This window comes from Eumetopias jubatus, unplaced genomic scaffold (genome assembly GCF_037043125.1).
Source record: "Eumetopias jubatus isolate StellerSeaLion01/CBP00866 unplaced genomic scaffold, mEumJub1_p1.0 scaffold_6, whole genome shotgun sequence".
NCBI lineage: Eukaryota > Metazoa > Chordata > Mammalia > Carnivora > Otariidae > Eumetopias > Eumetopias jubatus.
In genome coordinates, this window is record NW_028274812.1 from 68,797,114 (window position 1) to 68,941,292 (window position 144,179).

The 144,179-nt window shown below is 36.5% G+C and overlaps 1 protein-coding gene across 2 annotated transcripts; it reads left to right on the forward strand.

The window, feature by feature from the left end:
- Window positions 1–50,871: 50,871 nt before the first annotated feature.
- On the forward strand, window positions 50,872–118,248 carry MAP3K7 (mitogen-activated protein kinase kinase kinase 7). 2 transcript variants are annotated; one of them, XM_028108052.2, is made up of 17 exons: window positions 50,872–51,202; window positions 64,494–64,604; window positions 67,317–67,382; window positions 67,877–67,922; window positions 69,014–69,152; window positions 73,743–73,867; window positions 76,891–77,019; window positions 78,779–78,909; window positions 80,831–80,912; window positions 83,651–83,781; window positions 84,448–84,577; window positions 88,114–88,194; window positions 97,190–97,254; window positions 109,066–109,171; window positions 113,430–113,491; window positions 114,363–114,478; window positions 116,527–118,248. In XM_028108052.2, the coding sequence occupies exons 1-17, from the start codon at window positions 51,083–51,085 to the stop codon at window positions 116,705–116,707; spliced, it is 1,821 nt and encodes a 606-aa protein (XP_027963853.1). In that variant the 5' UTR covers window positions 50,872–51,082; the 3' UTR covers window positions 116,708–118,248. The 2 variants fall into 2 exon arrangements, with proteins under 2 accessions (XP_027963853.1, XP_027963854.1); XM_028108053.2 differs by lacking the exon at window positions 88,114–88,194 and having other exon boundaries at window positions 50,873–51,202.
- Window positions 118,249–144,179: the final 25,931 nt, after the last annotated feature.

A 144,179-nucleotide genomic window follows, 5' to 3' on the forward strand; every position in this document is an offset into this window, starting at 1 on the left:
AAGGCAGATGCTTAACCAACTGAGCCACCCAGGCGCCCCTAGAAGGAAGTTTTCAAAGAGATCCAGGAGAAGAAGTATTGTCCAGTTCCAGCACTTTCCATATCCTGTATATTGCTTCTACTAAAGTTCAGCCTGTTAGTGGAAGTCTTGGTGGAATTTTATTTTGCCCCAGCCCATCAGAATACCTTTTCTCTAGCAAAGGGACCAAGTCTTAACATACCTATATGAAGTAGCTCATTTCAAAATATCTTCTGAAATAAAATATCCTCCAACTCTAGAAAATCATAGCATCAAATGAACATTTGAAAATTAAAAGAAAACTAGATTTAGAAATTTAAAAACTAAATCTTTTCTTTAAAAAAAACTGGAAAATATGCATGGGAATTAAATAAAGAAATTGGTGTACATACACAAAAATAAACTCAAAATGGATGAAAGACCTAAATGTGAGACAGGAATCTATCAAAATCCTAGAGAACACAGACAGCAACCTCTTTGACGTTGGCCACAGCAACTTCTTGCTAGATACATCTCCAGAGGCAAGGGAAACAAAAGCAAAAATGAACTATTGGACTTCATCAGGATAAAAAGCTTTTGCACAGCAAAGGAAACAATCAACAAAACTAAAAGGCAACCCGTGGAATGGGAGAAGATATTCAAAATGACGTATTAGATAAAGGGCTTTATAGATTTTGGATATAAAGTCTATAAAGAACTTATCAAACTCAACATCCAAAAACCAAAAATTCCAGTCAAGAAATGGGCAGAAGACATGAAAGGACATTTCTCCAAAGAAGAGATACATATGGTAACAAATACATGAGAAAATGCTCAACATCACTCATCATCACTCAGCATCAGTGAAATACAAATCAAAACCACAATGAGGTATCACCTCACACCAGTCAGAATGACTAAAATTAACAACTCAGGAAATGACAGATGTTGGCGAGGATGTGGAAAAGGGGCCCTCTTACACTGTTGGTGGGAATTCATACTGGTGCAGCCACTCTGGAAAACAGTATGGTGGTTCCCCAAAAAGTTAAAAATAGAACTACCCTATGATCTAGCAATCACACTTCTAGGTATTTATCCAAAGGATATAAAAATGGTGATTCAAAGGGGCACATGCATCCCAATGTTTATAGCAGCCATGTCCACAATAGCCAAAGTATGGAAAGAACCCAGATGTCTACCACAGAAGAATGGATAAAGAAGATGTGGTGTGTATACACACACACACACACACACACACACACACACACACACACACACACACGGAATAGTACTCAGCCATCAAAAAGAGTGAAATCTTGCCATTTGCAACAACATGGATGGAATTAGAGGGTACCATGCTAAGTGAAATCAGTCTGAGAAAGACAAATACCATATGATTTCACTCATATGTGGAACTTAATAAACAAAACAGATGAACAGAGGGTTAGGGAAGGAAAAATAAAATAAGATGAAAATTGAGGGGCAGGCAAACCATAAGAGATGCTGAACTCTAGGAAACAAACTTAGGGTTACTGGAGGGGAGGTGTGGGGGTGGGGGAACTGGGTGATGAGCATTAGGGAGGGCACTTCATATAATGAGCACTAGGTGTTATATGCAACTGATGAATCACTAAATTCTACCCATGAAACTAGTAATGCAGTATATATTAACTAAATTGAATTAAAATTAAAAAATATTTTAAAAATAAGGATGGTTGTATATAAACGCTGATATCAGAGATAAATGTGATAAAGTTCACTAAAATATTAGAAATGCAATTAAATAAAACTTGTTTTTAAGAGGCATGTTCAATAGCAACATATTTTATGGATAGTCTCTTAATAAATGAACATAACGAAAAGTTTTAAAAAAAGGAAATTGGTGTAGAGAACACACGACCTCAGGAAAAAAATTAATTAAAAAATGCCCCAAACAGAATAAATTTAAATGACTATTTAATGAGAGATGCTGAAAAAGGCAGAATAGGGGCGCCTGGGTGACTCAGTCAGTTAAGAGTCTGCCTTTGGCTCAGGTCATGATCTCTGGTTCCTGGGATCAATTCCCACATTGGGCTCCCCACTCAGCAGGAAATCTGCTTCTCCCTCTGCCCCTCCTCCCCTGCTCATTTTCTCTCTCTCTTTCTCAAATAAAAAGAAAAAGAAAAGAAAAAGGCAGAATAAAAACCAAGAGAATGAAAATAAGATAAAGGAAGAAGTGAAAGAGTCCAGAGAAAAATTCTTAAAAGGGAAAAACAGGAACAGGAAGTCCAACATGTAATTGGAATCCCAGAATAAAAAAAAAACACAAAATAAAACAGAACTAAAATTTAAAAACATAATCAAGGAAAATATTCTAGAAATGAGAGATAACAAATTTTACATATTTAAAGGTATACATGAGAAAACTAGATAAAACAGTCCTAGTAAAACTGCTAGAGTCCATAAACAAACAAAAAAATCTTAGGACCTACAGACAAAAGGATCAAATTAGTTATAATAGGAAGAAAATTTGACTGGTATGAGACTTCTCAAGAGCAATATAAAAAGCAAGGCAACAGTGGAACAACATTCTCCAGGAATTTTTAAAAAGAGTGAGGAACTTTATATCCACCCAAGTTACCCTCTGTGAAGCAGTTTTAAATGTGCAGAATTCAAAGAATATTGTACACATGTGCCCTTCTTAAGGAATAAAATAGAGAATGATCTTTATTTAACCAATAGAGAACTGGGGAAACCAGCAAAGGCGCTCTGGTGAACGTTAAATATACTTAACTGTGGAGCTCAAGAGGGACATTGGTCAGAAAGTAACATATAAACATTGTATATAACAACTAATGGGAGGATAAAGAAGAAAAATGGAAAATAGAACAAAGTCATTATACAGGTAATAAGTGGGAGTGAAAAAAATCACTTTAAAATTGACAAAAGAGATTGTAAATAAGTAAGAAAGAGATTAAGTGAAGTATAAAAAGTATAAACACAATGGTAATAAATAGAAAAACCACAAATTTTCTTAAATACCAAAAGAAACTTTTTTAAAGTAGCAAAAATGCACACATGTTAGAGAAAGAAATATAGTAAATATGACATAATACAGTAATTACAGTATAAAATGACACAGCACCAAACATAACAATAAATGTGAATTAGCTTGACATCGCTTATTAAAATTTCAAATTGGTTCATAAAACAAAACCGAACTATTCTATATACAAGAGATACATCTAATACAGTAATTTTAAAATGTTAAATAAAAAGGTATAGGCATAGATGTAGAAGGCAATTGGAAACAATAAGAAAGCAGAGTTTGTAATCCTATTATAAAGTACAATTCAAGTCAAAAAGCAATAAACAAGAAAAATAAAAACACTATGAAATTCCAAAAGCCAGAATTCACAAAGAAAGTAGAATATTTATGAATACCTATGTCCCAACTAACATACATATGCAAATCAAAAATGATTGGTGCAGAGAGAAATAGATAAAAATTTACAAATAATATTTGTATTTGAAAATTTGAAAATTTACAAATACTTAACAACACTCTTAGTACAGAACCAGTCAAATGGAAAACATGAACAAGGACATAGAAGATCTAAAAAATATAATCAATAGAGTATGTCTTATAAATACACATGAAATACAACACTAACCCTGAAAATAAAAAATACTTACTTTAAGTCAATCAGAGAAAGACATGTATCATATGGCCTCACTGTTATGAGGAATTCTTAATCTCAGGAAACAAACTGAGCGTTGCTGGAGTGGTGGGGGTGGGAGGGATGGGGTGGCTGGGTGATAGACATTGGGGAGGGTATGCACTATGATGAGCACTGTGAATTGTACAAGACTGATGAATCATGGATCTGTACTTCTGAAACAAATAATGCAATATATGTTAAGAAAAAAAAAAGAAGATAGCAAGAGGGGAAGAATGAAGGGGAGTAAGTCGGAGGGAGAGATGAACCATGAGAGACGATGGACTCTGAAAAACAAACTGAGGGTTCTAGAGGGGAGGGGGGGTGGGGGGGACGGGTTAGCCTGGTGATGGGTATTAAGGAGGGCACATTCTGCGTGGAGCACTGGGTGTTATGCACAAACAATGAATCATGGAACACTACATCAAAAACTAATGATGTAATGTATGGTGATTAACATAACAATAAAAAATTATTAAAAAAAATACTTACTTTCAGGATGGTCATGAAAAATTCATCAGAAGTGGTAATATGTTAGGTGACAAAGAAAACATTATAAAGTTGCATAGAGTAGAAACATCACAAATAACACGCACTGATCAAAATACAATAAAATTAGAAGTGAAAAATGTAATGAAAAATCAAAAAGGCCTTTCAACTTAGATTTTTTAATTGTATTCAAAAACTCTTTGAAAAAGTGAAAAAGTATAAACAGAAATTACCAAAATTGTGAATAATATTAAAAATGAAAACCCTACATGTCAAAGAGTCTGTTGGATATATTTATGGCAGTGATGAAGAGAAAATCCATAGCCTTAAACATCTATATTAATTAAAATGAAACAATTAAAATACATAAATTAAAATTCCAAATCAGAAAGTTATAAAAAAGCAACAAAGTAAACCAGAAACACTAAAAAGGAAGATAAAAGTAAAAGTGGAAATAAATAATGCAGAGAATTTTTTTTAAAGATTTTATTTATTTATCTGAGAGAGAGAATGAGTGAGAGCACAAGTGAGGGGAGGAGCAGAGGGAGAGAGAGGAGCAGACTCCCCACTGAGCAGTGAGCCCGATGCAGGACTCGCTCCCAGGACCCTGAGATAATGACCTGAGCTGAAGGCAAATGCTTAACTGACTGAGGCACCCAGGTGCCCAATGCAGAGAATATTTTTAAATCAAAATTTAAAAAACAATATCCTGATTCTTTGATAAAAATTAACAAATTAGACAAACCACTCCTTAATATAAAAGGGAAAAAGCACAGGGGCACCCCGGTGGCATAGTCAGTCAAGCAGCCTCTCTTGGTTTCCTCTTCCATCATGATCTCAGGGTTATAAGATCAAGCTTCACATTGGGCTCCACACTGAGTGGAGTCTGCTTGAGATTCTCTCTCTCTCTCCCTCTGCCTCTCCCACTTGTGCTCTCTCTCTCTCTCTCTCTCTCGCTTTCTCAAATAAAGAAGGAAGAAATAACTATTGATAAAAGAATGGTTTTGCATATCCCTATGTAAATAAATGTGCAAACTGGGAAGTTTCTTAGAAAAATACAGTTTATCAAAATTGATTCCAATAGAAGAAAGAGTTATCTGGGAATTCCGCACCAAAAAAAAAAAAAACACAAAAAACTTTTAAATAAACAGTCATGATGGTTTTACTGGCAATGCTACCAAACTTTTAGAGACCAGACAGTCCCAAAGCTATATAAATGATTTCCAAGAACAAAAAGTAAAAAAAAACTTAAATTCCATTTACAACAAAATCACTTAAAAAGAATATTAAAGGCCAATATCACCTAAAATATCGATGCAAAATCCTAAGCAAAATATTAGTCAACAGATTCTAATACTGCTTAAAGAAAATAATATAGTATGACTAAATGGGATTTATACAAGGAATATAATGATTTCTGATATTAGAAAATCTATTAACATAATTCACCATATTAATAGTTCTAAGGAGAAAAACAATATATTTCTCCCTATAAATGCTAAACACAACTTAGAAAATTTAACATGATTCCTAATAGAAACTCTTGAGAAAATAAGAACAGAGGGATATTTCCTCAATATGGTAAAGGATATATTATTTTAAAGTCTGCATCTTAATGACTAAAAACCAGAGGCATTAACATTAAGGTTGAGAAGAAGGTAAAGATGCCCACTATCTCTACTGCCATTTAATGTTGTGCTGGAGTGTTAGCTAACACTATTTGACAAGAGAAAAAAATTAGAGGCGTAAGCATTAGAAAGGAGAAGGAAGAGAAGGAGGAAGAGGAGAGAAGGACAACAATGTCTCCTTGCAGGTGACATTTCTTATATTTCAGCTTCAGTGAGGTATAATTAACATAAAATCGTAAAATACTTAAAATGTACATCATGGTGGCTTGATATATGTATGCATTGAGAGACGAGCCCCCCATCAGGTTAATTAATGCATTCATCATCTCACATATTTACCTTTTTTGCCGGGGGGAGAGTGGCAGACATTTAAGTTCTACTCTCTTAGCCAATTTCAATCATATATGACAGCATTATTGACTATAATTACAATGTTTTACATTAGATCCTCAGAACTTACTCATCTTATAACTAAAAGTTTGTAACCTTTTGCCAACCTCTCCATATTTCACTGATACTTCAGCCCCTGGCAAACACTTTTCTACTTTCTGTGTCTATGAGTATGATTTTCTTTTCTTTTTTTTTTTTGTCTTAGATTTCACATATAAATGATACTACACAATATTTGTCATTTTCTATATGGCTGATTTCACTTAGCATAATGCCCTCAAGGTCCATCCATACAGTTGCAAATGACAGAATTTCCTTCATTTGCATGGCTAACTCCATTGTATATATATAATAGATCTTCTTTATCCTTATGGATATCCTTATCCTTTGTTGATGGACACTTAGGTCATTTCCATATCTTGGCTATTATGAATAATACTTCAAAGAACATGACAGTGCAGATATCTTTTCAAGATCTTGTTTTCATTTCCCTTGAATAGATACCTAAAAATGGAATTGCAGTATCATATGATAGCTCTATTTTTAATTTTTTTTTAAATCTCCATACTGCTTTCCACAGCGGCTGCACCAATTTACATTCCCACCAAAAGTGTACAAGGGTTCCCTTTTCTCCACATCCTCACCAACACTTGTTATCTCTTGTCTTTTTGATGCTGGTCGTTCTAACAAGTATGAGGTGTTACCTTATTATGGCTTTAATTTGCATTTCCCTAAGGATTAGCGATGTTGATTACCTTTTCACATACCTGTTAGCCATCTGTATGTCTTCTTTGGAAAAAATGTGTATTCAGTTCCTCTGCTGATTTTTTTTTTTTTTTTTTTTTTAGAGAGGAAGGGGGGAGGGGCACAGGGAGAGAAAGAGAGAGAGAGACTCTTAAGCAGGCTCCATGCCCAGCACAGAGCCTGGGCTCAAACTCATACCCCTGACATGGGGCTCAATCTCACAACCCTGAAATCATGATCTGAGCCAAAATCAAGAGTCAGATGCTTAACTGACCAAGCCACCCAAGGATCCCTCTCTGCTGATTTTTTAATCAGATTGTTTGGGTTTTTTGCTATTGAGGTGGATATTAATCCCTTATTAGATATAAGATTTGCAAATGTTTTCTCCCATTCTGGAGACCACCTTGTCATTTTGTTATGGTTTTCTTCACTGTACAGAAGTTTCTTAGTTTGATGTAGTCCCACTTATTTTTTTTTTTTTTTTTTACTTTTGCTTTTGGGGCTTAATCCAAAAATTCATTACCAGGAAAGATGTCAAGAGGCTTACCCTCTATATTTTGTTATAGGAGTTTTATGGTTTCAAGTCTAATGTTCAAGTCTTTCATCCATTTTGAGTTGGTTTTTGTGTATGGTATAAGAGGGGGTCCAGTTTCATTCTTTAGCATGTGGCTGTCCAGTCTCCCAGCACCATTTATTGAGAAGACTTTCTGTTTGCCATTGTATATACTTGGAACTCTTATCAAAAATAAGTTGACCATGTATGCGTAGGTTTATATCTGGGCTCTCTATTCTGCTCCATTGATCTATGTGTCTGTTTTTATGCTAAAACCATCCTGTTTTGATTACTATAGCTTTGAAATAGTTTGAATCCCTCTATTGAATTATTCAATATAGTTATATTCTTCAGCTCTGTGATTTCTGTCTGGTACTTTCTTATAATTTCTACCTCTTTGTTGAAATTCTCACTTTGTTTATGCATTGTTCTCTTGACCTCAGTGAGCAGCTTTATGACCATTATTTTCAACTCTTTATCAGGGACATTACTTGTCTCCATTTCATTAAGGTCTGGAGTTTTTTCTTATTCTTTTGTTTGGAACATATTCCTCTATTTCTTCATTTTTCTTAACTCTTTGTGCTGGATTTTATGCATTAGATAAAACTTCCACATTTCTGTCTTGATGAGTGCTCTGTATGGTAGAGGAAACTTATCTTTCAGCCTAGCCCTAGCTCTTGGTTTTCTCTCAAACCTTTGTGATTGTCCAAGTTGCCTTCTTTGTTCTTAACAGCTTCTAGTAGTTAAGGCTATGCCCAAACCTGTCCATGTACCAAAGGGGAGGATATCAGTCAGCATCTAGATGTAGGCTGATGGGAAGCCAGACACTTAGGCAGCAACTTTTAAAGTATGCAAGTAGACCTCTTCCATGAAAAGAAAGGGAGCTGGGTGTTTCTGTCTGTTCCCTGTGTACTGAGTCCTAGCGGAATAGCCAGTTAAGAATTGTTTCTTTATTTGCTATAGTTCTATGGGGCCTGAGAACATAAGCCCCACTGGTCATCACAGCCAGATGATCAAGGGGTACATCCTCTGAGTGGCAGCCACAAAAGCCAGGGCATCAGACATGTGTATAAGCTCCTTCCAGGGAGACACCAGCAACCTGGAGTAGACCAGAGGGAAGACATAGAGAGGGCAACTACTAGCCTCCCAGGTCTCAGGGGAAGATCACAATCAGCCCTAAAAGTGTGCCAAATTAGAATCCTGACCCTCAGACAGCCTGCTTTTAAAGTAAATAAATAGGCTTCTTTCAGAGGAAGATTGGGAGATGGTATTTCTGTCTGCTCCCTCTGTGCTGAGCCCTGAGGGGAATAGCCACACTAACTCCTCTTGAGTCCATTAAGAACTGTTTTTTAGCTCACTATGGTCTTGTAGCTCTCATGGATGAAAGCCTTGGCTTTCAGAACTAGATGTTTTAGGGCCCCATCCCCTAGGTGGAAGACTTAAAAATTGGGGTGCTAGATGTTGGATCCAAACCCTTTGCACCTCAGGGAGAAGCTGGGATTTCAATTCCTTCCTGACTATATGTCACTTTGCTGGAAGTGGGGCTTATGGTAAGAGTTTGTCTCAGCCTTTCCTATCTATTTTAATGTGTATATTTTCTTATTTGCCAATATGTAGTATTTACTCCGCTAATTTCTGGATTTTTTTCAGAGGGATTTTCTCCATTTATAGCTACAGATTCAGTGTGTCTGTGGGAAGAGGTGATTTCAGGAGCCTCCTAAATTGCCACCTTGAACTGGAACTCACAGAGGACATTTTAATACATCTAGAAACTCCTAGAGAATCAATGATAAAACTATCTCAAGAAATTAAAGAATTAATCAAGATAGGAATATACAGAACTAACATGTAAAAATCAGCAAATTTCATATACACAAATAATAAATAGAAGATATGATGGAAGAGAAAAACCCATTTACAACAGCAACAAAAAAGATAAAACACTTAAGAAAAAACTTAACAAGAAATGTTCAAAATGAATATGTGAGTAAAACTATAAAACTATATGAATAAACCATAAAACATTCCTAAGTGTAAAGATACTCTTTATTCTTGGTTAGGACATTTCAACATCATCACAATGTCAGTTCTCCCTTAAAAGTCAATGTACAAATTTAATACTATCCCAATAAAAATACTTACAAGTTCCTTTCTAGAGCTAAATAAGATAATACTAGAGTTCATATGGAAAAATAAACAAGAGGCAACCTACAGAATGGGAGAAGATATTTGCAAGTGACATATCTCATAAAAGGTTAGCATCCAAAATATATAAAGAACTTATAAAATTCACCACCCCAAAAATGAATAATCCAATTAATAATCCAATCCAATAATCCAATCCAATCCAATCCAATCCAATAAACCAATCCAATCCAATAATCCAATAATCCAATTAAAAAATGGGCAGAAGGCATGAATAGATATTTCTCCAAAGAAGACATACAGATGGCCAACAGACACATGAAAGGATGCTCAACATCACTGATCATCAGGGAAATGCAAATCAAACTACACTAAGATATCACCTCACATCTGTCAGAATGGTTAAAATCACAACACAAGAAATAACAGGTGTTAGCAAAGATGTGGAAAAAAAGGAACCCTCTTGTACTGTTGGTGGGAATGCAAACTGATGCAGCCACTCTGGAAAACAGTATGGAGATTTCTCAGAAAGTTAAAAATAGAACTACCCTATGATCCAGCAATCACACTATTAGGTATTTACCCAAAGAATACAAAAATACTGATTCAAAGCAATACATGCACCCTAATGTTTATAGCAGCAATACTTACAATAGCTAAATTATGGAAATAGCCCAAGTGTTCATTGACTGATGAATGGATAAAGAAGATGTGGTTTACATAGACAATGGAATATTACTCAGCCATAAAAGGAATGAAATCTTTCCATTTATAACGACATGGATGGAGCTAGAGAGTATTATACTAAGTGAAATAAGTCAGTCAGAGAAAGACAAATACCAAATGATTTCACTTATATGTGGAATCTAAGAAACAAATGAGCAAAGGGGGAAAAATGGAGAAATAGAGAGGCAAACCTCTCTTAAGAAACAGACTCTTAACTGTAGAGAACAAACTGATGATTACCAAAAGGGAGGTGGGTTGGGGAATAGGTTAAACAGTGATGAGGATTAAGGAGTGCACTTATCATGATGAGCACCAGGTGATGAATGGAAGTGTTGAATCACTCTACTGTACACCTGAAACTAAAATTATACTGTATATTAACTAGCTGGAATTTAAATAACATTTTTTTCAGATTTATTTATTTATTAGAGAGAGAGAGCATAAGTAGGGGGAGGGGCAAAGAGAGAGAGAGAAAGAGAATCTCCAGCAGACTCCCCGCTGAGTGCGGGGCCCCATGCAAGCCTTGATCCCAGGACCCTGAGATCATGACCTGAGCCAAAATCAAGAGCCAGATGCTTAAGTGATTGAGCCACCCAGATGCCCCTAAATAAAAACTTTTTTAAAAAGGAAAAGAAACATGAAAGAATACTAAGAAAACCCAGAAAAAGAAAAGCTAGGAGATGGCACTATCCCTAACAGATATTAAAATATACCATAGAATAGTATACTACTGATGCATGAATAGAAAGGCCAATTCACAGAAATAAGTGATCCAAACTGTATTTTAAATAAATAATATAAGCATACCATGTGAGAAATAGAGAACTAACCAAAATTACTTTTGAGTGAATAAAAGAATTGCAAACAAATCTGGATCTCATCTTAGTAGGTTTGTTTTTGTGGTGGTAAATATATGAATTCTTTCTTTTTTTTTTAGGTTTGCCAAATGTTTATGTACTTTTTTTTTATCCCCCCAACCCCCTCCCCTCTAGAACCCTCAGTTTGTTTTTCAGAGTCCATCGTCTCTCATGGTTCATCTCCCCCTCCGATTCCCCCCCTTCATTCTTCCCCTCCTGCTATCTTCTTCTTTTTTTTTCTTAACATATATTGCATTATTTGTTTCAGAGGTACAGATCTGTGATTCAAGTCTTGCACAATTCACAGCACTCACCATAGCACATACCCTCCCCAATGTCTATCACCCAGCCACCCCATCCCTCCTATCCCACCTCCAGTCCAGCAACCCTCAGTTTGTTTCCTGAGATTAAGAATTCCTCATATCAGTGAGGTCATATGATACATGTCTTGCTCTGATTAACTTATTTCACTCAGCATAACACCCTCCAGTTCCATCCACATCATTGCAAATGGCAAGATCTCATTCCTTTTGATGGCTGCATAATATTCTGTTTTATATATATATATATATATATATATATAACAGAATCTTCTTTATCCATTCATCTGTCAATGGACATTTAGGCTCTTTCCACAGTTTGGCTATTGTGGACATTGCTGCTATAAACATCGGGGTGCACGTACCCCTTTGGATCCCTACATTTGTATCTTTGGCGTAAATACCCAGTAGTGCAATTGCTGGATCGTATGGTAGCTCTATTTTCAACTTTTTGAGGAACCTCCATACTGTTTTCCAGAGTGGTTGCACCAGCTTGCATTCCCACCAACAGTGTAGGAGGGTTCCCCTTTCTCTGCATCCCTGCCAACATCTGTCGTTTCCTGACTTGTTAATTTTAGCCATTCTGACTGGTGTGAGGTGGTATCTCATTGAGGTTTTGATTTGGATTTCCCTGATGCTGAGCGATGTTGACACTTTTTCATGTGTCTGTTGGCCATTTGGATGTCTTCTTTGGAAATTATATGAGTTCTTAAACAAGTTGATGTGCGTTGAAGGGTTAAGCAAATGAGCAAATGTGTTGATGTGGCCAGAGCCAGAGTTCTCCTGTAGAAGAGATATGCAACTATGGAAGACAGAAAAGCAAATAAAAAACTTTGTCCTGCTCAGCAGGGAGCCTGCTTCTCACCTCTGTCTCTCCTCCTGCTTTTGCTCGATCTCTGTGTCTGTCAAATAAATAGATAAAATCTTATAAAAAAAAAGAACTTTGTGAATTTAGATTGAAATTAGAGTTATCAGTATGAGCTCATGATTTCTAATATACAAACACACATGCACAAATTATACCCACTAAACGGGCCTCAGAGCCATGAGCACATTTAACGTCTCATCTTGGTTTCTAAATGTCATTCCCTACTAATAGGACAAGAGTTCTTGCAGAAAAGCTGATTCCAGGTCTGTGGCAGGAAAAGTTTAAGACCAGCCTTAAACATCTTTTTATGCCAAAAAGTAAAAAAACACTCAAATAATGACAGAAGCATGTCAGAAAAATGTAAAACCAGCTTAAAGGGCCTCCCACTGACCAATTCTGGGGCAATTTGAGCATGAAAATAAAACAGTAAGAATTATAACCCAATAAATAAAATAGGAATCCATGAGTTCATACTGATACTAAACGACAATAATGATGATAGATGGTAGGTAGATACATACATAAACTTTTCTCATATATCTTTAATATTTTTCAATATTAATTTCAATGATTACTACTAATAGTAAATTTTAGATCCTTCTATTTCTTTGAAATGTCTGCCCATGTTGTTTCTTTTCATTTTGATTGGAGTTTCAGTATCTTTTGTAAGACTATTAGCTCTCTCTCTCTTTCATATATACATATATGATGGCAAAACTTTACCGTATTTATTGCAACTATTTCTCCTAATTTGTCATTTTTAATAAACAAACTTTTCAGTCTAAGAACTCCTTCTGACAATATATGCACATTAAGAAAAATACTTATTGTGTTGTATTCCTTCCAACATATTCCTTAACTTTTTCTCACAAAAATAAAATAAAATGTCACCCAAAATCCCCAGAAGGCACCACTAATACCAAAAAGGAAGAGGAAAGGAAAGAAACAGAAAAGAGGAAGCCAAACTGTGAGGGTTAATGAGAGAGGAGTCATATTCCCTCTGTTGCGCCTTAAACCATTCAATTGCAATTGGGAAGGACATCAGAAGACAAAAACGTGATCTTCTTCCACAGAGAAATTAATTACTTTCTTAGATTTGAAACCTTTCCAATGGAAAATTTCCTGTTGCCCAGAAGCACCTTTCTAATTAATGATCTTTAGTTTCTTAGGTAAGCTCATGCTGCACAAATCCCTTCTCAGCTTATAAGGGAAGAGGCATTTAAGGAGTGAACTGTGAGCTGAAAGAACAGGAGAGTTACACAGAGGAAATAAACTGACAGCTGGAGTCCATGCATCCCACTCTTATGCTTGGAGCCCACGAGGAGCTACAAGGATCTTTGTCCCCTGGCTCGGTGGAGAGAAGTGTGTGCTGACTCAAAGCTCTGGCACATTCTTGAAAAATCACTGCACAGTTAACTTCTAAATTACTGAGGACAATTGTAGAGATCGATAGAAAACACCAACCTCTAAAGACATTTCCTACAGCATAATTTGAAGAAGTAGAATACATGAAGCAGTGAGCCACAGAAAATCAGGTCTTAGCACTAATTAGAAATTTTTCTAAGCTTTCTCTCTCACGAAAATCAGTTCATCAGATAAAGGGCCAATTTGAAACATGGTTGGTTTACAAATTATCATTTGGGCTGAAAAAAATTACAGCCAGATATTTGAACCAACATTCTAAATAAAATTGTGAGACTGATTAATTACTTACTGTTAATAAAATTGTAATGGAAATTGATTATTCACTAGTAGTTAAAAGCTGTTTTCCACATATCAGAATGAAGACAGCCTATGAAGCAGAAAAAATAAAACACCCACTAGAGTATCTTGTTTAATCACAAAGGGGAGAAAGAAGCCTAATACTGTGTCCCCAGAAACATAACTTCTTCCCTTAAACTTTTTTTTAAAGATTTTATTTATTTATTTGAGAGAGAGAGAGCACGAGAGGGAAGAGGGTCAGAGGGAGAAGCAGACTCCCTGCTGAGCAGGGAGCCTGATGCGGGACTCGATCCCGGGACTCCAGGATGATGACCTGAGCTGAAGGCAGTCGCTTAACCAACTGATCCACCCAGGCGCCCTTCCCTTAAACTTTGATTTTATAACATTTACTTGCAACAACTTAATAAAGCTTATCTCATGATTAACTATTAATCTCAACTAGGAAAGCAATCTTTTTCTTTTATAGCTTGATCCTCCTTGACCTAGAGTCACAGAGATGCCACAAAGCACTATAATATGTATATCTATGTGTGTGAGTGTGTGTATATGTCTGTGTGGGGGTTTTCGAAGTATATCATTTAGAGGTGATTTCTCCTCTTCCTGAATTAGAAATTCCTGCTTAACTTCCACTTAAATCCACCCACCTCATTTGATTTTGTATGTGTGGTTTAACTGTTTACACTGATGTGTTGTCTGAATTACAGTATCCTGAGAATACACCTGCCAAAAGCTAGTTTTAAATAGAAGAAAATAAACTCTCCTTGAGCAGATCAACTGGACCATGTTTTCTCCTCAAAGGGATACAATCTTATAGAAAGGAGGCCAGGGTGTTAGCCAACGATCATCTTTTTTTAAATGAAAGACAATTTCTTTCCTGACTGGTTTGATCAATCACTACCAATAGTTCTATTAGCCTCTTCCCCATGTGTAGATTCAAAATGTGTATAATTTGGATCTATTGTCTTTCATTTCATTCCTTCTATATGGCCAGGTCACATGCTATACATAATTCCTTCATATTATCTTAAATATTCCCTTCTCCTATATTGCAAAGCTTAAATTTAGGTCCATTGTTTGATTGTCCTTTTTTCCAGTTATGAATTCACTCTATATTCTCATTTTATGAGACTAATTAGGTATTATTGATGATATATTTTGCTAAATTTTTAATACTTGTTAGAGTAAAATGTATAAATACAAAAACAGAGGACAAATAAACAAATAGGAATTGTAAATATATGTTAGGACCAACTAAATATCAGCAAGAGTACATAGTTATATTCTAAAGTCATATGAAGATTTTCCTGCTAAACATCATATTAACATATGATGTTAATATATTGTAATTTATCACATAATTAAATATGTTTGCTGTAGGAAAAATTAGGAAAATACAGATATGCCTAATGAAAATAAAAATCTCCCACAATTCCACTGCCTGAGATAACCACTGTTAACACTGGTATACGCCCTTTCTGGTTTTCCCCATTCCTACATATGTCGTTTTTTCTAACATACTATATAGCCTGTTTTGTAATGTGATTTCTATGTCAATAAATACACACCTGAAATATCATTCTTTATGGTTGCATTTTATGAATACCCCAATTTGGTTACCCAAACCTTAAAAGACTTTTAGAGTCTATATCTAGATCCATTTTTGCATATAATTTTTACTTACTAATTGCTTTATAATAGTTAATGCATAACCAGGCTCCACTTAAAGCCTACTATTATATCAAAACATCAGCAAAAATATTTGGCTCTTAGAGGAAACCATGCATCATAATGTGAAATCCAGCTAAATAAATTTTTTATTGAACTACATTTAGTTCCTTGGGCTCATCTGCTATCAATTAGGGTGATAAGCAGGCACTCAAAAGCTAGCTTTTCAATTATGTTTTCTACCTTTCAACTGAAATGTTCCTGTCATTGCATATCGTGTAGTAATTCTGAAAAGGCTTCATCTTAGCAACCAAGTGATAACTTTAAAATCAAGAATCTGAACCAATTAATTCCTAACATTAATTACTTCTTTTAAAACAAAAGGCACTTTAAAGTAAGAGACTGCAAATATACTTTTTAATCCCACTAACAGTCCTTATCTCTTTTTCCCCCAGCTCACAGTTCTGTTGACAACTCATGCTTAGACTCAAATCATCATTCAAATCATAATTAAAGCATAATTCTGAGCTCTCTTTGTACATGCTAATTCCACAACCACCAGATGTAAAAGCCACACAGAAATTCCTATAGAGTATTATTAGCTCGCAAGGAGCAGAATTAAGATGCATAAAAGTATCTTCTATAGCAAGTAAATATTTTGGTTTTAATTACATTATTACCTTGCTTTATGCAACTAATTACTATGATTTATTATATAATTGGCTCTCAGAAAAAAATATCACCAGAGCAGTTCTGCAGCCTTAAACTGAAAATAGTATATACTAATGATTTTGCCTATACCTTCAGTTTCCTTAGAAATATAACGTAAAATATTTTTTGTAATAGGTTGGGTAAATCTCTTCTATTCTCCTACTCATATATAAAGTTATCATATACTACAGCTATTTGCTGATTTATTTCTCTGTAAATCACAGGGCAATTTAAAAGAAAAGCGTATTTTCAAGCCAGGGACAATGTATTAATGTCTTTATTCCCTAGCACCTAGCCCAGAACTTGAAATTTAGCAGGTGCTCAATTAGCTTTATTAAATAAATTAATGAATTAATCATTTAAAGTATTCCTTTAACTTAATGTCATAAAAGCATTATTATTAAATACTAGCTGGTATCTATTTCAGCTTTACAGATTAAAACCTGCAGCCATTAGAGCAAAAGACTGACCATTAGAAATAATAACAGTTTGCTGTAGACTGAAAACAAATGAACTCATTCTGAGACTCCGCAGTCATCCATAAGCCTCTTGAGCTGCCTGCCCTCTTGCAGTTTATGACCTCAGCCAAGCCTTTCTAGTGAAATAAAGCTTTTTGTTCACTCTGGAGCCATCCATTGTTCTCTCTGTAATTTGTACCAAATTTTAAAGGTTATAAATACTTGCAGTGAAGCATAGTTGCTGAACTGCATTCATTCACACTTAGGTGCTTTTTTTTTTTTTTTTTTTTTAACTACAAAACCAGGGACTGGCATTTACTTAATTCATAATAACCTAATCATATGTAACTTTGAACTCAGGATGTTCTTCAAATGCCATGATTTATTATGTCCTCCTTGGTCACATAATGGTCAACCTTGCCAAATTCAACTAGGCCAACCTCATTCTCCTAGGAGTAGTGGCTAGCAATAAAAAGTGAAGAGTTATTTCTTGCTTGAAACTCTATATACCTGAATTATTTTCAGATTAAAAAAAAACCTGGTAAATTATGTTGTAAATGACAATGAGTGAACATAAGCATAGTTAAATACATAAATTTTCTTTGCCTACTACTTATATTTCCTTGTTGCTATGCTTTTTGTTTAATATTTCTTGGACTAATGTGCCCTCTAATGGTTAAAATAAAAATACAATTAGAACCATAAGAGAAATGCCAACATATTAAACCCAAGGAATAATTCTATTTAAAAGATAGTTCTTTGACTCAAACCTATGTCTTCAAGATTAAAATGGATATGCCTTTAATAAAGAACAAGATGATTATGCATTTTATTTGTTCTGTACAATAGACAAGGCAAATGAGGTACAGCAAACAGAACTTTGTCAAAAAGATTTAAATGTTAGTTCCCATAAAAAAGCATAAAGTGTTTTTAATAATGTCTATAATTAAGTCTTGCATGCACTGAAGTTGAAAATGGATTGGGATTATGCCTATTCTAATATTATGCCTATTCTAATATTATAATTTAAGAAAGATACTACTCCAAAACAGATTATTTGGGTCCTTCCTTCATTTTTATTTCACTAACCTAAAATGAAAGCCTGCCCAGCCTCTAAAAAAAATAAAACATATGTACATAAAAAGAGTTAAATAGCTGTGCTATTTGTTCACAATTTACCCTCAGTGTTTGTGCTCTCTTATTTGTGGTTCAGCTGTAATGTCAGAAAGTAATGGAGAGTCAGTTATTACCCAGTTAATGCGACCAATGGCCATAGTCCATTGAGCTAAGGCAGGAATTCAGGGAGAAATTGCTTGAATGATTTAGTGTGGCTTACTAAGTTCAGAAAAGTTATTGTAGTTTTACAACACAATTTATTTCTAAAAAGATTTTGGCCAAGACAGAAAAACATATACAGAAAATACATTTAATTCTATCTAAAAAGTAGAATTGACATCAAAGGCATAAACAAAGAATATCATGCTTAAAGATTTTCTGCCTTGCTTAACTATGTATTATTAATACTTCAAATAATTTGCTTCTTATCAAAACATGATAGTATGTCCCTCACATGGAATTTTCAAGCTCCCTTCCAATTGTTGATGCATTAAAAAAAAAAAGATAGCCTTCCTATTGTATACATGGGGTAACTGTCATTGAGGTGAACTGACCTACCAAATCCTGCACAAAGACAGTGACAAAAGCAAGATTAGAATTTAGAATTATTTATGCAGTTTGCTGATTTTGGCTGGTGCTTTGTGTGTATCAGAAGAATGTTTTATTTTGTTAGAGAAAAAAAATTACATTTTCCTGAATTAGATTAGTACATTCTATATCCTATTCACATGATATTAATTTTTTTTTTATTTTAAGTGAATACCAAACTACTGAAAGGGCTACAGACTAAGAGACCCTGTGCTCCCAAGTGAACTTGAAAAAGACCTGAAAAATTCTGATCCTCAGTTGTTCACCCTATGAAGGAGACTGAATTACATAACCTCTGATCTCTCTACTAATTTAAAACTAGAGGGCTTTTTTAAATAGTGCACATGAAAAAAATAGACAAGCATTTTATAAATATAATCTAAAATTTGGGATTTTATTTAGTTTTTTTTAAGATATCATGATTTTTTTTCTTTCAGATTTTCATCATTGTACTTGACCATTTTGCAAAAATACTCAATAATATTCAAACAGATTAGGATAGGAGAAAATATCCAGTGAATGCCCTTTTAAACTATAACCACCGAGACTTAATATGAGTGATTCTATTATCATCTGCCCTTATTTATGTTGCTTTGATTATGTTACTTATTGTTTGTTCTGTTTTGCTTTTTGGCTCTTATATTTTGAAGACAGGAATTATTTTCTCCTCATGGAAGCATTATACAATAAAAGGATCCTCAATAAGATTAACCAACACAATCAAGATTAAGTTTGGCAGTTGAATGAATAAAACAACTGAGACCAGTTGAGTAAATTGTCAATAAAAGAGGTGAATGAATGTATTCTCATATTCTTAAAGAAACTTAGAAACAATATGTCAAAGGCTTTAAAAGTATATGTGATAAATATATATTTGCACCAAAATCAATTTGATAATAAATGATTAGAACTAAAGATATCTTGGTTGATAAGAATGGAAATAACTGTCTGAAACATCAATACGACCCAGAGTGCCTGGGTGGCTCAGTCCATTAAGCGTCTGACTCTTGATTTCGGTTGAGGTCATGATCTCAGGATTGTGGGATCAAGTCCCACGTGGAGCCCCAAGATGGTTTCCACGCTCAGCACAGAGTCTGCTTGTCCCTCCTCCCCTCTTTCTCCCCCATGATCGTGCTCTCCCTCTCTCTCTCTAATAAATAAAATCTTTAACAAAATTTTTTTTAATTAAAAACATATATCAACACAACCCACATTACAACTGGCAGTACATTGCTCCCAATGCTTGAATGTCATAATTTCCTACTATAAAGAAGGCTGGAAATCAAGGAATAATGGATCCAGCAGTTTCTCTGTGATTTCTCACACAAACTCAGCATTGTGGAACCTCCTTGTGGTTTCCAGCAGTTTAGTGGTAGCCAGGATTGGAGGCTGTGCCAAGGAGCCTCAGTGCATTGACTGAAAACCTCCCTTTGTCCCTGTTTTCACCAGCTTTCTTTCATTCTTTTATTCCCTGGAAGCAAGAGCAAGTCGTTCCCTTCTACCAACAAAAACTGAAGACAAGTTTGTGTATATAGCTCATGTATAGACAAAAGAATAGTCAGGAGTCTCCATTCCCTGTCTTTATTCCTCATCTAAGTCAGATATTCCTTTTGCCTCTGATTGCCCTGGGTCCACCGTGTGGTTATCATTCCTGCTTCCTTGAAGCATGCGTAAGAGCCACACCTTAGAAAGCACACCAAGGGTCATCCATAACTGCAGTCTCATTCTATAATTTCTGATTTATAGTACCAGGTGTTTTTATTCATCTCTAAGCATCCACTTCACAACCTCCTACCCTGGATTTCCAGTTTTTTATGGCCCCTAGGATTGCAAACATCTGAGATCTGTTTAGCCCTTCAAAAAACCTGCCTCCACAACCAACAGTGCTGGATGCATGAGAGGCAAAATAAAGTGATGATTAAGGCATAAACTTTGGAGCCAAAATACCTGACTTTGCATCCCACCTCTTTTAGTAGTAGCTTTGTGGCTTTGGGCAAGTAATTTAACCTCTCTAACCTCAGTTTCCTCATCTATGAAATAGGGATGAGAATAGCTACCTCAAAGAGTTGTCATGAGGCTTAATCATGTTTTTGCAAATAAAATACTCATAATATTGCTTGGTACATAATAAGTGATAAAAAATGTTAGCTGTTATTAGAATAGCCAATTTAACTTTTTCCTCGGTCATAATGGCAGAACAATAAAAAAAACAATTAAATTAATTTTAATGATTCAATCTTAGCTTCTATTTTTTATAATAAAGGTGCTCATAAATCCTAGTTCCCCAGTTTATATCTGTCGTCCTAGGGTAATTATTAATAGCAACCTCTTTTATTTTCAGTGTCCAGATTTGGACAATAAAGTATATAACCACCCTAATTATAATATAGAATACTCAGTGGTTCTCCTGTACAATTAGGAGAATGAATTAGATGGCCTCTGAAGTTAAGTAAAATATGAGTGTTTTCATTAAAATATATAGGTTATAAATGAAAAGAAATATTTGAATGTTTTATAAATAAAGTCTAAAATATTACAAAATGCTATTAACTTTGGTTAAGATGACATACTTTGATGGCTTTTTTCTTTTTTAATAGAGTTTGAACTTACACATGGAGAGCTACTTTCATTTCACTTATTCAAAAAGCATGAGAACCTCTCTGGAACTATGCCCTCCCTTCCCTTTAATTTTTCCTCTCCTCTTCCCTACTTAGTTTCACTCCCTGTTCTCCCACTAGACACAAGTTGGAAGGGGGAGTGGGCAAGAAGAAAGAGGGCTTTTCCTCTCTCCTTAAACTCAACTGTTAAATTGGGGTTCTCAAAGAAGCTGGCCAGTCTGTAACCCAAGCCTGGTAAGTAATCACTCCTAAACAAATATTAACTGAATTTCCTTAAATATAGAGAAGGAAAAAATAGATTTGTAAGCATCGTCTGTCACTGCATGATATCTACAGAATGATAATATCGAACCCAAGAAGAAGTAATAACATCTTCATTTAGTTCATTACTAACATTTTAAAGTACTGAAAGCCAGAAATATCTTCTGGAGGATAACAGGACTTTTAAAGATTAGATTAAAATACAACATATGGGAATTGCTTTTATTTCTTATCTTTTTTTCATCATATGGAGTAGCTCTTCCAATCTGAATATTATACTATTTATGTCCATCTTTAATCACATTGTTTTGTTATAAGCCATTGATTGATAAAAAAAAAATTTAGGCCAAATAGATATTACTTATAAAGAATATACTGCAATCAATACTACTTACTTAAAAAGTTGATTGATTATATAAACATAGCTCACAATTATGAAAAATAGAGATTTTTATATACCTCAGTAGACATGCAAAATTTAATCTTAAATATGAATCACACTATAATTGCTTGATTGTTGCAATGAGCCGAAAGAAAAAAAAAAACACAAGGATCCTGCAGAGAACAAGAAATTGTGAAAGCAATCATAGAGGGAAATAATTGTTACATTTATGATTCTTTCAATTATGGATTATGGAGACAACTACACGGCAACCTCTTCAGTTTCAAGACAGCATGGTGTTTTATATAATAAGGCTCTGAATAAAGCAACTATTATCAATAGTGTTTGCAACTTAATTGGCTACCTTTGAAGTTAAAGAGTTCTTTTTGCTTTCTAACTTTGATTCCCAGCTATATTTTAAAACATCTGGCGTTCTGTCCAGCTGTTTAACTTCCATTTATGTTCTTAGATTCTCTAGAGGATAGTACATATATGTTTTACTAGAGCTGAGAAACATTTTCACTAGGGAGGAATAAGCACAGAATCTGTTAAGCATCCACAAATTTATGTGTTTATCCAAGAACATGCCTACTCTACACCTCTACCCTATTATAATTATATTTAATTTTAAAAGGAACATCACCTTAAACCACAAGTAGAATTTATTAAGTTCTCAAATAAAGCCAGCCTCTAATGCCTAGCGCCATTTGCCAAAATAGTATTAAGAAGGATGCTTTCCCCGTTTAAAGGTTTGTATAGAAGAGGCCTTGCCTTAAATAGGCTTCGGCCTGATACAGGCTGATGTTCTCAAAGGTATCTGTACCAAGAGAAATGCCAGTTAATGAGGATGGCAGTTTGAGAAATGACAGTTTCACTGCCCTGGTTTAATCAACCAAAAAAAAAAAAAAAAAAGAGTCTTGGTGTAGCCAAAAAAGAAGAAGCCTTATTAATGTAATACTGTAAGTCAGGAAAAAAAGAGGGTAAAAGTGTACACCTCACTATTAAACGTAGAGATCAAGAATTATATGACCTAAAAATATTGGAAGGTTAAATTTGGGAGAAAGAAACATTCATCTCAGGCTAATTTCAATAATCTGTCCCATTTGATTTTCCTATAGTGAGGTCTCAGCTATTATATGACAACATCCTCTTTAACTTATGCCATTGAAAATAATTGTTTATTTGATGTCTGTTAAGTGTCTTTTGATCAGTAATACCAATGCAGAAAGTGTAAGAGAGTGTATTATTAGAGATAACAATATTTAAAGAGCAATATACTGATTCACAAAGTGAGCTTTCCATATCATGATATTACCTCAAATAACTCAGTATTTTAACTCATTCCTCTAAGACTATTGTCTGTTTTTCCTGGATGATCTGTGCTTATATAAAAACATTTGGAAGGCAGTAAATGCAGTTCTGGGCCGTAAGGTCCCAGTCCTGGTTCCCACTTCATCAGTCCCTGCAGGAAAGGAGTCCTGTCCCTCACACAGTTCCTCCTGCTCTTGGCCCTATACCCCACTGGCCCTGAACAAAGGTATGGTATAATTTCAGGCATTGAAAAGCTCCCAAAATACCTCCCCAAGAAATCCAGTACTGATAAATTCCCACTTTTGTGGCTCTTCCTGTACCTCAAAGGACTGATTCCAGAAAGCCCTTCTTAAAATACAAATATGTTACCGGAAGACCTAACCCTTTATCATCCACTATGATAGCAACACCAACTTTGTAATTTCATAAGCTCTTTGTTAGAAAAGGCATTGAAAAAATGAGGTTAGTATTCATTCATTCAAATATATATTGTCAATCTACCACAGCTAGACTAATGGCTGGGATTTCAAGATAAATAAGACAGTATCCCTACCATAAGGGAGCGTACTGTCTATTAGAGAAGATGGATATATATATAAAATCATTTTACTGCATATATTAGTCTTAATAAAGAATCATTTTTAACAAAAAACAGAAACTCAATTGGACAAGTTAAATAAACAATATACTAGCATAAATAGCTAAGAGTCTCTAAAAGGCAACTACAGTCTCAAAAGGGACTCCAATAAGAACTGATAAACCAATGAGAAACCAAGACAGCTCCCCACTTGTTCTTTCTTAGCACATCTTTCATATGTGCTTTTTCCTGCAATTGCTCCCATTTTCCTACTTTTTCCCATAGATCAACTTTCTTGCCTTGCCCATATGACCACATCAACCATTGAGACCATAAGACCTTACTCATCCAACATGCATAGCCAACTAATTCACTCTCTATCCCCATATCAATTCTTGGAAAGAGAATCTGACTTAATCCCACCCCGGTCCAAGTACAGAGTCTCCTAAAAGGAAGTGTGGGAATGAAGAGGAAATAACTGCCACTTTTAATTCAATAAGGTAAATTACAAGGTGAGCCTTGAAGGAAAGGCAGGTGTCTTTCAGAGAAACAAAGGGAAAAATGCAATCCAAGCAGACAGACTGTCATGTTCAAAGGTGTGGATGGAGCAAAGCAGCCCTTTTAAAGACACATGTACAAAGAACCATGGTCAGGTAACAATTGATGATGCTGGGAAGATAGTCAGGGGCCAGATAACAAAGTACTTTTTATGCTCTGCTAAGGAGTATGATTTTTATCTGAAAGCCAATGCAAGTGGGGTGTCAAAATTTTTAACCAGAGGAGAGACAAAAGCAGACCTGTGTTTTAAGAAAAAAATAAATAAAACAAAACAAAAACAGCAGGTGAAGGATGGGCTACAAGAAGACCTGAATGTACCAATCAAGAAGCTATTGCAGGGGGGGGCGCCTGGGTGGCTCAATCTTTAAGCGTCTGCCTTCGGCTCAGGTCATGATCCCAGGGTCCTGGGATCGAGCCCCGCATCAGGCTCCCTGCTCGGCGGGAAGCCTGCTTCTCCCTCTCCCACACCTTCTGCTTGTGTTCCTGCTCTCACTGTCTCTCTCTCTCTCTGTCAAATAAATAAATAAAATAAATTTTTAAAAAAGAAGCTATTGCAGTAATTCAGATAAGAGATGACACAGTCTCAAAACAAGACCGTGGCAAAGAGGATATAGAGGAGAGGAAGGATTCAAAAATATTATGAAAGCCGAATCTGAAATGAAATGGAGTCAGCTCAGAAAAGCAAAGAATAACAAGCTTTGACCCAGAGAAGAGAATGAAAGTCTAAACCAAACCCAAGGCAGGTGCTAAACAGTGTAAGAGACCTAGGAAAAAGAACACACTGGAAGAAAGGATGGGCACAGAAGACACACTTCGCATTCTTTCCGAACTTTCCTTGGGGGTAGCTTTTCCTATGGCCTCTGAATATTTTAACCTAAATAAATAAATGCAGACTTCAGGATGTAAGCACAGGGAGCAACAAAATAATTGGTAATCAAATCTTAATCAAAAGCATACTCTAGTTATCCTGTCATTTTATTACAATGTCTGTCAATTCAGCCTATCACATAAAAGGACAAGAATTCACTCCTGGTGAAGCCTAAACTCACGGGTGCTGAGCCTTGTTTCATTATGTATTTAATTAGAAGTTTTCACGGTGTTGTTTTCCTTTCAATTCCAAGAATAAAAAGTAAAAAATGAGAAATGCGAACTTCTCAGATGATCTATGACTTTGAAGCCACATATCTGAATATATGATCTCTTGCTTTTGCATTTAGAAGCCCTGGGGAGCAACATTATCAGACTGATTATGAATGCGTATATTTTCATAAGAATATGAATCTTAGCAGCTCAGCACAGGACACTGAAGTGACTAAGTATCAAATTAAAGATTATTCCTTTTTGTGTGGAATTCACTCCAGCAAGAAATTGAACAAGGGGATTTAAAATCCAAAAACAGTAGGACCACCTCCTGAGACATTATTAATTATTAGTGGGCCCAGTCTTCCAGTTTCTTATCTCCCTATACACCCAATGCTCCCATTGCTTTAATTATTATCATTATTTGTTAAATGCCTTCAATGTGCTTGGTACCCTGGCAAGCACAGAAAAAAAAGGTACCATATCTGCCCAGGGGCTTTCTACCTAAATTGCACAGATATAATTTAAGTTTGAAAATGGGTTGTAGTTGTCAGTTACAGTTTTTCCAAAAGCTTAGAAGCAATAGAAGAAAACTAAAAGTATGTAAGTTCCTGCTCATCCCTTTTTCCCCTTGCGCCTTCTTTATATTTCACAGCCTGGTCTACTAACCCAGAAAACCATATCGTGGAAACGTGCCACAGGTCAGAGAAGCCATCAAGAGCTCAGAGAAGATTATCAATACTTAGAAACAATCTTGTGTGTCTGACTTCTCACCCTGCTCCCTGCTGTCCTGGTCTGAGGGTGGGCGGCAGGGTGAGGGAACCTGCTGGGGAGCCTGTATTCAGAAGCAGAGACAAGTGAAGAGAGGTGAGTGGAGAGTAGAGGCCCAGAACTGACTTTTTCTTCCCTATCCTTGACGTTCCCCACCCAGTCCAAGCTGCGACATTGCCCGCAGTGCCCACACCTGCTCCAATTCTTCACCATCCTCTCAGAAGGATGTCCTTCCCTGACGTCTCCAACTCCTGTGACAAATAACTAAAGTGAAGTCTGAAACTTAGCCTCTGATTTAGATCCTTCTATATATATTTTTTATTCCATAAAAAATTAGTTGTATAAAAAGAAAGGAAAAATGGGGATACCCTCACACCTCTAGCTGCCCCCTCCTTTCCCATCATTACTAATAAAAACAATCCTTTTTAAAAATAAAAAATGCTGTGTTTGCCTCAAGGTCAGATGGGTCACAGGGCAAAAGCAGTGAATCAGGGCTCTATTCCACCATGGGATGAAGAAAAACCCACACAAAAACCATAGGAAACAGATGTGGAAAAGGAAAGCAGACAGACTGACACTTGGACCAGTGAAGAAAACAACAGGAGGATTGGTGGATGGGAGGGGTATTAGGAAATGGTCTAAGGCTCTGGAGAGTGACTGGGAGTTTACTAAAAAGTTTCCCACCCTATAACCGCACGGCCACTGCAGTCACCACCAAACTGATAACATCCCCCAAGCCCCACCCCAGCTTCCACTAGTGGCCTTGGGATCTACCACCAATGGTTTGGCATTAGGAAATTCCGTTTCCACCATCCAGCAGAGAAGAAAGGGAGGAGCTCTTCCTGACTGCACAGAACCATGAAGTTCAATGGCTGAAAGTCATTTCCTGATACATCATTACACATAGTGAATTATCTAAATTCGAAAACATGTTTTTCCTTTAAAATACATGTTCCTTGAAGGCAAAGCTCTTATCTGAGCATGAATAAAGTGACCAGTGCATATGTATACATTTCCAAAGGATAAGCACTCATATCTCCACAGCATTATTGCCTACTGGCTTTACCCTCTGCTTTAATTCCCAGAGCCAGTTCCTCAGTCATTGCAAACCAGTAAAGTACCACCAATTATGCCCACTTCTACAACTAACAATGTCCAATTCTGCCACCTCCTCTGGCCTTCTCTTTTCTGTTTCTTATCTGTATTCATTCTGTCCTACATTCCCTCCTGCATGCATGTGTTACACAAACATTCATTATTGATGTAAAAATTATTCACTGAATGCCTACTATGTACAAGACACTGTGCTGAGTACAAAGCATTGGAGTACCTGGAGTTTTAGCATTTCATTCATGTCTTCTCTAACCCACCAATTTCTTAAAATGTCAACCAGGTCTTAGTCCACTGATGCAAATTGAACCTAAGTTCTTATTCCTCATGCTCCTGGTATTTGTCTAGAGATTGTTGGCATGCATAGTTCTTTTCTTACTGACCCTTGGTAGCCTTATTATATAGACCACAAAAACCCTAGCTCATTTTTTGAGAAGGAACCTCAGTTGTTCAATCATTTACATAAATGAAATTGCCTTCAATAGGTAGTTCTGTGTTTTACAGAAATTAAAAGTAACCTTTTAAATGGTTATGTTCAAAGGTAATTCTGAGGAGATAAAGGGAGCAAAAGGAGATAATAACTAAAATCCTGAAAGTAAGAGATATAACTGCGCCATGTTTACTTGAAAATACAGATTTTCAGGGGGAGGGGGGAATTGAAGCAGAGGTGAGTTTTCACTTGACAAAAAAGTTTACAGTATCACTTTCCAATATGAATAAAGTATGTGGTTCAATCAGTGAAAATAGAATATACATGCTTATTTTCTGGTATATATGGATATAGCAAATCTGCAGTTTTTATAACATTTTACTCAACATAAGTTTGTTAAATAGTGTATCCCACCTTCTCAATTTCTAGCTCCTATTTCATCTTCAAAACCTTGCCAAATATCTACAAAAATAATAACCAGGTGAGAGGCATATTCTAAGAACAGGTTAAATGATTTAAGATTGGATCAGTCCTCTGCTTCTTCTCAGCCACCCAGATAAAGGCTAATATATGATTGTCAGATCTGGAATCCATAAATGTCATAAGCACAAAGCTGGATAATCCATATCAGTGTGCAGGGGTTGGGGGAAGGTGTGAAAAACAGAGGATAGAGAGGCAGAGAGATTACATTTAAAGAAAAAATTTTATGATCATAGTTTCTAAATGTTGGCTAAAGGAACATTTTAATCTCATTGTAATGTATTTTTCCTACTTTCTACACTGCCCAAATTCTTTCTATTCAAATTACTGCTTAAATGTTATTCTTCCTTGCTAGTAAATTCCCTTTTTCTCCATCTTTTCTATAGACTTTTACGTTTCTCCAGATTTTCTCATCCTTGCTTCTTTTCCCCTTTTCATTAGTCTACATAATCTATTCTTCTCTCAACCATTTTCTCATTTTTTCTCATGTTAAATCTGGTTTGTATACAAGCAGATCTATAGATAACAGTAGTAGCTAATACAGGATGCTACAAATAAGTATAAGAATAAAGTATCATTCTAGTTTTAAATTTCTTTGTAAATCAACTTTTTGTTTTTCTCAAGGCTTTCTACCTTTTCTTTTTATTGTTAGAAGCATCTTTACTCAGTTAAATGTATAAATGTGAATCAGTGTTTCCAACAAGAGCCCAAACCCCACGCTAGAAACCCAGAGAATTCAGGGTCTGTAAAAATTTGCCAGTGCCTACACTTTTTGATGAGAACAGATTTGGGTCTGGATGAAGTCACGGATGTGTCTCTGAAGAAACAAATGTCAGCACGACCTATTAAAGTCAACCCTGAGCTAGGTAGCAACAATGAGCTGGGGATTAGCATTGACAGCTCCCTTAATGTGATTCTTTTGGACAGGGATTAATTTAATGTGTTGCTGTCAAATGAAACAAAAAACGAGATGGATTTACTAATGACTCTATTCTATACCACACACTTTTCCACCCCTGATCTATGTCAGAATGAATCTGACAGCAAAAGAAAATAATTTTTAAGATGAAAAGGAAGAAGACATTGCCTTCTTGACAAACCTCCAAGAAGGGAGTTTTACTGGGCTCCCAAGAGGGAGGATGAGCATAGGGTGGGGGGCCAAGTGAAGGGAGACAATGGGAACAGCTGGCCACCACTCCAACAGAAGCAGAGCACAAGGGTGGGGACCTGGTGTTGGTCCCACGCTTTGGCGCAAACTTACAAGATGCCCTAAACTTCTCCAGGCCTCTTTTACCTCCTGGGTGAAAGTAAAAGGTTGTATCTGCTAGGAGGCTTCTAAATCTCCTCTTACTTCTAAACTACTAAACTCTGAAAGAGAGGGGCCCCAAACCAACTGGGAGCGTTAGCCTTGCAAAGACAACCCTGCACTGAGGCTGTGACAGAGAGGGGGCGAATCAAAGAGCGAAGGTTGATCTTTTAGCAAAAACGGTTTGCCAAGTCAAATGCTAAAGCCTCCTTAAAATAATTTGGATTCTTCTTTGTTCTCCCTAACAAAGAAACTTTAATTCGCAGTTCTCTGCGAAGACAATGCAGACAAGCCATTTTCAGGTGAAAGGTGTCTCGTCAATTAATAATCATTGAATAATCACTAAGAATTGGCAGGAGCTATTATTCATCAAATGGGATGCTCATAACATGAAACTGCATTGACTTACAATACAAACTGGGCATTATTCTTCCTTGTGATTGTTTTGTTTTTACCTCTTATGAGGTGCACAAGTCTCTACTCACGTATCTGTGTATGCTCTTGTAAGTTACCATGAGGCTAGTAAACACCCCTGGCTTCCCTGTGTCTGAGTCTGGTCTCATTGACAGATATGCTCCACCATAGCGTGAGCCCAGGCGCTGGGAAACACTGCCCTCGGAGCCCGGCCTGAGGCGTGTGGTTAATTCGGCACCCACCCCGAGCAGCGCCCGTCCGCAGCCAGCCAATCGGTGCGTCCAGGTTGGGGTGGAGGTGCAGGCCGCGAGAGAGAAAGCGGGGGCACCCCGCGATGGTTTGATTGGGGGACCCAAGTGCAGAGCGATAAGAACCTGGATGCGACGGTGAGCGGAGGGATGGGACGCCTCTCCCCTTGCAGGAGCCCAGTGCCGCTCGCCCTCGCTCCTCTGCCCAGACTCCGGCTGGGGAAAGGATGGCTAGAGATGCCCACGGGCTGCGCCCCTGAAAAGCGCCCTTGCTTCGGGAGTTATTGACCGCTCCCCGCCCGGCCCCCTCCGCTGCTCGCTCCCGGAGCGGCGACTCCAGCACGGCGGGTTCTGCGCTTTGCCCGCTCTGCGCGCCCTTTTCCCTGGCCCGTTGGCACGATCCGGCCAGACCCTGGATCCGGGTGGAGGAGGAGTGAGAATCCTGCCTCCGGTACTTAACTCGGTGACCTTGAGCAGTTATCTAGCCTCTTAAGGTCGATGTTTCCCACCCGTTAAACGGGACCGAAGATGCCTTCTCCGCGGGCTGAGAGGCTGAGAAAAACGCAAGGACCTATGCGCAGCCTCGAACTCCTAGTGCCCTGCCCCGTCTTCGTTCAATTCCTCTTCTTCCTCCTTTATGTTCTCCTTCTCTCTTCCCTGGCTTTTGCTGTCATTTTTTATCCCGTGTTTTCCCTTGATTTTGTCTCCCCAATCTCTCCCAGAATCCTTTTACTTCTCTTTTCATTTCTCCTTTTTCTTCCATATTCATTATTGTAGCCAACAAATTCATCAAAGATTTGTTTCCACTTCCTTGACTCTAGGATTCCCAAGACAAATCCCTATCATCTCCATTGGCGTGCTCCCCGGGCCACCCCAACTAATCAGGCAGTCAAGGAAGAGCTCTGCTTACTATGTAAACGCGGTCTCAAGATACACGTGCCCTCTCCCACTTCCAAACAGTAATTTTCTGCTATGCAGGACTGCTGAGACCACTGCTGCCCTAAAGGCAAGTGCCACGGTGGCATCTTTGTCACTGTGCCCCCTCTGCCAAGCCCAGAAATCTATGCAAGGACTCAACAACGACACAAGCTACCAGCAGGCTGAACCGGGAAGCTGAAACTGGAACCCAGTCTTGTACTGACTTGCCTTGATTTCTTACCACAGGGAAAAACAAACATATATGATGTTCCATATTCATATATGAACATATTTTTCAAATCTTCAAATAAGCTGAAAGATAAAGTGTAAAAAGAAATAGCACAAGATCTATTCAAGTGTTTTGTTGTCTTTTTCTAAGCCATGTTCTGTAATTTTTACCTACAGAACTGAGGTTTAAGATCAAGTTCTTTATTGGTTAGAAGAGGGAGAAAATTGAATTGCCTAAAAATGAGGAGTTACATTTATACTCATTTATGGAAACATTTTAAAGATGTCTGATAATGCTATTTTTTGTAACAAAACTGCTACTACGTACACTATCATAGTATATATAGCACAAAAAGTATAAATACCAAAAACTATAACCAAAGTTTGTATATGAACTTTTTTAAAAAAAGCAAAACCCAAAGGGGAAAAACTCTTCTAAAGAAGGCTAGAGAATTTTTAGTTGCTTGCCATTTACCTCAAGCCTAAAAGTATCAAGTTTCCCTTAAAATTATTTCTCATTTTTATTAGAATCTAATTGTAGATCACCTGTAAAATGTTGGGGGAAGGAAGACAAGTAGAGAAATACCAATTCTGTGCTTAGATTTTTGAAAGAGTAAAAGAACCACAGTACCACCTTGTGGGGAACTGAGATTTTTTTCATCTATATTATGGCTGTTTTATTTCCCTTCACTATATAGTCACATACACACACATACAAATTTTAAATAAAAATAAAACCATTTACAGCACAGAACAAAAACTTGGGCCTATGTGAATAAATTATGATACTATGCCTTCTCTATTATTTTAAACACACTAGCATGTTTATGTCAAAATAACTTTCAAGTTTTATTAACAAACTAGCATAACAATATATGGCATTAAGAAATTTTGCTTCTAATACTAATCCCAGAAATCAAATGTTAGGCATGAAACACTAAATATAACATTATGTACATATCCCAAAAGAAGAATAATTCTTTCAAAATTGGTTTAAATTTCACTATTAAATAGTATTTATGCCTTTTAAATTTAATTTCTTTGTTCAGTTGCTTGGACTTGAAAGAGGGATATTCTTAGACAAATACAAAATAATGTTTTACTTTTTAAAGCTGTTTGTTTCATTACATTTAAGATTGGCAGAGAAGCCAGACATGTATAGAACCTATATTTGTTAGTTTAACAACTCTTCTAGTCATTTAGTGGATATAAAAAGGGCATAGATCATAAAGCTTGCATTCTAAGATTATAAGACTCCAAAGCCAAAAAATGCAAAATAAAAACTGTGTCTCTTCTATTATACATCTGGAACTATCTTACATGACATGAATGTCTCCTGCTTCTAAACGTGTTTTCTGCAAGGCAAGAGAGAATTCTGGGGTTACCTATAAGCATTCTTTATTCTCTGTGCTTTAGAATCACAGAGCTAGTATATCCCTCTGACCTTCAGGAAGGACTAAATCAAAAGCATCCAGGGAAGAGAACAGTGTATTTCAAACTGTGTTCGGCAAGCCCTAGGGTCTGTGAAAAGATTATAAGGGGAGGAGAATACCAACAGAGGCCCCTTACTCCCAGGTTCCACCAACTGACTCTGATTTCATCATTTTCACTCTGATTTTCATCATTTAAACAACAGGCTCCATGGCTTTAAAAATGTTAGAAAATCACTAAACTAACCTAGCCTATTTTGTAAGAGATCAGTAAAGAACTGCTACAGGAAATGTCCTGATGCTTCCTGCACATTTATTAACTAATGCATTTTAGGAGCAGTCCACCATGTTTCCATATAAAACATTCTTTTTCTTTAAAAAATAGTTCATTACAAAATGAACAAAAATTTAAAATTTGGCTGTTTTAAAAATTTTTCAATTAAAACATAAGTATATTAAATAAAAAATCTCTGTATCACCACCTCAACCCACTCAATTCTCAAAGAATAACACAATTAACAATTTGGTTTGAACCCTCCCAGACACTTTATCTCTGTGAGCAGAGATACAAATATGTGTGGATACACAAGCACACACATACATACAGTGTTTGTTTAACAAAAACAACAGGCTTTTATCATCTGTGTTTTCACCCTAAATAATATAATAAAGAATATCTTTCTGTGTCAGTACCTACAGAACCACCTCATTTCTTATAATTGACTCCATCTTATAACTGACACCATATATACTTAATTTCATCTCAAATGTTGAATATTGGGATTTTTGTTTGTATATCATGTATTTCCACTTGCTCTTCCCTGTATCCAAAATGTTTCCTACACTCCACCTGGCCAACACCTACACATACAAGTTTCAGTTTTTTATGTTACCTCAGAGTAACCAGACTACCAACCTCTAAGAAGCAACAATTTCAAAATTTTAAGACAAAGTTTCTCAATACAACATACTTATCTTCTCTACCTGAACATTTTAAACACAATAAAAATACAGGATTTTTTAAAGCGTATTAATTTCTTCACATGAAAACAATAAACCTTTATCCTTTTTAGATTTTCCTACTACCTCAAGAATGGGATTTATGCTCTTTAGAGAGCAATTTGGCTGCACCTTATCAACATTCAAAATGTGGATGTCTGTTCTCATGAAAGAGTGGGAAGAAGAAAAAGAAGGAGGAGGAGTGGGGGAGGGTTGGGAAGGGGGAGGAGAAAGAGACAACAACCCAGGGAAGATTATATGATGCTGGGATAAATCTGCACTGGATAAATAATCATATAGTATGTGTGTCATTATTAATTTTGATAAATAGTAATAGGAAAATTACATTATGATAAACTATTTTAACATTGGGTTTTCTTCTCAAAGAGCTTCAAAATGTTATAAAACCTCTCATTCTTCTTTACCTTTTAAACCCAATCTTTGGTAGTATATTTCTAAAACATCCCACATGTTTTTTTTAAAGATTTTATTTATTTATTTGACAGAGAGAGACACAGAGAGAGAGGGAACACAAGCAGGGGGAGTGGGAGAGGGAGAAGCAGGCTTCCTGCCCTGGGATCATGACCTGAGTGGAAGGCAGACACTTAACGACTGAGCCAACCAGGCGCCCCTGTTCTTTCTTTTTTTCTTTTTTAAGATTTTATTTATTTATTTGAGAGAGAGAATGAGATAGAGAAGAGCACAAGAGGGGGGAGGGTCAGAGGGAGAAGCAGGCTCCCCGCTAAGCAGGAAGCCCGATGTGGGACTCAATCCCAGGACTCCAAGATCACGACCCGAGCCAAAGGCAGTCGCTCAACCAACTGAGCCACCCAGGCACCCTGTTCTTTCTTTTTTTAAAAAAAATATATCTCAACATAAAGACAAGCCACTTTTAAGTCTAATGAATCTTTGATTGAAATTGGTAAATCATTGCTTTCATCTCATTTAATGATTATAGTCTTTGTCCTAAATTTATTAAGACACTTAGGCCTTTGTTTTTACCAGCTCATTCATTTTTCTATTGTTAATTCATTTTTCAAATAAAGATAAAATATAATTGGATATTCAACTATTAAATAAATACCACTACTTGGATAAAGCCAAGGAGATAGGCGAAGCTAAATTTTTGGTTGATTTCTAAATCATTGCTGATAAGATGGTGTATAAGAGCCCAAATTCTATGTGCAGAAGGTAGTTCAGGTGTGTCAATGTTTAAATGTCTTAAGTCTTCACTTTAATACATGAAAAGGAATGTATGAAAGCTAGAGGCCAATATAAAACATAAAGTGTTTTCCATGGTATTACAGGAGTAACTAGAAAAAAGGTGTACCCTTCTCAGTGGTTTAGTTTTCAAGGATATCATTTGTAATAGTAGTAGCAGACACCAATATAAAGCTAAGCTATGAACCCACAGAAAATTCAGACATGTCTGAGTATACATATCTAGAAGACAAGTGGGATTTGGTTACCAAAGGTCTATTTCTAAGAGACCAAGGATGCTCCTGGGAAATACATCTTTAGTTTAGCAGAGACTTTAGGAGTACCAATTTAAACCAAGTGAGGGTAATAAGCTAGTGTTAACACAGAGAGATGATTTCAGTCATGTTAGCAAGATTATATATGACATGTATGGAGACTTTTTTAAGATTTTTATTTATTTATTTGACAGAGAGAGACACAGCGAGAGACGGAACACAAGCAGGGGGAGCGGGAGAGGGAGAAGCAGGCTTCCCATGGAGGAGGGAGCCCGATACGGGGCTCGATCCCAGGACCCCAGCACCCCGGGACCATGACCTGAGCTGAAGGCAGACACCTAACGACTGAGCCACCCAGGAGCCCCTGTATGGAGATGTCTTAAAAGCACTGGTAAGAATTTAAGAGACCAGAATGACCTTGGAGTGGCCTGGGGCAGGGGGTGAGGGGAGGATGGAGGGAGGTGATAACTATAGAAATACTGTTTCCTTTCTATTAAAGTGAACTTGTAACCCTTTATCCTATCTTTATTCTGTATCTGGTGCACCCTGAGAAAATGTGAGTTAGATAACACAACACTAGGCCCCAACCGATGAAATTCATTATGAAGCAGACACTGTGCCAAGTTTTCTCTTTCAAGTTTTGATTGATTTTTAATTTTGGAAGCAGAATTTTTATTTGAATCATGAGAAGAACAAATGACTACTAAAGAAAGATTATTTAAGGGCTCATTAATGACCCTAACTTGTATAAGCTGATGTCTCCAAACTATGATAGGGAAAAAATAAAAACAAACAAACAAAACCGAAAAAACAGAACAGCCTTGGCCTTTGAACTGGTAAGGGTATAAGGGAATTTACACAGATGATGGCAATGTTTTATACCTGAATAGGGTTTGGATTATATAGGGGTATCCATTTGTCAAAACCTAGCAAATGGATACTAAAGATTTGTACATTTATTATACATAAAACTTACCTCAAAAGAAAAAAAAATGTAAAAAAACACTGAACTCCGGTTAATGATATGAATGTTGAAGCACTTAAAGGAAAATGTACCAATGTCTACAATTACTTTCACCAGTGAATACATCAAAAGTTAAGATATATTAATAGGTGGATGAAGGGCTAAATAGATAGAGATGTAATAAAACAAGGAAAGTAAAAATGTTAATGTTAGGCTCTAGGTGGTAAATACTTGGGTTTCACAGTAAAATATTTTCAAGTTTGCTGTACATTTGAAAACTTTCATAATGAAACATCAGGAAGAAAAATTAATACCTTGGCTCTAAGAAGGTTTGAAGTCTAAAAGGGATCAGAGTAAGCTGATAGGATCTGTTTATACCCCATCTAAAATAACCAGTATAGAATGGGAATAGGAAAGTCGTATGTATGTATGTCGGCTCATATCATTTCTACTGCCTCCAATTCCCCCAGCATCTCCCAGCACCTCAGATTATTTTGATTCCCCCACCTTTGCCTGGTTATCCAGCCACTGTGTGTGTCAGGCAGTCAGCATGTAAGTAGTTAGAGCTGTCCTCCACACCACCTCCAACTCACACAAACATCACACTCCAAACAAGTTTAGAAGCTGACACACTTGCCCATATTCCCAGTCTCATCACTGGCTTCCATGTTGTTGCCTGAACCTCTTTAGCCCACAGTCAGGTTTGGGATTCAGTGCTCCCATAATGACCAAATTACCCTGCCCCTTTCAATTCCAACTCAAAAACTCTAGTTGAAAGGGCGGGGTTTCTGTTTTGGTTCCAGTTATCTCATCAGGTTTCTGTGGTCACTCTCCCAGTTTGGTGCCTGCAGCCCAGCCTATCACATAAATAGATGATGACTGCTATACCAGAATGACCTCTAGGATAAGCAGCTTAAAGAAGAGGGCGACAAAGGGTCCTTGACTTGGAAAGCATGAGGCTCGAAGAAGGGTTAAGACAGTAAAAGCTACATCTAAAGAGGCTGGGGTCAAGCCACATAGTTATGCAATAAATATATTTGAGTCCCTACAATGTGTTGGGCACTATGCCAGGCACTGAGTAATTCAGTGGTGAACAAAACAAATATAGTCTCTGACCTCACAGAGAGGGAGAGGTAAATAAACACTAAAAAATATATATAAATATAGATACATATTAAATTTATTATAAATACTATGAAAAAAGAGATCAAATATTAAGGAGACCCACTTTAGGCTGGGTAGGGAGGGAATGTCTCTCTGAAGAAGTGTCATTTAAACTGTGACCATGTGAAGTGTCAGGGGAGGGATAGACGAGATGGAGAGAAGATGTGAATGTGAGAAAGATGAATGTTCAAGGGAGGAAAGAAAGCTTGTTTGCCTGGAGCAGCATGAGTAAGGAAGTGTAAGTTCTTGGATAAGGTTTTAGACAAGTGAACATGGGCCAGATCCATGCAGTACTGGTAAGCTTGTTAAGGCCTCTAGATTTTACGTAAGTACAGTGGGAAACCATTGGGTTTTAGGCAGAGGAATTAAGTCTTCCTGAGTGCCACCTGCCCCCAAAATGGCTCCAGTTCTGGGTACCAAGTCCTCTGAAATAACACAAGAATGTCAGCTCAGAGAGTTCAGAAATTTTTATCTGTATTGCTCATTGCTCTATTCCCATGCCTAAAATAGCAGGAACTTGGTATATATTTGTTGAATAAACAGTGTATCTCTAAGGATAATAGGTCTTCTTTATGATTGCAGATTCAGGTCATATTCAGTTTCAGTAGCTCTGCTCTCCTTTAAGCATCTAACTATGGTTTCAACATCATAGACTCTACTTATTGCTTCACAGAAAAGAAAACTTAACTCTCTAGCATATATCCCAAGAGCCAAAAGATTTTTAAAATATAAGTCCATTTATTTGGTGATTTGATCACAAAAGTCTTGCTGGGGGAAGGAGAACAATGGTTTCATATAGTATATATAGTATTATAAAACCTACTGTTACAAGTGAGAAAAAAATGCAAATAGTTCAGGGGTGGATCTCCAGACACCTCTGAACCCAGATGCTCAGGCATTGTCATTAGGATCCCATCTCTTTCCATCCATGCTCCAATTCCCTTACAGGCTTTGTTCTCAAGCAAGGTCTCCCCAGATGATCATAAGAACAGTTAGTAGCAGCTCTGGATATACAAACTACCAGTCTAGCAACCCTAGCAGAAAGAGAATGTCTCTTTCCCATATTTCTAGCCAAAGTCTATTGGTTCTGATTAGCCTGACTTGGTTTACATATCTACTGAACGAATCACTGTGACCAAAGGGAGGTATTTTCTTCATGGCCACACCTAGATGGTTTTCCCACCACTGAAAGTTGGGGGCGGGGGGGGCGGGGGGAGTAGTCAACCTCACCTGAAACCCAAGTACAGAGATGGGTCATTCTCCAAAGGAGAACTAAGATGCTAATGCCAGAAGAAAGGGAAGTGAGTATTAGGTGGACAAGTAAAAAGCCAACTACAGAGTGCTAAGAATCATTTCTATATGCAAAAAATATTAAAGGCAGAGAATGACTAATAATTACTTTTTTCAAAGGAACACACATATTATATGAGTACAAACCTTTAAATAACAGACTCTATGTGTATAAACTTCCTGCTATTTCCTCAAGGTTCAGCTGAGTGCAAATTTCAGGTGAACACTCCAATCAACACATGCACTTGAAAAAAACCACAGCTTTTAATTTATAAATGTTTACCTTGACATGTGACAGGAAAGCAATAACCATTTACAAGAATTTTATGCATTTCTAAGGAAGTTTTAACTTAATATTTTTTAAATTAAGCTGAAATGTGAAAAGCTAAAGGTGACACTTATTTCAAACTGCTGTATGCTATTCTGCAGAGTATTAAGAATTACTTGTGTTTTGGACCACTTATTTACTTAATAAAAATGTATTCAGCTGTAAGCATTTTTATACTTAATCAAAAACTTTAAAAAAATCTTAAGTGTAAATATGGCTGAACCAAATATAACATTGAAAAATGCTAATTGCAGTAAGACATTACTGGAATAATAAAGACCTCGAAATGGAGTCTACAGTAATGAAGTCGTTCTTGAAAGAGAATTCTTGAAAGAGAAGAATGTCTGAAACTGAAGAGGAAAAAAAAGGACTGATTAAGTAGATCTACCAAATATGCAAAATCAGTAAGCAGCAATCAATATGGAAAAGCATAACAGAGGAAACGTATTACAACTTTGAGTCTTGCAATGCAAGTACTAGGGAAAAGTATTAAACACATTGAGTAAAACCAATAATTTATTAACAACTATTAAGGTTTGTAAGAATAGTATGTAAACAACAAAATAAGCTCAACTTTAAGCTTCCATAAAAGGGTGGAGAGTTAAGACTAAGTAATCAAAAAAAAAAAGACTAATCAATAATCTTATTGATTGCTGTATCTCTAAAGCCTCGAAGAGTACCTGACACATAGTGGATGTTCAATGTATTTTGTTCAATTAAAAAAATGGTATATGTAATCATTCCACTCAGTTACTTCCATTAATTAAAGTGAACAATGTGGTAGATCATTTGGTGAATCCAATACAGCATTTACTTGAATGTGGATTTAAAATCAAATATACCCAGTAAGATTCTGCCAGTCGTATATTGGGGTATATAAGTTTTCAGTTCTGAAAAAGTAAAAAAAAAAAAAAACAATCGTACCTACTATCTGAATTTTGTAGACTTGCATGGCTTCAACCAAGATTCTATCTTTATTGTTTAGAGAATACCAAGTTCTTAGTTGGGTTTCCCCTAAACGCAAACCCTGAGACAGGGATTGAGTGCACATGCTTTATTTGAAATAGTGACCTTGACAGGGAAATGAGAACATAATACAGAAAAGGAAAGGCAGCTAATTCGTGGTGCATAAGCCAAATACCACAGTGGACACCGTAGGAAAGCTCTAGACTTATTCCAGTAAAGGGGTGAAGAGCCTCGTGGTTATCCCTCTATACCATGTTCACTGGGGTAAGGGCCATTACCTAGGAATATTACTTTTCATGCATTTTCAGACCACCCAAGCATGTCAACAAAGTGAGTTTTGCTAACCCAAAGTTAGCCCCAACAAAGATGTAATAGCTGGCCCTTAAAAATCAAGTTGGCATGTTTGGAAATACAAAAAGAATCTGAGAGGGTATGACTATGGCACTCATAGTGTCTGCTACAACAGGCAAGAAATGGCAATTGGTATGTGTAACTGAAGAGGCTCTAGAGTAAAAAGAGAAGATATGAAAATAAAACTCTTCATAGCACCATGCTAACTAGCCTTTAAGGACACTATAGTATAGTAGCTACTACTGCCTATACTCAGTAAATCACTGCTGCTTGATGGAGGAGTGGATTAATGATTTAGGACTGAGCTATCCAGGAAGAGATACACCAGAACACTACACACAGCCACAGCAGCCCACTTGCAGTGAGCTCTCAATTTTATTTTTTAATCTTTACTTTTGTCCACCTAGTTAAGAGGGGATGGCTTCGACGTAGGACTTTTTCTTCTAAGAGATAGTTATATACACGATTTTAGCCATAAAATATCAAAAATAAAAATAGATTAAACCCCAACAATTTCTCCTAATATAAACACAATTATAAAGTCAATTAAAAATCTAAAGTAAAAAAGCATCTTGAAAGAAGTGTTGTTTAACTACTTATTCTCTACATGTCCTAAATCTCCCACATTCTTTCTCAAAATATAATGGCATTTCAAGACTAAATTTTTAACCCAGATTTTACATCTTATTACAGTCCTACAGCTAAATTTTGCTGCTTTCAGAAATCTTTTGTATGTCAGTTCAATATGCTTCAACTGGAGCTGAATTATCAATTTTGATGATATGCAATTTTTTTTTTTGGTAAATTAAGCTAGAGACTCAGGAAATAATGTATTATTTGTTTTCCAAAGGGGATCAAGCTGAGGTTTATTAAAGTTGATAATGAGTCCTTTAGAAAAAGCAGAAATCAATTCTGAGCAAGAAAGTTAAGGTAAGCAATATTATATGAAGTTGAAACCAAAGATGACTCCATTTTTGTTAGTTTAATAAAGACCATACGTCAATTCAAATATGCTATCGTTTCTCTTTTAATGAAGATAGCTTATATTGATTAATAAACTTTTGAATTGTCTGGATATATGAGAAGGTATAAAACTCACTCTCTTTTAGATTGATCAAGAATTGCTTCATTAGATTTCAGAATGAAATTTCCCTTTAGGCTGTGAATCCAGTTTGATCAGGGTAATGACATACTAACCTTAAGCAAGTGCCATTTATCAAGGAAACACAAGTATTTACTAGGAAAGTTTTAAAAAATTAAAGATTTTAAAGCTCTAACATAAACTGAATGATAATATTTTTCACCCTCTCCAAATCACGAATTTCTACTTAATGGCCATGCAGTAAAACATTATATTTGATATACTCAATTACAGTATGACCATATTCCTAAACATCCCTGAAGATTCATTCTTAATGATTAATTGAACTTGGACTCTTTAAAATGTTTTACTCTGCTTAAATTTCAACTTTAATTTCTTCTCCCTGAAACCAAAGAATCTCACCACACTACCACCAAGTTTTAAGCATAGTTGGCCTTACATCCATAAATGATCAGATAAGAAAAGAAATACTATTAGAAAATTCGTAGTGATGCAATCCTAAAGTATAATTATCTCATCAAATAAATAAATAGAAAAGGCTCCACATTTTTCCAGAGAAGGCCCATATTCAAAAAACATCCTGCAAACAAATAGGGTTACAATTAATCTATTTTTCTTAAGGGACCCCCAATATACCCAAAAGCAATTTGATCTTCTGATAGTTCAATATGCAAAAGCCTAGAACTGGATTGTTAGCAGCTACTAGTAGTAGAATCGAATTCAATAGCTCAATAGAAGCTAGGACCAGTAATCTGGCTCTAAACTTTCAGGTAAATACGTTTTGGTGATTTTACAAAGAACCTCAAGGGTCCATTAAAATGAGAAATCTTTCTACGGTTACAATGCCAGTTACTGTCTTTATAAAAGTATTCAGAGAATGTTGGTAAAATGATTTCATGGGACACTGGTGAGTTCATCACAACCGCACCATAATCTTTAAATACACCACCCCTTTCAAGCTTCTTTTGTTAATCTACTCTATTATTAGAGTCCCCTGCTCTAACTAGGCTCCCTTTCTCCAGCCCCTCACTCATAAGGATCATACTATAGTACTGGCTTTTTAGTTCTTATGGTCACTAGTGGTTTTGACAAGCAGGAATCTAAAGCCTAATCAGCCTTTGAGTGAACCAATAAAATTGATTTATTAAATTTATAAAACCAAAGATTTCAGCCAAGATCAATGTGTCCTCACCAAGGTGAATTGTTCCATAGATGCTACTGGAAAGAGTCTTCAACTGTGGCCAAAAGATATGTATTATCAAACAGAACAGAATCACTAACATCAACTTTCTTCTTTTCAACAATAGAAAAATAGGCCCAAGATTAAAGTTGTATAATTTTTAGTTCTTCAAAATGAATTATTAAAATACATGCTATTACCTATATGTGACCTTAACTGTTCTCAACTCCAGCCAGGCTGGGAAACAGAAACTAAGGCTGCCTCAGTCACATTTTAGACCTACCTGATCAGATTCTCCAGGAGTAATACTCACTGACAGAACTGTAGGCTGTGGCTAACTTTTGTTGTCACATCATGTCATCTACTTCTGTTCCTCTATCTAGTATTTCATTCATATTAACATTGCTGAACACCACATATTTTCTAGGCACTGTACTACATACTTTCACATACCATTTCATATACATTAAGATTTAGAGATGGATTGACATTTTAATATTTAACAACTTTGATATGATTCATATTCCTAACAACATGAACAAAATATTGTAATATTAATAGGAATATCGTATAACTTACAAGGTAACTCATTTAGCTCAATATTGACAGTGTGGTCAGTCAGGCTTCAAATAATAAAAAATTATTGGATTATTTCTTTAACAATTCAAGCTAAAGCTCCCAGCATGAATTTAATAATCCATGCTAAAATTGCACTACAAGTAGGAGATTCCATTTAAAGAATAATCGTCATAATTACATTTCCTGAATTTTTCTAATATTTCCAGTATTTCTTCAACTATCTGAGCTTTAAATATTGATTTCCCAAACTTATGACAGATATGACAGATGACAAATATGACAGAACAAGTGAATATTGAACATCAAGCTAAAATACCACTGGGGGATGATTTTCGTTTAGACGTATTTCCCTTAACTTTCTGAATGCCTCTGGGCATAATTGAAAGACCCTGTTTCTTTTCCTGTACCATGTGTTAAAGTTTAAGCACATTACATAATTGAATTAACAACTTTTAGAAAATTAGCATCCCAACAAAAATTTAACAGAACTTTTCTTAATACCTTAATCTTGATAATACCAATTTCCCTCTCAGAACACTATGAGTTCCCAGAGATGGCTTCTAAATACAGAGCCTCTGTTTACTTAATGGAGATTTGCACCACTGAGAGTAGCTCTGTGGGGTGCTGGGGAACTCAGAGGAAGATGTGAAATGGGCTGTTTACGAATAAGAATGCAAAGTAGGCCCTCTCAGCCTTGCAGGTTTCAAGCACTATATATCCCTTATCCTGATTGCAACTTCAGCAGAGTGGAGTGGTTTGTTTGTTGAAATAATGAACAGTAGATGGCATTCATTTTAGTGGAAAGTTTTAATTTGTGATTCCCTGAGGCTGTGTGAAATAAACCACCCTTATTTATTCCTGTAAATGAAGCCAAATTGTTTCTGGAATTTCTTCTGAGATAGACCATCTGAGAACACTAATTTGACATATTAGTCTGTGAAATAAAATATTTAATGAATGCACTTTTGTAGTGAAGAGCAGTACTTCTATGAAGATTATTTTTATTTCTGAAGTATGTTCTTATCTGATTAAGTTTTTGCTTTTAAAAACTAATGCTAAAATATATCATGATGTTTAAGCTTGCCTCAGAAGTTCAAAAAATAAAAATCTGCCTATTCTGTTTGATTCTACATCTGTTTTATTTATTTATTTTTTTTAAGTAAGCTCTACGTCCAACATAGGGCTTGAACTCAGGACCCTGAGATCAAGAGTCTCATACTCTACTGACTGAGTCAGTCAGGCACCCCTGATTTTACAACTATTTTAGTTAAAATATCAGTTATTTCTGAAAGCAATCATTAGCATCACAGTAACATTTCAATTTCAATAAGCAATTTAAATGCATTAAATAGTAATGAGTATTTGGAAAGAAGAGGAACTAAAGTTTATCCTTGCAAAATCTAGAAAGTGAAATATCTTAAAAATGAATAATTTTAAGATTGGAGAAAGATTTAAATTGACCAGGAGAACAAAGCATTTTCAAAACTCTCAAATACTTAAGAAATCTCCATGATAAACAATTGATATGATACTTGTATATTAATTTAGCCGTTTATTAAATCTTCTCTCGATGATACTATAAAAAATATGTGATTAACTCATTCCTTATACCTGAAATAAATTAAATAGTATTTACTTAGAATTAAAGATACTCATTTACATTTTAGAAAATTTTTAAATGTCTACTACATTTCAGGTGCTGTTCTCAATCCTGAGACAGTGGTGAGCACAATGCTTATAATCCCTGTCCCAAGTAGAACTAACATCCAGTGAGCAGGAATGGGGAGGGGTGGGAGGACAGAAAATAAACAAGGAGGCAAATAATTAAATAAGATGATGTCAGATAGGTAAAGAGCTAGAAATAAAACTGAGTAATGGATAGAAAGTGAAGGGGTATGTTGCTGAAAGGAGGCTAACATCACTACCTCTGGGATGGTGACTGAGCAGAGACGTTGTGGGAAATTTGGGAAATTGCAAATCCAAGTTGAGAACAGCTTACCTCTAGACTAGTATGTAGGAATAGAAACCTAACACACAAAAAACAGAACTTCTCCTAATATTTGTGGGTCCAGGGCAAGAATACAATTAAAGGCTCACATACTACATGTCTAAATATTTTTAAGTTCTAACTCAAGACAACAAGCTGGTAAATATATTCCATTCTCCTACTTTGATGATATTACCTTCACCAGAATGTGGTAATATAAGCAAAGCCTGCATTCAGCTCCTGACCTAGACCCCTCTTCTCCTATTTTGGACTCAAGTCCATACTGCAAGGAATCTTACACACCCACAGTGGACACCTCATGTTTAAGTTCCTGGAAGTATTGAACACTGAAACATCCTTTTATCTTGGTTTCCACAACATCATAATTGTTAGTTTTCCACAAATTTCTTTAGCAATTCCTCTGTATCCACCCATGCCTTAAATATTTTATTCCTTAAGGTTCTGTTTTAAGTCCTATTCTTTCTCACTTGACACATCTTCCCTAGGTGACCTTATTCATTTCCATGACTTAAATTATTGTTAGCAGGCCAGGATCTGTTTCCCTAGTGCCATGTTTTTCCCTAAGACTGTCTGTTTGATAATTACACTTGGAAGTCTCTCAGGTACCTCTAGCTCAATATGTCTAAAACTGATTTCTTTATTCTTTTCTCCCCAAACCTTGTCCCAGTCTTCTCTGCTTCTGTAAATAGCATCCTTCCTATCCAAGTTGTACAAGTGAAAAGTTTGGGAATCATTCTTTATATTGCTCTTTTCTTTCCCTCTTTCCTCCACATCCAGTCAATCACTAATTCCACCAATTCCATTTCCTCAGTATCTCTCAAATCTATCCATTTATCTATAATTCTTATGGCCACTATCTATACTGTTCAAACTACTTATTTCTTGCTTTAACCACTTTAACAGCCTCTTAACTTAGTGCTTCTTCAAATTTTTCATGTAGAGAATAACACTGCAAGATACTCTGAGATGAACTGTGAAGAATTTGGAGGTATCTATTTGGGGCTTAATAAAAGAATATAATTGCTTTTCTCATACTATATAATTTTAAAAAATAAACAAAACATTAGAGATGACATTAAGCATTGAATTTATATAAATATCAAATATTTTTCAAAATTTTAATAAGAATTTTTAATACATTTTCCTTCATAAATTTTACTTTTTAATATAAAATTTTCTGCTTAAAATGCCCACTATCAATTCCTGATCAAGACCTTTAAGGATGTTCCCTTCAAACTCTTGATAGTCATCATCAAAGAGAAACTTTGTTCTCTTTGATGAAAAGAAATGAAAAAAGTGTTTAAATATTTTTAGAACCATTTTAAAATTTGCAACAGTTGAAATCATATTTAAGACTCTAACAGCTCTTCCTCTTCTTTGAATGCAAATGTAATGTTCAAATTTCTTGTGATAATATGAATGAATTTTGAAACCAGTTGAACTTTTTCTTATCAAATATTCAAAAACAATGGAGATTTTATCTGCAGGACACAAGGGCACCATCAAGGCAGTTGCCTTGCAGCCAGCTTAGCTGAGGGAGTAAAAACTAAAACATTAGTTAGCTACAAACAGAAATGTCCATTATACGTAATGTCGAGAATGCTTTGGAACTGTACCTGCCTCTACTCCCTCCCTCCCCTGCTTCACAGGCCTAACTTTACCATCCATATAATAGGCATCTGAAACACAAACCCCTTCAGCATCCCATGGGCTGCAAAAGACCTAGGAAAAAGATGTGGGGAGTAACAAATATGGAATAAATTCAAATATTTGAGAAATACATGAATTTGGGGAGCTGCTCTCCAGCTGTGTCACTGAATTGCTAAGGAGTTGGCTATCCTTCGTGTATTGCAGTTTTGAATATTTGAACAGAAAACTATTTCTGAACTTCCTGGAAAGAATAATATTTGATCAGGTTGGGCTAGTTTGGTTCTAGAACAGGCAGTAAAGATAATACTTTCTAGATTTACAGCTCAACCGGAATAGACATATGAATAATGAACATTTGTTGGTTGCCAACCAAACAAACATTCCCTGCTTTGCTCCTCCTAGGAGTCTTCAGATTTTTCTTCTGGTTGGGAGTTCCTCCTTCTCAAAGCCCATGATTCCTGGGAGTCCTCAGTCTAAGTTATACAAGATATTTTCAACTTCAAACCTCCTGTCTCCTATTGCTTACTCAAGGGTACAGTTGCCAAGGGCTTTTTGAAAATGGAAGTTCCTTGCTCTTCTGAAATAGCTACCAAAAGAGACACTCTGTCATTGTACTGGAGAGTGTGTATATCACATGAAAAGCGAAACTGCTAGAGCCTATATTCTCAGTGGGGGTGAAAATTGGGGAGAGAAAAAAAAAATCTTACTCTTTTTACGTATAAAGCATAAAACAGGCATAAAGTCCATAAACAGGTAAGTACCATATCGGTGGTATTAAAACTGGGGGGCAGGGGGCGTTGAGAAAAAAAATCTTAAAAGGCTCTTAGGGAAGCAATAAAGAAAAAAGGGTTGAGAAACTCTGTTTTAGAGTAATGGCAAATACCACAAAAGGCAGATGACAATAATGGAAACTAAATTATTGATGCTATCGTTAAGTTTATGAATCAAAGTTTATGACACCTAAAATCTGTCCTAGCTCTTGACTTTCCACTTAACTAGGCAAATAAATTCCTTTTAATGTTTAAGCCATTATGTGTTGAGCTCCTGTTATTCATAACAAACATATTAACTGACAAAATATGGAACTCGTTATCTGATGTATTATACATGCTGATGCAACAGAATATTAAAGTGGAACTATTTTAGTCTGTTTCCGCTAAGTCTCCATGAAAATAGGTGCCAGATATCCTCATATCCAAAATGAGCCAAGTAAGATGAGAATCCCACTTAAAAAATTCAAAGAGATAGTGGGAAATTGATATCAAAACTCTTGGTCCTCATCCCATGGATAGTGCAGAAGAGTTAAAACTGAAGACAGGATTGAAGGTTAAAGAGTAGTTATTAGGACACTGACATGAGGGTGGTTGGTGGAGAGTGCTCAAACTGGGAGGGACTTCAAGAAGACTCTTTAAAAGCCTTGTTTGTATCTCTGGAAATTTGTGTAGACACAACAGACTGGTAACCAAAGTTTAAATTGTGAGGTTCAACCTTCCATTCTTAACTCATTAAAGTTAAAGAAGTTAAAGGGAAAAGTTAAGGTGAATTAAGATAAGTTCAGCCCCCTTCCCTCATTTCTCTGGATTCAAACTGAATTACTTAGGAATCTTTGATTGCAAGTGACAAAAATACAACTTGACTCAGCTTAAATGAAAACTGGGAATTGACATAATCAAATCACAGGAGGTGAACTGGACTTTGGGGATGACTGGATGCAGACATGAATAATGCTGGGACTTTATCAGAAGCTAGTGAAAAGGTTCCAGGCAGACCTCCCTGCCTGCCTCCCCGCCCCCCCTCAAAAAAAAGCAGTCTGCAAGCACAATGGAGAACTGACTTTAGTATCAGTCTCATAAGTCCAAATCAATGGATAAACTATAGAAGCAGAAATACTGGAGATTTCAAAATCATGTAGGAAGTTCATTTTGAAATGCATCCAACAAAAAAATGATAGAAGTATGTGTGCATGGGTAAATAGATGGACAAATATAGAATAAAGCAAGTATAGTAAAATGTTAATGTTAGAATCTTGATGGTAAGTATATAGGAGTTCACTGTAAAATTCTTTCAACTCTTCTGTTTGATTTGTTTCCTAACAATACGTTAGGGGCGGGGAGAGGAGGTCAAACAGAATAGCATCATGGCTGTAAGGATTAGTCCCTTGTCAGTGGGATATTAGTTCTAAACTGAAGGTACAGAAAACAGACCTTACACTCCAGGCAAAGGGAGAACTAGCAAAAGCTATTCATTTAACCAGAACATGGAACAAACATTTCTTGAGCTTCCACTTGGTAGACGCATTGATTTAAGATCACTACTGTTAATGCAGTAACGACCTGCAGAGTGATAGCATGAGGTAAGAGGTGACCATCTTAATTTGAGAAATCTAGAAATGACAGGTGAAAATGATAGTTATCCTATTGACTTAATCTACTTCTGTTTAGTTATTAGTGCACTAAACATCACTTTAAATGTTGAAATAAAGCCCTGATTTCGCACTTGGACAAATGAGTAGATGGATGGTATCCTTCACAGATAGAAAATGCACACGGAAAAACATATTTTAGTGGGTAACATTTGCATTTGCTTTTGGAATCTTGAAGTTTACGTGTTTATGCTACAACTAAAGAGAGATGTTCAATAGGCTGGGAATTCAGGTAATATTTGAGCATTGGGAGAGATTGGGAGTCATCATAAAAGTGGTCTAGGTATTCAAGACACTGTGTATCACCCAGAGTGTATATGGAGAAGAAATTCTTTCATTCTTTTTATAGCCATTCACCAAACTATCATTATTACCAGAACTACAAAAAAATGACAGATGTTTTCCAGTTCAAAACTTAATTTCCAAATCCAATGATCCATTTGCTATCCCAAATGTGTTTAACTTACTTCTGTACAGCATTTATTGGGTTGGCTACTCTTTAATTGGAAAGCTGTCCTCCAGTGATATTCCCATTACCATTCCTCTCACTTCCCCGACTGTTCCTTTTCTGTCTCTTACCCTACTGAGTCTTAGAATTTGACATTAATAAGGTTTCATCCTTGGTCCTTAAGCCTTCATTTCTAACTCCAATTTCCCCAGTTAGGCTTTAGGTCAAATCGACTAAATAAAGTTTAAAGGCTAGGTTAAAACTAAAAATTGTATTGATAGCACAACACAGGCAACACTATTCACCTTGGAGCTACACTGACCCAGCTTCTACTAGCCTGTGAGGTTCATAATCTTTTTCATCTCTCTGAGCTTATTTTCTCATGTCCTTAAAATGGTAGCCAAAATATTTAATTTGCAAGGATACTGATGATTAAATTATAAACGTAAAGCATCTGAGTGCTCCGCACTCGATAAGTATAATACAACCCACAACTTCAGATGAATACAAGTTATGCCAAGTTATAAATATCTACCTTACCTAATATTAACTTCTGTTTGTGTGCACTCAGCCTACACAGTGTTATTCAGGTTACATGCGTTGGCTCGCTCTGTATTATTTTCTTTAGAATCTCTCATACCATCAGGGACTGGCTCAAAGTAACAGTATCAACTGCTTTCTTCCATACACCGCATTGAGGGAAACACATTTCCCAAGGCTTCTTAAATAGTTGTTTAGCTTAGAGGTGAAACTGAAAAGCTTCGTCACAAAAACTTAGTCCAACACTAGCCCATCCGTCCGCAGGTCTCTGAGAGAAAAGGGAGCGGAGCCATAACACACTTTACCAGAGTTGAAACCTTAGTTTTTATCTTTCCCGCTAGTCTCTGAACGACCAACCGCATTAAATATTCCCTCGTACTCCGCGCCGCTTCCGTTCGCGCATTTTAATTACGTCAGCGCATCAGCTCTCGCGGTATCACCCGATGCTGAGGCCCTTTAATAAAGATCTCGCGAAATTTGTTCTGCAGTTCCAAGCCCGCCACTCACTCTCACCCACCCCACCCCCAATCTGTCCTTCCTTTCTCTGTCTCAGTCACAAAATTCTCCCCTCCCCTTTCTTGAGCTCACAGCCCTCCAATTTCCGATTTCAGGACGGAACCGGAAGTTCAGTGGGCGGGGCCCGGCGGCGAAAACGCAGCGGAGCCGGACCCGGGACTCGGCTGTAGCCGCTGTCCCTGTCCCCGCCACGGATAGCCGTGGCTTCAGTCTGAAGGTCGGTCCGGAGGCGGGTGGGCGCGGGGCTCCCCCGGAGTGTCCGGGTGGCAGCCTCCCCGGGCCCCCCGGGCTTCGCGAGGGATCATGTCTACAGCCTCCGCTGCTTCCTCCTCTTCTTCGTCTTCGGCTGGTGAGATGATCGAAGCCCCCTCCCAAGTCCTCAACTTTGAAGAGATCGACTACAAGGAGATCGAGGTGGAAGAGGTGAGTGAGGCCCGGCACGGGGGTACCGGAACCGGCCTTTGCGTGGTCCCGACTCTTAAGGTGCCTCCCCCGGCCCGTCTGATTCTCTGGGCCCGGTCGGGTCCCCCCGGGAGTCCCCACACAGGCTAGTTATAGAGGGGACTTTGCCTTCAGATGCTCTGGGAAAGCTTGCTTTTTCCTCGCTTCGGCACTTTTGTGTTTGGTCCGGTGCCTGGAGTTCGATCATCTGAAACTGCAGAATGAACTGGTGAGATGGTGTGGTCCACCAGTTCTTAAATATATACATGTAGTAAATTCATCGAAGACCATGGTCGTTTTGGAGTTGCAGTTCACTGAGATTTGGTGTTCTTAAGGGCCAGCGACTGTATTATGTTCGACTTATAGCTCAGTGCCTGGTACGTAATGTGTGTTCAATAAATGCTTGATAAATAAATATATCATCATGTCTAAATAAAGTGTTTCCCCAACTACCGAATGGTTCTCAGTTTCGCCGATTCTATAGAGCAGTAGTCATAATATTAAATGTTCTGCCTTCAGTTGGACTAATTTGGATAAATTTTACCATTAGTAATGTAAACTGCGATGAAAAAATGTTTCAAGGTAGCATATTCCGAAGAGATAATTAATGATTTCGGTGAAAACCACAATATAACACCAAACCAGAAATCGCTGTTAGAAAATCCAAATACATTCTTTATTCTGTAATAAGTTATCTTAGAGAAAGATAGTAATGTGCTTTTAACATGTTTGTTTTCAAATATACAGAGTAGATTGGTTCTGAGGACCACAAAATTTAGAAAATTAAAAACTATATATATTTTAAAGATACACTTTAGAAAGTGGTAAAGCTTTAGTTGAAAGTAGCATCAGTTACCATTTTTTCTTCATTTTTAAAATTTATTAAATACTTTGCGGTATATATGCCATAAAGAATACTGTGTATCCTATGTTATAGACTTGCAGTGAGTTATCTCTACTTTAAAAACCCAAAATTATTTTTAGGCAGTGGCAAGCTAAAATAGTGAGATAATTATCATTCAACAAATAATTTCTTTTGTATGTATATTTTGGAAGAAAATGGATTCCTTAATCATATCTTTTTATGGCATAAAGTAATCATTGAGAACAGCCTCATTTTAAAAGGTAGCTTAAACAAGGCCTTTGGAGTTAGAAGGTTCAACGTATCAGGTGTACTACTTATTAGCAGTGTGATTTGAAGCGAGTTTCCTAACTAATCCCTTTGAGCATTATAGCTTTATTCCTTAACTATAAAACAGGAATAATAATTTCTATTTAATTTTATCTGTATACTTCCTATTAGGCAATAAAATCAAAACACCCAACATGGTATCTGACACTTACTACTAGAGAACTGAGTTCCACAGAGGAACAGTGACCCTCTTTAAGGTCACATGGCTAAAAGAAGGATCCATATTTTGGAAAGAGGAGGGAATTTATTTGTGTGTATGGGGGTGTGTGTTTTCTGTTGAGGCTATGATAAATTCCTTTTTCAGAAGTGGATGGTTGATCCGCTTTCATGGCTAACTTTCTTTTTTGAGAAAAATTCAATGAGTCAGTATAAAAGAATTGCAGTTTTTAAATAAGCATTTACGTCTACTCTGTGGCAAACTGCTGTACTTGTAGACTACAAATTGTTATATAATAATAACTTGTACTACCAAATGCTTTCACAGACTTACATCATTTGATTCTTACAACCTTCATTTTGTCACACTACTTTCTAAAGCATTTTACATTATTGCCTTTTGGAAGAATGGAAGTTACTGAGGAGACATCATTTTACTGCTCTTTGCAGAAAGCTATTTAACTTCTGATAAAGTTTTATGTTTCTAAAGATTTTTCTTTCAGTTTAGATATTGTTTCAACCTTTCTTTATTAGTATACTTAGGTCATTCCTGAGGAGTAAATTTTTGTTTTCAGATGAAAATTTCTAAAATTAGCTGGTTATTTAGTTTAGTTTTCATTTTTTAATACCCCATTTATTTTCACTTTAAAGATTGAATTTGGACCTTTCTAATGTCGAAAACATTATATAATTCCCATTACATTTACTTGCACACATTAAAACAGTGTTATATAATCCAGAGTGTACTATAGGCACTCAGTTAATAACTATTTCTCAACTTAGATTTTGCTTCTAGATTAAAATCAAAAATAAGAGAACAAAGAAAATGACCAGAAACAAAAAGTATTTTACATTGCTTTTAGTATTTTAAATAGTACAGATACATTGTCTATAAATTATATTCTGTATTTTTTAAATAACTGTAATTGAAGCAACATTATATTGATTCAGTTAGAAACTGTGTAAGAAAAATACTCCAACCACAGACCAAATATGCAGTCATTTAGTAGATATTTTAGTGCATATTTTTAAGGCATCAGCTGATTGTAATCCTTACATTCCTAATCTTGTGACTCAGTAATATCAGGGCTGTACTTCCTAAATTCAGTTCTGATACCAAATTATGTGAGGCCTCAGAAACCTATATAAGTACTTTTTTTTTAAGCCACCTAGTTTTTACCATTCTGGAAGAGAATGTTAGAATAAATTGTGAGGTGTGTACATTGAAGACTAGGTTGCAAAAAGTGGTAAAGGCAGTGCGGTGTGGTAAAAAGTGTACTGGGCTGGGTGTTCTAAAGAATTGAATGCCATACTGATTCTACCATAATATATTTCTGTAGCGTTGAGCAGGTAACCTAGTTTTTCTGGGTGTCTGACTTCTCATGTGAAATGAAGGATTAAACATGATCATTTAAGGTGTCTTCCAGTTCTAAAATGAAAACACATTCATTATTTCCAGTATTTTTGCTCTGTTCACACAGTAAGCTCTACATGATCTCTTGTCGAATGTAGTTGGTGACCAACCAACCCTGGTTAGACGGGACAGATATCCCCATTTTGCAGATATTGACAAATGGTCATAGAGTTTGATTTACTAGAAACCTCATGTCTAAGTAAATGGTAGAGCTGGGAATTGAATTTGAGATTTCTCACTCCTGAGTCAGTGCTCTTTCTACTAGATTTACAGTGTTGCTTTAGTTCTTTTTGAAGCACTCTAACCAAACCTTACTCTGGGAATCGAGAAACAAAATACTGATTTTCTTTACAGTGGTTGGTCCTACACATTTAGTGAGCATTCTCTTCTGTGTAGAATACAGCTGAGATACTGTGGAAGATGAATAGAAGAATGCTAGGATTCTCTTGAAATTTTTGACTTATTGTGAGACTAGAATAAACACAGAACAGTTAATAATTAACATTTTCAGAACCATGAATTTAAAACTGTGGCTATAGATATCTGAGCACTGAAGCCATAATTTGAAAGTAGGGTTAATCACAGAAGACTTCATTGAATGGAAAATAGTTTGAAACCAGATTTTGAATAAGGTAAGCATCATAGATTGGTAAAGGCACAAAGGTGAATGTCTTTGCACTTGTTCCTCTGCCTAGAATTCTCTACCCCAAGAACTTCACATGGCTGCTTCCTCTCACCAAGTCCCACCTCAAATGGGAATTTCCTTAGGGAAACTTGCCCTGAATAACCTAGATCTTCATCAGTTCTGTTATCCTTTGTGGCACTTAACCAGTAAGCAAAATTGTGTATCCCCCAGCAAAATGTAAGGTGCCTTATTCACACTTGTAACACCAATGTGTAGAGAACCTAGTTTTTCTATAAATATTTGTTGAATGAGTAGTTGAAGTTATCACTGCATAATCATGAGGATTTAGTGCTCATCCAGTTCTTTTATACTGCATGTGATAAAACCAGAGGTTGCAGTAAGTTTGTGATTTGGCTAAGGCAGCATTTAAACTAGAAATCTGATTCTCTATCCAAATGTTGATTCCATTATACTCCATTATACCTAGCAAATAAGTTTGTTTAGCAGGGGTTTTTTAAAATGCTGTAAAGGGTAGATGCTATAAGTAAACTATGTATTGGTGTTCTTTCACTAAAATCCTAAAAAGACCCTATTTGGCGTGGCTGCTTTTTAAAAGGGAGACCTACAGTGCTGACATCAAGTATAATATGAGCAAGGCACATATAATCACTACAGTATTTATATGTTGTTAAGCTTCATTATAGAGACCCAAAGGTTTTGTTTTAAAGGGAAATGTAGAAAGAACTTCGGCAATGATGTATATTTTGTAGATTTAGAAGTATATGGGTAACTGATAATGGAGAAAAACCTTGTTTATAGTGGCCTGAAAAAACTGAGTCTATAAATGTGTATTTAATTGTGGATATCCAGAATTAATAAACTCTTCCATATGAAACTTAATGATCATTGGTTTCATTAGAAATCTGAAATTGTTAGCACAGTGAAGAGATAAGCACACGATAACTTATATTGTGTGTGTGTGGCTTAAAAGATGACATGGGGGGGCGCCTGGGTGGCTCAGTCGTTGAGCGTCTACCTTCGGCTCAGGTCATGGTCCCGGGGTCCTGGGATCGAGCCCCGCGTCGGGCTCCCTGCTCCGCGGGGAGCCTGCTTCTCCCTCTCCCGCTCCCCCTGCTTGTGTTCCTGCTCTCACTGTCTCTGTCTCTGTTAAATGAATAAATAAAATCTTTTAAATAAAAAAAAAAAGATGACATGGGCATATTATTTGAAAGAAAGGCCTACTAACTGGGTCAGATGTCTATGGCAGGTTTTAAAAGACTGCGTGAAAATTCAAAAGTAAGTTTGAATAATCAAAGCTTTACCTTTATCTTATCAAGCCTGTCTTGTCAGCAGATGGCAGTTCTGCTCTGCCACAGTTTATTAATAGATATTGAAGTTCTAAGTTCTGAAATAGTTGGAGGCTCTAAGTTCTAACGAATACATGCAAGATCTATGCTTGTTCTGTCATGTTCCATATTTCTAGCCAGAGCAGTGGCAGCATAGCCAGGGTCCATTCACATAGTCCACCGAGCAGGGCCAAATCAAAGTGACAACTATAGTCACTGAACTAAAAATAACATGAATTGGGGACAATTAAGAAGAATTATTTCATAGTAAATTAAGAGCATATGGGCATCCTTTTCCATTTTGTATAACTTAGGTGGGTTTTTTGTTTGTTCATTTGTTTTTAATAACATGACTTGGATGAAGGAATAGTCTCCCATCCTAAAGAAATTAGTTATTAAAGGAGTTGCTTTCTTTAAACACACACACAGAATGAATTCTGATTTTGATATTTGTGCTTTTTAATATAAATTGCATGGAAATATTCACACTTTCTCTCATATTCTTCTGTTGTATATTTTACTTAAAAATTACATTTAAATCTGCTTTATGAAACTAAAGTTTTGGACCCAGAACCAGAACACCACAGGGGGGGAAGGATGCATATCATAAGAGAATTAATCTAACAACATTTTAATTTAGAAAACATTCATAAATTTAGGAGGAAATATTTCTAAATTAACTTCCCTTTTAAAACCAAAGTCCTCTTTGCATTCCTCTGTTCTATTTTTACAGATGAGGGACTGTGAAAAATATCTAGTATTTATTTCTGGGTTTGCCATTTTGTATGGATATGTGTGATGGGGGAGATACTTGTAATTTGGATGTGTGCCCTTTTTTACACCCTTGCTGAAAATTGATCTTTGGGGAAAGAAGTCATTCAAAATAATTGTTAATGATAATGTGTCAAAGAAACTTATGTTATTTGGATATGAATGCAATCCAAAAAGCATATTTGATTTGTCAACTTGAGTTAGAAATTTGGTAGTAAAAAGTGACTTCCTTTCTTTGTTTTGTAATTTGAATATTTGGTTTTCATTGTTTACCTCAGTTGCTAATGTGTCTCAGTTTGCCATCTATGCCACTCATTTCTACTGACCTGTATGTCAAGAAAAACATTGAGTTGCTCACAAGAATTCCCCTTTTCCTTTCTTCATGCCCAAGATGGCCCCTTAGTGCTCTGGACAACTTTTCATAGATAATATCAACTGGTCTCTGTGATGGCTTCCACCAGAGTATTTTGTTTCACCGTTAATTATGTTTTTAATATAACCTAAAGTTCTCAAACCAGAATCACTTGAAAAGCTTATTAAAACACAGATTGCTGGACCCTACCCTCAGACTCAGTACTTAGGGGTTGGAACCTTAGAATTTATATTTCTCACAAATACCCAGGTGATGCTGATGCTTTTGATCCAGAGACCACACTTTGAGAGCCATTGAATTAATGCTTTTGCTGTTTTTGCATTTGCTTTCTTTTTGGAAGTCTTCCCTTGGCTTCTTGTGACACTCTTCTGGGTTGCTTGCTACATTATTGACTGTTTCTTCCCAGATTTTGCTGGTTCTTTCTCCTGTGTGTTCTAGATATTGAAGTTCTTCAGAACTCAGTTCCGGGGCCCCAGTATTTAGATACTATTTTTTGGTAATCTGAACCAGTTGATTGACTAGAAATAACCAACTAAATGCTGTTATTTAGTTGCTAAATGTGTTATCTTAAAAAAAAAAATCTGCTTGCTCCATTCTTTGTTTTCCTTCATAAAGCTGTTGCCTAATCTAGACATTATCCTTGATTCATCCGTTCTCTCCACCCATCCTGCTGTGTGCAGACCATCAGCAAGCTCTTTCTTTTTTTTTTCTTTTTAATTTGAGATGGAGAGAGAGAGAAAGAAGCATAAGCGGGGAAGGAGGAGCAGAGGGAGAGGGAGAAGCAAACTCTCCACTGAGCAAGGAGCCTGATGGGGGGCTCAGTCCCAGGACCCTGAGATCATGACCTGAGCCGAAGGCAGGAGCTTAACCACCTGAGCCACTCAGGTGCTCACAAGCTCGTTTAACCCTGTCAAACATATCCCAGATCCGCCCATTTTTCTGCACTACCATCAGTCTTGTCCTCACAGCTACTCTCTCTTGCTTAAGCTGCGATAATAGCCTCCTATCTAGTCTCTCTATATATTCTAGCTTCTCTACAATCCATTTTTCATGTAAGAGCTAGAATGATTTTTTTAATAAAAATCATATCACATCTTTCCTTCTTAAACTCCTCCTTTTGCTTCCCATTGCACTTAGACTGAAATCCAAACTCCTTTTTGTGATGCAGAGAGCCATTCAGGATCCAGACTCTGCCTGTCTCTCCAGCCTTATCTTGCATCACTCTTCCCTTCTCCCACTATGCACTGCCCACACCAAACCCTCCAAGTATTTCTCTAGGTCATCGCTAAAATGTTACCTTTCTCAGTGCAGCTTTACAGGACTACCCTGTTTAAAATTGGCAGGGTGGGTAGTGCATACACGTGTGTACACACAAGATTTTTCTCCTTTTCTTCTTAGCACACTTGTTATTTACTAAAATATACGTGTTTTCTTGTATATATTGCTCCCTCTTTGTCTCTATCCACAAGAATATAAGCAGTAGGAACAAGGATTATGGTTTATTTTGTTCACTTCTGTATCTTGAGTGTCTAGGATACCACCTAGTCTATAGATGGAGTTCAAATATTGTTGAATAGGGAATGAGGGATTATTTCCACCCCTCCTTAGGGCCTTCGCATTACTTGTTTCTTCTTCTTTGATTGGTTCCTTGTATCATTCAGATATCAGGTTAGTAACCTCCTGAGATGGCCTTGCATACTGTCCATCTCAAAGTTTCCACTAGTCTCTTTGTCCTATCATCCTCACTTTTTGTTTTCTCCATGGCATTTTTTTGCAATCTGATATTTTTCTCATTCATCTTTTTGTCCATTGACTGTCTTCCCCCCTACCTCCCTTCATTAAAAGCACATTCCATGTAGATCAGGGCCTTTGTCTTATTTATTGCTGTATCTCTGGTATCCTAAATTGTAGCTGGATATAGTAGACATTCAAAAACTACTAGTGTAAGGAGTAAACAAATTAAGTTCATTATTCTCTTGGCATGAACCTCACCCTTACCCATTTTGAAAGGAGAACTTACCTATTTCTCTCTTGTTTACGGACTAGGCCTTCCCCCTTGGCTTTCATTGATTCTCCAAAACTGAGCTGAGCTCTGCATTTAGCTCCCTGTGTTTGAGTTATCTATCATCCCACAGCCTGTGATGATAGGTTCCAACAGTTTGCTCTACAATAGCCTCCTTCCAACAGTTCAGAAAATTCTTATTTTCAGTTGCCTCACTTTTCTCTTGGCAAGAGTTTTTTGTATCATTTCCTTGTTCTCTTGGGGCTGAGAGAACCTGAGTAGGGCCTCCCTTTGTCTGTCTCCCTTGCATTCTCAATCATCTGTAGCTTCCCTTGTTAGCTAAGCTGCATGAGGCTGCCCTCTCTTAGGGATCTCTTTGAGAAGTGGGAGGGTTAAGTTCTTTCTGCCCTCAAATCCCTAAACCTATCCTGAATCACTAAGCCTATCCCTGAAGAGGAGGGGGTGTTTCTTCAGCCACCATCATAGACTCAACTTTGGCTCACTTCAGCTGTTAAGTATTTAAAAAATTATTTTAACACTGTTGTTTTGTCTTGAATTATTTCTCTGTCTCACAAGGTCAGTTCTTTATTTTTTTTTCTTGTTACTCTTAATGTCTCTACATTTATGCCTTTTGAGAAAATGGGAGGTTTTTTTGGTACTGCATTCTGAATGACCAAATAGTATATTTCTTACATATATTTGGCCTTTTTCACAGTTCCTAGCTCACAGCTCCCAAAACCCTCAGAAGTTCCTAAGTGAAGAGAGATATAAAAATGTTTCTCTATCTCTCTCCCTTCTCTCTTTCTGTTATGTTAATGAGGCTACTTTTGAACCCTACCAAAGGATGGGGGCTGGTGCTAGGAGAACCTACTTTGTGATTAGAAGGTTGGAACTTTCAGTTCCATCCCCCTAACCTCCAAGGAGGGGAGAGGAGATTCAAGGAGAGAGACTGGAGGTCAGATCACTTGCCAGTGACCAAAGATTTAACCAATCATACCTGTCTAATGAAGCCTCTATAAAAATCCAAAAGAACAGTGTTTAGAGAACTTCCAGGTTGGTGAACACATAGAAGTGCTAGGAGAGTGGCTTGCCTGGAGAGCTCACGGAAGCTCTGCGCCCTTTCCGCATACCTTACCCTATGGTTCTCTTCATCTGGTGGTTCCTGAGTTATATCCTTTTATAATAAACTGGTAATCTAGTAAGTAAAATGTTTGAGTTTTATGAGCTGCTCTAGCAAATTAAGTGAACCCAAGGAGGGAGTCATTGGAACCTCCAATCTGTAACCATTGGTCAGAAGCACAAGTGATACCTGGGCTTGTGACTGGCATCTGAAGTTTGTGGGAGGAAGGGGCAGTCTTACAGAACTGAGCCCTTAACCTGCAGGATCTGATGCTATGTCCAGGTAGATAGTGTCAGAATTGAACTGAATTATAAGAAACCCAGCTGGTGTCTGAGCATTGCTTGGTGGTGTGGAGAAACTCCCCTTCATTCACTGGAATTGGCAATCAGAATCATTAGATACACAGAAATTTAATTCTTTAAGCATTGACTCTGTGCTTCTAATGTCACTCCTTTGAATTCATAGCAGTTATTTTTTTTATCATGCATTTCAATTTATGTATACAACCTTTAGGCATCTTATACTTTCTTTACTATCATTTTGTATCTGTTGTTTCACTATATATGTGAAGTATCTTATAGCCCTAACATGAGTGGTGGCTTCTTAAAGCCATGGGCTCTCATCTTACATGTATATGCCTGTTTTATATTTCAAAGTGTTCCCAAAAATTGCTTCCTGAAGCAAATGGAGGAAAGTTCATCATGTCCTCATTTGTCCACATGATTTCAGCCATTATCTCAGCACTAGATGGCACTTGTGGATCACAGCTAGTCATACAACACCTAACAGTTTTTGTGACAAGTGAATGATCCACAAATGTAATGTTTGGAATTCCTTCATGGACGCTCCTGAGAATAGGAAAATAAAACAGGAGGAGACCTACTAAGTACCAGTTGCTATGAGGCACCTTTAAATACATGGTTGAAGAATATTTTAAACTCATAATCATTATCTCATAGTAATATCAATAGATGTCTGGTCTCCATCCATACCTTCTTAGCCTAATGTTGCCATAAAGTTGAAATTTGTTTCAGGACCTGTTTGCTACTCATTATGGCTAATTGTAAGAGAAATGAGTAATATAGCTCCGTACACTGATTCATACCTAACTCTAAGCACTTATTCTTTTGTAGGATTTAAGAAAATGCATGGCTTTGGCTTTCTTATGAACCCTATAAATATCACGGAGGACACTGTAAGCATCTCCCTTTTACTGTTGAGAAAACAGAAGCACAGAGGTGTTAATCTCCCCAGCATTAATAGCTAATAGGTAGACAGAACCTATATTCAAACTCAAGTCTGTTGGGGTTTAGAGCCCAGATGTGCTCTTTCCCTTACTCTGATGGTGCCAGGTTTAGCCAGTACCCATTCATGTTAAAGTAACTGGATGACTAGTGGAAATGACTGATGTTGGTTTCTTTCTCTTACAAGAGATATAACTCAACACCCAAAAACAACCCAATTAAAAAATGGGCCAAAGACACGAACAGACCTTTCTCCAAAGAAGACATACAGATGGCCAAACAGACACATGAAAATATGATCAACATCACTCATCATCAGAGAAATGCAGTTCAAAACTATAATGAGATATCACCTCACATCTGTCAGAGTGGCTAAACTCAAAAACAACAAGAAAGAGCAAGTATTGGTGAGGATGTGGAGAAAAAGGAACGCTCATGCACTGTTGGTGGGAATGCAAACTCGTATAGCCACTGTGGAAAACAGTATAGAAGTTCTTTAAAAAGTTAAAAATAGAACTACCCTGTGATCCAGTAATTGCACTACTGCGTATTTACCCAAAAAATATGAAAACACTAATTCAAAGGGATACATGCCCCCCCCCCCCGGTTTATTGCAGCATTATTTACAATAGCCAAGATATGGAAGTAGCCTAAGTGTCCATCGACTGACAAATGGATAAAGGTGATGTGTGTGTACGTACACACACACACACACACACACACACACACACACACACACACACACACAGGAATATCATTCAGCCATAAAGAAGAATGAAATCTTGCCATTTGCAACAACCTGGATATAGCCAGAGAGTATTCTGCCAAGCTAATCAGTCAAAGACAAATACCCTATGGTTTCACTCATATGTGGAATTTAAGAAACAAAACAAATGAACCAAGGAAAAATAAAAAGACAAACCAAGAAACAGACCTTTTTTTTTTTTTAAGATTTTTATTTATTTGACAGAGAGCGAGAGGGAACACAAGCAGGGGGAGTGGGAGAGGGAGAAGAGGCTCGATCCCAGGACCCTGGGATCATGACCTGAGCCAAAGGCAGACGCTTAACGACTGAGCCACCTAGGTGCCCCAAGAAACAGACTCTTAACTGTAGAGAACAAACTGAAGGTTACCAGAGGGGATGGGTGAAATAGGTGACAGGGATTAAAGAGTACACTTACCATGATGAGCACTGAATAATGTGGAGGATTGTTGAGTCGCTATATTGTACACCTGAAACTAATATAACAGTGTATGTTAACTATTCTGGAATTAAAATTAAAAACTTAAAAAAATACTTAGAGATGACAAAATAAAATAGAGAAGAATGTGTTAATGCCTGAAAAGTGCATAGACTAGTACCTGGTACATGGTTAACCATTTGGGTAGTTTTATACATTATTTAACATGAGAAATGTCCATACTGCTTTGTGTAATGTATGAAACAGAATTTGAGCTATGGCTAGAGTAGCCATACATCCCAGTTTCAAGCTACTGTCCCAGTAGTTATTAGCACTTTCTTCTTACTCTAAAAAGAGTTCTGATGTAAATATAGCCAGCTTTGTTACAGAAGAGCTTTGTGCCCAGGGATTTGTTCTTGTAAGTTTGTCTAAAGTGAAAATTTCTCCAAGGAAAGATAACTGGTACTTTTCTGACATAGACTAGAGATATATGTGTGTATATTAGGATCCTTAACATTCTGGTGTTAAACTCTGTGGCATCAAACTGTTCTTTACTAATATAGCCTTGGGCAAGTTAGTTTACTTTAAAACTAGGTTACTTTATCTGTAAAAAAAGAATAGCATTAGTACCTGTCTCCTGTGGTTGTGTAAATGAGGTAATGTATGTAAAGCACTACATAGAAAGTACATCATAAATGAGAGATGTACAGAGAGGTAGGTATTTCACTTAAGGAAAAAACATTGACACAAAGTACTTAGATACATTAGAAGCTGAAAAATTGGAGTAGATGACACTTAACTAAGATCCTTTACAGTGATAAAAACCTAATGATTTTGTTTTACAAGGATCAAAAACTGTTCTTTTGTTGATTTTATTTTATGGCAAATTTCAAACATATGTGAAAGTAGAAAACATAGCGTGAGAGAGCAATGAACCCATGAGGTACCCATCACTTAGCTGTCAACAGTAATACAACATATGGCCAATCTTTACTTTAGAACTTGCAAAAATAACTTTAATGAGATATTTTACATATCATAAAATTCACTCACTTGACCTGTTTAGCCATTTGTACAAATTTGCCAAGTTATGCAACTATCACCATAAATCAGTTTTCAGACATTTTCATCCCCCTAATTAATATTCATCCTACCCATTTACAGTTAATCCCAATTTTCACTGTCAGTACCAAGCAACCACTGATCTACTTTCTGTTTCTATGGATTTGCCTTTTCATGTCAATGGAGTCATACAGTATGTGGTTTCTTATGTCTAGGTTCTTTCACTTAGCCTAGTGTGTTCATCCACATTGTAGCATGTATCAATTAGTAGTTCATTTCTTTCTCTTGATGAATGTATTCTGTTGTATAGGTGATACCATATTTTGTTTGCCTTCACAGTGGCCAGTCTTTTTATCATCTGTATTTTTATCCTTTCACCTCCATTTCATACCCCTACTGAATTATTCAAAAGCTGTTTTTAAATAGCTTAAAAACATTGATTGTATGTTCTTGCTTTTTATATTTATTTTCCCAAACATCATCTCTCTATCCTCTCCCTCATCTTGCCTGTTTTAATTTGTTTTCTTGCTCCAGGAGTCTTTGTTGTCTGTTGTTTGGTTTTACCTGACAGTGAAGAGCTGGCTAGACAATAAACTTTCAAAAAGATAGAGATAAGTTCATTTCATTATTTCCTCACTTTAATGAAACTTTGTACTTGCTCAGTGGCAAATCCAGATAGTGATGATTTCAATAAGTCTTTCAAGTCGGCTTCAGTGTTTATATGTTGGGCAGGATCTATTTATTTCTGATTCTCATGGGTATTTTTGTTTTTTGTTTTTTAACTCAGGTTGTTGGAAGAGGAGCCTTTGGAGTGGTTTGCAAAGCTAACTGGAGAGCAAAAGATGTTGCTATTAAACAAATAGAAAGTGAATCTGAGAGGAAAGCTTTTATTGTAGAGGTAAGTTGAAATATTTCTAATATATAATTCTTCACCTAAGATACTCTGTGAATTTAATATTATGAAAAAGTTGTTTCCCAGTTGTCATTTCTCTGTATACTTGAACCACAGCAATTTGGTTGAACCAAAGATAATGCTATAGAAACATTTTTCATTCACACTCTTAATTCTGATTAAAAATTGGGGGGGGGAGACTCTTAACTACATAAATGAATTCATCCCTGAATTAAAATACAGTCTCATCCGTGTAATTCAGATCTATTTCAAGGCATAGGATTTAAATTTTAAAATAGAAAGGAAATGGTATTCTCTCCCATTATCTAAAATTAAGAAGGGAAATTTTATGCATTCATTTTTGACAATATTTTTAGAAATTCAAATGAGATCACTTTACAGGGAAATAATTTCGAATTTAATTTTTTTCTCATTTAGCATGAAAATCTAGAACTCTGTTCTCTTACAGATTTGATGAAGGAGAATTCAATAATCATGAATTCAGTAATCAATAGTAATTGTATTGTCAGATTTATTCTTTATTAATTTTATACTATTTTGTATATTAGATCATGGCACTTCCTTAAATTTTGGGGTTTTTTTTCTCATTGGCCAATGGATAAGTGGTCTTTACCTTACAAACCTTTCTGAATTTATATCTGTGATTGTATTTAATTATAACTTGCAAATATACTTTATGATATTTTTAAATCCAAAATATGGAGAATGAAAACTTAGGATACGATAAAGTGGATTTTTGTAATTAATTAAATGAGTTGAGAAATGCTGATAATTTGGGGTCCCATGAAGAAAAGATCATCTCTGGTGATATGCTCCTAGAGTGGCCTCAGCCTTGCCTTATTCATGATTTTTGTTTATGGTTTAAATAAGGTCTAAAAGTGCATTGGCACTTTCACAAAACTAGCTAGAAGCATATGTGTTAAATGCTAAGAATTAGGAGTCAAAAAGATTATAATAGCTTTGATGAAAAAAATTTTATCGAGGTTATACGTACAGGTAATTCAGATTGTCAAATAGTTCTCCACATAGTCTTATTTTAAAAACTTTAATTCTCTAGATCTCCTCCCATCAAGTTTTCTGCTTCTCAGAGGCAACTACTTTGAGCTCATCCCTTAGTTGTGTTTGGTGTCCCCCAATCCAGAGACTCTTTGTTATATCAAAGAATCAATCTCTAATTGTTGGGATGATAAATAGGCAGTCACTAAACTGAAGTCAGGAAGGGAGAGAATCTGGTCTGCCTTTCAACTAATCTCTCTGTTCCTTTGTTGGCTTATTTGCCTAGGTACCTGGTACTACCACCACTCCCACCACTCCCAACCCTTTGGAGGTTTTATGAGCTTAATCTAATTTCTGCTCACTTTTTCTCATTTCTTTTAGGTGTGCTGTGTCAGTTATTGTTAGTCATTTGCTTTCCAACTTCCAAAAATGTGTGCTCTTTTCTCATTTCACATTCTCTTCATCCTTCTGAATTTGTGCCTTGAAAAAATGCCTTTAATATCTTGGTGGGATTTGGGGAAGGAGCAGAAATAAATGCTTACATAATCTACTATCCGAAGCTCAGTGCTAAACCTTTAGAAGATGAAATATAATAATTATATGTGTATAATAAATGAATATAATAAATAGTGATATTAATTGTTGTGTTAGGACTGAAAATACACAAATGTTGACTGTAGAGAAATACAACTTTCTAGTAGCAAATAATAAAAAGGTTTACCTTAGCATGTACGCCAGCAGTATAGTGTGGATAATAGAGAAAAAGAGGAAGAGAGGGGAGAGAGAAGAAAGAGTAAGGTGCAGTTTGGAGGGACACATTAATAGAAGTTTCAGGTGTAGAGCACGAGAAACAGTACAGCCAAACCCTCACTGACCTCAGTGTGATTCTTTGGATTGGGGAGGATTATTTGCATAGGTACCTGGTACTACCACAAGGAAGTAGGGAATACAGCTGGGAAAATACCCTAGTAATTACTGCAGCAGTTCATGTTGGAAGAATTACTAAGGCAGTGATCGTGGGAATGGACAGAAGGCAATTAATTCAAGAGATGGGAGAAGGACGTAGAGAAGACAATACACATATGCAGAAAGAGTGCAGATTTTAAGTCAGATGGACCAAAGTTCAAACCTACGGTAGCTGTAGGATATTGAGCTGCTCACTTAACCTTCTCTGAGCCTTATCTTAAAGGTCCGTTTTTCTTAAAGGTAGAAATGACAATACCGCTCTTGCAGAGTTGTGAGAATTAAACACAATCTATCAAGTGCCCACCAGGGCCTGGCACAGAGTTAGGTGGACTATGCAGCCATAGCTCGGAAGGTGATGACGGTGACATAGATTCTTCTGCCTTGGCTAACTAAGTTCAGTGCCATCTCTGGGATGGTGTCCTAATGTTTCTGGTTAAAGTTTATTTTTTCTTACTTGTCCTTATCGTGGCTTGTTCGTAACTCCTGTTACAGCACTTTGCATTTTGGCTTAATTATTTGTTTGCATGCCTATCTCCCAAGTAAATTGTGAGAGCTCTAGGGCAGGGAATCTTTGCCATTCTGGGCAGCCATTTATACCACAGTGCCTGCTACATAGTAAATAATGATTGTTGAATGATTAAACTGATGTTTTGTACACCCTGAAATTGTAAGGATGTAATGTAATCAGTTCCTCAAAAGTTAGCATCTTTTAAAAGAAACCTTAATTTGTTACAGCTTCGACAGTTATCCCGTGTGAACCATCCTAATATTGTAAAGCTATATGGAGCCTGCTTGAATCCAGTAAGTTTGTCACTTTTTCATTGTCACCTGTCTGTAAGCATTGACATAGTAAATGTTTCAGGTGTGTAGTTTATGAAACTATTTTGATCTGTTGTTATTTTTTTTAAAATTAGATTTTATATATTTGTTTCTGTTACTGTTAGCAGCACAGTATATTGGAGGAGTTATCTTGGGTGGTCTTATCCAATAACCTCATCTTATGAGGCTTATGATGTTCTGCGACAGCATCTACTCAGCCCTGGAGAATGTTCTCAGAGGACTTGCAATTATGTTTTTACATACACCCCCACTCTTAAGACAGTAGGCCCTTACAAGACAAGGCCTTAGGTCATAGATCCCCTTCTTTTTCCGTTAGTACCATTCACATAGTGGGGACCAAAAGAATAATTTTTAATGCATTTATAAAATTAAAGATTGAACTCAGTTATCTCTCAAGTCACCTAAGATGTTACAGCCCTGTGGTTAATTATTATACTGACACATGTTTCTTTTAGGTGTGTCTTGTGATGGAATATGCTGAAGGGGGTTCTTTATATAATGGTGAGTGTCATTAGACCTGTCTTTATCTAGCAGAGTAAAATCATTGAAAAGCTTTTAATACACACTGTTACTTAATGTTCTTCACAGTTTACCTTCAGAATCTCAAAAGGAGGTAATTTTAAAAAAATCTAAAATTAGAAATGAAAAGATGAGATGTTACAACATTAGTATGTGAAATTTAGAAGTCTATCAATCTTTTCAATTGATGGTATTTTTCATGATGTTAAAAGCAGTTAAGTAAAGTAAAATTTGCTTTTTAAATTTTAAAATCTCTTCATACTTTTAATGTTTTTCTTTTTGCCCTTTCTTAGCTTTGAGCCTCCTCATTTGAGAACTCTTTAGCCATACTTTCTTCCATTTCATTTTGCTTAATTTGCTGTCTTTACAAAAAATAAAATTGTGAAAACTCACTTCACAAAACATTTTAATTATAACAATGAAAGAAACTAGGTCATTTAGTTATTTTTATAGAACGGAACTAACTTTTTCACTCTTAAGAAACACCAGCCATATAGTAAGTATATTAATTGTTGCCTTTATATGAAATAAATGGTTGCATTTTATTTTTTAAATTAACATTTTACGTAAATTTTACTTATATTTACTGCTCATGTGTTCATCATTGTTAATGGGTATCTCTAATACTCCATTGTCTTACTTAGTTGAACTATTTCTAGTTTTTAGCTAATGTAGAAAGCATAGTTGTAAACATCTTGATACACATTGTTTTATTTCTTTTTGTACTACTTCTCTGTATCTTATAGTAGCATGCCATCACATTGCTTATAATTTATGTTATTGTGTGAAAGACTGTCAATGTGGAAAAATGTGGTAATTCATATTAATTTTGCTAGAGTGTATGTATAACATTTAATAGAAGTACTATTACATTTTAGGTACTTATGTGGTAGTTACCCATTTGAAATTATTAGATATTTCCATCTTTGTATTTAGAAAAGAATTAAAAGCAGGACTGATGGGAGCATGTGTAGAAAAATACCCAGTCATGTGTTCCAATACTGCTCGCATTCACCTTGTGTCTTTTGTTATATGCAATAAAGTTCTTTTTAGTTTGTGCCTTTCTTTTGCAGTGCTGCATGGTGCTGAACCATTGCCATATTACACTGCTGCCCATGCAATGAGTTGGTGTTTACAGTGTTCCCAAGGAGTGGCTTATCTTCACAGCATGCAACCCAAAGCTCTAATTCACAGGGACCTGAAACCACCAAAGTAAGTCCTAATAGTGTGGTGTCTATCTCTGTCTCTCCCACCCCCCAAACCCCCCGCCCACTTCCTAATTCAAGCTAATTGTTGGCACTTGACTCTCTTTTCTCTTCCCTTTTGGCTTGAGAGTGTTTATTTTTAACTCACTTTCATTATTTATTTATCTAAGCTTGCATTTTAAAATGTTGTCTTTAGTAGGATTTTAATTTTAATCAAATTTTTATTTTAATAACTCCTGCCGTAGGTTAGCATACTTCTATAATTGGTTAGCCTCGAAATCTTATTTTGTGCCTGCTGTATATATTGTTGCCCCCAGACAGTTCTATAAGAACAGAAACAAATTTGTCTTATTCCCCACTATATTCCTAATAGCTAGTACAATGTCCACATGTAGTAGACATTCTTTACAGAATGGTTAAAATTTACAGAGTGGTTATTATTTGCCATTTTAGAGGAAGGCAAAAGGATATTTCCGGCATCTGGGTAGAAATTGAAATATTCTGTATTTCTTCATATTAGACTTTGAAAGAACTTCAAAACTCCCTAAATAAGTACTTTAAAAGGCTGAAACTTTGGGGGTTTTTTGTTTGCATAAGTACTCAATTAAAGAAAACATACATGTGATATTGTCCCCTTTCCTCTCTGATTTTTTTTCTTCTTTATCCACTTGTGACAGAGTAAAAAAAAAAGTCCACATGCCATTCTCTCTCTCCGCACTCCCCCGCCACCACATCAGTCCTCATATAAGAGGTTTCCCCTAGGAAACCAGTCTCAAGTATTGCATTCTCTTGATACAGGTAGCTTTTTTTTTTTTAAGGTTTTATTTTTATTTATTCATGAGAGAGAGAGAGAGAAAGAGAGAGGCAGAGGGAGAAGCAGGCTCCCAAGGAGCAGGGAGCCCGATGCGGGACTCGATCCCAGGACTCTGGGATCATGACCTGAGCCGAAGGCAGACGCTTAACCATCTGAGCCACCCAGGCGCCCGATACAGGTAGCTTTAAAGTGTCCCTTCTGGGTACAACTTGTCACTCTCATGTCTAATCTGATACATTCTACATAGGTTTCAGCTCTTAGAATGACTGTTCTCACTAGTGTACCTTATTTCTCCTCTCAGGGACCTGGGGAAAAAGAGAAAACAGTTCAACCCAGAATGCAACACAAACAAATAAATAAATGAGAAAAATGATAGGTTAAGGATCACAGGGAAAGGAAAGACAGGACAGACAACAGAGAACTCCAGTAGAAGAAAATAGGATGGAGAGAGTTTATAATTCAAGAGGGATTGGCCAGGGATTTTCTGAACAAAGGTATGATTTCTAAACAGGATAAATGAAAAGAAGTCTACCCTATGACACACCTTAGAGGATTCAGAACAACAAAAACAAAAGGGAGATTTTTAAATCAGCTAATCAGAAAAGAGATTACCTACAAAGGATTGACAGACTGAAGTATAGTTTCCAGCACCATTAGTGGAAGCTAGAAAACTGGAATCATAACTTCACAGAGCTGAGAGAAAATAGTGTACCGACCCTAAATTAGTTTTTAAGGAGGAGGGTGTGAGTTAAAGATGCTTTGAAACAAGAGAATTCACTATAAATGGACCTTAACTGAAGGTATTTGGGGAAGAAAGAAAATGATTACATAAGACAAGTATAAGATTCAAGAAGGAATGGTGAAACAAAATAAGTAAACATACATTAAGATAAATGTTGGCTATATATAAGAGAAAGTGGTTGAAGGGAATTCAAAATAAAGAATTATTTCTACTTGTTTACAGAAAACAAGTAGAATTACTTCTTGTTTATACATGACTTTAAGCTTTTTAGGTAATGATATAGAAAGTGTTTTACACATTTATTTTTAAATGTTTAACTCTTTAATAAGCTAATAAAATTGTCTTTTACTTTCATAGTTCTTTTTACACTTTTAAAATGCCTTATACTGATTTCAGTTTTTATAGGAGTAATAAGTTACATTGGGATATAAAAACTAAGACTCTGAGTATCAGTTTCTTTAAAGGAATCATAATAGGAATATTGTTTTAACACCAGCTGCTGTAGCTAATACTGGGCTTATCACAGTAGAAATTTATTGCTCATGCATGTGAAATCCAAAACAGGTGTTCCTGTTTGGCAGATGATCTTCCATATTGTCATTCAGGGACCCAGTTAAGCTCCCTCCGTCTTGTACTTCTGCCATCCTCCAGGACTTTGGGAACTTACGTATTCAGCCAGCAGATAAAGAGAATGGAGATCACATACGAGAGGTTTTTTGAGCCAGGCCTAGAAGTGACCCTCCCGCTACCCACATATCAGTGGCCACAACTCAGTCTTAGGTATAATAACCTACAGGAGAGGTTGGGAAATGTCTTATATGCCCCAGAGGAAGAAGGGGATGGCTTTTATGAGCAACTGGCCAGTCCCAGTCACCCAGAGTATGTACTACTCTAACCACAGGTGAGAACCACACACTGCTCTTTTCCAGTTAAACATCCCAAAGGCTCTTGCAGTCACCATCCAGTTCATCCAGGATGAACATCTCAGGATGACATGCGGTCCTCCAACTGGTCTAGATGTGGCCTCCCATAGTTTGGAAACAAATGAATTAAAAGGACAAGTTATCTGTCACCTCTCTCCCAACCCAAACAATGCATAATAGCAGAAAGACAGGACAATCAGTAAAAGTTTCCACTGGGAACAGGGAAGCATGGAGGCATACAGCAGTTACTAGTCTATAGGGTCGAAGTCTTGGCATTGTCTGGTCCCTCTGCCCTGGATTTGTGAGAGGGGTCTTGATCAGATCTTCCTTTGGCCCTTGAAAAGGAACTCCCTTATCCATTGCTCATGACTCCAAGCTTCACCCTATTGTAGGTTCCTCTTTGTGCGTTCTTCATACCATGTCAGATGTGGGTATTGGCATATACTCTCTTCCGAAGCTGTATGGTTTTCACAGCTGCACCTTGCTTGTGTAGATCTGGGGTCCTGAGGATTGTTGTAAGACTCAAAATAATCAAAAGTCTTTTAATTAGAAATTTGTGGTTCCTTTGGCAATATTGATTTCCTCAAAAGTAGACTTGTGATCTCCCTGGTTCCAGTCAGTTTCATGTGCCTGTGACTTTTACCAGAATTCATTCTTAGACAAAATCTTGAACCTGGTTTATTTGATTTCTAGCCACATTGCCTTTTCTCAACTGAACAGAGGCACCGTGAAATCATCAAGTGTAGGTGGGAAGTTCTTTCTCTTAATTTGTTCTTTGCTGCAGTACTGAGTCTTAAGGGCCTTTGTCAGTCTTATTTCCTGCTATTTGGAGTTTAGAAGCAGTCAGTTTTTCCAGTCCTTCAAGGTCACAAATTATCATAGGAGACAGATTTTACCAGATGTTTTGCCATGTCATTACATGGATCTCTATCTTTCCAGCCTCCAATTTTAGCTTTCTTGTCGCCTACTGCTAAGCTAATATCAAATATATTAGATTTTTGTTATAGCAGCATCCACTTCTATACCAATTTCTTATATTGGTTAGAGTGGCACTGTTACAATAGGTAAGCTCTAAAATCTCATGGCTTTACAAAATACAAGTTTATTTTTTTTACTCATATGAAGTCCAAAATGAAATAGTTTCTCACATGGTGGCTCAGGATCCCAGGCTCCTTGTAGTTTCAAAATCCTCTGCATTCAGTGGCATATGAGGAAAGGAAAAGGAATACATGTATGTGGGAGATTTTTATGGCCAGGCTTGAAAGTGAAGTACATCACTTCTACCTACAACCCGTTGGATAGAATGGTCATATAGCCATCTAACTACTCAGAAGTCTGGAAAGGGTAATCTTTCATGCCCAGGAGGGAAAGGAAATGGGGTCAGTGAACAGCTAACCAGTCTGGCAACAGTAGGCTAAAGAATTATCTCTATTCACCATAAGGTTAATAAGAACAAAACAGGTTTGCAAACATTTGGACCATGATCCACAATAAGAAATACTTCACAGTCTATCATGTATACATATTAATGTGTATAAAACTGAAACAACATACATCAAACAGTATTTAATTTTACTAGTTGTGATGCATTTTGATATTTTCTCTTGTTTTTTTAAATGCTGTTATAGTCTGCTGAATGAGTTTTGTGACTTAAGTTTCCAGATCTCTGATCTAGATTTTTATGATTTAAATTTTATGACTAGGTTTCTGCCTGCAGCTTGAAAAACACTACAATAGGTAGATTGAGTTTAGGGGACAAGTGATTTACGAAGGTACTGATATCCATTTACTTCCATTTTAGGACACATAATGTTGACCTACTAGGACTTTTTTAAACCCTATGTTTTATTTTGGCCCAGGGAGATGTATGGTCAGGAAAGATTATGGATATAGAGATGGAGACATCAAAATGTGGATCTAGCAGTCTCCCTAAGAGAACTAGGTTAAGGTCATTTATTTTTTGCTAATATTCCTCTTAACCATTTAGCTATTTGGGTGACCAGGAAGCATTTGACAAGAGTTGAATGATGACATTTTGCTTAACCACAAATGTCTCTTCTTTTATTGTAGATATCAAGTATTGGTCTTACAACCTTTGTTTTTGTTTTTTGTAAATAGCTTGCTGCTGGTTGCAGGCGGGACAGTATTAAAAATCTGTGACTTTGGTACAGCCTGTGATATTCAGACTCATATGACCAATAACAAGGGGAGTGCTGCTTGGATGGCACCTGAAGTTTTTGAAGGTAAATGACAAAAGCATGTTGTGATTGATAATCTGCCTTCTTACTCCATGTACATCCAGTGTGTGTTTAAGGCTTTATCCTGTTTCAGTGGTTTTATTTCTGCATAGTACATATTAGAAAAAGGATATACAGTTGACCCTTGAACAATGCTGAGGTTAGTGGAGCTGGCCGGTACCATGCAGTTGGAAATCCACATGTAACTTCTGACTCCCCCAAACCTAACTACTAATAGACAGCTGTTGACCAGAAGCATTAGTGATAACATAAACAATCTTTTAACACATATATTATAGATGTATTACTGTATTCTTACAATAAAATAAACTGAAAAAAGAAAATGTTATTAAGAAAATAGTACGGGAACTACATTTATAGTATTGTACTGTATTTCTCAAAAAAAAAATCGGCATTTAAGTGGACCTCTGCATTTCAAATCAATAGTCACAGGTCAACTGTACTAAAGTCTAATAAGAAGGTAGTAAATAAATACAGCCCTAGATCTTAAATCTCATAGCAAGATTTGTATTGTCTAGCAGTGTCCTATACAAGTTCAAGTATATGTACAGTCAAGCCTCATTTTCATATTCCACCTATTACAGCTGTAAAACGTGCCTATTTTTAACCCTAAAATCAGTATTCATGGTGCTTTCATGGTTTTTTGCAGGCATGTACAGAGCAGGGGAGAATTTTGAGTCATCCAACACATGTTCCCAGCTGAGGAACAAGACAACACACTGCCTTCTTATTTCAGCTTTCATACTGTGTCATTTTAATGATCTACTTAGTGCCGTGTTTTTGTTTTTGTTTTTTTCATTTTTTATGTGCTTTTTGTTGGTGATTTCACTGTTTAAGATGGCCTCCAAGGGCAGCATTGAAGTGCTTTCTAGTATAATAAGTGCTTTCCTAAGTATAATAAGATTCTGATATATCTTAACAGAGAAAATACATGAGCTAGCTAATCTTTATTCAGGCATGAGTTATAGTGGTGTTCCATAAGTTCAATGTTAATGACCCTACAATATATATTAAATAAGGTGTCTTAAACAGAAACACATATAAAACAAGGTTATGTACTGATCAGTTGACACTAAGAGGTTCACAGGAACCTAACCCTGATTGCCCCTACGAGCTAATGACTCCGCATTCACTAGTCCAGTCTTCACAGAAACTTTATAGAACATAAATACCAAAAATAACGGTGCTTTGTGTTGGTTTCCTAGCAATTAAAAATTGACAGTGTAAATGAGCATGCCTTAGAAGGAATGCAAGTAATTTGGCAGAAATACAATACTAAGAAAGACAAGTAAAGGATAAGCTTATGTTTAATTTCTTTTACATCTCCATATCTCACTCAAGTGCTAAAAGAATGATCCACAAATTTCATAATAGGTTTCTATATGAAAACATCAAATTATCTTTTAAGTGAGAAAAGTTGAACTGAAGATGTGTGATTTGTATGTTAGGAAGTATGACGGTCCATAAAATTCAGATATGTTTAGTAATCAGATTCTGATTATGGCTTATTTCTTTTATTTTTGATGAATTTAAAGTTTTTTTGTTTCTTTGTTTTTAGCACCTGCTAGAAAGAAATTTGCCATGCAGTTGGTCACTTGAGTGGAGCTGTTTTGCCATTAAATTCAATTAAAAAGTGAATGAAACCAGCAACTGTTAAATTATACAAAATTAAATGCTTCCTATTTTTAAGTTCATATACAGAATACATTGGTTTAAAACTATTTTTTTTTTTTTAGATTTTATTTGACAGTGCGTGCATGCACGCACAAAGCAGGGGAAGTGGCAGGCAGAGGAAGAATCAGGCTCCCCATGGAGCAGGGAGCCTGATGTGGGACTCGATCCCAGAACCATGGGATGGTGACCTGAGCTGGTCAGACACTTAACCGACTGAGCCACCCAGGCACCCCTAAAACAATTCATTTAAAATGCTTCTCTGTGAGTTAAAATCACATAGTATTACTTAGTGTAAAGAGCAAAAAGATTTATTTTATACAAAAGAGGCCAGAAATAAAAGTTACTTTTAAAATTTAGAGTAAAAAAGTTCATACTATAAGACTATGCAGATTTCTTCATTTCTGAAAGATGTCAGCCCCTATAACCCAAATTCGATTGTAGTATCATTTTCATGCTTACAGTGCACTGCTTAGTGCCTCTGTGGTACACATGCTAAGTACCTGTGTGACTATCACTATAATCATTCATACAGTGGGTTTTTGGGGTTTTGGTTTTTTTTGGCTGTTTATTGTGCTGGTTCACCCAATTTAGTGATACTGTAAATTTTGCAGCATAATTTGTTTACTGTAAATTTGTTATCCATAATTTTCATTGCTTACAACTTTTAAGTTTGCAAATTAAGAATTTTTTTTTAAAGATCTTATTTATTTATTTGACAGAGAGAGACACAGCGAGAGAGGGAACACAAGCAGGGGGAGTGGGAGAGGGGAGAAGCAGGCCTCCCGCGGAGCAGGGAGCCTGATGCGGGGCTCAGTCCCAGGACCCTGAGATCATGACCTAAGCCGAAGGCAGACGCTTAATGACTGAGCCACCCAGGCTCTCCGCAAATTAAGAATTTTATCTTGCCAGATACTGAAAAGAAAGTCTTATCATTAAATTAGAAGTTTTTTCTGCTGTGATAGTAGAGTAGTTCTATCAAGAGAATGAATGGGGGAAGAAAATTTAAGATTAAAAAATCACAGAAAGGGAAGTACAAATGTTTCATATTCTGCCCCATGGAAAGTATAAGTCAGAATAAATAAAAGAGAAATCCTGTGCCTCTCGATGAAAAGGTAGAAAATGACTGACTTTCTAAAGTTAATCATTACTACTTAATTCATAAATAAATGTTTTGTTGCAGAGACTTAAGGTACTTTAGAAAGAGTAATTTCTCAGCTCTACATGCTGCATCCTCCTGTTCTTGTACACAGTGCACATTCTTAAAAATTTATGTAGGCATTTGTTCCTGTAAGTTGTGGAAAAGAATCTTAAAATTATACCACCTTTTTCTCTAGGTAGCAATTACAGTGAAAAATGTGATGTCTTCAGCTGGGGTATTATCCTTTGGGAAGTGATAACACGTCGGAAACCCTTTGATGAGATTGGTGGCCCAGCTTTCCGTATTATGTGGGCTGTTCATAACGGTTCGTTTAAAAAGACATTTTTCTTTAATATATTTTCTATATTTTCTGTCTGGACAGTTGTATCTACCTCAAAAAAGACCATTTATCCCTAACATTAAAATGTCCGGTTCTTTGTTACCAGAATACTCTGCTGTCTTCAATCTCCTACTCTCCCCCCTCGCCCCCAAAGTCAGGTAGGGCACGGCTGAGAGTGGTCCTGTCCTTTGCCCAAGGCTGAGGAGGTCTGCTGATACTGCTAATTAGGGAAAGGCCATCAGTAGACAGCCAGAGCCAACTACCTGGGTTGGCTTTCTCTAGGGGATAGAGAAACCTCAGATTGGACTCTGTGGACAAAATAAAATCTTTCTCAACGTTCTTAAGGTTAATTGAGGAGGTATAGCCTTTTCTCCTGAGGGAGCAGAGAATAATAATAAGAATTGTTAATTCAGCTATTCATAAAGGCAAAACACAGAGCGCTTCACATATGCTTTCTTTTTATCTTTTCATTCATCCTTATAAGGGGATTACTATTATTGCTTCATTTAACAATTTTACAGAAACCAAGACTTAGAGAGGGAAAGGAAGTTGTCCAAGGTCATCAGATTAGTAAGTGGTATTGCTGGGATTCCCATCCAGATCTTTCTGACTCCCAGTGTCCATATTTTTAAGTTATATTGACTTATGAACTCAGTGTCCTTTATCCCTCCTGCTTCTTTTAAACATGTAGTTGTGATGTTTCTAACCACTCAGGTTGTTAGAATACATGTTCTTCATTAATCAAGTTATTTCACATTTAATTTGGGAAAAATAAACTCATGGAGGAAAATTGCTTAACCCTCCTAATTTTTATATCATTCTCTATTATTTAATTTCTATCAGTTGGTTATAATCATTCTGATTATGGCATTTTAATACACTATTCCACAGATCATACAAATACCTACCTAACTAGGTCATTCATAGACTTGTCAAACAGTCCCATCATCTGAGTAATCCTAAGTGGTTTTTTTTTTTTTTTTTTGGTTTCCTGTACTGCCTTTCATTTTACCACCTTAATGTCATTGTAGAGAATGCTAGAACATTGACTAAGACAGTGTGTTTTGTTTTTCTGTCAGTTGTCAGTAAATAATTGACTGTTAGTGAAGTACAGAATAAAAGAACTAACTTGTAAGTTGGTAGAATTACAAAGATTTCATTATATTTGAGGTTTTCTTTAAGTTAGGGACCTCGCTATATTAGTCTTGTTAATTACACAAAAGTTGACAGTTTTCAGTTGGGGAAGTGATGGATTCACAGCAGCGAAAAAGGTCTGCCATTGACAAAAGAGTCATTTAGAGGTCAGTGAGTATAACATCATAGTTGATGACTTCTCCAAGGTGATTTTTCAAATACATTTGAAATTTTTACAGTGAATCTGAAAATCTAGTTCAAGTAAGATTATCTCAAACCACCATTTTATTTTACTTAATAAAGCACCCAATAAACCATTATAATTTGTTAAAAGAACAATGTTAGAACAAATGAGATACTATTTCTCAGTCTTATTTTTACTATAATGAATATAAAAATTTTAATTTGACTTTGCAAGAGGTGTACCTTCCCCTTTATGAAAATGTAATATAAACCTAATAGACAAAAAAAAGTACTTTTATTATTCCAAAATAAATCTTAAATTACAAGATCTATAAAATAAATACTGTATTGGAAATACATATAAAAAGCTTACACCATTCTTTGGGTAAATACATTCTTCCCCCCCCCCTCTAATTTTCAATTATAGGTACTCGACCACCACTGATCAAAAATTTACCTAAGCCCATTGAGAGCCTGATGACTCGTTGTTGGTCTAAAGATCCTTCTCAGCGCCCTTCAATGGAGGAAATTGTGAAAATAATGACTCACTTGATGCGGGTATAATCCTTCTTTTGAGGGGCTTTGGATTTAGGGGAATTTGATATATACTGAGTTTGAATGGGGTTTTAAAGTGAAAAGACATTATTGCTCTTTTTTGCTTTATACTTTTCTGTATTGTCCTAATTAGAATTGGCATTTATTACTCATAATCGGAGGAAACGTTACTTTGGGGGGGGAAATCTAAGTTTTTTATAATAGAAAGATAGCTAGACTAGGTTTCTGAACTTGCTTTTTCCTCCTGCCTAAGTTAGTGGACAGATGTGTTTTGGGGCCTGTTGCCTCATCAGTAATGTGAGAGAAGCTCAATTAGATGTCTTTATATAGGACTTAGGTATTTTCTGACTCTAATACTTGCCAAACTAAATTTTAAATTTTCTTGAGTACATATCTTCATCAAGCAATCATTTATGCAAGGCAATAGAATGGTTGTATTCCCAGACACGTTTATTTAATGATTTTTACCTTCTGTTGTTTAACTGCATATTTTTAGCTTTTTATTTACCATTAAAAAGTTAAACTTCTAGGATTTATAGATAGAATTTTTTAATTTAGAAGAACCCTTTCAAATGATTATCAAAATTCTTAGTCTATAAACAAACACTTTTAGAATTATTTGAATAATTTTAGGCTTCTAGTTTTTGGTACATTAACAAAATCTCCCAAGTGGTACTTTGACTTTAAAAGTTCACATACTTATGAAAGTGCCTGAATTTTAGAACAGTAGAACAATTTTTCTCAGTAGAAGAACCTTTCAGTCTCCTTAAATACAGACTTCCTAAATGGCCAAAGATTTGTTTATTCTATTGAAAATGATTTAGGGAAACCAAGATTGAACTAATCTGATTAAAACTTACATCATATGTGGGTACCAGCTATATTTAGAATCCTAGGCCCTAAAGTTGTGCCCATAAGAAAACTTAGTCTCCATAGTGAGATACCCTAAAACATTGGGATATATAAATTGTTCAAGTTATAATTGTACTTATATGTGCTTTGTCTGACTTGAAAAGAAAGCCTTTATTTTTTTCCCTAAATTCTAATTTTTGTCCAGCAAAAGTTTCCAATATTGTATCTCCATTTTATAGAGGTACAGCCATAATCTATCTTTGATATTCAAAATATTGGTTCTAATAATTATTCTATGGCATACCAGGCTCAGTTGTCAGACTGACAATAATTTCTGCAATTTGGAAGTTTGTATCAGTGCTATGAGAACATAAATCCATTTTACATAATTACGAGGAATACTATTATATTTGATATGTTCCTCTAGAAAAATAAAGCTGTTTTCTTGAGGACTTTCTAGGCTCTGTGTAAAATAGATACTTAAGTACATACACAGCATTGATCACAGTTGAAATATAAGAGTAGCACATTATCATCATCATTGTAAAATCAAAAACTTAAGGCGTCTGTGAATTGTGTAAGACTGATGAATCACACAGACCTGTACCTCTGAAACAAATACATTGTATATTAAAAAAAAAAAAGTAGGAAGGGAAAAATGAAGGTGGGGGACTTGGAGGGGGAGACGAACCATGAGAGACTATGGACTCTGACAAACTGAGGGTTCTAGAGGGGAGGGGGGTGGGGGGATGGGTTAGCTTGGTGATGGGTATTGAGGAGGGCACGTTCTGCATGGAGCACTGGGTGTTATATGCAAACAATGAATCATGGAACACTACATCAGAAACTAGTGATGTAATGTGATTAACATAATAAAATTAAAAAAAATACAAGGCATATACTGAGTTTAGACATCTATAAATTCAGTATATGCCTTAGGGAAAATAAAGCACCATCTCTGCTACTTCCACATCCCAGGACAAGTAAATAATGTGTATTCTTCAAGTTAATTCTTGCAGGATTTATTTTGTATTAAAGAAATTTTAAATGTGATTTACTTTTTCATACATAGTACTTTCCAGGAGCAGATGAGCCATTACAGTATCCTTGTCAGTATTCAGATGAAGGACAGAGCAACTCTGCCACCAGTACAGGTAAGTGGGTAGATTGAAAGAGTAATAACCCTAATTTTTTGTGTCTTTTCCCATGAAATTATAATCAAGAGGCAATGAATGATGTCTCCATTTGCATTTTAATTTCTTCATTTTGTATGATTGACTGCAATTTGGGTTTCCAGGTGCATCATTCTTCATGAAGGTACCCAGATTAAAGAGTTACTAAAGACCTGCTTCCAAGTCTTAGAATTCTTGCATGGTTAAATATAATAAAAAGATATGGGATATTGTATTGCTGGGAATGTCATTCTTTATTTGAAAAATAAAGTTTTTTACACAGATACGGGTAGATCAGATAATACTAGGAATCATTGTAAATGTAAAAAACAGCATATTTCTTCATCATGAACACTCTACCTTTTGGTCTTTGTAGAAGAGTCTATAGAAACTCTTATTTAAGAACTTTTATTTTTAGTTCAAAGTTCGTTAGTTTTCTAAATACAAAGTAGTAGTGGAATCTGTACTTTGTGGTCATCAAAAAGTAGAAATAAGTCTCTAAGATAAATTGTGCTTTTCAAAATATATGGCAAAAGCATTCATTATTAATTTAATTACAACTAAAAGGTACATGTGTATATGTACACATATATTTATCTGGTACTTAAAATTTTATTTTTACTGACAAATATTTTTGCTCATCTGTTTCCCCCACCTCAAAAATAATTACATTTATTTTAAGCTGGTTTAATAGTTACTCCCAAATTCTATTTTTACTGAAAAGCTTTAAGTTGCTCTGAATTCTAAAGCGAACTTCTCCATTATTTGTTTCTACCACCACCTCCAAACTGTTTAAGTACTGTGACCTTCAGGCCTTTGATCCTTCCATCTTTTCACTGAGCCACAGTTCTCAGATCTTTCCTTTTATCCTCCCTTCACTTAATTCCAGATAGTTATTATAATTTCTTGTCTTAGGCTTATTTGGCTAAACCACAAGTGGTTAAATCTGACACTTGGCTTGCCCTTGCCTGTACCAGTGCAGCTGAATGTGGCTGGAAACAGCACATGTTTACTGTCTTCAAATGCCTTAGTGATTTAGTGATGCTGAACAGTTGTACTATAGTTCAGTCTATCTCCTCTCGCCTAGATGACTTAATTTTATACTTTAGCCTCTCTCCTCAAACTTCAAATGTCTCCTCTTCACTCCTCACTTTCAGCTGATCCTATTTGCCTATTTCTTTGAAAAATTGGAGCGATCAGAAGATAGCTTCCAGAAGCTCCCCTACTCCATCTGCCCATCTACCTGTATCTGTGCCCATCTGCTCTACATTCTTTTCTGTTACTGTGGCTGAGCTCTCCATGCTCCTCACCAGAAGCAAGCTTGTTTCCTTGTGCACTGTATCCCACCTGCTCTTCCCAGCAGTTCTTCCCTCAGTCTCTTGCATCATCAGCCTTTCTATTGGAATCATTCCCAGGGCATCTATAGTCTGTATTTGCATCCTCTTAGCTTCTCTCTTCCTCATTCTCTCTAGTGCCCAGTCCATTCAGGCTTTTATTATACCACTACTCCAGCATTGCTCTTGTCAAGGTCACCAGTTATCTCCACATGACTAAATTGAAATGATTTTCAGTTCTCATCATTTTTTTTTTAAGATTTATTTATTTGAGAGAGAGGGAGGGAGATAGAGCATGCACAAGTAAGGCGGGGCGGGGGAGCAGAGGGAGACAGAAAGAATCTTAAACAGACTCCCTGATGAGCACAGAGCCTGAGTTGGGGCTCGATCTCATGACCCTGAGATCCTGACCTGAGCCAAAACCAAGAGTCGGACGCTTAACCAGCTACGCTACCTAGTTCTCATCTTTTTTGACTTTCAGTAACATATGACACAGTTCATTACTTTCTCTTTATATGTAGCACTTTCTTTAGTTGGTCTCTAGGATACCATACTAGCCTGGGTTTCCATCTTCTATCTCTGGCCACTTTCTCTGATAGTTTCCTTTGCTGGTAATTTTTTTTATCTTCCCAACCTATTCGTGTCAGCATGCTTAGGGCTCAGTCATTAAGGCTCTTCTGCTTATCTCTCTACATTCATTTCCTAAGTAATCTTATCCAATATCATAACTCTGTATACTTCTATTTGCTGATACTTTGTTCACACCTGACCTGAACCTCTGACCTGAACCTCGTACTCCTGTATCTAGCTACTTACTTGATATCTAATAGGAACTCAAACTTAACATTTTCCAAAAACTAAGCTCCTGACATTCCCCTCAAACTTACTTTTCCCATGGTCTTCCTCATCTTGATTAAGGATTTGATTTAATCCCTAAACTGTGATTTACTAGCTCAGGCTAAAAACCTTACAGTCATCCTTGGCTATTACAAGACTGAGCATTTTGGGGACTCCTGGGTGGCTCAGTTGGTTAAGCGGCTGCCTTTGGCCCGGGTCATGATCCCAGGGTCCTGGGATCAAGTCCCACATCAGGCGCCTTGCTCAGTAGGGAGCCTGCTTCTCCCTCTCTCTCCCTCTGCTTGTGCTCTCTCTGTCAAATAAATAAAATCTTTAAAAAAAAAAAAAAAGACTGAGCATTTTGGTTCCCTTTTTATACTATCTTAAATTTCATTTAAAATGAGTTTGGATATCTTCATTGGCTCAAAAAGTCTTATTTTGTTTCTATTCATGTCTTGTTAGTTTAGAAAAGAATTTAAGTTACATATTATTGAATGAAGCATCTGTATTATTCCCAACCTGTAATCATAAATATTTCTGCTTTCCTAGGCTCATTCATGGACATCGCTTCTACAAATACCAGTAATAAAAGTGACACTAATATGGAGCAAGTTCCTGCCACAAATGATACTATTAAACGCTTAGAATCAAAATTGTTGAAAAATCAGGCAAAGCAGCAGGTTTGTTTGGTTACTAAAAGTAAAATCATATGATTACCTTACTAGTAGTCATAACTTTATACTAACTGAAATTAATTATTTGTCATCTTCCATTATACAAATGCTGAATCTTGTTCCTAAAGCAGACAGATAAGAATAGAGACATAAAGTGAGATTTTCCTACCGTTTATCACCAAATTGTTTTCCCTCCTGATGATTGCTGCCTTTGCCACAGTGCACCTCCTTCTCTGTGATGTTCCCTAACTTTAATGGTTGATGATTAAAAATGTAAAATGCTAAAAAAAAAGTAAAATGGTTATTTCTTGGTTCTACTACCCAGTTAAAGGAGTTTGTCTTAAGTCTATCATTTTGTATTGTCCAGATTTATTATATTTTTGCTGTTGTTGATTTAAAAGTATTTTAAGTGATTTTATTCGTCTTACCTGAGGCATTTAGGTAAACTAATAATTGTAGCCTTTAACTCCCAACTCCAGTGACTGCCCTTTCCTAAAGGCAGCATCTGTAGTTTTCTCTCCCTTACCCCTGCAGCTCCCTCTCCCTAAAACTTCACTTTTCTTTCAGAACAGAATCCATTAAGAATCTCAGGTGATATCTTCCTCCTAGGCTGCCCAGGATTTTTCAATTTAAAGAGCTTCAGTAATTCAAATTGACCTATAATTTTAACAGAGTGAATCGGGACGTTTAAGCTTGGGAGCTTCCCGTGGGAGCAGTGTGGAGAGTTTGCCCCCAACCTCCGAGGGCAAGAGAATGAGTGCTGACATGTCTGAAATAGAAGCCAGGATTGCTGCGACCACAGGTAAAAAGGAAATAAAAATCTGAAAGGAGTGGAAAGAGTAGTTTTAATTGTTTCAGTAGTGGGAATGTCAGGGTTTTTTATGTCATAAATTTTTTTAAAGCAAGAAGTAGGCTTACAATATACTTTCTAAGCTTCTAGCAAATAATTTATATGTTTTTCTCCAGTTCCAAATAAAGCAAGTATGACTTGTAAAATTATTTGGATCATAAAATATATTTTTATCGAATGTAATTCAGCTCAAATGTGAACTGAAAATTTAAGTGGGAAATTGAAATTTTGCCAAAACCAGAATGTTTTAGAGGATTTTTAGTGATTCTACTAGAATTTGTGCTGACTTCAAATAATAGCAAATATTTTGTTTTGAAATTAGAAGAAAAATGTACTCTAGATCCAAATATGATTTGGCCTGTCTGCTCTTCCTTCCAGTAGCAAAAATAGCTAAGTTGGGTGTAGCTAGTTCTTTTAATTGTTATATAAAAGATCATGGTAATTTTATTTAATCTTGAAAAAGCTAGCATTTGAATTCCATTTTTTCAGTTCTTAAAATGATTAATTACAGAAGGACTGGTTAGCACAAAAGCAATTACAGTTGACCCTTGAGCATCGCCCAGGTTCAGGGCATCGACCCGCCATGCAGTTGAAAATCCACATGTAGAGGCGCCTGCCTGGGTGGCTTAGTCAGTTGAGCGTCTGACAGGGAATCTGCTTGAAATTCTCACTCTTCCTCTCGTTCTCTCTGCCCCTCCCCCGGCTCATGCTCTCTCTCTAAATAAATAAACCTAAAAAAATTAAAGAAGGGAAGGAAGAAAAAAGGAAAGAGGAAGGAAGGAAAGAGAGAGAAAGAAGGAAAATCAATCAGTCAATCCAGGGGCACCTGGGTGACTCAGTCAGTTAAATGTCTGCCTTCAGCTCAGGTCATGATCTCAGGGTCCTGGGATCAAGCCCCGTGTCAGGCAGGCTCTCTGCTCAGTGGAGAACCTGCTTCTCCCCCCTCCCTCTGCTCCCCGCCCCCACCCTCATGTTCTCCTGCTCTCACTTTATCTCAAATAAAGTCTTTAAAAAAAAAAAAAAGAAAATCCATATGTAACTTTTGACTCCCCCAGAACTTAACTACTACTATTGACCTGAAGCCTTACCGACAACAAATAGTTAACACATGTTTTGTATTTTATATGTATTATTTACTGTATTCTTACAATAAAGTAAACTAGAGGAAAGAAAATGTTATTAAGAATGTTGTAAGGAAACTAGGGGCACCCGGGTGGCTCAGTCTGTTAAGTGTCTGCCTTCGGCTCAGGTCATGATCTTAGGGTCCTGGGATCCAGCCCCACATCTGGCTCCCTGCTCAGCAGGGAGTCTGCTTCTCCCTCTCCCGCTGCTGCTCCCCCTGCTTATGCTCTCTCTCTCAAATAAATAAAATCTTTAAAAAAAAAACAAGAATATTATAAGAAAACACATTTGCAGTACTATACTGTTTTTTTTTTTAAATCACATATAATTGGACCCACGCAATTGAAACCCATATTGTTCAAGGGTCAACTGTATATGTTTTATTACCTGAGTGAACTTGTAACCTTCTTTCCAACCAGGTTTGAGCTTAGTAATGCTGGTTTGTTTTCTTTCCAGTTCTTCCAGGGGTAGAGGGGAGCTAATTATAAAAATAAATACATTTCTTTATGGAAAATATGAAAATGGAAACAACCAAAAAAAAAAAACCAGTTTTTCATAATTGTCCCACTGAGAGATAAAACACTTAACAATTTTGTGTATTTACCTCTGGTCTTTTAACCATATATGTGTATACATGTATTTTCATGTATATTAGTATATATATTTTTTAACTTAGCTAACCTAACCAGGTTGTTTTTTTTTTTTTTTTAAATAGAAATTCTCATTTTTTGTGGAGCTCTTTTCAGAAGTTTTCCAGAGGACCAACATATTGTACTTGTCTTCATCTACTAATGAACACTGATTATATCAGCACTAGAACCGGCTAGCTATAACAGAATATTCAAAATAGCAGTGTCTTTAACACATAAGCTTTCTTGTTCACACGTAAAGAAATTTGAAGGTAGGCTCCATGATCATTAGGCAGCTGTGCTCCTCTGTTTCTGGGCCACAATCCTATTGTGTGGCTTCCATCCTCAAGGTAACTTTGTGCTCCAGAATAGTTACCATAATTGCAGTTGTCACATCCACAGTCCAGGCAGCAAGAAAGAAAAATTAGGTGAAGGCCAAAGGGCCCATACCCAAGCTCTTTTAAGGATCTTTACCAGAAGTTCCCCCAACAACTTCCGTATAGATGCCTTTGGCCATAGTAATATGGTCAAATGACTACACCTGGCTGCAAGGGACAAAAGGATCTGTGATCTTTTATCTGGGGACATTGCTGTCCTGAGTAAAGTCAGGGTTCAGTTGCTAGAAAGAGGGGAAGAATAGAGATTGGCAGGGGACTGGAATTCTTTGCCACACAGAGAGATCTTTATAAATGATCAGGTTGAATGGAGCTCATCAGTCACTAACGAGCCCTCCTGGTCTCTGAGTCGCAAGTGTTTTCCTGTGGAGTGAGGGCATCTCAGTGTAGTGGCAGATGAATAGTGCACACAATGACATATCTTCACACTTGGGGAACCTTTCCACTTCAAGGATATCATTCAAGTTAGATGTGCTAAATAATGATTGCTACTCTAAAATAAGAAGTGGTGTTACAACAGTTTTATATCTTTGCTAGTGTCAATTTTCTAGTCAGGTATTGGTTTATAATTATTCCTTACAGAAGTGATATTTCACTAGGTTAAAAACAACCACACACATTTAAATTATCCCACCCTCTCTAAATGTAGAACAGATGCCATTGAACATCACTGAATTTTGTACAGTTAAGATTTTTTTTATGAATTGTCTTTGAAAAACTCATATTCTCCAGCTTTTAATACTGTTCACATTTAATGGAAATGTACCTTGAACTTTGGAAACTACAGTAAATATTCAGTTTAATAGAAGTATGTGTAAATACTTATTTTAAAAAGCATATACATTTCATACTTTGATTCAATAATTATTTAATCACGAATTTTATTTATAGCACACTTCAAGAAACATCTAATTTGAACATATATTCCTTTGTTTGTGTGATTAAAACAAATATGGCAGCTTATTTCGTTTTAACTCCTCTCTCCCTTCCCACTTTCATCCTAGCCCTCCATCGCTTATCAGCGATTTCACTTAGGTAGATTGTTTCTCTGAACATGTTTGAAATTTAGCTTCCTCATTACCCTGCAGCTTTGTTTGTCTCTGTCCTTTTTATTTTTTTTCTTGCTAATTAAAACCAGTATGTGAGACTTCTTTATTGATATTTTCTCCTAAATCACGCCTTTTCTAAGCATGGATGAAAAGTTAGATAGTTCTGCATGCCATTTTGCATGAAGTATTATTAACATAACTATTTGAAAAGTATTCTGTTTTTGTAGTTAATCGTTTTCTTTGTTACTGTTTGTGGTTGTTTGCATGTATACTGTATATATATGTTTTTGCAGCCTATTCCAAGCCTAAACGGGGCCACCGTAAAACTGCTTCATTTGGCAACATTCTGGATGTCCCTGAGATCGTCATATCAGGTATCATAGACCACCTGAGTTGGTCTAATAGCTGTGGGACCGGAATAATGATCCCTAGTACTTATAAAATGCTTCTTGCTCCAATTTGTTCAGGACATAAAAAGAGATACCTTGCATGCAGAGATTAGGAAGACAGATTGAAAACTACACATTTATATATACTGAGGCAGACTTGACAGGATACCTTAAGTCTCCAAAAATGAGGGTAGACTAGAAGGCAAAGTAAACCTTTTCCCAGAAGGGAGAATACTAGCCTAGAATTTTACCAACTTCCTGCCTGCTTTTAAGTGAGCAGATGAGCTGAACCAAGACTTTATTTGCACCCAGCAGAAAGAGGAAACAACTATTTAAAAATATTTGTTGACCTTGGCTCCTTTCCTTCCTTAGTTTCTACTTCTGGGGTTTCCTCTAGGCTTCCTCTCCAAGCCTCTTTCTGTTGGTAGCAAGTGAAATTTGAAGTTGAAAAAGAATTGCTAAATACCATTTTGCCTTAACCTAGAAAATAGAAACAAAATAAAAATGAGATTTGCTGTTTTGCATGGTATCTTGCCCAAGAATCAAGGTCAATTCTGATTCTTGTATGTTATCAAGAGAATCTTCCTGCACATTACATGTTTTTATACCTAACTCACACATGGTACTTCAGTCTTAATTGGTAAATTGCTTTTATTTGTTATAGTAATAATTTCATAGATGACTCTAAATCACCATATTTGGCAGAAACTTAAATGGCATATGTGACCTTCATTATCGGTTAGTATATGTCATCAAAATTATCATTTATTTCTCCACCTGCTTTGGGTTTTCCTCCACCTCTTCCCCAAAAAGAAATACACAGTTTTTCCCACACACATTCATGGGTGTGATTTGGGTAAATTCCTCAGCACTCTATACACTACCTGTGATTGTGCTTTTAGCATAGTATTGTATCATAGTTGAATACCTAGAGGTCATTTTCTCCTCTAGTAAAATGAAAACAGAATAGAGACCATGTCTTTGTTACTTACTGTTGACAGTATTAGCAGTTACCTGACACAGTGCCTCACACATAGTGTTTAATAAATATGTACCTATTAAATGAACAAACTATTATTGACCTCCCATGGCTAGGAACTAGGATATATAAAATCTGTATAAATTATAAATATGCATAAAACATAAATAATTCTTAGGAGGCATTTTGTTTGTAGAAAACCATTTTATATTAAAGTAATTAATTTTTATTCTTTCAAAGTGCTTTATTCTATAACATCATCACTATTGCTGTTCAGAGAAAAGAGTTAACCCATTTCTCACATAGTAATTTCATTTACTGAGTCATGGCGTGCTTGCAGAATTAACAAAGTACTTGAGATCATTTTACCTCCATGCTGAAAGGTACAGTGTTTAAGAGAATAATATTTGACTAAAGAAGTGGGAACATTTAAACATGCATACTGTTAAGTGTGATTACTTTCAATGTCTGAATGAATCAGGAGAATTTAGGCAAGTGGCAGTATAATCTTAATCCATGTCTTATGAGTAAGCATTAAGAACATATACACACAACATGTATTGAACGATGTAGCCAGTACTATACAAAATACTGAGGGAGAGAAAAGAGAAAGAATAGTCTTAATGGTTCTCAACCAGGATGCATTTGCCCTCCAGGGGATATTTGGCAACATCTGGAAACATGTTTGGTTGTCACAAGTGGCAGGTGGCATATATATGGTGGGCAGGAGCCCAGGATGCTGCTAAACATCCTACAGTGTACCAGACAATCTTCCAAAAGCCAAGAATTATCCAGCCTTAAATGTCAACAATACCAATGCTGAGAAACCCTGCTTAGATGCTCTTGTGTGGCCTATAAAGTAGTTCAGAGTACACATTCTTAATTGACCTCTATAGCAGTCTTATAAATGGGTTACCAGATAAAATTATGGCTATTTTACGAATGAGGAACTTAGATCTCATGAGTTTTGAGTGGTTTTCCCAGAGGCACATAGCCAGGATCCCAACCTAGATCTGACTCCAAGTCACGTCCATTTTCTCCTCTTTCGTTTGAGTCAGAGAAGATAGAGTAATTCTGCCTTGCTCCTCTTTCACAGGAGGATAATGTGTTCACATTAAAGAGAGCTCTTTGGCCAGAAGACCCTCTCTTGACACTGGGTCCTTATTGGAGTCAGGAAACCTTAAGTCTGCTCTTAATTGCCAGAGCAACAATGCTGTTCAAATAGAAATGGTATTCAGTAATAACATTTTATTAAATATTCTTGGTGACTTCCCCCCCCAGATATCCAAACATTAACCTAATCAGTTTTGTTTTCTTTAATAAAAGAATACAAGCACTGAAATTAACAACAGTTGGACATAAAAGCCAGACATTAATGTGTTCTTAAGTTGTATTTTTAAAAATTAAATATAAAAATATAACCCAAACTTTGAGAATATTTCAAATGGTCTTAAATGGCCATTTTAAATTATAAAGGAAGATGTTACTTAATTCCCAAAATTTCTTAGTACCTTTTAGAATTTTTTTCTTCAGAGTCCATTTCCCACAAGTCCTATGGTATTACAGAACCTCTTGATATACCCAAACAGGTACTCATTAGTACTGGATCCCATTTGTAAGCATTTTTTTAAATATAGCGATTTTTTTTATCTTATCTGTAATGAATAAGTATTTTGGATAATACTTTTCTTTGGCCAAGTCCAGTATACTGGGTCTAATGTACTTCTCAGAATGAACTGCCTCTTGTCATAAAAAAAGTGTTCCTTTAAGCATCACAAAACTTTTATGTGTACTTATTGGCAATGTACAAATACATCTTTTTGAGGTGTATCTTGCTTGAATTTTTTCAAATTTACCAAGTTGTTTAAATTGTGAAATACACACTGTTACTCTAAAGAATTTTTTTTTTAAATGCATCTTTATAGTGACTGAAATGCCTAATCTAGTCACAGGTGGACAAATTCAAGTCTTGTTTTTTGCTTGCTCTTTGCACTGTTTTATATTCTGCCATCATTCAGATGAGGAAGAGCAAGCAATCTCAGGCTTACAGTGACATTCATTAATGTAATAGTCACTCAGGTCCTGCAAAAATAGACCTTTAATACCTCAGGAGTTCCTATGGATCAAGCTACACAATTTTTTATACCTCTTCTACATTGATGCTGGCTCTGAAGAAGTATTGGCAAAGTTTGCTGCTGATGACTCCCTTCTACTTTTCACTGTCCACAAAGAGTGGCTGGAGATCAATCTGGCTTTTTATTACCAAGCAACACGTAGTTAAGAGCAGATTGCCAGTAGAGTATGACATTTTGCCAATTCCTCATTTGTGGAGAGGGTCCTGTCAAGTAACAGGGTTCTACCTAAGCAAAGTAAATGTAAATGTAGAAGTTTCTTGCTCAGGATTTAAACTGTTTGACCTACCAGTTTCTAATCTGTTTGTTTATTGAACATTATAAACTGATAATTTGAAATGAACTTTGAGAAGAGGAAATAGACTTTCTTAAATATTTTCCAAGTGTTAAAAGCATAATCATTTCTCCCTTTTAGCCAGTTCCTTTTCATTTGTTTTACTTTTATTTAAAGAAAAGGTGAATGAGTGGCATATTATTAGATTGCTTAAGTTTACTAATTTTTTTCTTCCAAGATTTTAATAAGAATATGAATTTTTGTTTATTTGGTTCTTCTACTTGGATTTTCTTGACTTTCCCGCATTCATTTTTGTTATATCCAGGCTTCCAAGGCTCTATTTTTTTCCCCCATCTTCATCTCATATACTCAAATGAAATAGGGTATATGAATTATGAAACTATATAATACATTCTGATAATATTTACTGGTGTTAGAATACCTAAATTTTACATTTCTTTCAAAAATACCAGTGTCAAAGATAAACAGGTAAAACGTCAAAAATTAACAAAACAGGAACAACAGCCTTTTCCCGTTTAAAGCATGGGGTAAGAGACTGAGTAGTTAATGCAGATTTTGTTCATGGCTTTAGTTTCAGTAATCAAAAAAGATTAGCAGTTCTGCTCTGGAGTCCTTGTGTGAATAGTTACAGCACTTAAGGAAATCAGCTGCAATAATAATGCATTTTGCAATCCACTGAAAAGCTACTATCAAATACATACGTATATACCACCTATAAAAGATTTAATGAAAACATTAGTCTTCTGTAGTTCCTTACTTTCTAAAATGAAATTCCTTATATACAGTTTAGACCAGATTGATTACTATCCTAAAATGATACATATTTCCAAATATTGCAAAAGTAAATTTTTCCAAATACTGATATTTATTGTAGGACTACCGTAATTATATTATAAATACATCTTTAAAAAAATAACCTACAAAGTTTAAAGAATATTTATGTTTAAACAGTTTCTTTGCTGTTATGCTCAGTAGTTCTGAATTTCTTAGTTCAGACTAAATTATAATGCTTGAGTTCATTTAAAACACTTGAAAATTCTCATTTATTCCGTAGATAAAAATTGCCTTAATGTGCTTCTATTTGAGAGCCTTGAACAGTGGTGCTTTAGTATACCTTTTGTAAGGCTAAAATAATATGGCATAGCATTTTAAAATCATAGAATGCTTTAACCAAAGATGATTTTCCGTCTTTACATACAGTTCTTAAGGATATAATAAATAATAAAGATGGAATATGCAAATGTTTTTTAGTCAGTCATGTAAAATGTTTTTGCCTAGGTCCCTGAAGAGCCTGAATTTAGCTGCTTTTTGTTTGTAATACTGTTCTTCCCCCCCCTTTTTATTGTTATGTTAATTACCATACATTACATCATTAGTTTTTGATATAGTGTTCCATGATTCATTGTTTGTGTACAACACCCAGTGCTCCATGCAGAACATGCCCTCTTCAATAGCCATCACCAGGCTAACCCATCCTCCCACCCCACTTCCTCCAGAACCCCCAGCTTGCCCCTCAGAGTCCATCGTTTCTCATGTTTCATCTCCCCCTTCAATTTTGTAATACTGTTCTTAAAGCTGAAAGAAACTCCAGGTGTCCTTATGATTTCAGCTGCATTAGGTATCTTAACTGAGAAAAATTTAATGAATATTCACTTTTAATTTCAGTCAGACACATTTAGCTCTATATTAGTTGTTTTCAAGAGTATGATGAGTAGTTAAATAGAGTAAGTAGAGTATGGGAGAGCCCAAGCATATTTAACAAAAATAAATGGGTAGTTGAGTTTCTCATACTAAAGTATTTTCCTCCTTCGAAGTTTCAGATACCTGAAGTAATTGACAAACAGATTGGGCTGGTGGGGGGGCAGTGCAATGAGGGCTTTGTAGAATGCTGGACAGCTGGAGGCTGCAGTACTGTTCAGAGACACTTGGGCACTATTTGGCTTTCTCCCGTCAGGACAAGAATATAACCTATTAATACTATATTTGGTTCAAGAACCAGTAGATACTATTTATAAACATTACTTTAACTGTAAGTACATAAATTACTGGTGCAGTTTTTCCCCCTGAATAGTGCAGTGCTGGTGTGAAGAGACAGTGAGATAAGGAAACTTTCCTAGATCTGGCAAGTTCTGCCTTGGACACATAGTGTCATTAGCAGCTATAAACCTTTGAATTAGGGACTCTGAGGGCCAAGGAGAGCTATGCTGAAATATTTCTGCTTCTGTTGTGTGTAGCCACCTCACCTTGCTAAAATTCTGTTATTTGTGGCTAATTAAATAGGGAAGTTCATCTAACCAACATTAAAGAGAATGTTTAATAGTCTTTACATATAGTAGCCTATCAAGATCACATTTTGCAGTCGAAAAAACTGAACTCTAACCTAATGAAATCTAGTTTGTTAGAAAACAAAACATCAATAATAATTACTTTCCTTTGTTAGGAGGGAAAAAAAACTCACCCTGAAGGGCCTTCTAAGGAATGAGGTAGGATTTGTTGAAATAAATAAAAGAGTATGAAGTTTGTGGCAGCCTAAATGAGAACATATATTTTTAAATTGCACAGTTTACTATGAAGCAATGATATAATACTACAGTGTATAGTGCCGTACAAATTTTTTTAAATCCTATATTTTAAACATGAAAACACAATTTTTAATATTAAAAATTTTAATATCATTTTTAATATTAAAAATAGTTTAAGGAATAGTTTAATATTCATTAATACTTTATTTTCTATATAATATGTATTAATATTCATTTCTATATATTAACATTATTTTAATGAATATTTTAATATTCAAAACTTATGAATCTCATATTTTCCAATATTTGTTAAGAGATGTCTCCAGGAAAATGTAGTGTTGATTTTTACATGAAAAGAGTCTTCAGGAAGTTTGGAAAATAGAAAAATAACAGTAATTAAGGTAAGGAAAACAATGAGCTTACTTAAACCAATAAGAAAAGCCACAGGAGTGACTAGGAAGGACTCTGTTCAAATACCAGTTCAGTAAATAAGTTGTACTTAAAAGAGCAGCTTTTTGAAGAGATGGATTCTGTTTTTGTGACATTATTGTAAGAACAATTGAACTGACCTATAAGCTGCTATTTCAACCATACTTTCTTTTTGGAGGGAAAAGGGGGTATGTGGGGTGGTTATGATGGGCTAGGGATATAGTATATTCCTTTTGTTGCTCTTAGACAAGTTGTTCTAAAAAGTATCACTTGTTCCCTATTGTAAGTCCCGAAAGCTCCAGAATTTATTACAAAATGAAATACTCAGGACATCATTTGCAGGTTTCAGATTCCTTGATTAGGCATCTGTAGACATCGTATTAGCCCTTGATTCTGCTTTTTTCATTTACACTACCATGTGTAGTATAGGTATGTACATATCAAAGAACTATGAAAAAATGTAAAATAAGTGAGTTTCTAAATTAGTATTTAGTTGCAAAAAAAGTTTAGACTCAAGCTAAATTTACTGAGAACACACCCAGTAATTTTCATTTGCGATAATAGTTTTATTTTTTTTACATTCACATTTCTAAATTATGACTTAAAACTTAATATTGGAGCAACAAGTATTTGTTGATTGCAGTCCTTTTTTGCTTTGTCTAAACTATTTGCCAGATGGTTTCTGCCGTTGGTTATTCTAATTAAAATGCATTGCCTAATATTGCTTGCTTTGATTCATGTTGTAGCTTGAAGATTTCTCATTTTATGGCATTTGTTAACTGTGTCACCTCTTATTTACCCTACTTCCTTAAAAGTTTTTATTCCCCTTCCTTCTACCCCACTTAGATTTTAGTTTGTTTTTGTTATTGCAGTGGTGATGTAATGATTTTTAGACACATGTGCTGGGTGGTTCCCCAGATTCACAAATGTTGCTAATCTGAAAAGAGAATTCCAGACACTTTTATAAGCCTGTCTCATCTAAGCTAATTTTAGAATGATTGTGTTGAATGAAGTGTGCCTAAAATTGCTTATTAGTCATGGTGGTAGGGATCTTTTTGTTCTCAGGAAACAGCAATAGTTAAAAATTTTCATAAAAGTGTCTTAGTGTGCCTGATTCAACAAATGTGTGTTATTTTTGTTATTTTAATTTGTATCCAAAAGTTGGAACTTGCGGGGCGCCTGGGTGGCTCAGTCCGTTAAGCGTCTGCCTTTGGCTCAGGTCATGATCCTGGAGTCCTGGGATCGAGTCCCACATCGGGCTCCCTGCTCAGCAGGGAGCCTGCTTCTCCTCCCTCTGCCACTCCCTCTGCTTGTGCTCTCTCTCACTCTCTCTCTTTCTCAAATAAATAAATAAAATATTTTTTAAAAAAGTTGGAACTTGGAATGAAATGAAATTTGAAGTAAATTTGAGCTAAAATTATGTAGAGAACTCTAAAACATAGCTTAAAATGAAAAAAAGTGATGATGTCTTATGAATTTGAGTGTGGCTATAAACTTGAGTTTTTATATTTACTACACATATTACTGCATTAAACTTTATTCTGTTGTAAGGTCCTTTGAGTTTACATGCAAAATAATGGGGTCACATGGATTAAGATGCTAAGGTATATTGCTGATTGGTTTAAAATAAGATACTGAGGATTATAGAAATACAAAATTTTAAGAATGAATTGTCTGCTAATCGGGCCAGAACTGTTAGAGTGCATGTTCTGAGTGCTACCTACTAGTTGAGAAATTATGTAATATAGCTTTCAGAGTCAAAAGAATTTTGAGTATTGTTTCAGCTGTTTCTCACAATATTTTGGTGTTTCCTTTTAGACAACTGATCTCTCATCTTAGAAGATACCATATAAACAACTCTGTGCCCACATAAAAGTACTGAGTGAAACTCTTGCTTAATTCATTCTGTTTTCCTTATATTTATAGAAATTTTTCATAAACTAATTTTTAGATTAAATTATTATTAGCATTGGTGTTCCTAAAGCAGGATTAACACAATAGCCCATTTCAGCAAGCTGTACATTTGAGAATTGAATGAGAGTCATTCATCTTCAGCAGGAAATTAAAATAGAGTTGTTCACCAGTAATAAATTACTAGATTCTGACAAAAACTAATGGGATTAAGTAAGTGTGACTCAGTATAATAAATTTAAGCCTAAGCATCCTTTTAGGCTCTGAATGAACAAGGTACTGTTGTTGGTTAAAGGCAGTCATGTCATACTACCTGCTGGCTAGCTGTCTTGCTGTAGACACTGTAACGTAAGGCCCTTGAAATAGATGCCATCATCAGCCCCAGCCCACAAATATTCCTCTATTTAAATACATGACAGAAGATGGTGCAAGAGAGTTCAACAGCTATTCATGTGGGGTAGGAGTAGGACCTACTTTGTTGTAGGCCAGCAACTTTTGAGTTAAAATTCTGCAGCTGTTTCTCTTCCTTTCCTTACAACATTCTCTTCTTCTTCTTCTTCTTTTTAACAATAAACTGACTTAACTATTTTTCCCACAAACATTTTGTGTAGATCCAAGGAGGAACAAATTCCAGCTTCCTACTGTAGCAGTAACAACCTTGTTGTCTGTCTGAAGAGATCTCAGTATTCTGCTTTTTTTTATCTTTTAAAAGGCAACGGACAGCCAAGACGTAGATCCATCCAAGACTTGACTGTTACTGGAACAGAACCTGGTCAGGTAAAACTTAACATTTGAATTCTCTGTCTTTGAAGAATAATAAGGGGCAGAAATCAAGAATTAACTATAACATATATACTCTGCAGAATTAGTTTCATGAGTTGACCTAAAATTGTGGTAGAGGAGTTCATTGGCATTTGAATTTAAATACTTTGGGAAAAAAGTATAGATGCCATTATTAGTTTAACTTGAAGGATAATTTATTATAGTAGGTTGATTAATTCAGTAGTGCTCCATGTGCATTACAGGGTTTTTATATATGATTTAATAAAGAAATACCAACTTTGTAATTTAACAGTTTGTTATCCTTATCCTCTGAAGTGAATCCTTAGTGCTGCCTCCTTTTTACTAAGGAGGTAAAGAAAAAATTTTTTACTAATTATTTTACTGATTATTAATATTTACTAATAAATATTTTCCCAAGAAAATGTCACTCCTGTGACATTACATAAGGCACTGACATATCTAGATGTCTCTAACATCTTTTAATTTGTCATATCTTACTGGATTTATATTTTTGTGAAATATTCTTAAGACAGTATTTACTAAGCAGATGGATAAATTCTGGAAAGGCTTCTATCACAGTTGCTAAGGTTTTCTTCATCTTATATTTCTGGATGTTCTTCTAAACTCCTCTTATCTCTTTATCACTTTCTTTATAAATGATCCAGACAGTGTTATAATTTTAGTCATTACTGACTAGTACAGAGTTTTAACAAGTCTATAAAAGTGGAAGCTCAGCCAGTGTTTTTTTCTGTTATTCAGATCAATATACTGGATGTATATAATTCATATGATATTTTTTAAATGAATGAGAACTAATTGTGAGGTATTTGTTGATTTATTTTCACTTGTGTTGCAATAAGTGTTATGAGTATAACATATATCTGAAGTAATAAAAATGTCACATTATGGTCCATATTCATGTAAAATAATAGGATTATGTATTAGAAACAAAGTGATTTAATTTCTGATAAAATGAACTAGTACTTTTCATTCTAGAAAGGTGTTTTATTCTTTCATATTTTTAAAAAAAATTTTAATTTATTTTATTTGAGAGAGCAAGAGAGCACAAGCAGGGGGCATGGCAGAGGGAGAGGCAGAAGCAGGGAGCCTGACACGGGGCTCCATCCAAGGACCCCAGGATCATGACCTGAGCCAAAGGCAGATGCTTAACCAACTGAGCCACCCAGGCACACCTCCTTTTTTAAATAATATTTTAAATTTTAGAGAATCTTTATAGTTGTTAATAAAAATTTGAAAGCCTTTTATAGCTATCAACTTAACAAAAAGCACTTGAAATATTTATGATAAATATCCTTGATCTTCATTTATATCTGGATATATTTTTATTTCTCACAGTGCCTATACACTCAAACGCATATACACACATACATACATTATACATATAAATTTACTATATATGATATTAAGTAACCCTAAATCTGAAGGTATTATAAATGCATACAATCATTTTATTTCATTTATTTTAATGGCTTTTTCAGCATATCTGCTTTTGTGAAGCCCTGGAACTTTTGAATGAAATTTCCCACTTTCTTCCCCTCAAATACTTCAAGTGTTAATGAGGGCCTTTAGTAACAGATAGTTTAGCACCTGGTATTTGCTTTGATTCCTTAGAGGCTTGATGAGCTCAGCCTTTTTAACACTGTTTACTATTGCCATTGATATTCCAGTTATGAGAAACTCTTAGCCAAGTGTTCTCCCTTTGACTGGGAATGCGAAGCCTGCTCTAAGGCAGTTCAGGAGCATCTGCTAGTGCAAGTGCTTTTCTTTGTACTCTGTAGTAAAGGCATTGCTGTCATTCAGGACTGACCTCACCATACCAGCCTTCCTTATTTCATCACAAATTCTGTATTACTTGAGATTATGATTGTTACCCTTTTAATTTATAATACCTTCTGTAGGAAAACACTGGAACTGAGGCAGACTGTGGTTGTGTGACAATCATTTGCATGAATTGTCATGGACTACTACAGAAGATTCGGAGTGAGGGGGAATTTGGTGTGGCAGTACAACCTGTTTAAAACAGGTGATAGCCATTGTGTAGCCAGTTTTTAACACTGATTCACCCTTTCAAAATTACTTAAGTATTATAAACTTAAAATGCCATTTGGGATGAGAATGGTAGATAGTAATTCTAATACACTGGGAAAACATTTTCCTTCTGAAAGTGTTAAGATAAACCATTAAATCTTTTTAATACTCATGAAAATAACATTTGAAAAAGAAAATTATGCACAGTATGGATTTTCAAAATTGAAGGTATAATTCTTTTTAAAGTCTAGCTAAGCAATGATAAAACAGATGTATGGGGTTTTTTTGTTGGTTGGTTGGTTGGTCGATCGGTTTTGGCCATGGAAATTGAGAAAGAACATAAAAGAATTTGCCCACCCAGTACAGTCATCAGAGGAAGAGAGAAAAATTACTAATGAAGCTTAATAATACATCTCATAGAGGAAAGTGAACTGATTGGAGTTTATACTTTGGCTCTTGATTCAAGACTGACCTTAAAATCACTTAGACTTTATATCTTTAAATTAAAATTAGGTTGTTTTTATACTGCCATTGCTATTGAGCAGAATAGTGAATGAAGCAAACATCTGAATTAACAGTAGTTGTGATTTGTCTGAAATAGTGCATCCTTACAACATACAACTCACTTTTAAATTAATTCAGGTTTTTATTAAGCGAGGAAGCTTATTAAGCACACGTAGTGAATCTGGCCTCTTAGGTACTTTGAAAACATACTGAGAAAAAAAGTTGCCCCAGGATGTCCAGGAACTGATCTGATGCTGAGGCCTCAAGTACTGTTAGAAGCTGGACATAAACAATTTCTCAGAACACCAATAGACAAGATTAACTGAGACCATGATAAGATGAGACAAAACAAGAACATTTTATAATGTCTCAGCACAGACAAAACAGGGTCACTGTGCCACACACAAAATACCAGACATTGCCTTTTCCCAGCTGATGCGAGTGACTGTGCTTCTTTACCAGCTGCAGCTTTATCCTCATCCGAGTTTATCTTCCCTGAAGAATTGCCTCTGTTTTCTGGCAGTAGCCAATCTAGAGTGAACCCCTCCTTCCTTAGAACCTCCCCAAAATCATTCAGCAAAAGCTCCAAATACACAGTAAGCTCTAAAATCTTTTCAGAGAGACCCCACATTATCCCATAGCAAGCACTCTGCTTCACTGCAATGAGTGTTAAACTCATCTCATCCCACTATGGGTATGTTCCTGGTCGTCTTTGGCTAGGGAGCATTGACAGTGCCAAGAAGGCCCAGCTTCCCCTGATATATTTGAGCACATGAGACTTAGGCTCAGATCAATTAGAGAACTGCAGTAATATCTGTTGTGCACCAATGTTGTACTCCAAATATACAGTAAGCTCTAAAATCTTTTCAGAGAGACCCCACATTATCCCATTGCAAGCACTCTGCTTCACTGCAATGAATGTTAAACTCATCTCATCCCACTATGGGTATGTTCCTGGTGGTCTTTGGCTAGGGAGCATTGACAGTGCCAAGAAGGCCCAGCTTTCCCTGATGTATTTGAGCACATCAGACTTAGGCCCAGATCAATTAGAGAACTGCAGTAATATCTGTTGTGCACCAATGTTGTGCCAGTCAGGCCTTTTTTTTTTTTTTTTTTTAAAGATTTTTATTTGAGAGAGACAGAGCATGCAAGAACAGGAGCAGAGGGGAGGGGCAGAGGGAGAGGGAGAAGCAGACTCCTCGATGAGCAGGGAGCCTGATGCGGGACTCAATCCCAGGACCCTGGGATCATGACCTGAGTGGAAGGCAGACACTTAACCAGCTGAGCTACCCAGGCGCCCCACTAATGTATGTTATTTAAATCATAACCCTGTAAATTTGGTACTTTTATTTTCCTCATTTGCAGATGAATAAACTGAGGGTTAGAGAAACTTTCCAAAGTCATCTTCCCTTGTACTACCAGTAATTGCTATAACCAAGTTATTAAACTAGATATGACTCCAAAGCACACAAACCTCTGTCATTCTGTGTTGCGTGTGAAACTGAGTGTATTGCATGCTAAAGTAGTCCTAGATCTCTTCAATTTCAAGTGTTTTGACTTCTGATAGTCTGCATCATCATTAAGTATTTAAGTAGTTTTCAATGATTGATGAGCTTTAGCTGTATCATATTATTGAGCAAGGCTAATTCACCTTGATAATAAATTTCCATAGGTAGCTGCACAGATTTATTTTTTATACATCTGGGTAGCCTTTCTGTGTTTCACTAAAATTACACATTTTCGTGTATGTCTGCATGCCCCTTCTGGAGTTGTATCCAATATAGATCTGTTTTCAGGATGTCTTTTGCGGGGGGGACAGCAGTCAGTGAAAATCACAACTGCAAGATAGATGATGTGATTATGATTGTTTAGAGAACGAGGCATACTATATTTTTAAGTGGACTTTAGAATCTACTTTTATTAGTCAGGTATGTGACTCTAGGTAAGTTCTTTAATTTCCCTGAGCTTCAGCAATCTTATGTACCAGTGGGGACCATAACACCCACTCCTTGGGGTTCTTAGAACATGTAAAAGTACCAGACACACTGTAGATGTTTAATAATGTATACCTGCCTCCCCATAGCGTACCTCCCAATGTTCTTACTACTTCCTTGCTCTCATTATAATTTATTACTATCCAGAAAACAAAAATAGCACTGGGAAAGAAGTAAAATCCCTTTGGCATTCGGTTCCTGTATTATAAGACAAGTTTGTGTTAGGGATCATAGAAAGTATTGGCCTCAAAGGCCTTTTATCACATATCAGTTGTTATTTATTTAAGGGATATAATTTATTATACTACTTCTTCTTCTGTCTGTCCTCAGTCTGCACCTCCTTCAGTATAAATAATTTCTGTTAAAAAATTCCTGGTTCATAGTATACCTTTCTCTTGGAGAATTTAAAAACCATGTAAGAATAATAAAATTCTAAAATTTCCTTATAATGAACTATAGTGAAGCTAGAATTAGATTGATCCTATACCTTCAGATTAGAAAGAATGTTTTCAGTATTACCTGTCATGTATAGACTTAATTGAATTATCTGTGACTATCATAATGGAGGAAGTACCCTTGTAAATGCACATCACTAACTTGATACCCATTTCTTTTTAATGTTTGTATTATTCAGATGTTACTTCAGCAAAATTATCATATAAATCAACAGTTAATCTCTGTGTTTTGTGCTTGTATAATTTTAGCAGCTGAAGGTTTTAAATAGCTTTTAAATGTCAGTCTAAATGGTAGCACTGGACATCAATCTTTTACTTATGAAAATATTTTCCCAGTCATTCAGGTGAGACGTAAAAAGCAAAGCTTTATTTTTGTCTGTAAAATAACTCCCAATTCCTTTTTATAAGTATAGAGATAAAGTTCTGGGCAAAGTCCACTTCTGTTTCATGTCTACCGATGGTTAATTTGCCCTCTGGTTTAAATTTGGCTTAGTATTCTTCTGCCTTAAATTTCAGTGTGGCTTTTCTGTACTCTTTGTAACCACTTTCATATCCAACCTTGCGGTAAGACAGGTTTCTCTATCTCTCTTAAACTTTACAATTTGTATAAGAATAGAATAAAGTAATTGTAAATGTCTTGAAGAAGGAGCAGCCCAAATGAGGTTTTTTTTTGTTTTTTTTAACATAGCTTGACATTTATTCTTTTCTTTTAATTTTATTTTATTATGTTAATCACCATACATTACATCATTAGTTTTAGATGTAGTGTTCCATGATTCATTGTTCGCGTATAACACCCAGTGCTCCATGCAGAACGTGCCCCCTTTAATACCCATCACCAGGCTAACCCATCCCCCCCTCCCCTCTAGACCCTCAAGTTTGTTTCTCAGAGTCCATAGTCTCTCATGGTTCGTCTTCCCCTCCCAGTTTTGAGAGCATACATGACCATAAGAATTTGACCAGTGATTTTTTTTTTTTAATTTTACTTCTTCTGTAGTAATTTGCAAGCAGTAACATAAATTTAAACCATAAATGAGTTTGTTTTTTTTTTAATTGTCAAATATTACCTGATCCTCTTATTTATACCTTAACTTTTCAGGTGTTCAAGAAATTTGATTATGGCTTGTTTTTAAATATTTCTTTAGGTTTTTTTTATATGAACGTTTTAGCATATTGTTACTTACCAATTTCTTGAAATATGAAGACTTACTTAGTTAATTTATGGATCTAAATTTAGCTCATGATGGCTTTTCTTGTAGTTTTAAGGAAAAACTAGTTTTGAAACTTAAAAATATTAGCCTTGGGGCGTCTAGGTGACTCAGTCTGGTAAACATCCGACTCTTGATTTCAGCTCAGGTTATGATCTCAGGGTTGTGAGATCGAGCCCCATATCAGGCTCTAAGTTAGGCATAGAGCCTGCTTAAGATTCTCTCTCTCCCACTCCCTCTCTTCCTTCCCCCCGCTCTAAAAAAAAAAAAAAAGAAGAAGAAGAAGAAGGTTTAAAGGACTTGGGAATAATGTCATATTATCTGTACTTTTTTTTGCCAAAGGTAGCAGCATCTGAAAGTAAGAGTTAGGAATTTCATTACTGGTTCTTCTTGGTACATATTCTTTCTTGTATACAAAAGGTAAATAAGCCTAAGCACCAGTCTTATATCTGAGTGCTAACAGCTTATGTTATCATTTTATTCAATGAGTATTTATTTTATAGTTACTATATATTCAGTAATTTCCTAAATACTGGAGAGTATAATATAAAAGTACACATGATCTCTGCCCTTAGTATATTATAATATTTTTGAGGAATAATAAACATTGACGGTAATATAAACTATTTCAGTATCAAGTTGAGGTTTATGTAGTAGCAGACTATAAATACAGCCAAAGGAAAAAAGTATCTTTGTGATAGGGTTTAGTCACTACGTTTTATTAAAAGAACTGTGATTTTGATCTTGAGAGGGAATTGTTAGGTGCTGCAAGTTCATTCATATATTCCTCTCTTAGATTTACAGCCTAATAATCAGCCATTTAGTGAACATTTTTATTGTGTCAAAAAACACTTTGGGTACTTCATTTCATTTGACTTTTTTACAAACTGATGAGGCAGGTAATTACTGTCCTCATTTTACTTATTGAGGCTTACAGGTTAAATAACTTACATAAAGCCACACTGCTAATAAATAGCAGACAAGAGATTCAAATTCTGGATTGTATTGTTTCTAGTGCCTCACTTCTTAACTATTACTACTGCTCAACCACACTTGATAAATAAGGAGCTTAAGGCTCCAAAAGACGACTGATTCAAGTTCACACAGCCAAAAATGGCAGAACTGAGATTTAAACCCAGGTCTCCACAAAGTATTAGACTAAATCATGTGATTTTGCTGATACTCAACTGTTTTGATGTATAAAAAGGTCAGTTTCATATAGTTTAGTTGTCATACTTGCTCTTTGCACTAGACCATATAATCCTTGAATGAATATGGGGTCTAGATTAAAAGCAGGAAGAGAAAGGGGCATAAGGAATTGTCAGAGGAGAGATAATCTGGATAGGTAAGGTAACACCTGGCCATGGAGGGTCAGGAATGCCAGGGTGGGAATTTTAGGAATGATCCATTAAACAACCAGTAAATGAACATTTGTATTCTACAAGCTGCTAGAATAAAGCAGTCTTCAAACACAGGTTCTGGCTTTGTGCTCAAAGAACCAAGGATGTAGCAAGAATAAACATATGATATTGAAGGGAATCTCAGCAGGGCCCTAAAGGATGAAGAATTAGGAAGGAGGAGAGAAGAACAGAATGAGCATTGTTATACACAGGGCACCTTTCTAAGCGTGGCATGAATAAACTAAGGTTTTAGAAAGACCAATCAGATATGGAGTTGAAAATTGTTTATGGTGTAGGGAAAGCTTTTTGGAATTTCTGAAGCAATTTCAGTAGGTACCCAAGATGAAAGTATTATTCTATCAGTCTTTTCTTCACAATTATATTATGATTAATTTCTGAAATTGTTATAAAAGTGCCCTTTACTTTTTAGTATCCTCAATCCATTGTGAGTTTTCAAGGCTTAAAATAATAGAACTCTAGCAGTGAGTGGATAAAATACTAAAAGTTACCACATCTTTAACCTAGCCCCACCCCCTCTTCAGATAAAGAAAGCAAGACTTCTTGAAGTAAACTAAATCAGACATTGTACCATAATTAGAACTCACATCTGCTAATTTCTACTCAAGGGGACTTTCTACTATTATTGCCTCTCATTTTACTTGATGCAGTCTTTGAGTGTTTCTGTTGAAGATTTTTTTGAATTTATGTACTTTTTATATTCTTAACTCCATATTCTTTTTTGAGTCTCCTACAGAGTATTCAGTAACACTTTAAGAAAAAAAAAGTGTTTTGTTAAGAGAGAATCTTACAAAATCCATTTAACTCATGTCCTTTGAGAGTTTTTAATATATGAAATATTAATACATAGAGTATATGTAATATGTAAGTTATGAAGCCTGATAATAAAATGAACACTCATGAATCCGCCACCCAGCTTAAGAAATGGAACATGATCAATTCCCATGAGTCTCCCTGTGTGCTTCTTGCCTGTGACCTCTGTTGTCCACCAGCCTACAGTGCCATTTTCTGTGCTACCACATTTCTAGACTTTTTATAAATACCATTTCTCTGGTTAAGAAACTATCTTCTCTTAAATGGAATTCAAGTTTGTTAAATGTAGTTTCATAAATGGCTGTTAAATGTTGTCATATGCTTTTTTATGTATCTATTGAGATTTTTCTCCTTTAATCTGTTAATATGAATTGGATTAATAGAATTCCTAGTATCCTCAACTTTTCAAATTATCTTTATTGTTTTTACACTGCCAAATTCCATTTGCTAATATATTTAGGACTTTGACTTTTGCACCTATTTTCATCAGTGAGGTTGGCTAGCCGTTTTTCTTATTCTGACCTTGTTTCTTAATCAGGTTTACTGCCTTTACAGAATGAGTCAGGAAGTGTTTCTTTTTTCTAGAATAATTTCTTTTAAGTTGGAAAGTGTATTATAGAACTCACCTGTAAAATCCTCTGGACTTGGTATTTTCTATAATGTGTAGAAACTTTAGTGATTTAGGGGCACCTGGGTGGCTCAGTCGGTTAAGCAGCTGCCTTCTGCTCGGGTCATGATTCCAGGGTCCTGGGATCGAGCCCCATGTCAGGCTCCCTGCTCAGCGGGGAGTCTGCTTCTCCGTCTGCCTCTGCCTCTCCCCCTGCTTATGCTCTCTCTCTGTCAAATAAAGAAATAAAATCTTAAAAAAAAAAAAAAACTTTAGTGATTTATATATTTTTTGGAATTTGTCTATTTCTTGTGAATTTTTTGTTTTAATTTACTAACCACTAAATTATAGTATTCTCTCATTCTTATTTTGTTATTTTTGAGGGGAGGCTGATGACTTTGTTCTTTTTCTAATTTTATAAGTTAAATCCCTAGCTTGTAAATTGTCACTGCTTCTAATTTTTTTCATCTTAATATTTGGAATTAAGTATTTTTTTCTCCAAGTGCCTCTGTAGTTGTATCCCACAGGTTTTACTGTGTTTCATGGTAAAAATCAGTTCAAATCCTTTCTCATTTCCATTTTGTTTTCTTTGAACAATGAGTTATTTAGAAGTGTTTTTAAATGTCCAAATATATGAGATTTTTAAGGTTAATTTTGAGTCAGTACAAAAATATATGTTTATATAATACTAAATTTTTTTAACTTTTTTGAGATTTGCCTTATAGCTAATACATGAGCAGTTTTCATAAATGTTCCGTGGTGTTTAAAAAGAATGCATATTCTCCAGTTTTTAGGTATAGGGTTCATTGATATGTTTAGATAAAGCTTGCTTCTTACGGAGTTCAGGTTTTACTGGTGTTGTATTTTGTTTTTTGGTCTGCTTTTATAAATGATTTACAGAGGAGTATTAAAATACTGCACTATGGTAGTGAATGTGTCCCTTTCTCCTTGCAGTTTTATTGCTGTATCTGTTTGGAAGCTGTGTATTGATATAGCATATCTTGTAATAGGTAGAGCATATAAATTTTGAATTGTTGTTACATAATGAATTGACTCACTTAATCATTTTATCTCTTTCTCTAGTAATTTTTTTTTTTTACCCGAAAATGTATTCTCTCTCATATTAATATAGCTACATAACTTTATTTTGGGTAGGTTTACCTATCTTTTTTTCATCCTTTAACTTCCTGTTTACTCTGTGAACTAGATCTGTCTCTTAAAAGAGCATTTAATCCAGCCTGACAGTCTGATATTTTAAATATCTTAACTGAAGAATTTAATCCATTTATATTATGGTTACTGATAAATTTGTTCCTTCTTATTTTATGTTTTCTCTTATTTCCCTTTTTGCTCCTTTTTTGCCTTTGAATTGAACAAATATATTTCTCATTCCATTATTTGTCTTTCTAATTTGGGAATCATATATATTACTACTTTTAGTAACTACCTGTGAAATTTTAACACTCATACTCAACCTGAAGTAAATATCTTTACCAATATAAGGATTGGTAAATCCTCATCTTCAACAATATAAGGATTTTTAAGTCAGTGCTTCTCTTGCTTATGCTATTGTTATTCAGGCTTTAATACTGTCTTATTTATTTGTTTGCTTGGTGATGTTGTAAATTAATCATGTTTCAGTTGTTTAATATTTTTTGTGTATAGATTCATCCTTACATTTACCAGTATTCCTGATTGCAACTTGGCCCTTCAATGAATCAGGGAAAATTTTTTCTTATCCCTAAAGTACATGCTTCAGAAATTGTTATGATAAGAGCTTATGGATGGTAGAATCCGTTTTTGCTTATCTAAGGTTGTTATTTTGACCTTATTTTGACCTCATTCTTTACATTTTTGTTGGCCAAACAATTTTAGGATGGTAGTTATTTTCTTTTAGCAGTTTAAAGATATTCCAATTTCTTCTGGCTTCCTTTTTGCTGTCGAGAACCTAATTGGTCTGGTTTTGTGGGTAATCTGTCTTTGGCTGCTTTCTGCCATCTTCTGTTTGTCTTTGTTTTTTAGAATTTGACTATAATATGATCCATGTTTAATTCATTATTGTAGTTTTTCTGTTATTTTTTCTGCTTGGGATTGGTTGTGGTTAAGATTTGTTGTATCATCCAGCAATTATGGAAATATTTTATGAATTCACAGTGGATAACATTTCTCCCCTCCACCCAGAGCCACTCCCAACACGAACAAATTTATTTGCTATCTGCTTTTATAGGGTAGATTTTTCTTCCTAGTTCACTCTTCGCCCAAGACTGAAGCCTTTCTTAGGTTTTAGCTTTAAGCACAGCAGTTCTCCACTCATACCCATCCTACAAACGCCCAAGACTTTATGCCTATTCCTCTGAGTGCAGAACGTAGTCAAAACAAAAGCTCTAAGTCATTGGTGTTCAATTGTAATTCCCAGGGCTAACAGTTTAAGCACTTACTGGACTCCTAATCCTTCTTTATTTATGGTCTCAGAGCATTTCTCTTACTTTCTTGAAAGCTCATCAAGTTTTAAGAGGTATTATGCATGAGTGCATATAAATTTTATATGTGTATGTATACATATATGCATACATGTTTTTGTATGTGTGTGTGTGTGTGTGTGTAAAAATCTTAGAGGATTTATTTATTTTTTGCAAGAGTATTTCAGGACCTCTAGTGATAGAAATGGAAGGCTGTCCTTTGCTTTATAATAATTTTCTCTTTTCTTTTTCACTTTTAAAAATCACATTTTGTTCCTCCAATCACTTCTTCCTATAGGTAAGCAGTAGGTCATCCAGTCCTAGCGTCAGAATGATCACTACCTCAGGACCAACTTCAGAAAAGCCAACTCGAAGTCATCCATGGACTCCTGATGATTCCACAGGTGACCAGTGTATTTCCTCACTATAATTAAGAAGTTGAATTCATCATATTTGTTTTCATTTATTTTTGTCATGACTCTGATCTTTATAAAGGCAGGCATTTTACAGTAGTTTAGATTTTCATATTAATAAAATCAATATTTAGCAATAAACTTAAAGATGAGTTTTTGAGTACTGAGATAGATTGTCTTGCCTTCTGCATTTTTTTCCCCCATATACTAAACATGTGTATTGAAGATGGTTTGGTTTGGGGTCACTGCAGACAGGAAGATACTGTATTCTTGATACTTCAGTCTCTGATTTTCCTATTTTCGGTCCATCCTACAGATGATAGTAGTAAAGTTCATTATCTTTTAGATAACTAAAGTCAGAATGATAAAAATAACATCGTAATCTCAGTCTTTAGACACAAGATACCATGTACTTCAGTGAGAAAAAAAATTTCTGACCGTTTGAATCATTTTTGAATCATTTTTTAACTGGTAGGGAGACTTCATTTCGGTTACATAAATTTCTGTTAACTAGACCTTAAAAAGCCTGTTAAATTACAACTCCCTAACATGAATGACTAACTGGTCAAAATACTAGCATTCAAATCTAATGATGGAATTGTTTTACTATGGGCAAGCAGGAAATTATGTGCCATCATAGTGGAATTAACTTTCCCTTAGCATTAAGAGAATTTCCTGATAAATACTCATCAGTATGGTTCTGTAAAAATTTATTATTTATATGGTAATGTGTTAGGGAAAGATGATTCTTAGACCTTGGAAGATTAAACCATTTGGGATTTTATTTAAGATCAACTATGTTATTAATAGTGGCAATTAAATTGAAATTAAAAAGTCAGCTTTCTCCCTTTACAAACTAAAACACTACTTAATAAGTATTTATAGATATCTGGCATGGCTTAGTCAAGTCCATAATTTAAAAAATTAACTGAGTAGCTTTTCTCTGTTTCACGCAAGATACAATTATGTTTAGCCAGCGGTGTACTCTCTAGTTTTAGTAAGTTTAAATTTAGTGGTGGCAAAAAACTCCTCCCAAGTTTCACCCCTAGCATAGCCCAACCTAAGATTGTCCAGAACACTACTCAGCACATACGCAGAATTCATCACAGTGTGATTTCTCCTCAGAGGTAGATAAGGAAATGCTCTTGACAGATTTGATCATTAACATTCAGGTAAGATTAGCTCTGTTTGGTTCTTCAACCCTCTGGTGAGGGAGTATTTGCCCTGACATTACAGCATTTGCTGACACCTAGTGCTCAACTTGGCAGGGCCTCCTGACTTCAGCCTAGACTAATGTAGCCATTCCAGTCGACATAATTGTGAGTCCATGAAAGTAAAATAAAAATTCTCTGTGTCCTTCTCACATAACTGCTGTTTTTTTTCAACTTCATGTGTTCTTCCAGCCTTTCAACCCCAAGCTCATTTTTTTCTTTTCTGGGACCTAAAATACCAATAGCTAGAAATCATGCCTAGGTCCAAAATTCAACTGAATTTTGCCTTTGCCTTAAAATACGGCAAGTATGTGGTTATCATTTTTAGATAATTTTGAATATAATTTTAGAAGTTGAGACTGGTTTAAGCTTATATTTAATGAAGTTCAGCTTTGTACTGTTTCTAAGAAAAGTACTGATAAGCTAATACAATAAATTACGGGGAAGAGATACTGGTAAAGCCTTTTTGTTTGAAGGCCCCCTGATTCAGGAAAAAATTAGAAGTGCATACATAAGTTTAAATAACCTAATTAATTAGGTAGTTTTATTTTAAAAGAGGAAGAATTTCTATGCATTTTCAGAGAAATATAAAAAGCATATCAATTTAATAATCATAGCATATAATGAGTGTTCTTGGATTTCTATTTATAATATACTGTGGATAAAGAAAGACATACATACCCAAGAGCAGTTAGTGAGAGAGATGACTAGACATAGTAGAGGGAGCCACAGAGAGGGAAAAACCCACCAAAGAGTTATTCTTATTTGCAAAGATAGAAGTATAAGACATGGCCCACTGCTTACAGTCTTATTAGAGTCATAATACTGACACATTAAAAATAAAAATAAACTCATCATGCTTTATGTAATAAATTTAAGGAACTACTAAATTTGCAGTGCATAGCTGAGTGTTTTAATAGTTAATAGAACAATCCTTGGATTTTTTTTTCCATTCCCTGAATACTGTGAAACACTGACATACTTAATTTTAAAATACATATCAGAGGGGCACCTGGGTGGCTCATTCGGTTAAGCATCTGCCTTTAGCTCAGGTCATGATCCCAGGATCGAGCCTGGCATTGGGCTCCCTGCTCTGCAGGAAGCCTGCTTCTCCCTGAGATCTTTTAAAAAAAAATAAAAATTAAAAATTAAATACATATCAGATACAGGGTGTTTATTTAATAAGATCTATCAAGTGTGAGAGATTTAAGAAAGTAATAAAAGAAATGTTGAAAGAGTTCAAGATACTTAATTTTTCCTATAAAGTCGGGGAAATATTTTTTAATCAGTTATAATTTTGTGGAAAATAGTGTTACATGGAAGCATAGTTTGAAACTGTTGTTGTGGGTGGGGAAGAAGTTAGAGAAATAACAAGTTAAGTGTATTTCTTGTTTAGCCATTTCCAGAAGAATACTTATGTTAGTGTAGGATTTTAAAGTAGGTAAGACTACTAGGCACTACACTGTAACTCTTTCTTTATTGCACTCCAGTATTTTAATAAGCATTACTTTTTTTAAACATTACTTTTTAGATCTGAAATACAAACTTAAGTATGTAAAATTGCCCTTCCTTCCTTCCTAATTCTCCATTTATTATCAATAACAACAACAGCAATAATAACCATCACCACCATGTGTTGACTGCTTACTACGTGTTAGCATTGCATGGTATTTCTTACATGCATTATCTTATTTCATTTGATTTAGCTTAGCTTTTGGAGTTACTTGCAAGCACATTCATAATGGCTTTGAAAAAGAAAACTAGAATTAACAATAATAAATTATTGAAGTTACTGAACCATCAAAATGTCTTAGTTTTTTACTGCATTGCATGCAGTGCCTTCCTGTCAGCCCGACCTTGTCTTTATCTGCACCACTCTTTCAAGAAGTCACTTGTCAGGAAAAGGGCTTTTGTGAACTTCTCAGTTCACTTTTTTTTTTTTTAGATTTTTTATGTATTTATTTGACAGAGAGATAGAGCACAAGCAAGTAGAGCGTCAGGCAGAGGGAGAGGGAGAAGCAGGCTCTCTGCTGAACAGGGAGCCCGATGTGGGGCTCAATCCCAGGACCCTGAGATCATGACCTGAGCCCAAAGGCAGATGCTTAACCGACTGAGCCACCCAGGCGCCCCTGAACAGTTCACTTACTTAACTCATTTACTCTTTCCTAACAGTGGGAAAGCAGCTACTTCTGAAATAAAAAAGTCTATTTTACTTCACAGTTATCCTGCCTGCTTCTGGAGGCATAAATGTTAATCCCATGTGACTCATGGCAAGTTGTTATGTCAGTATCTCTTGAAATACAAACAAAAGCTGTCTGTTCAAATACTTTGGTAAAATTGACTGGTTGGTTGATTTAACCGATGTAACTGTTCCATGCATGACATTGAGCTACAGTTTCCATACTCTTCATTACACCTGTGTTCAGTATACTCCCCTCAAAAGCATCTTTCATTTTCTGCAGTGGTTCTCATTAGGAGAGGTGGGAAGGGGTTCACACTAGAATCTATATATAAATTGAAAATAATCCACTGGAAGAGAATGTGTCTCTTCCCTGCCCCCCTTTTTTCATTAAAGAACACTAATATTCAGGGAATTGACACAGCATTATAGTAAACAGCATGATCAAGGAAAGAAAGAGACAGGAGATTTGATTAGGTCGGGTCAGTGAAGACTGAATTTAAAGTATAAAGGTCCCATACCACTGTTTTTGGTTTTGTTTTCTTTCAGGATTTCATTTAAATTCAAGTTGGTTAACATATAATGTAGTATTAGTCTCAGCAGTAGATATTTTTGTTTTTAATTGAACAAGGGCTTATACCCTTTAATGTATGAGAGTATGGTTGCATTCTGATTATCTGGTGATTGGATATTCTCTTTTTACCTTTAGAATTCAGAAATAGACTTTCTTCATTACCAATAGCAATAACTTTAATGTATTATTTATTTTAGGAAAAAAATGCCACTATTCATGCATGCTTTCTTGCTTTTTGCTTATAATTATTTATGATAGAAAATAAAATACATACTTGAATTCCAGATACTAATGGATCAGATAACTCTATCCCAATGGCTTATCTTACACTGGATCACCAACTACAGGTAAAAGAGTACTTTCTCTGTGAATGTTTACTTTTTCCTTAGAAAAAGTTTAGAGAATCTATCTAGAAAGTGGACAGTTACGTTCATATCTGTCATCATACATTCATTTATTTATGCTTTTAGTTGGCCTCCTTAAACTTTCTAAAATCAAGTTAAAATGATTCGTTCAGTTAAGTTAATCAGATCTAAAATTGGTAAAATCATATGTTCTTAACAGTTGTCTTAAAATACTTTCATATCTTTGTTTAAGAATGCAAGAATGGGTGACGGGGGCACCTGGGTGGCTCAATCAGTTAAGCATCCGACTCTTGATTTTGGCTCAGGTCATGATCTGAGGGTCATGAGATCTAGCCCCACGTCGGGCTTTCCACTGGGTGTGGAGCCTGCTTGAGATTCTCTCTCTCACGCTCTCAAAAAAAAAAAAAAAATGAATGCCAAGAATAGCATTTTTGCTCTTTAATTTTAGTGCTATAGTGTAAAATTTACGTGAGCTCATTTCTACTTAATAGATTTCATGATACACTGTCATGTTCATAGTGACTGAAAATATAAGTAATACATTTCAATGTCTCCTCATGAGTATGGGAGCCATAAACTTCTTTTTGTATAATATGGTTTGACAACCTGAAATGGAAAGCCAGAGACCAATGATACTCTGGTCATGATTCTCTGTAACAAAAGTGTTAAAACAGCAAGATGAATTCAAGCTCTGAGTTAACTCTGACAAAAGGACACTGAAATTTTCTAGGCCATGGTTTAACACTTATTTTTAAAAGACCATTGCTTTAGTGCTATAAAAACATATCACAGTCACTGTCTTGATATTAAGATTTGATTTAATTATGTGTTAACAGTTCTGATTTATTTTCAGCCTCTAGCACCATGCCCAAACTCCAAAGAATCTATGGCAGTATTTGAACAGCATTGTAAAATGGCACAAGAATATATGAAAGTTCAAACAGAAATTGCATTGTTATTACAGAGAAAGTAAGTTATCTTTTATGAATAAAACACTATTTTGAGTTTAAAATATGTTAGGGTGAAATATTGTTGGGAGACATGAAAACTTTGTAATTTTTAGAACTAATCGTTAAGCATAGTTGACCCTTGAACAGCTTGGGGGTTGGGGTGCTGAACCCCCACTCATTAAAAAATCCACATGTAACTTTTGACTCCCCAAAAACGCTAATGGCCTACTGTTGACCAGAATTCTTACCAATAACATAAACAGTCAGTTAACACATATTTTATATGTTATATGTATTATGTACTGTGTTCTTAGAATAAAGTAAGCTAGAGAGAAAGTTTTATTAAGGAAGTCCTAAGGAAAAGAAAATACATTTACAGTACTGCACAAAAATCCCTGTATAAGTGGATCCATGTAGTTCAGACCCATGTTGTTCCAGAGTCAGCTATATTTCCAAGTTGGAGGTTTTATGTGTGTTCATCTTTAAGTTTGAAGCAACTTTTGGCTATTTTTCATGCAAAACTCAACCCTTTGACTACATATATTAAAATTAAGGAAAATAAACTGGTGTTATTATAAACATGTTTTATGTTCTAAGAATTTTAAAGCTAAAAGCTGTTTAGATTTATAAAGATTTATTATTTCCTTGGACATAGATAAAATTGATTTATTAATACTCAGCTGTGCTTTATCTTAAAAATATTTTGTAGATACATTCTTTCTAGGTATATGTTTAGGAGAGAGTGTTTTTCTGGGGAGTTTTATACTCGTGTTTTTCTGAGAGTTATAAAGAGGCTGCCTTCCTCCTCCCTTTTTTAAGAAAGCCAATTTTCATACTCCTTCATTTGAAATTCTTAAAAAACAAAGGAAAAACTTCAGTTTTCTTAAGCATGATCCTCATGAAATTTTATACCTCTGAAGCTGAATTATTGTGGTAACTGAAATGAAGTGCTATAGGACAAAATCATGGCAACTATATGTATACATGGTAATAGGATTCCCTCTGTTTATTTTAATCTAAATAAATGAAAATTTCTTGCTTCCTGAAGTAATTTGTGGGAAGTTTTGTTTGTAGTAAAAAAAAAAAAAAAGCTCCTTAACATTTTACTGTTAAAATGATTTCAACTTAGTACTTTAAAGGCTATATAGGAAATAAATATTAGAGTCTGCAAATTGTGAAGCTAACTGTAGAACTGTTGACGCTTTATGTTAAAAAAAAACAAAGCACCTCTTTCTTTTACATATTTAATCTATACTTTTTTCATATTTGTTCATTTGAAAGAGGAGTTCTGTGTTGGAAAAAATAAATGATGGATTGAAGGAATGTGATAACTGTGACAGTTTTATTCAATTTTAAATACTTTAAATGAGAAATAGTATGAGAAAATCATCTAGAGGCTTTTCATTAATTATTCAGTTATATCCAGTAACTTCACTTTAGGAATAAATATTGAACATCTCCCAAAGTTTATCAGGCTATAAGTCTCTAATGGTCTTTCTTGAAAATGTTCAGAAAAGTGAATAACTCATTTGAAAGTGGCACTTTGTATTGTTCTCACTTTTAAAATAGGAAATAGATTTAAGTTGATAGCATCTATTTTAATTAGCTTGCACATGTTTTATGAAGCCCCCACTTTGCACTGTAGTTAAAGAAGACTGTGACTTCAAAACATGAATAAAAAGTTCAAGAGTTAAAAGTGGAATGTGAGTGAATGATAAAACATCATGTTATTTTCCTGGGGTCAGAGCCCTTCCCCAGCCTTTTTTTCTTCTTCCTGCACAAAAGGGATACCGAATAAAATGTTTTGAAACTTTTATTATACCATTTTATCTGCATTCACTAATTATTGAAGTATAGTTACTTACGAAAGGATTATGGTGTTTGTATGGGTGCACAGAAGAGTGAGTGATAGTTTCCATTCTAGCCTACAAGTATGTTTGAGTAGTGTACATAAGATGCATAATGATCAACCCAGAATAAAAGTCCTAATAAGTTGAGCTCATCAGTTATTAAGGTATGAATTTTTCTGTCATGTACAATATTTTATTATGTGGTATTTGTTTTTAGGCAAGAACTAGTTGCAGAACTGGACCAGGATGAAAAGGACCAGCAAAATACATCTCGTCTGGTACAGGAACATAAAAAGCTTTTAGATGAAAACAAAAGCCTTTCTACTTACTACCAGCAATGCAAAAAACAACTAGAGGTCATCAGAAGTCAGCAGCAAAAACGACAGGGCACTTCATGATCCTCTGGGACCTTTAAATTTTAAAATATGCAAAGAAAGACTTTTTTTTTTTTTTTTAAAGAAAAGCCCTTATAGTGACAATTCATGAGTGTTAGCTTTTGGGCGTGTTCTGAATGCCAACTGCCTATATTTGCTGCATTTTGTTTCATCGTTTATTTTCTTTTTCTCATGGTGGACATGCAATTCAACTGTCTCCTTGCATAACATGGGGGCATCTGTGACTTGAATAAGCAGCAGTTCTCAACTTCAGAACAGATGCAGTGAACCATGGCTGTATATGCATGCTCATTGTGTGAAGGCTAGCCTAACAAAAACAGGGGGTATCAAACTAGCTGCTATGTGCAAACATTGTCTTTTTTTCGAGGTGGAACCTCAAGAATGATTTTGTTCTTGTATCTCATCTCAAAAAATTTTTTTTCCAAAAGATGGTATATACCAAGTTAAAGACAGGGTATTATAAATCTAGAATAATCAGTGGTACATTAATAGAAATGCAGAACATTTAGGGATAGTTGCAGGTGAGGGCTCTGATGCCAGCATCCTTCAATCAGTACTGAACTTAGTTCTATCCATAAACTATTGAAAGGTAAGTGGCGGCTGCTGTATTTAATAAAAGCATATTTCATTGGACTAAAATTTGATTATGATACATTGAACAAAGTGGAACCCTTTTTTTTAAGATAAAGAGATTTTTAATTTTGTGATTGTGTGTATGTGTGTTTAAACTGTAAAGATTTTATCACTCTAATATTAATATCTCTTAAATGAAATTAAAAGGTAAATGAACACGGTCCAGCTTAAATGATCATTCCTTCCTGCAGTGATTATTGGATTGTTTTAGTGTATATTTGAAAAACTAAAGAGAAATAATGGAAAATGGAAATAATTGCTCCAGCTAAAGGCTTGGGCTTAGATTTCTTTTATGATACCAAAAGAGTAAAAAACCTGGCAAATCAGGAGAAGTTAGTAAGGAAGTTAAAAAAGTAAATTCATCAAGTATACTATTTATCAACATTGGAAAATTGATTTTCCTTGCAAGCCCATCCTAGAATGCCTGCTGCCTTTCAACACTTTCAAGGGAATTTCGACACTTATAAAGAGAAAATTTATATTGTTAACTTATAATAACTTTGCTACCAACGTACTTTGAAAATAAAAGTAATAAAAAAACTTCATTGAAATAATAGACTATATAAGCTCTATTTTTTCAGTTGGTATTAAAATCACATTTTGATACCAGTACAAGGTGTCTTTTAAACAAGGATGTCATCAACTTCATTTTTTATAGCATTAATGTTTTATGAAGAGAAAATTAAAAATGAAAGCATAATTGCTGTGATTATTAGAACTATATCATGATTGTATTGTAGTTTTGCTCTGTTTCAGATAAGCAAGTTGATCTAAGAAGTTATCAAAACTATTCTTAAAAATGCTAAAGCAGGTAACTTTTTCTTCTGTTATTTTTTTCCTCCTCCCAACTGAGTTTTATAATGTATTCCTGTGTATACAAGCAATAAAGGTAAAAGACAGTTTGTACTAAACTGTGTCATTTTTAGCTTCCTCAAAATGTAGTTTTCAGTAAATAAATGTCTACCATTACTTTATTTAAATAAAAGAAGGGCTATCATTCCCAAATAATTTGATTACCTAATTGAAAGTCTACTGGTCTCAACACATCAGTAGTAAAATAAAATTGGCATAAAAAATAACTGTAGACTAAGGAAAGGTATAACTCATTCATAACATTGCTGCTTGTGATATGTATGTGTCACTCCACCAAAAGGGACCTAGTCAGTGTTCATAGACTTTTCTGATTATCTCAGAGCATGAGATATTCAAGTGTGGATGCTAATGCTCGACCTTTCCATTAGAATTTAGCATTATAGATTTCAGATTTTATTCCTAGTCATTAATGTGTTTTTGCTATGTATTACATACTTAAAGGGAAAATATTATTATTACATGCAATCACTTCATAAAAATCTCCAGTAGGAAAATGGAAGAAAATAGTAAGTGTTAAGTCATGGTGCCAAGTGCAAAAAAAGGCTGTTGAACGTTTGCTTGTTTGTTTACAGTTAAGTTCCTGGGGATTCTCACACTGTCCTAGACACTGAGTGTACTTCAGCCTACTTGGTTTTAAAGTTGTGTTGAAAAGCTCATACTTTTTAAGTCCTGATTATCCTTAATGGGAGAAAAGGGCAGCAGGGATAATTAAAATCCACAGCCAGTTTTATCCAGCATCCTCACTCATCAAACCTTCAAACAGATTTTAACGAGCCAAATTTTTTATTTATAAAAAAGTTTTACTTTTTATTCTAACCCTCATTTTTGGGTAGAAATAGTGAACCAGACAAGCAAGTGGATTAAAGGCCCTCATGTAAGAAATTCACAGTCCCTAATTACATTTCATTTTTTCCTCAAGGGAAAGAAAACAAAGTCTAGAGAGAGACACTCCTCAGCATTAAAAATAACTTTTTTTGAGTCGAATGAAAATCATTTAACATTACTTTATAGCAACGTGCCTATTGAAGAGATTTGCTTAAAAGTTGTTTACAAATGTTTGACTCTTTTACTCAACCATTTTAGAGTATTTGTTTTTTTTCCTCCCAAGTTTCTTCCGTGTTCCTAGTTTCAGCTCCTGCTTGTAGCCAGATATCACAGGCCTTGCCTATGAAACATTTTTCTTTCTGTAAGTGTGTGGTTTTCAGCAGTCAACTCCTCTCTTCAAATGGTAGGAAGTCCTACTTCTGTCATTCGGAACATTTTATGTAAAACAATGTAATGCAGAAATCCTTGTGCATACTGTATACTTGAAGGAAGCTTTTTAGATTTATTTTTGTTTGTAATAAAATTCAGATTGTTATTCTAAACTTGTTTATAAAAATGGTTAATGATTTATATCAGCAAATGAGCTATGGGGTATTCTGCTGTAGCAGTGTGTTTACCTTACACAAAATCAGATAAAAACTGAAAAGTGAGTATTCTCAAAATACTCAACACAGTTGTAATCATGATTTTTGAGAGGCTAAGTGACAGGCCAGTTAACATATCCATCTATAACAGTTCACATTTTTTTGTTAAATGGGTACTCTTCACAATTTCATTAAATAATGATTTATATGAAGCACAACATTACTGAATGATTCTTCTCATTAGAAAACTGATTTCCTGTAGTATATCTACATTACTTTAAGTATAAGTGAAGCTCCTGTGGCTAATGCTGAGTTACATGTTCTCTTGAGTTACATGTTCTCTTGAGTTACATGTTCTCTTTAGTCACATGGTAGTTAGCTCGTATTTCCATTTCACAGATGGAAAATTAGGCTCCTAAAGGTTAAGACTTGTTCCTGAGTCTGCTTTTCCTCCATCATCTGTTTTAGGCAGAATCTCAGGCAAGGGGACTCTGTGGCCACTATCAGCCCATGATGTGAAGAAGAGCATGAGAAATGCAAATGATGGGGGGAAGATATGAGGTCACTTGCAGGCACAGAGGCTTTGTGACCACTCTGTAGATCACAACAAAGCCAACACTGAGACCCACACATGTCTTCTAAACCCAAGTCTGTGCTCTAAACCACTCTGCCATACTGTAATTTAAAACTTGCTGAGTGCTTCAGCTTTCACATTCATTTATTCGTTGAGTGGGGTGTCTTCTTCATTCTTCTACTCCCCTCAGCTGAAAGACACGCTAAAAATGGAAATACAAATAATGATACTGTGAAGCTAGGCCTAGAAAGAAGACTTGTTCTCCATCTCCACTCTCAGGAAAGGCTTACTCCAGGCTTTTTCATTTTTGGTTTGTCATTAGTATTTTTGTTTTTACCTTTTTGTTTTTTTTTTAATTGGGATATAATTTTTATACAAGAAACTGCATCCATTTAATGATGTTTAATGCAGTTTATTGAGTTTTGACATGCTCTTACACTCGGGAAGCCATCCAACAAGCAAAATACATACTGAACATTTCCTTCCCAAGGTCCCCTATGCTCCTTTGCAGTCCTTCCCTCCCTTTACTCCATGCCCCAGACACAGTGCTTTCTAACAATAAAAATTTGTTTGCGTGTTCTACAGTTTTAAACAATGAAATCATTCAGTATGTACTTTTACTTTTTAAGCTTTTTTTCTCCCTCTTGAATAGTTGTTTTAATTCCTTTGACAGGAATTTTAATTAAACCATTCCTGGTGATACGTGAGAATCTTTCAGTATCAGTCTTCAAGAGAAAATGGGTTTGAAGAGGCAATCAATGCATCCATTGTGGCCAGCTTGTGTCGTGTTATCTTCTGAAACACTGAAGATCACTTAATTTTTACATTTTTACATTTTACAGGACCCTAATACTTTACTTAATTTATTTATTTCATTAAATAATGATTTATATGAAACACAACATGGTATATAAATTACTGAGTGATTTGGGTTGTTTGTTAAAGTAAGCCTGTTCCTCTCTGCATTAGGTGTTAGAAATGCAACATGGACGTGGACAATAACATATTGGTAGGTTCATGGTAGTTTTCAGCAAATACGGTTGATCAGTGTAACTTCTTAAAAGTTCTTTTCATTTTCATTTAGATTGCGGCTGCTGTTTTGCTTGCTCAGAAACCCGGGAAACTATATTTTAAGTAACCAAACAGTCTTCTGTATATAGTATTTGATATGGATATCTCCTACCGATGCTGTCGATGGTCCTGTCTGCTATAGAGGTGCCCATAGAAATAAATAAGATCACCCTGGTAGCTCATGTACTGCTTACTGCCAGGGTCTGTGTTCCTTTTCTATCAGTAATTAGTATCTGCTCTCAGAGTTTCTCATCCCTACTGCCATGAGGTCCCACCAAAACTGAGTTTGTGAAATGAACTGCCCTTCATGTCAGTTTTCTCAGTGAAGTCTTTGAGAATCAAATGCTTATTTAACTTTGTCTGAGTTTCCTGGTGCTTTTTTAAAGGTTTTATTTATTTGAGAGAGAGAGTGCATAAGAGGAGGGGCGAGGTGGGGAGGGGCAGAAGGAGAAGGGGAACTCAATCCCAGGACCCTGGGATCATGACCTGAGCCGAAGGCAGATGCTTAACCATCTGAGCCACCCAAGCACCTCCATGGTGCTTTTATATTTCCAAGTAATGAAATGCATTTTTTATCCTGTAATTTAGTGGTCAGTGATCTCTTATAGATGCCATATGACATCAGGATAATTGCTTTGAATATACCAGAAATCACTGAGCAAATGCTGGATATTTATCTTCTGAAAAATAAAAGTAATGTACAAATGCAGTTAACTTCTCAGACTTGTTTTTTATTCTTGTAGATACCTCCTCTTCAGTTATTATAGGAAAAACTGCATTAATCATTGATTGATAAATTTACTAAATTCAAATTAGAGCCTGAAGAAACCTGAAAATGGGTGTAACTTTTTTTATGTTTGAAGACAAAATGGTGATATTACCTCACACACCTTTTTGACTTTTAATCCGTTTCCTATAAAGATACTACCTAATATCCATCTAAAATGTCATGAGCATATTACTTGCAAAAATCGATAACCACTCTTGTTTCTTCCATGAGAACCTTTTAACAGATACTGTTTCTTTGAGAATTGGAAACGTCTTTATTCTCTAAGCTGCATATGAAATTGATAATCTATATGCTTACAATCTATTTCAGTACATTTAGGCTGTTATATATTAGTACATTGCCTCACAATAATCTTAAAAATTCATACTAAAACTCATGTCTGACTACATAATTCTGTCTTCCCATTCATGATTCCACATTTTATGTACGGGAGGCTTTAGGAAGTGGTACAAAGTTCCTTGGCCTAAGCTGAGTATTTCTTCCCTTTTTACTTTCTTTTGCAGCCATATCAGAAAAGTCTCTAGTCTCTGTGCTCCATGTACCCTGTGATTCATAAGGACCTAAGTTTGGCTGCTGTCCAAAATAATAGCTTTAAACAAGATAGCAGTTTTTTCTTTCTCACAGAAAAAGTTTAAAGTAATATCGTAGCTTTGCTCATTTGCCTCGTAGCCAAAGAGGAAAGGGAAGGGGCAAGAGCAGCGAAGGTGCAGTCACTCATGCTCTCATCCATTTGCCGGAACGTCGTCACATGCATTTACCCTACCTGCTGGGAGGCTGCGAATGTCTGTGTAAATGGACAGCCACAGGCCTAACTAGACGGTCGGCATTCAGTTAAGAATGAAGGATCAAAAAGATTTAGAGGACAAGTAGCCTTCACCACAACCCTCATAAGGAAACGAGACCACGGCCACCTCTACGCCCTCTGTCCTCCCCTCTCTCCATAATATGGGAAGTAGGCAAAGCTGGCCCCTCACAAGAATGCACAGTAGTGTCAAAATCCAATCAGTATGGTGTGCTTAAAGATTTCCCTGTATTGGGCGCCTGGGTGGCTCGGTTGGGCGACTGCCTTCGGCTCAGGTCATGATCCCGGAGTTCTGGGATCGAGTCCCGCATCGGGCTCCCTGCTCGGCAGGGAGTCTGCTTCTCCCTCTGACCCTCTTTCCTCTCGTGCTCTCTATCTCTCATTCTCTCTTTCTCTCAAATAAATAAAATCTTTAAAAAAAAAAAAAAGATTTCCCTGTATTTGTAATTGGTGCAGCTCAGAAAAATAAAACTTCAAAATGTGAAGTTAGAGCACTAGTAAAATGGACAGCAGTTCAAACCCAGGTCTTCTTAGCTTCAAGGCTTAAAAAATCTCCTTTTTAATTAGTTTAGAACTTGGAATACATTTTCTGATAGACTTAATAAAAGGGGAGGAGAACTAGGTTCCTAAGCGTTATTTATAAAAGTCGATTTGGTCTTTAATGGATATGAAATAATAATGCCATTGAATGGAATAGTTCCAGCAAAGACTATGAGAGAAAACAAAAGTGATGTGGTTGTTATCTTCAGGTATTGACATTGTAGTAATTTCTCCCTTTTAAAAGTTCTTTACATTTTTACTGTTTTCTGCACAGTAAAAATTAAAAACCAGAAGAACACCACCTTACACATCACTCTAACCATGTTTTTTCGGCAGGAACTAAGGGCCCTTTGCCATGGGCACAACCATTGGAGCCCTTGCATGAATCCCACAGGGGCAGGAACTTCCCTTCTGCTACTGGCCCCAGCCTGGATCCTTGCAGGTAGGGGTGGACCCAAAGGGAGGGGATTCCAAAGGTTCTCCAATGGATTTTGGTGAGGATGAAGCACAGTCTCAACAAGAGGAGTAAAAAAAATAAGTCAGAACTTGAATGGCTTTAAATTGTTTTCTTATTAATACACATTCTAGGGACCCCAGCCTCTGAAATTCTGCTTCACAATGACAGGCTATTATTCAAGGATATAAACTTTTTTTTCCAGTTCCTGAAGTGATTCTGTTACACTAGCAGATTGTAGAATTACCTACACCATAGAGCAGATAGAAGGGGTATTGCTGTTGTAAGTTTTCTAGATTCTAACCCATCTACTGTTGGGAAAGCTAAGAGAAGGAGTAAGATACTGTGATGTATAATAAGAAATCTATATTCTCTCTTCCTATTCTGGCACACAGCTGGAATTTCTTAGGTGGTGAGAACAATAAAGATGTCTTGCTTTGTTAATGAGGTGATTTTTTGGAAAGGCCCTACGTGGTGGGGATGGCAGTTGGTTGCCAGGGGGGCCAACTACCTGGTTAGAAGGTGGGAACTTTCTTTCATCCCCCTGCCCTCCACCTCAGGGGGGAGAGAAGGGCTGGAGATGGAATTCAGTCACCAAAGGCCGGTATTTTAATTGGTCATGCCTGTGTAATGGAGCTCCCATAAAAACCCCAAAAGAACAGGATTCAGGTTGCTCCTGGGTTGGTAAACACGAAGAATGGAGGAGAGTGATGCACACAGAAGGCATGGAAACTCTGAACCGTTTCCAAATAACCTTGCCCTGTGCATTTGTTCCATTCAGCTGTTCCTGGGTTATATTCTTTTATAACAAACTGGTGTTCTACTAAGTAAAATGTTTCTCAAGTTCTGTGAGCCACTCCAGCAAATTAAATCCAAGGAAGAGATTTTTGAGACCTCTGATTTATATAGCCAGTCAGATCAGAAGAACAGATGATGACTTGGACTTGGAATTGGCACCTGAAATGGGGGCAGGATGTAGTCTTGTAGGACTGAACCCTTAACCTGTGGAATCTCATACTGTATCTGAGTAGACAGTGTCAGAATGGAGTTGAATTATAGGACACCCAGCTGGTGTTGAATGGCTTGGTATGGGGGGGGGAAACACCCACACATTGTAACTGGAGTCAGAATCATGAATGAGTCAGTGAAAGATAAAATCTACCATTTCCCTGAGACTCACAGAACATAGGAGCATGGAGGTAAGGATAAGATTAGGAAAGATGCAGAGCTAGAGCTTCAAAAACTATAGGAGGGCAACTCAGAATGTCTTTAGGTAAGTAGAGCCTGGGGGAGAAACTGCCTTTGTATGCAAGGAGTGATACCTGAACATCAGAACTTCAAGAAGTTTTGAATATACGAACTTTGTCTTTTCCACCACTCCCCATCTCTACGGAGGAAGCATAGAAAGTAAAGGTGATGGGCGCCTGGGTGGCTCAGTTAAGCATCTGCCTTCAGCTCAGGTCATGACCCCAGCGTCCTGGGATCAAGCCCCACATCGGGCTCCCTGCTGAGCGGGGAGCTTGCTTCTCCTTCTCCCTCTGCCTGCCGCTCTGCCTACTTATGCTCTCTCTGTCAAATAAATAAAATCTTTTAAAAAAGTGAAATCAGAAATCATTTTAGAGGTATACTGTTACACAATTATGTTTATCACAGCATTGAGTTGTTTTTGTGGTTTTAAGATTTTATTTGAAAGAGAGCAAAGGGAGGAGCAGAGGGGGAGGGAGAGGGACAAGCAGACTCCAAGCTGAGGGCAGAGCCCGATGTGGGGCTTGATGCAGGGCTCAATCCCAGGATCCCAAGATTATGACCAGAGCCAAGACCACGAATCAGACGCTCAACCGACTGAGTCACCCAGGCACCCCAGCATTGAGTTTTTAAAAAGCAATCTAAATAGCCATTAATCCATGTTAAGTAAATTATAGATCTACACCAGGTAATACTATATGTCCATTAAAAAGTATTATGAAACTGAATAAAGGAAACCCATTTAAAATGAGAGGAGCACTTGGCAGGCTCAGTCAGTGGAGCATGCAACTCTAAATATCAGGGTTGTGAGTTCAAGCCCCATGTTGGGTGTAGAGATTACTTAAAGTCTTAAAAAAATTAAAATAGAGTCAGGAGGCCAGAAGGGAGAGTTTTCATTCACTCATCACCAGTGCAGACCCTAAAAGGAAGAGACATACCCTGTATTCCCAATTAGAAGAAACCTCCTTGACTACTCCAGCAGAAGGAAGAAAAAATTTCTCCATGCCCAACAACTAGCCCAGCCAATAAGAAAATACCACAATTCAGCCGATGAGAAACCCTCATCACCCTGAACTCTCACTTTCCCTCAATAGACTTTGGTTCAAAACAGCCCCTCCCAACTTCCTCCTTTTCTCTAAATAAAGTACCGTTCCTCTCCTTTAATCTGATTTGGCTATGGTTTGCCATAGCTTACATGTTCTGAATTGTAATTCCTCTGCTATTTCCAAATCCATTTTGCTGGTAAAATAACTTTTAAGGTTGACAGTGTGATACAGTTCTACACTTGATAATATAAATCTGTCTGAATTGAGTGCTTCAAAATATTAAAAGATTGATACATGAAGTAGTGTTTATAACAAAAATGCAACATTTAAAAAAATCAGTATAATTCATTATATAAATGAACTGTACAGTTCTATCAATAGATGCCTTAAAGGACATTTGATAATATTTACAAATAAAGGATTAAAATGGAATTTCCCAAACTTCATAAAGATAACACATCTAAACCAACAGCATATTAGTTAAATGACTGTCATTTTCACTAAATATGAAACATTTTAATTAAAATCTGAAACAAAGCAAAGGTGCACTGTCATTCAACACTTTTTTTTAAGTTCTAGCTGATGAAAAGACCCCAAAACAATAATGAATATAAACACTGGAAATAAGATTAACTTTACTTGCAGAATGTAAAATTATATAGAAAGCCCACAAGACTACTTAAATTCTAAAAATTAGGGAATTTGCTAGAGTGACTATATCTGATGTATCAAAATTAGTTTTTTCTCTATAAACAATAAGAAGTAGAAATGAGATTTTTTTTTTACTCCAACTGAAATGGCAATAATACTATAAAATACCAAAGAAAACATTTAACAGGAAATAGGGCCGATGAACACCATAGCCTTAATAAATGATTTAAAACAAGACATGAACATTTTCCGAAATGAGAAAACAACATAAAAATTGTTATGTAGCTACATGTATGTATAGATTATTTGTTTAATGTAATTTCAGTGAGAAACCCAGTGGAGTTGGGAGTAGGTTTGTTTTGAACTGGACAAAGTGATTTTAAAGTTCTTAGGAAACAGATGCTCAACAGTTAATGTATAATTTTCATGCAAATTGCACATACTTGGGTGTACAATTTGATAAGTTTGCAAGACGTATACATCTGTGAAACCACCATAGGATACTGAGACTTTCCCCAATTCCAAAAGTTTCCTTGTACCCCTTGATAATGTGTCCCTCCTCCACTTCCTTTCCCAACCACTAATCTGCTTTCTATAACTGTAATTATTTGGCATTTTCTAGAATTTAATCCTATAGAATGTAATCTCTTTTGGCTGGTTTTTTACTCAGCATAATGATTTTGATATTCACCTAGGTTGCTGCATATATGAATAGTTTGTCCCTTTATTATTTTTCGGCAGAGTTGTTATATAGATGCAGCAAAGTTTGGTGATGCATTCAACTACTGATGGATATTTGGGGTTTCCAGTTTTTTAATCTTAACAAATAAAGCTCCTATGAACATTTGTGTGCAAGTTTTCACATAGACATGTGTCTTCATTTCTTTGGGGTAAATACTTGGAAGTGGAACAGCTGAGTTTTATGGTAGGTATATATTTAACTTGTTAAGAAACTGCCAAACTTCTCCAGAGCAGCTATATAATTCTACGTTCCCACCAGCAGTACTAGAGCAGTATCAGAATTACAGTTACTCCACATCCTTGTCAACATCTGGTGTGATCAGTCTTTTTAATTTTAGCCATCCTAATAGGTGTGTAGTGGTAACCTACAGCAGTTTTAATTTGAATATTTCCCTGACAACTAATGATTTTCAGCATATTGGCATGTGCTTATTCGGCTTTCATTATCATTTATTTTGTACAGTGTCAAAATCCTTTGCCCATTTTGTAATTGGGTTATTTCTCTTAATATTGTGTTGTAAGATTTCTATGTACTCTTGTTACAGTTTTTTGTCTGATACTTGTGCTGTGAATGTTTTGTCCCAGTCTGTGGCTTGCCTTTTTCATTTTCTTAATCATATTTGTCAAAGAGAAAAAGCTTTTTGTTTTTTTCTACAAAATTGTTTAATATTCTTTATTCAACTGTAATTAACATACAGTGTAATGTTACACTGTTACGTTACTCTACAGTGTTATATATTAGTTTCAGGTATACAATATAATGATTGAACAATTCTGTGTGTTTCTCAGTGCTCATCAAGGTAAGTGTACTCCTAATCCCCTTCATCTATTTCTCTCATGCTTTCACCCATCTCCCCTCTGGCAACCACCAGTTTATTCTCTGTATTTAAAAGTCTTTTTCATTGTCTCTTTTTCTTTATTCAAAAATTCCACATATGAGTGAAATCATATGGTATTTTTCTTTCTGTGACTTAATTTCACTTAGTATTATACACTCTAGGTGAAATTCCCTGAGTTAATCTGCATGATAGACCCCCACCCTTCCCCCATAGGAAAGTGACCTTGCCTGAAATAATCCTTTTTTTTTTTTTTTTTTAATGACTTCCTTGCCCATACCCCATTCTGGCTATAAAAGCCTTCCATTTTGTACAGCTCCTCAGAGCTCCTTTCTATTTGCTAGATGTGATGTTGCTCAATTCATGAATTGCTGAATAAAGCCAATTAGATCTTCAGATCTACTCACTTGAAAATGGTTTTTAACAGGGCAAATAGAAGAAGTGGACTGAGCGAGAGGTGGGGCATAAGTTGCTCATTTTGCTAGAAGATACATTGGATTTTAAAACTAAATGCACATATCTCCTTAAAAAATAAAATGCATCTTTAAAATACCTATACATAGGCAAATTGTTAATTTACTTGCGGAGGTGTCTTCTGCTTCTTTGCTCTGAAGCTCCTGCCCCCCATCCTGTGGTCAGGCCGCCATGGCTGTGCTATACAATCAAGACCCTTAATGAGCTGACCCAGCAGGCGGAAGTGGAGGAGGCATCAGCATTTCAGGGCTTGTGTGGCCCTCTAGTTAGTTAGCAGAACCAAGTTCTGAGGAGTTTTAATTAAGTTTAAATTGGGAATGAAGGAAGGGAAGGGATTGGGAGAAGAGGAAAACCCCATCCCTTGTTCCAGCTTGCCTTGTCATACATTATTGCTTACATAGCAATGATCATCCCTACTCAGCTACCACCAGGGAAATTATCATATGTAAATAAGAAACTCGGGATTAAAAAAGGTCCTTGCATGTTCAAAGTGATTAATGTTCAACTTACTCTTCAGGGATTAGTATTTATGCCAAGTTAATAACTGAAAGGATATTCTGTAAATGACTCATTTAGTCACAGCATATACTTAGGGTTTTACACAAATAATCACTACAATTTATGGTGATTAGAGTATTAAGTTCAATTTCCACGTATGTTTGGAGGCAGATGTTTCAGCGTCCCTCAGGTTTAATACAGCAAGACTTAACAATGGGTCATATGTTGTATCAGGCAACGCTACCCTGCCATTTTATCGGAGAGAGGCTCTTTCCATTATGCTGGTCTTGCAAGCGCATCCCTTGTGCAGAGGAGCAATAATTTGGCTCAAATCCAGGACTCTTCCTACATTCTTAAAGATCTATGGGGGGGCTTGACTTTTACATCCATTCACAGAACATGATTCCTAAATCAAGGTAACATTTTTAAAAGCACTGTAAAGAATTTATGTTAACGTCGTTACTGTAAATGAGAGGACTTAGAATCTTTACTGAAAAGAGGAGTCAACAAATACACATTCAATTCTCCTTCCCGTCCCAATATTTTGATTCATTCTTTCTTACCATCAACATCTTAAGTATATGTGACAGAAGAAATGAATTTGCCCTAGCAGAGAATGGGGAAGGTAACATTAACAGTACCGAGATAACAGGCATGTAGAATTGGATCTCTGCCATCCTGTGTACTCGGCATGGAAACTGACTGGGCCTCCTGACTCCCAACAGTAAGGTGGCATCTAACCAGGCCCAGAACCAGTCTTTTTCCTCCAGGGAATTGCTTTTCATTCACACAGCTATAACCCTCTCGTTTTCGCACTCCAAAGCTCATTGATGACTGCACCTCCTTCCCCACGTCCAGGAGCAATTTGATGGATGGTGATCTAGGAGAAAGCAGAAATGTGCTTGTTACCATTATATCTATAGGTGGCATGCCTAGCCTGGAATTACAAATACTAAAAACGAGATTGTCATGTCAGTGAATAGTCTGACCTTGTCCTCGCTACTGTGGTTCTTTTCTTTTTCCTTCTTTATATATTTAAAAAAAAAAATCACTAAAAATACAAGACGGCTATTCACCAAAGGAAAGTGAAGAAGTATATCCACATGTTCTTGAAATCAGTTTGTAGGGGATAGTCCTATGAGATAAAATGTCACATTCTAATAGATAATAAAATGCCCCATTCCTACCAGCCAGCAGAATAAGAATTTGGAACAAAGGTGGTAAAGGAAATCTCTATATATTTAATACTTCTAAGCCCCATTTGACTATTTTTAAGTATAAAACGACATCTTACCCCAAAATAACCAAAGCACTGTGTCTCAGTAGGAACAAGTTTTATTCCTTCATTTTAATGAACCTGACTGTTGCTCGTACGTGGAACAGCCTGCTGAAACAGACTACTTTTGCATTGCGGACCAACCACCTCCGCATTTGTCACTGTGACAGGCTGTTATTTAAGGGAAATGGCAGGTTGTTCAGATCCTAGTGAAGTTCTAAGGAACAATTATAGCAATGTTTAAACATTTCAGGCAGCAGAACTGGCTCAGGTACTAGCTTGTTTAGGCAAGGAAAAATATAAAAGTTGATTTTCTGTATGTTTCAATTTATCAACCTACCCAAAGAGTACGTGCTTCCTTTCTGTTCCTTTTAGGGTAGTCACTTATGGGGATGCTTGGGTGGCTCAGTTGGTCAAGAGTCCAACTCTTGATTTCAGCTCAGGTCATGATCTCAGGGTTGTGAGGTCAAGCCCACATCTGGCTCCACACTGGGCACAGGCTTGGAACCTGCTTAAGATCCTCTCTCCCTCTGCCCCTCCCCCCCAAAAAAGTCACTTTTGTTAATAGCACGTAGTTTTAACTGTGATAGTTGGCATAGCTAATGTTGGAAAAAGTAGACTCATCTGAGGTTTTCTAAGTATGAGAATAAGCTAAAGTAGCTTTAAAACTAAAGTATCTCTCCAGTATTTTCTCTGGTCTTTTGTCAGGACCCCAAGTGGTTGACAGTATTGGCAAGGCCTGAATAGAAGCACAGCAGGAAACCCCCTTTATCTACTTTAAAGGAACGAGTAAGCAAAGTTAAAGGACATTTCACTACTAGTAAAGGTATGTGATCATGAAAAGGACCCAGCTCCTTTGGTTCCTGGTTTCAGAGTCTGATCACATAGGCACAAAGGTGCTTTGCTTTGTCTATGCAAAGTTTCTGTCTACGTATGTATTCTGTTGATGGGAGTTTGCTCACAACTGTATAAGCTGAGTGTCTCAGATTGGGATTTGTTCCTCATTGATTTTTTAATTCACCTTCATTTCTTTCCCTCAAGGAAGACAATACAACTTGAAGCTTTCCTTGTGTCCTTCAGATCAAAAACCTTATTGGGATGCAGAGAGATTTATGATTCATTATATGTGTGGCTGCAATGTACTCTGAAAAACTGCTAGTTGAAATTTGTTCTCTTCTAGATGGTTATAGACCAATTCATTATGCTGTGCTCTTGTGTTTTCCCTCCTTCCCTCCTCATTTATTGGTCTTTGTCACTATTTACAGACTGCGGTAATCACAGAAGATCAATTTAAAAAGAAAAGAATATTCTTGATTATCTAAAAAATTATCTTTGCAGGCCTTCATCAGGTTAGTTACATTATGTATGCTATAAATGCCTATAAATTTTATGAAGCCTTATTCATCTGATACAACTACTTTTAAAAATACAATTTTTAAAAACATTTATTTTAAAAATGTAAATCACTTTTTTATAAACCAAGAAATTCATATTCTTGTTGCAGAATCTTTTAGCAAATACACAAATACAAATCTGTAATTCCCACCCTCCTACAGCAACCTGTGTCCCCATAGACCACTGCACCTTCAGTGCATGACTTTCCACTGTTCTGTCTCCACTTCTGCCTCCTCCTTCTTCAGACTTAGATTTTCAAATTACAAAGTTATCTATTCTCATTAAACATGCCGAACAATTCACAATTACATAAAGAAGGTAATAATCTGTTAAAAGTATCCTTCCCTAACTGTTTTCAAAATACATGCAGGCTTTTTTCTTTTGCTTTAATTTTTTTTTTTTTTTTTTTTTTTACCAAAACAGCATTATATATCTGCTCTTCGATGTCCTATTTTCATGTAGCAATAGATCACGGACATCAATCCAGATCAGCATATATAGACTTAATTCAGTCCTTTAAAAAAAACTACATAATTTACATAATTTAATCTTTTCCCTATTAGTAGGCATTTTTGAGGTTTACGGTATTTTTTTAATTAAATATTTTTGGTCATTATGCAGTATTTGAAATAACTTCTTTGTCTATATCCTTCTATACAGGTGCTCTTAATCCTTAGATTCCTCAAAAGGAATGTTCTATCCAAGAATATGATTTCATTTTTTATAGAGGCTCCCAGACTATTCTGGAATAAGTTTAACAAAACATGAGAAATAATAAGTATTGGTGAGGTTGTGGAGAAAAAGGAACCCCTTGTGCACAGGTGTTGAGAATGTAAACTGGTATAGCTACTGTGGAAAACAGTATGGAGGTTCCTCCAAAAATTAAAAATAGAATTCCCCTTATGATTCAATAATTCTGCTACTGGATATTTACCCAAAGAAAATGAAAACATTAATTCAAAAAGATATATGCACCCATATATTTATTGCAGCATTATTTACAATAGCCAAGGTATGGAAGCAGCCTAAGTGTCCATTGGTAGGTGAATGGATAAAGAAAATGTGGTGTACACACACACACACACACACACACACACACACACAGAAATATTACTCAGCCATAAAAAGGAATGAAGGCTTGCCATTTGCCACAACATGGATGGACCTAAAGTGGCTAAACAAGCCCTGAAATGCTGACGCCTCCTCCACTTCCGCCTGCTGGGTCAGCTCATTAAGGGTCTTGATTGTATAGCACAGCCATGGCGGCCTGACCACAGGATAGGGGGCAGGAGCTTCAGAGCAAAGAAGCAGAAGACACCTCCGCAAGTAAATTAACAATTTGCCTGACTTTGTATAGGTATTTTAAAGATGCATTTTATTTTTTAAGGAGATATGTGCATTTAGTTTTAAAATCCAATGTATCTTCTAGCAAAATGAGCAACTTATGCCCCACCTCTCGCTCTCAGTCCACTTCTTCTATTTGCCCTGTTAAAAACCATTTTCAAGTGAGTAGATCTGAAGATCTAATTGGCTTTATTCAGCAATTCATGAATTGAGCAACATCACATCTAGCAAATAGAAAGGAGCTCTGAGGAGCTGTACAAAATGGAAGGCTTTTATAGCCAGAATGGGGTATGGGCAAGGAAGTCATTAAAAAAAAAAGGATTATTTCAGGCAAAGTCAGTTTTCTTTTTTTTTTTCAAGATTTATTTATTTTAGACCAAGAGAGCACGAGCCGGGGGAGGGAGGGGCAAAGGGAGAGGAAGAGAAATCCTCAAGCAGACTCCCTGCTAAATGGGAAGCCTGATTAAGGGCTCAATCCCAAGACCCTGAGATTATGACCTGAGCCAAAATCAAGAGGCAGACGCCCAGCTGATTGAGCCACCCAGGCGCCGCAGCCACTTTCCTTTGGGGGAAGGGCAGGATTCTGTCATGCAGATTAACTCACTAGTGTTGATAAGGATATTTCAAATGGGTTCCAAATTCCATTCCTGAAGGAGGCTAGAACTTCAATTAGGTTAGGTATTTTTTTTTTTAAGATTTTATTTATTTGACACAGAGAGACACAGCAAGAGAGGGAATACAAGCAGGGGGAGTGGGAGAGGGAGAAGCAGGCTTCCCACCGAGCAGGGAGCCCGACAGGGGGCTTGATCCCAGGACTCTGGGATCATGACCCGAGCTAAAGGCAGACGCTTAACGACTGAGCCACCCAGGCGCCCCCAATTAGGTTAGGTATTAAGTCTTGGGCTACTGGCATGGAGATTAGTACAGGTGACTCCATTTGGGGCCTGTTGTTTCTTTTTAACAACTTAATATTTGTAAATAATATGTACTGCTATTACAAATTTTGCATACCAAAATTTTGACCTCATATTATGGTAGTGGAAGATTTAGCCAGTTTGTGCACACCTCTCCCATTTTCCTTACCCTTTCATCCCAATATAGTTCGGTCACAATTTTAGATTAAATCAGTCAATATTGCATTATAACTAGATAACTAGCATTCACAGCCGAGCCAAGTAACATGTCCATAATTATATGGTCTTTCTCTTAAAACCATTTGTTTCTCCTAGTATCTTTTTTCATTTGTCTATAGATTTATCACCTTATTTTGGTCATTTTATGGTTTTAACAACACAATACGACATGTGCAGAAGCTGTCTATTCATTTTCTTTGATGCAGGCCTGGCATTGGGATTGATGACTGATGGCCAGCTGAACTGTTCTTTCCACAATGGCTTTAAGGTTCTTGGAGGAGATATTGTGAGCAATCTCTGTACAGTAAGATTTGTTGCACATTTGCAGCACTTCAAGCTGCTTGACAGTGTGGACGAGGAAGTCCCGGAAGCCACTGGGCAGCATGTGCTTTGTTTTCTTGTTGCTCCTGTAACGAGTGTTGGGCATCAAGATATGGCCCTTGAATCTTCTACCTCTGGGTTCCCACCAGCTGTGCTTGATTTTGATCTATCACTAACTGGTGCCAGATGGTCCTCTTTTAACAACCTTGGGCTTCACCAGAGTGAAATAGGAGATGGCTGCCACCTCCGCAGGCAGCGCCAAGGAAGAGCTAGATTTATTACCTTTAAAAAAAAATGCTCCAACAGATTTATCACCCACACCTATTAATAATTTTTCATATTCTCAAACACAGTTGCAGATCCATTTCCTCTCTGGAGCCATCATTCTGCAGACCTAGTACAATTCCCTGAGCTCCCATACAGACTTGGTACTCTCCACGCCAGGGCTGAGCTCTCATCCTGTGACTTCCCTTTGGTGCTTTCTTGGGCTGGATCCCTGTTTCCTGGACATCATGTCTTTCTTTTTTGTGGTTTACTCCCTCATTTTGCTAAAGTGTATCATCCAGCAACTTCTTCAGAAAAGGTACAAGTGAGGTAAACTTTTTGATTAATTTGTCTGAACGTGTCTTTATTCTACTCTAGATGCTCAGTGGCCCCTACATTTCTCCCCAAGGTATACCCAGTTCTGTAGTATGTTCGTCCCCTGAAGTCTGAGCACCTCCAGGTCAGAAGACCCTAAAATGGCCTTCTTGCTCAACTGTTTTCTAGACCATTTTAGGCTGGGAGAACTGATCTTTTCAGTTTTCAAGTCTCTACCCTTTTAGCATATAAGGAAATTCATGCCTCATAGTTACATACTTTTTGTTTTTATTATTATATCCTTAGGCGTTTTCTATCCAAGGACATAGATTGTGATGAGGAGAGGCAGAAGTCATAAGTGAAAACTCAACTGCCTGAAATTGACCCTCCTTGGGAGTTTGGCAGTTTTCCAAGATGAGGAATGTCGGGTAGTATTCTCTCAGGCTGCCATCTGTCCAGCTGTTGGTGTCTCACCTCACTATGGGCTACCAGTTGTGGTGCAAGGCTCACATGCCATAACACCTGACCCTGAAGAATAAGGATTGGTTAACCTCAGAGAGAGGGATGAATTGTCTATGAGAAAATCAATACCATTTTTTCCTAAAAGGAGCCAAAGCAATTTAATATTCTTGTGATAAGGAAGAAGGAAGGGGCATCTAGGGTGCTGCTCAAATTAAGGGGAAAAGAAAAAAAAAAATTACATTAGACAAAAGATTTATGTAAAAAAGATTTCCAGTAATCATTATCTTTACCACCCTTCTCTCTTGCTTCTGTGGAGGCTGGAAACAAGAGATTTGCATTTTGAACTTCTGTTACAGGTTCGTTGGGGTGGCTGAATAACCTACATATGGCCAGTGGGCAGTGGGGGAAAGACTGCTGGGGATGGTGGGGGCTCCTGTAAAAGCCTTCCAGACAGGCCTAGAAGGAAGCAGGCTTTTGCTCCCATTTGTCCTTCCTGCTTAAGACACCATGAGGACCTAATACATGGAACCATCTTGTGATGATAGTGACAAAAAGCCCACATGTAAGGGTGATGGAGCAGAGGATGGGAATGACCTTGACAAGCTGCCTACCAACCCTGAGATCACTCTCTCCAGACTTATTAATAAATGTCCCTACACAGGAAGCCACAGGAACTTGGGTTTTTGGCCACTTGCAGCACATAGCTTACCGAACTGATACCACCAATCAGGGAGAGCCCTTTCCTACTACCACATCCCTGCCATGGTCCTCCAGGTGACTTGACTCAGTCCTGTCCACACCCTGGGAGTGTGGGCCACTCAGGGACTCAATGTAAGGTCCCCTTACTGCTCCTCCGGCTAAGCTTATGCCCTCCTAGGATGACAGCTTCCCTTTAGGGCTGGAGTCCTGCCTTGATCTTGTTCATTGTAGGCCCTAATCCCATCAACACCACCATCAAATATGTTAGCTGATCCAACTCAGGTTGTCCAATTCCCCACCTATCCAACATCCAAATATGGTCTGTTCCCAGAGGTCCCATCCTGTAGCCCATGATACCCTGCTGGAACTTTCCAAGGTCAACTGCTTGCCTAAATGGCCAGTTACCTTCCACTGGTCACCTTCCTCTCTGGGCACCTGTCTCCACCTACCTGGCTGAACCGCCTTCTTGACCTTCAGGGGGGTTTGCTGATCCTTCCTCAGCCAATCCTTGCCCAACCCCAAGGAGGTGTCTGGCTCCATGTCCTCCCCCTGAGTAACACATGTGCCAAGCAGATGGAATCTAGGCCATCAACATCCTCTACAGGTGGCTGGTCTGCATTTTAATCTCTTATTCTATTACCCATTGTATTGAAGTTATGAACTGCTTCTACTTATTGAGGCAAGCAGGGCATAAATGCCTCCTAAATGTTAATCAGAAAGTTGATAAGAGTCAAAAAGTAGCAATGGCTCAGTCATGTTGATTTTGCTCAGCTAAAGAAAAAAGTCACGGGCGCCTGGGTGGCTCAGTTGGTTAGGCGACTGCCTTCAGCTCAGGTCATGATCCTGGAGTCCCAGGATCGAGTCCTGCATCTGGCTCCCTGCTCAGCAGGGAGTCTGCTTCTCCCTCTGACCCTCCCCCCTCTCATGCTCTATCTCATTCTCTCTCTCAAATAAATAAATAAAATCTTTAAAAGAAAAAAAAAGTCCCTTTTCTTGAGCTAAGCAAAGAAGTATTTTCCATTTCAAACTTTTCCTCAGACTTAGATTTTAGCTTTTTCTTATCAATTAAGTCTTTAATATGAAAATTAAGTTAAAGCTATCTTATCAGGAATGTTATTTCTTTTTTCTTTCGGTAGAGGATGATTTTTCAGTCTAGGCATTCAAGAGAATATTTTTTATCAGTTTAGTAAATGTGAGGGTACCATGGCAACCAAACCAAGGTCCCTACGGCTGTTGTAGCTTCAGAAAGACGTGTTCTGTGGTCGGTGTATTGCTGGAGTTCACTATGCAGGCAGCAGCACACTTTTCCCAAGTTAGCTTTCTCCAGCCTGTCCCCACTCAGCACAGAAAGGAGAAAGGACCAGGTGGAGTTGTGCAGACAGGAGCTCCCAGCTGCCATAGCACACACAGCCACCCCCCTCTATTTCCCCTTCCTCGGAAGGTATTTGTTGCTGCTGCAAACTCCAGCCACTGTTTAAGTGTATTATAAGTATTAACTTGTCCAGTGTTCACAAAAACTCTGAGGTAAGTACCATTAGTATCCCCAGTTTACAAAGGAGGGCACAAAAACATGCAGAGGTGAAATAATTTGCTTGAGGTTACCCTGCTAGTGCATGGCAGAGGTGGGGCTCAGTACAAGTTGCTTGGGCTCTTAACATTATGCTGAAGTCTGAACGGCACTCAGGAAGATAATAGGTGAATGTTTTCCAGAAATGGGTAAGGTCCTGAGTAACAGTGAAATGAATACATCTTTAAAATAAAATGGGATCTTCAAGAGTAAAAACCTGACCAGTACTTGCAACATGAGGGTTAAATGTCCATTAGAACAATAGGTCTATCAGTTATTTATGAATTGCTAATCTTCAGATTAAAGAGCTAGAAGCGTCATGAAAAAGGAAGGACAATGTACTGAAGAGTGTGTCGGCATTATGAACAAAAACGATGGTGAGAGGCTCGTTCACCATTGAGAAGTCTGCAGAACTAAAATGTGATTGATATTGTCTAAGGAATTCAGATTCCACTCTGAAAAGTGGAAAGAGGCAAGCATTTTGACAAGGGACAGTATCTGTGGGAGGGTGGGAATGGAGATCTTTGGAGGAAAAAAAGGAGAAATGTTAACTAAGAATTCAAAGCAGACCTCTGGGGGAGCCACCTTGAGTTCTGACTCACTTCTCGTGAAAGAATTCATCTACCACAGTGGATGGTGCAAGGCACCAGGACAAGGAGTTTCTGCTTGGAGGCATTCATGGGTTAATGGAAAAAATCAAGTCGGGTAAAAACGGGCAAAGGCCGCCCATTGTGGTATGTTCCATCATAGAATTAGGTCAGAGTGCTGGAGGGAGCTCCCAAGGGGGGCCCTATAGTAGTCTGGGGCCAGGACCCTATGAGCCTTAGCTGCATACTGCAGATTGAAGAGAAGTTGGCCAGGCAGATATTATGGGGAAATGTTTCAGGATAGGAGCACAATGTTCAATGGCCTGGAGTGAAAGAGACTCTGGTACCTCTTGAGTACTGAGGGCCATTCCATATGGCTGCAGCAGAGGCTGTGGGGTGAGCAGGGTGAGGTGAGCCAGGGGAACTGGGAAAGGATAAGGTCCTGATGACAGATGTGTCCCTGGAGGGATATGGACCAAATTGACAGCCCCAGGGAGACTTAGTCCGAGTCGCTTTTGTGCATTGCATTCTTCCTACATCCCAGCTCTGCTTTTTCCCCTGCCATCCATTCCCGCAGAAATCAAAAGTCGTAACATGTAGGCTACTGTGACTGTCCCTGGATTAAAACCCTTCAGATTTCCCGTGGTATTTGGGGTAAGATCTGAGACACTTGATGTGTCTACAAATCCTTTACCTCATCCTGCCACGGCCTTCCCCTTCAGCTCCATCCGCACCTACTTTTTGCCAGTGGCATCTTCTCACGACCTGCTCCCAGCTAATTCTTGCTCAGCTGGGACCTAAAGGTCCCAGTTTCAACTGTGCTTCCTCAGGGACGCCTGGGTGGTTCAGTCAGTTAATTGTCTGCCTTCAATCTTGTTATGATCTCAGGGCCCTGGGATCGAGTCCTGCATCAGGCTCCTTGCTCAACGGGGAGTCTACTTTTCCCTCTGCCTGTCGCTCCTCCTGCTCATGCTCTCTCTCTGACAAATAAAAATAAAATCTTAAAAACAAAAACAACCCAAACAAACTGTGCCTCCTCAGAGAATACTTCCTTGTTCCCAATCTAAAATTGGCTCCTTTGTTATATCTTTGGGGGTTTTTTTGAGGTGAAATTCACATAACAGAAAACTAACAATTTTAAAGCATACAATTCAGTGCCATTTACTACATTCACAATGTTGCACAACCATCACCTGTAGTTTCAAAACATTTTTTTTAAGGTTTTATTCATTTATTTGACAGAGAAAGAGCGCACAAGCAGGGGGAGCGGCAGGCAGAGGGAGAAGCAGGCTCCCCGCGGAGCAGGGAGCCCAATGTGGGGTTCGATCCCAGGACCCTGGGATCGTGACCTGAGCTGAAGGCAGACGCTTAATGACTGAGCCACCCAGGTGCCCCTAGTTTCAAAACATTTTCATCACCGCAAAAGAAAACCCTCTACCCATTACCAGTTAATCCCTATTTTTCCCTCCTCCCAGCTGCAGGCAACCATCCGTTTTCTGTCTGTATGTATTTACCTATTCTGGATATTTCATATAAAAAGAATTGTATGATAGGTAACATTTTGTGCCTCGCTTCTGTGAAGCAACTTCATATGACTTAAGTAACTTTCCACTGTTGTATAGATACCACTGTGTTTTGTTTCTCCATTCCTCCCCTGATGAACATTTGGGTGGTTTCTGTCTTTTGGCTTTTGTAAATAAATGCTGCTTGAACAGTTGTGTACAGGTATTTGAGTACCTGTTTTCAATTCTTTTAGGTATATACCTAGGAGTGGATTTGCTAGTCATATGGTAATTTTATGCTTAACTTTCTGAGAAACTGTCAAACTGTTTTCACAGTGGCTGTATGCTTTTTTTTTTTAATGATCCTCTTCATCTCTCTCTTTTTCTTACCTACCTTACAAACTCTGTAAATGTCCTGCCTGTATCTGATTTATTTACTCTTGTGTCCCCAAAAATATTGGTTGGCTGCACAAAGAAAGGAGTGAATGTGACAAAACTGATTCACAGTTTAAACATCACTCAGGGTACAGGTGATGGATGGATGGATTAGAGGGGTCAGATGTGTGACAGAAGGCAGGGGCTGGCTGCGTTCATCAGGAGCCTGACTAGACCCAAAGACCAGATGAGAGACCCTCCAAGGTGTCATTACTGCATGTGCAGAGCACAGCCCAGCACACTGCATTATACCTGTTTGTTTGCTTGACGTCTTCCCCCATTTGTCTGTGAGTTCTTTAGGGCAGCCACCACCAAGTTTTTCTCCATTGTCAGTTGGTTACACAGTAGATCCTCAACCACTGTGTGATAAATGAATGAATGAATATGAATGGAGAAACAGATACTAACTATATGATCTTAGGCAAGATACTTAACCTTTTAAGTCTCAGTTTCAGTGGTAAAATGGAGACAGTATGGTCTCTGCCTCATAGGATTCCTGTGAAGAGTGAAAGAAATGAAGCCGCCAAGGCCCTTGGCACCGGGCTGCCCATGGCCAGCATGCACTAATGGCATCATGCCCTCTTTATGACTGCAGGCATAATTAGAACAAATGAGCTTAAGGGGAAGGAGCAAGATTTCAGCCTAAAAGAACAGTCTAACGTAAACTTTATGAGAGCAGGACCACATCCATGTTGTTCTCTTTAGTGTCTCCAGTGCCTGACACAGGGCCAAGACAAACCCTTGGCTGAATGTGTAGAAAGTGAGACTGATCAAAGGTGGAGTGGGCAGACTGGGAGGTAGAGAGCTCCTCATCAGTGGGAGTAATCAGGCAAACAATGTCCACCTGTCAGAAATACTGTCCTACTTTGGTAGGACAACAGAGGAGATGGCCATAGAGATCCCTTGCGATTCTGGGATAATTTGTGTTCTTGGATTATCCTAGTGAGACAGCAAACTCCTCCCAGGCAAGAGTTGGGAATGAAGTAATATCTCTAGAGGTAAGGGCTACTGAACATAGTATATTTATCATCTTTCATGGGAAAAGGGAAGCATTTTAAATGCTTCAAAACTGAAGATGACGAAAGAAAGTGAAATTTGGAATTTTCTTGGGAGTCTGAGTTTAAGGATGAGCCCTCATAGGAGCCCAAATCTCAAAAAGATATCTGTACTCACTTGTTCATTGCATCATTATTCACAGTAACCAAAGCATGGAAACAACCTAAATGTCTGTTGGCAAATGAATGGATAAAGAAAATGGGTGTGTGTGTGTGTGTGTAAAATAGAATATTATTCAGATTTGAAGGAAATTCTGCCATTTGCAACAACATGGATGAAACTGAAGGACATTATGCTAAGTGAAATAAGCCAGACACAGATAAATACTTCATGATCTCACTTGTATGTGGAATCTAGAATAGTCAAACTCGGGGCACCTGGATGGCTCAGTCAGTTAAGCATCTGCCTTTGGCTCAGGTCATGATTTCTGTGTCCTGGGATCGAGCCCCACGTCGTCAGGCTCCCCGCTAATCGGGGAGTCTGCTTCTCCCTCTGCCCCTCACCCCACTCATGTTCACTCTCTCTCTCTCTTTTAAAAAATAAAGGGGCGCCTGGGTGGCTCAGTCATTAAGCGTCTGCCTTCAGCTCAGGTCATGATCCTGGGGTCCTGGGATTGAGCCCAGGAATCCCTGCTCTGCGGGAAGCCTGCTTCTCCCTCTCCCACTCCCTCTGCTTGTGTTCCCTCTCTCACTGTCTCCCTCTCTGTCAAATAAATAAATAAAATCTTAAAAAAATAAAATAAAAAACAAAATAGTCAACATAGAGGCAGGAAGTAGGGTTGTGGATGCCAGCGCCTTAGGGGAAATGGGGGAAATGAAGAGAGGTTTATTAAAGGGTACAACTTTCAGGTATAAGATGAGTAAGTTCTGGAGATCTAATGTATGGTCTGGTGACTATAGTTAATATATATTGTGTACTTAAAACTTGCTAAGAGGTTAGAGAGTTCTCACCACACCAAAAAAAAAAAAAAACACCAGCAGATGGCAACTATGTGGTGGTAGATGTGTTAATTAGCTTGATTCTGGTGATCATTTCACAATACACATGTGTATCAAAACCTCAAGTTGTACGCCTTAAATATATACAATTTTTTATCTTTCAATTATACTTCAAAAAAGTTGGAGGAAAAAGCTAGGAGCCTAAGACTCTCAGATAATTATGTTTTGCTTAATATGCTTTTCTTTAGCAATTGCAGAAACTTGTATTTTCCAGTTAGAAAACTCTAAATACTATTTTCATTGTGGTAAAATATACATAACATGAAGTTTACATTTTAACCATTTCACCATCCATCTCCAGAACTTTCTCATCATCCCAATCTAAATATTTTTTACTAATATTTTGCCTAAGAAAGTTGGAGGTAAGCCGTTGATTAGCAATTAGCTTTTTAAAAAAAAAAAACCCATAGAATGTTATTTTCCCAGTATAATCACATGAAGTTGCTTTCATATGAAATAAAGTAGCTGAATTTCTTGAATAGAGGAGGTGCTTTTGAGAGATTTTCCACATATATAAATTGATTTAAATGTCATTTGAGGGTTCAGAAAGATTAAAAACCATATAGATTTCATGCATACCAATCACCATGGTCAATAAAAACTCTCAAAACCTTCTATTCCAAGAGTCAATAAATGAAGCTTTACAAGCATAGATGCTACTGGAGAAATGAAAATCACCAGCCTCAGGTAATTTGGTTACTTGCTTTATTTGAACTACAGTTGCTTTCACAGCAGGGATGTAATTAAGTCCACCTGCCCACATCAGAATCTCATAGATAAGACATGAAATCCATTAATAAGAAGTCATTTCTGACAGCAGAGGTAGTTTCTGTTTCCTCTTCAGCTGACCTCACAGGGCATCTCCAAGCTGCTGTGTGTGCTGGGCTTCGCTGCTGGGGATCGGTGCAGAGGTGGGCCTGGGCCTTACACATCACGCCGTCACCCAGGGCGCTCCAACAGCCCACGACCGCTCCCCATAAGAGTGCACAGCAGGCCCAATCAGACCAATTATAACCAGCTTCATTTTGTTTTATTTTACTTCCTCTGATCGAAACAGAATCACCAAATTCAAAAGATTCCTGAACAGCAAAGGTGAATGAAACAAACAGCTAATATCAGACACCATTTCAAAAGCAACTGCCTGGATAAGCCTGTAATAGAATTTCCCACTTTACAACTCTGAAGATGAAGAAAGCAAGTTACCATGGAAACAAATACTCTCTTTAAAGAGAGACAGGCTCGTCTCTTAGTCTGAGCTCTTTCCAGAAGGGAGGAGGGGACGGGGGGGGGGGGGGGAAGGCAGACCAAGGTCTTTAACGAGAACAATGAAGTTTTCTTCTCATTATTGAAATTTTTTACCTATGAAATTTGCTTGGAGGGTCAGTCAGCTCAAGACTATTTCATTTTCTTGGCTGTACTATTAAAAAAAAACCAAGTCAGGTATTTTAAGATACTTAAGGAAAATGACATTTTATTGATAATTT

Coding starts and splice junctions, on each gene's coding strand:
- MAP3K7 (XM_028108052.2), top strand. CDS start 51,083: ATGTCTACAGCCTCCGCTGCTTCCTCCTCTTCTTCGTCTTCGGCTGGT. Junction 67,383..67,876: donor ATGGAGCCTGCTTGAATCCA/GTAAGTTTGTCA, acceptor TGTTTCTTTTAG/GTGTGTCTTGTGATGGAATA. Junction 114,479..116,526: donor GCATTGTTATTACAGAGAAA/GTAAGTTATCTT, acceptor ATTTGTTTTTAG/GCAAGAACTAGTTGCAGAAC.